The 144179-nt window shown below is 31.8% G+C and overlaps 6 protein-coding genes across 6 annotated transcripts; 3 read left to right on the top strand and 3 right to left on the bottom strand.

The window, feature by feature from the left end:
- Positions 1-11500: 11500 nt before the first annotated feature.
- Positions 11501-21899, top strand: LOC134707424 (uncharacterized). Its single transcript, XM_063567147.1, has 3 exons — positions 11501-12014; positions 20359-20502; positions 20921-21899. Exons 1-3 carry the CDS (start codon positions 11801-11803, stop codon positions 21064-21066), a joined length of 504 nt encoding a protein of 167 aa, XP_063423217.1. The 5' UTR covers positions 11501-11800; the 3' UTR covers positions 21067-21899.
- Positions 21900-54104: 32205 nt separating this feature from the next.
- LOC134705811 (uncharacterized) lies at positions 54105-59348 on the top strand. Its single transcript, XM_063564528.1, has 3 exons — positions 54105-54393; positions 55307-55450; positions 59197-59348. Exons 1-3 carry the CDS (start codon positions 54186-54188, stop codon positions 59346-59348), a joined length of 504 nt encoding a protein of 167 aa, XP_063420598.1. The 5' UTR covers positions 54105-54185.
- A 2816-nt stretch (positions 59349-62164) lies between these two features.
- On the bottom strand, positions 62165-72773 carry LOC134707423 (uncharacterized). The gene is made up of 5 exons (XM_063567146.1): positions 72735-72773; positions 72467-72523; positions 65180-65281; positions 63444-63574; positions 62165-62575 (listed from the first exon to the last, which is right to left on the bottom strand). The coding sequence occupies exons 1-5, from the start codon at positions 72742-72744 to the stop codon at positions 62294-62296; spliced, it is 582 nt and encodes a 193-aa protein (XP_063423216.1). The 5' UTR covers positions 72745-72773; the 3' UTR covers positions 62165-62293.
- Positions 66761-69677, top strand: LOC134707422 (uncharacterized). Its single transcript, XM_063567143.1, has 3 exons — positions 66761-66837; positions 68010-68112; positions 68691-69677. The coding sequence occupies exons 1-3, from the start codon at positions 66784-66786 to the stop codon at positions 69464-69466; spliced, it is 933 nt and encodes a 310-aa protein (XP_063423213.1). The 5' UTR covers positions 66761-66783; the 3' UTR covers positions 69467-69677.
- A 20995-nt stretch (positions 72774-93768) lies between the features above and the next one.
- Positions 93769-106495, bottom strand: LOC134705185 (C-type lectin galactose-binding isoform-like). The gene is made up of 4 exons (XM_063563942.1): positions 106213-106495; positions 101642-101687; positions 97421-97502; positions 93769-96125 (listed from the first exon to the last, which is right to left on the bottom strand). Exons 1-4 carry the CDS (start codon positions 106461-106463, stop codon positions 95899-95901), a joined length of 606 nt encoding a protein of 201 aa, XP_063420012.1. The 5' UTR covers positions 106464-106495; the 3' UTR covers positions 93769-95898.
- Positions 106496-118482: 11987 nt separating this feature from the next.
- LOC134705184 (uncharacterized) lies at positions 118483-119577 on the bottom strand. Its single transcript, XM_063563941.1, has 2 exons — positions 118997-119577; positions 118483-118625 (listed from the first exon to the last, which is right to left on the bottom strand). Exons 1-2 carry the CDS (start codon positions 119563-119565, stop codon positions 118586-118588), a joined length of 609 nt encoding a protein of 202 aa, XP_063420011.1. The 5' UTR covers positions 119566-119577; the 3' UTR covers positions 118483-118585.
- Positions 119578-144179: the final 24602 nt, after the last annotated feature.

Here is a 144179-nt window from a genome sequence, read left to right as displayed (position 1 = left end):
GAGAAAAAAAACGAATAGTTTAATATAAACGAATCGACAAAAAAAAAATTATTCAACAATATACATAATTATGAACATTGTTTGGAAAAGTCATTTTTTTTAAAGAAACTTTCTAAATTATGTTTCCGAATTTTTTTTAAAATACATTTATTTAATAATTTGTTTGTTTTTTAATTATTTTTATTACTTATATTATTTTACACGATATGCTTTCCATTATGATTGTTTTGTACACTACTTTGTAATGTTTTTCACTGAAAACGTAGCATTGAAGTGTATTTTCCGAAATTGGCCGAGTTTCACCGGAATGCCATGTGATAACGTTACGGAAAGGCATGTGATAACAATCGAAGCATGTGATAAACTTTTCATATCAGCCCGCTAAGCACCAATTCGAAAAATATGAAAATACGTTAATTTAATGCCATTATCGTACAGTAAAAATCATATGTTATTTAGTCTAAGTATATGATAAAATAAATTATTTGATTTGAAAGGCTCATGTTGATAATAGATAGTAATGTTTATTCCCGTCATGTTATAAGAGAACTTCTCATTTTCCGTGAACCGTGTACTAGGTTAGGACTTAGTACTACACTCTCTACACTATCTAATGAAACTTCGTAACAACTTTTGAAGGATCCGTAGTCCACTGTTGAAAAATAAACAAAATGCGCCTTATTTTCAAGTAACATGCATGACAAATTTGTCACCGTCAAGCAAGCAACAATCTGTCAACCAATCGAAATACTTACATGACTTACTACTCTAAGAACACATTATATTGCCACAGATTGCAGCGTTGACTATCATTTTTTTTATAGAGGTGAAGCTCTTTGACTACTGTAATGTTATACAGACTCTACACTTATATACATGATGATGCACGTCTCTGTATATACAGTTGTATTGATATACAATGGACTGCAAGATATCAAAATTAATGTGATGTTATCACGTGAAGTTCGCATTAATTTAAATATATCGGCAGTGGTCGGAAAACCAAACTTGATATTCCACAAATATTAGTCTTAAACAGAAAGGATCTTTTGAAATCAACATTGCTGACGGATTGTATTCTTTTATCCCTACTTAAAAATTTGAAAACGAATATTTTATGAAAAACCTGTATTTTAACCACTTCAATTAGCTGACACAACTTTTGTCAAATCAAAACGATGTACAATATTTTTTACAAAATCCACATCTATTTATAGTGATAGAAACTATTTGATCTATAAGGTTTAAATGCTAAAATATTACGCATTTCCTTTCACAGAATAACTTGAGTGTGTTTAAACGAATTTTATAATAACATGTACAGAATTAAATGCATAACTACCAATGTAATTATATCAAAAAGGAGGATTGTTATTTAAACTGAAAAACAATTTGTTTTGAAATGAGAATTAAATTTGTAGTGTAATCGTATCGTGAAACACGGATTTCAAAGTTTAAAATCATGCACAATTTTTTTATATTCGAGTTAATAACCGATTTCAGGTCCATTTTCACGTAAAATAATGAACAAAAAAAAACGAAATCCAAACGTTATTTCACTACGATGAAGATAGGATGCTCTTAAGACACCTTATTGTGTGTCCTAAAGTAAGGACGAAAAATGAGATATATCATAAGTTAAGAGAGCTTCGAGAACACGACTTAGGACAAAGATTTTTCATAAGATAGACTTAGGACACGTCCTTATCCTAAGATAGCTTCGAGAACACCACCCCTGACAGTTTGTATTTAGTTTGCGTTATCTCGTAGATATGTGTTAAATTGCAGTTTACTTTATTTTATATTAATTGTTTTGAGTTTGAACTTATTTGATAAAATATAAAGCAGTAAAGTGACTAGTTCAATATTAAACAGTTTCTACACAAATAAAATAATGTAGATTTTAAATACGCCTCGATTTCCCTTTTACAATGTGGATCTAATGTGCATTGTAAGTTATTTCAAAACCATGAATTGCATCTAACATTTCATGAAACATATTTAATGAGTTAATCAAAACTGTCTCGAGTTCTTTCAGTTATTTTAGAAATCATAAATCGCATACAGCATTTATACATTAACCTTATTATTTTTCGTGTATCAACACACCTTTTTATTCTTTTGTTGTTACAATTTCTGAAAATCAAATAGCTTATTTTCTGGAAATACACTTGTATATACCATGACCTAGCTAATGCAGGGTAGACATATCACCTGATTGGTTTAAACAAATCAAATATCACCATCGTAGGTGTCTGGGTTTTCCAAATATAGTAGATTCTCGGTACGCTTTATACAAAGAATTTTATGATTGGTTCAGAGATTTATCAAATATCAGCCTTTAGTATATACTCACTTGTCAAAGAACATTACAATCATCATTACATCTTTGTTACATATATTTTTGTTTTTAGTGATTAAGATTATAACACAAAGTTGAATGCTGGACACCTATTTTTGACATGTAATTAGTTTTGTTCACGAATCGTTGCCAACATAATGGAATTTGAGTGCGACTGTCATATAAGTGAAAGATTAAGCTAGGTATAAAACCATGTTCAATCCTCCATTTTATTAAGAAAATGCCTGTACCAAGCCAGAAATATGACAGTCGTTGTTCATTCGTTTGATGTGTTTTATCTTTTGATTTTGCCGTTTGATTAGCGACTTTCCATTTTGAATTTTCCTCGGAGTTCAGTATTTTTGTTATTTTACTCTTTTTGTGAACTTCTGCATTTCTTTTTTGGTGCTTTTGTTTCATTTGCTCTAAACGTTTTGGTACCAGAGATATAAGCCAAAATCTACATTTTACCCCTATGTTCTATTTTTAGCCATGGTGGCATCATGGTTGGATGGCCGGGTCGTCGGACACATTTTCTAAGCTAGATACCCGAATGGTGATTGTGTTTAAGTTTTTTTAAATTTTGCCAAGTAGTTTCAGAACAGAAGATTTTTGTAAAAATTAACGATGATGGACGACGGTCGGCAAGTCACGAGAAAGTTAACTTGGCCCTTTGGTCCATGTGAGTTAAAAAGGGATGCAAATGAACATAACTATTTGACTCAGCAATTGTTGTGACGTATATTTTGTATGGGTACTATGTCTAGACAGATCAGGTTTTATAATGTGAGTTATCATTTTTTAAAGACATATGAAGATCAAGAAAGATATAAAGGGTGCTGTTTGTATGTACGTAAAACGGCTTTCATTCCATAATATGTTGTGCCTATACCAATTTTGGGACCATCTATAATCAGTTGGTGATATAGGGTCTATTCTCTTTAAGGAGCGGGGTTATTTCGATTGTTGGTTGGTGTGATATGTTGTATTTCATATAAAATTCAACCAGATAATAAATCTCAGAAATAATAAGGTCGAATTTTAAAATTCTAAATCTGATGGGGAGTGTAAATTGCCCATATTATATGCCTGACCGATTTATTAGACACTCACACTTTAAATTTTGTTCATCAATAAGATTCAAATTTGATGTCAGGGGTGGGCCTTTTAAATTTTCTGAAATCTGAAGGGTATCCAATTAAACCCATATTAAATACTCCTTATAGTATTTATCAACCCGCTGACGGAAATAACTTCAAAGCTTAAAGTACTTCAGTCCGAAGTGTTAAGTTCACATTTGAAATATTCAAGAAAAAAAAATTTTCATTATTTATTATATATAATAAATTATTTGATTTGAAAGGCTCATGTTGATAATAGATAGTAAAGTTTATTCCCGTCATGTTATAAGAGAACTTCTCATTTTCCGTGAACCGTGTACTAGGTTAGGACTTAGTACTACACTCTCTACACTATCTAATGAAACTTCGTAACAACTTTTGAAGGATCCGTAGTCCACTGTTGAAAAATAAACAAAATGTGCCATATTTTCAAGTAACATGCATGAAAAATTTGTCACCGTCAAGCAAGCAACAATCTGTCAACCAATCGAAATACATGACTTACTACTCTAAGAACACATTATATTGCCACAGATTGCAGCGTTGACTATCATTTTTTATAGAGGTGAAGATCTTTGACTACTACAATGTTATACAGACTCTACACTTGTAATACATGATGATGCACGTCTCTGTATATACTTGTGTATCGATATACAATGGACTGCAAGATATCAAAATTAATGTGATGTTATCACGTGAAGTTCGCATTAATTTAAATATATCGGCAGTGGTCGGAAAACCAAACTTGATATTCCACAAATCTTAGTCTTAAACAGAAAGGATCTTTTGAAATCAACATTGCTGACGGATTGTATTCTTTTATCCCTACTTAAAAATTTGAAAACGAATATTTTATGAAAAACCTGTATTTTAACCACTTCAATTAGCTGACACAACTTTTGTCAAATCAAAACGATGTACAATATTTTTTACAAAATCCACATCTATTTATAGTGATAGAAACTATTTGATCTATAAGGTTTAAATGCTAAAATATTACGCATTTCCTTTCACAGAATAACTTGAGTGTGTTTAAACGAATTTTATAATAACATGTACAGAATTAAATGCATAACTACCAATGTAATTATATCAAAAAGGAGGATTGTTATTTAAACTGAAAAACAATTTGTTTTGAAATGAGAATTAAATTTGTAGTGTAATCGTATCGTGAAACACGGAGTTCAAAGTTTAAAATCATGCACAATTTTTTTATATCGAGTTAATAACCGATTTCAGGTCCATTTTCACGTAAAATAATGTACAAAAAAACGAAATCCAAACGTTATTTCACTACGATGAAGATAGGATGCTCTTAAGACACCTTATTGTGTGTCCTAAAGTAAGGACGAAAAATAAGATATATCATAAGTTAAGAGAGCTTCGAGAACACGACTTAGGACAAAGATTTTTCATAAGATAGACTTAGGACACGTCCTTATCCTAAGATAGCTTCGAGAACACCACCCCTGACAGTTTGTATTTAGTTTGCGTTATCTCGTAGATATGTGTTAAATTGCAGTTTACTTTATTTTATATTAATTGTTTTGAGTTTGAACTTATTTGATAAAATATAAAGCTGTAAAGTGACTAGTTCAATATTAAACAGTTTCTACACAAATAAAATAATGTAGATTTTAAATACGCCTCGATTTCCCTTTTACAATGTGGATCTAATGTGCATTGTAAGTTATTTCAAAACCATGAATTGCATCTAACATTTCATGAAACATATTTAATGAGTTAATCAAAACTGTCTCGAGTTCTTTCAGTTATTTTAGAAATCATAAATCGCATACAGCATTTATACATTAACCTTATTATTTTTCGTGTATCAACACACCTTTTTATTCTTTTGTTGTTACAATTTCTGAAAATCAATTAGCTTATTTTCTGGAAATACACTTGTATATACCATGACCTAGCTAATGCAGGGTAGACATATCACCTGATTGGTTTAAACAAATCAAATATCACCATCGTAGGTGTCTGGGTTTTCCAAATATAGTAGATTCTCGGTACGCTTTATACAAAGAATTTTATGATTGGTTCAGAGATTTATCAAATATCAGCCTTTAGTATATACTCACTTGTCAACGAACATTACAATCATCATTACATCTTTGTTACATATATTTTTGTTTTTAGTGATTAAGATTATAACACAAAGTTGAATGCTGGACACCTATTTTTGACATAATTAGTTTTGTTCACGAATCGTTGCCAACATAATGGAATTTGAGTGCGACTGTCATATAAGTGAAAGATTAAGCTAGGTATAAAACCATGTTCAATCCTCCATTTTTTACATATTAAGAAAATGCCTGTACCAAGCCAAAAATATGACAGTCGTTGTTCATTCGTTTGATGTATTTTATCTTTTGATTTTGCCGTTTGATTAGCGACTTTCCATTTTGAATTTTCCTCGGAGTTCAGTATTTTTGTTATTTTACTCTTTTTGTGAACTTCTGCATTTCTTTTTTGGTGCTTTTGTTTCATTTGCTCTAAACGTTTTGGTACCAGAGATATAAGCCAAAATCTACATTTTACCCCTATGTTCTATTTTTAGCCATGGTGGCATCATGGTTGGATGGCCGGGTCGTCGGACACATTTTCTAAGCTAGATACCCGAATGGTGATTGTGTTTAAGTTTTTTAAAATTTTGCCAAGTAGTTTCAGAACAGAAGATTTTTGTAAAAATTAACGATGATGGACGACGGTCGGCAAGTCACGAGAAAGTTAACTTGGCCCTTTGGTCCATGTGAGTTAAAAAGGGATGCAAATGAACTTAACTATTTGACTCAGCAATTGTTGTGACGTATATTTTGTATGGGTACTATGTCTAGACAGATCAGGTTTTATAATGTGAGTTATCATTTTTTTAAGACATATGAAGATCAAGAAAGATATAAAGGGCGCTGTTTGTATGTACGTAAAACGGCTTTCAATCCATAGTATGTTGTGCCCATACCAATTGGGGACCATCTATTTACAGTTGGTGATATAGGGCCTATGCTCTCGAAGGAGCGGGGTTATTTCGATTGTTGGTTGGTGTGTTATGTTGTATTTACATATAAAATTCAACCAGATAATAAATCTCAAAAAATAATTTAGTCGAATTTCAAAATTTTAAATATGATGGGGAGTGTAAATTGCCATAATTATATGCCTGACCGATTTATTTGACACTCACATTTGAATTTTTTTTCATCAATAAGATTCAAATTTGATGTCAGGGTGGGTCTTTTATATTCTGAATTCTGAAGGATATCCAATTAAACCCATATTAAAAACTCTTTAAAGTATTTATCAACCCGCTGACGAAAATAACTTTAAAGCTTACCGTTCTTCAGTCTGAAGTGTTAAGTTCAAATTTGAAATATTCAAGAAAAACCCACTTTTAACTATTTATTTTATATAATAAATAACTTATTCGAATCATTTAATTTGAAAGGCGTATGCAGATTATAAATAGTAATTGTTATTCACGTCATGTTATAAGAGAACTTATCATTTCCCGTGAACCGTGTACTAGGTTAAGTACTACACTCTACACTTTTTAAGGAAACTTCGTAACAACTTGCTGAAGGATCCGTAGGCCACTGTTGAAAAATAAACAAAATGTGCCTTATTTTCAAGTAACATGCATGAAAAGTTTGTCACCGCCAAGCAAGCAACAATTTGTCAACCAATCGAAATACTTACACGACTTACTACTCTAAGAAAACATATATTTGCCACAGATTGCCACAAATTGCAGCTTAATTTGACTATTCATTTTTATAGCGGTGAAGATTTTTGACTACTTTAAGTAGACTTTATGTAGACGAAACGCGCGTCTGGCGTACTAAATTATAATCCTAGTACCTTTGATAACTATTAACACCACTGGGTCGATGCCACCGCTGGTGGACGTTTCGTTCCCGAGGGTTTCACCAGCCCAGTAGTCAACACTTCGGTGTTGACATGAATATCAATAATGTGGTAATTTTTTTTAAATTTCCTGACCAAACTTTGAATTGTTCGAAAAACTAAGGATTTTCTTATCCCAGGCATAGATTACCTTAGCCGTAATTTGGCACAACTTTTTGGAATTTTGTATCCTCAATGCTCTTCAACTTTGTACATGTTTTGTTTTATATACATATTTTGATTTGAGCGTCACTGATGAGTCTTATGTAGACGAAACGCGCGTCTGGCGTACTAAATTACAATCCTGGTACCTTTGATAACTATTAAGGTTTTATAATGCAATGAGCTATTTTACTATACAGATAAAGCTATACGTATAAACGTAAGCTTTATACGTCAATGACCTCAACTAACCGGTAAGCCCCGCCTACTTACCGGAACTACTGTATTTCATCAACAACGTCACGTCACAACCATGACAACGTGTAGTAATAATGGTCAAACTTTTATGAATTTAAACTTGTTATGTCTTCAAATTGGTAATTTATATACCATGTTAATTAAATGTTACTAATAAAGTTCATTTTCTCTTTTTAGTTCATTAAAATGTCAATGTCGTACCGCCTGGACTACAGACATACGGTCATAGGAAAATACCCCAAAAGGGTACCCCAATAGGGAAATTCCAAACACTTTTTTTTAACAAAATTTGTTTCATATTTTTTTTTATCGATTTCAGTATAAAAACAATATGCTATACGCATATTGTTTTTATACTGAAATCGATAAAAAAAAATATGAAACAAATTTTGTTAAAAAAAAAGTGTCTTGAAATATGAAATTTATTTGTATTCGGCACGAAACTCGATAGAACCTCGCATTTCCCCTGTTCCTCAGCCTCATACCATGATATCATATTTCAAGACACTATACGTATATTGTCTAAATAAAGACGCTACACTTTTAATACATGATGATGCACGTCTCCTTATATACTTGTGTATCGATATACATATCAAAGTTAATGTTAATATGTTATCACGTGAAGTTCGCATTAAATATATCGGCAGTGGTGGGGAAACCAAACTTGATATTTCATAAATCTTTGAAATCAACATTGCTGACGGATTGTATTCGTTTTTCCCTACTTAACAATTTGAAAATGAATATTTTATGAAAAACCTGTATTTTAACAACTTAAATTAGCTGACACAAATCAAAACGATGTACAATATATTTTACAAAAATCCACATCTATTTATAATGATAGAAAATATTTGATCTATAAGGTTAAAATGCTAAAATATTAAGCATTTCGTTTCACAGAATAACATGAGTGTGTTTAAACTACTTTTTAAATACACTTATGCAAAAAAAAAATCTACTTTAACATTCATTTGTCAATGTTAAAACACAAAAAACTTGTTGCGTTACGTACTTGGTCTAAATGTATGCAAGAAACGTAACATTTACACCAATCTTATCATAAGTTGAAGGAATGATCAAAAACTGTCAAGAATTGCTGTTTTTCTTTTTTTCTATTGTCTGGTTGTTATCTCTTCGACACATTATCCGTTTCCATTCTTAATTTCATGACACAATAAATTACTATTCCTTACAAGAATGCATAAAGATACAGAAATAGTTCTATATTATGGATTTTTTTTGTCAAGTATACATAACGAAATAATAATTGCCTAACGATATACAAAATTTGCTTCAAAAGAGGGCGAAATATTCCATAGGGACAGTCAAGCTTATAGATTAAAATAAACTGACAACGTCATGGCTAAAAAAATAAAAAGACAAACTGACAAATAAAAATACACATGACACAACATAGACAACTAAAGACTAAGCAACATGAACCACACTTAAAACGGGGGGGGGGGGTGTATGATTTCAGGTGCTCCGGAAGGGTAAGCAGATCATTCTCTACATGTGACACCCGTCGTGTTGCTTATGTTATCACTGCAATGTAATTTAGTGGGATGTAACGTAGTAGTAGCATTCGCAGTTTTGTAAAATTCTCAAATCTAAAACTTCCTAAAGGAACTTTTAAAATTGGTATAGGAAATGTGCATTTATCTATCTACTATGTGCAAATTGAATCCATCATGTTGCTATAAATATGTCACGGAATTTTGTTCGTTACAAGGTTGACGTATTGGAGAAATAATACGGTGTCAATACAATGTAAAACATAAAACGCAAAATATTTTTGTGAAAAAGGATTCATGTATACCATATCAAAATTAATGTTTGATCACGTAAAATTATATTCTGTAACATATAATGGACGATACTTCATAAATTTTGGTATTTATCAAAAAAAAATCAGTGTCTTATGATAGGTGAGGTCAATTTACCTTCAGAAATTTAAATAAAGTAAATATTTATAAATTCATATATTGGACTGTCCACACTATATATGTTTCCTATCTGTCAAACATTAAATGTTTCTGTGTTACACAGTAATTTGTGGGATGTCTTAAACTATTTGTTAAGTGTTTTGAATACAGGTGTGGTTTATACCTTGATGCTTGATATAGATTGAAAACCCTGACGCTTGGTTTTTTTTATATAGTAAAACAGAGTTTTTATTAACTGAACTTAGGCCGTGTTCACATTGACCTAAATTCGGTGTTGTGTTAGTGTAACTCACACGTAAATTAAACACAATTGCGTTCCCATTGATAAAACTCAATGTTTACATGTAGTTTAAATCATGTTTTACCTACACACGGTCGATAGTCAATGTAGGCCTTGTGTAGGTTAAGTGTACACAAAACTAGGCATTTAGGACATTAGTTTTATCGTGTATATATTTAAGGAGGAAACTATTTTTGAGTAAAATTTATATTTTTGATAATTATTAGTTGTCTAAATTTTACAGATTTTTTTTTGTTAAAAAAAAAATTAACGTATTTTATTAACCCCTAATCAAGACTCAAAGCAGCATCATTGCCGAACCCATGAGGCAGCAAACAATCGATTTTCGGGGGGGGGGAGGGGCTATTATAGTTGAGTATAGTTGAGTATAAAACATAAAGGTAAAGGGGTGGTGAGCTATGGATTTTGTTTTGGAAAAATGTTTCCAGTTTTTGGCCCTGAAAAAAAATTTGTTTGTTTCACCCTCAGCTGCCACTATATATAATGCTAAAATTGATTTCGACTTGTCACAAAAATTTGTCCTGAAAAAAATCAATAGCTCACGCCCACCTCCCCCTCCACAAAAAAATGAAGTAAATAGTTGCTGCCTAATTCATTTGAAAAGGTCTTCCCGAATCGACTTTACGTACACAGAAATATTCGCCATTGGTCTTTACTCAAAAAACGATTCACGCATAAATGCATGACTAAAAAAAGTTTGAGGTAAATGATGTGTTTGTCTAGTATCTCAGATCCGTTTAATTACACGTAAAATAAAGAAAAAAAACGTTACCCTATTCCTTTACCAAATACTCCTTGGCGAAGAAATACCATTTGAAACGAACAGAAAAGATAAAAATGTAGTGATCCCTAATATCTCAATCCTTTTTTTTCGGCTATAAGCACGCTGTTGCAGCTAACGTTTCTAATGAGTTATCGAGACATATCTAGTATATTCTAACTACTGCAAATTATAAAAATGGCTTTTATAAAGTAGCAACCACTTAACTTAAAAAAAGGGGGAGGTTTTTTTTTAACCTGAGTCAGATTTTTTCGCGCGTACGTTTTTATTCCTTTTTTTCGATGCTGCTGATCAAATACTTTTTTTTCAATATTTGAAACTATAATGTATGGGGAAACTCTTGATTCAGAATAATTTTTTTTATCATCTGTATGACAATTTTTTATTTTATCAAATTGGGGATCGGAATATTTCCATTCCCATCCCCCATCCCCCTTTTGAAGTCAAATGGTTGTTCCCTTACCGCTAGAAACATTTTCCAAATTCCAAATTCAGTTATACGTAATGAACATTTAAATGATATATAGTTTACAAGTGGGAACAAATCTTATGTACAGGTAGCTAAACAATGTGTATAAATGTGAAGAAATGTAATGTGAAACCAGTGCACACTACACTAAACTAAATGTAAACATGTTTACTCTACACGGCGTTTGGTGTGAACACGGCCTTACATTGTAGTTCGTTGAGCGAATGTGAAGTCAGATTTTCTTCAAATGTATATGCTTCGTCCGTGGATTTGAACTAGGTGAAAGCATATATGCATATATTAGCTCGGCTGACATTTGTAAGCTGTCGCTAGGTTACTGTTTGTTGTGTTTATTTGTTTTAACAACGCTTTTTTGGTTTGGGAAAGGTCAAGGGAGCATCCGCTTTGTATAAAGTTTATTTCGAATTTTTTATTTCCATTTAGGAATATTAAAGGTAACCGAAGAACACTGCCCGTTTTGATATACAACTAATTAAAAGATGGAGATAGCTGGAATACCCATGCTTACTTTTGTAGGCTTCATTTTAACAATTGTTGCGTTAGTGATCGATTTAATTGGTTTTGCTGCTCCTTATTGGTGGTATGTTTCAGTAGGAAATGCAAAAACGTATGCCGGTCTCTGGAAATATTGTGGTGGTTATTCGGGAGCATCAACATCTTGTGTTGACTATGTAGACTTAGAAAACATAGAATGTAAGTAAATAATAAAAATTGAAGATAACTAAAGAATATCAATAGTTATTACAATGCATGTTTAGTATATTATTATTATTTTTGCAACAAAGCTATAGCAAAATAAACCGGCTTCTGTTTGTTTTTATTACTCTACAATGTATGCTTATTACTGTAATTTCGAGAGCTTTATAGATCTGACAGTTTGTATTTAGTTTGCGTTATCTCGTAGATATGTGTTAAATTGCAGTTTACTTTATTTTATATTAATTGTTTTGAGTTTGAACTTATATGATAAAATATAAAGCTGTAAAGTGACTAGTTGAATATTAGACAGTTTCTACACAAATAAAATAATGTAGATTTTAAATACGCCTCGATTTCCCTTTTACAATGTGGATCTATCGTGTATTGTAAGTTATATCTGAACAATGAATTGTATCAAACATTTCATGAAACATATTTTATGAGTTAATCAAAGCTGCCAAAAGTTCTTTCAGTTATTTTAGAAATAATAAATCGCATACAGCAATTATATGTTAACCTTATTATTTTTCGTGTATCCTTCGTTTTTTTTAAAACAACACACCTCTATATTTTCTTTGTTGTTACAATTTCTGAAAATCAAATAGCTTATTTTCTGGAAATACTATTGTATATACCATGACCTAGCTAATGCAGGGTAGATATATCACCTGATTGGTTTTAACAAATCAAATATCAACATCGTAGGTGTCTGGTTTTTCCCAAATATAGTAGATTCTCGGTACGCTTTATTGAAAGAATTTTTTGATTGGTTCAGAAATTTATCAAATATCAGCCTTTAGTATATAATCACTTGTCAACGAACATTACAATCATCATTACATCTTTGTTACATACATTTTTGTTTTTTAGTGATTAAGATTAAAACACAAAGTTGATTGCTGTACACCAATTTTTGACATTTAGTTAGTTTTGTTCACGAATCGTTGCCAACATAATGAAATTTGATGCGACTGTCATATAAGTGAGAGGTTTAGCTAGCTATAAAACCATGTTCAATCCACCATTTTCTTCAGAAATTGCACCAAGCCAGGAATATGACAGTGGTTGTTCATTCGTTTAATGTGTTTTATCTTTTGATTTTGCCATTTGATTAGCGACGTTCCATTTTGAATCTTCCTCAGAGTTCAGTATTTGTGTTACTTTACTCTTTTTGTAAACTTCTGCATTTCTTTTTTGGTACTTTTGTTTCATTTAAACTGAAAATGACAGAAATGGTGATTTTCACAAGATTAATTGTTTACTATAAATTCCGTTAGTAGTTATCAAAGGTACTAGGATTGTAATTTAGTACGCCAGACGCGCCTTTCGTCTGTATAAGACTCACCAGCGACACTCATATCAAAATATTTATAAAGCCAAATAAGTACAAAGTTGAAGAGCATTGAGGGTCCAAAATTTCCCAAAAGTTGTGCCAAATACGGCTAAGGTAATCTATGCCTGGGATAAGAAAATTCTTATTTTTTCCGTTAGATGTCACTTTGAAGTTTGTATTTACATTAGATATTTTAATTGGCGCAATTGAAAATTCATTGCTGGGTTTCGAAGATTCAACCTGCTAGAGATTACATCGAATTTCAAAATAAATAGATCTAAATAGTTGACTAAAATGTCTAGACATTTCACCAAATCATATTAACACCAAAGATTTGTCTTACAACACAAATCCTTGTTAACACGAAGACAATATAAAATGCTGATATAGCATTGTTTTTACTTGCAGATGAAATCGTCATATTAATTTTTGTATGGACTATTATTGAAAAAAGATATCTCATATAAAAAAAAGCATATATATATCTTCATACGCTAATGATTTAGCAGTGGTTTATAATACAAAACCAATTATGACCATCAGTTTTCAAAAAGAGTTAATCCTCGCTATAGATATCATACAATGTATCTAAAGAAATGTCAAGGTGAGCGGTTATACGCAATTAATTTTTACCTGATAATTTTACTTTTTTTGCACTTTAACAGAAAACAAAATCATAAGGTTGTGGGTACTACAAATTATTGACAAACCTATTAACCGTCGCCTAGCGATAAGTCATCATTTATGTATTTTCATTGAAACGCATCATTCAGCTAAAGATTGATAATACAATGAATTTCCTAGGATATTCAATCATGTGTATTGAATGCACATGTACTTTTGAAAATAAATTCCAAAATAGCACCATTTAAAATACTGCCAATCTCAAAGAATCACTGCCGCAAGTGTGCACTCTTCTAATGCACTTGAATAATGTCCTAAATAAGAAAATGCAACTTAATAATGAATGCTTAATGAGGGCTTAAAACTGCAATTTTTATAGATTTTCTCAGGATTTGAGTATTGAATTTTTCTTGAAATATCAAAATATAATACATGAATAAGAATTTTAAAATACATCAAACTAATTCATTCTAAGAAATATTGTTTTCCTGTACAATTTGCAGCTTTATATCAATATGCGGCAAATTAACACTTTTATACATATATATTGTATGTAAAGTTGCTATATTTAAACAGTTTTTACATATTTTAGGACACTTTTCAGAAACCTCCGCTAATTGAATCGTAGTCCCTAGTATCACACGCTCAGTTAAGTAGCCGGTTTTCGGCATGCAAATACCAATAGTGTGTGCTAAAAACTTGGTGGCTTGCTATGCATTTTTATGCCCCCGCCTACGATAGGTGATGTAGTTTTTAAAGAAGTTGAAGTCCAATCAACTTGAAACTTAGTACACATGTTCCCTATGATATGATCTTTCTAATTAAAATGCCAAACTAGAGTTTTTACATCAATTTCACGGTCCAATGAACATAGAAAATGATAGTGCGTGTGGGGCATCCGTGTACTTATTCTTGTTTAGAATAAGTTTAGATTGGGGAGTATATATCTCCCTAATTCAAAAACCTTTATCATATTTATACTGGTCAACATTATAAAGTAAAAAAGTCACTTTTAATGGTGATATTATAGTATATCTTCATATATAAAGAGTGCGTCTGATATTATACCTCTTTTATTTATGTAACCCACTTTTCGAAAACCCACTCTATATGTTAATTTTATAAAGTTGTCGTGTTATAAAAATATTAACCCTGTAAATATATATTCATATCAACAGGGCGATCAGTTTGCGTTAAAGCTTATAAAGGTTTTCATATTTAAGGGGAGTCATATTCTGTTACATCAATGAGTTGCCAGAACTTATTAAGCAAAATAGGAAGTGTCGGTCGTGTATTTAACCAAAGAAATTAGTATTAAAACCACGATTATTCTTGCAACGGCAAACAAGTAATAACAAGTTGGGTTCAGCTAAAATAGGTACTTATTTTCCAAAAAGATTTTTTTTTATTGTGTTACGCAGTCTCTGGAACAAGAAGGTTTTTTTTGTTGGTAAAAGATGATTTGATGTTCTAAATATACAAAATTAGATCAATGTCAACTTTTTTGAATGAGGTTGAAGACTTTAGAAAGACGAGTTTTTACCGAGTTTTTGTGTCGAGTACCAAAAAGGTTAAATTTTTATGCAATTTGAAGTCAAGCAGATGACAACAAAGTTGTTCTGACTGCTAATACCTCATACCTAAATAGATTTGTTGCGAAAAAAAATCAGACAAAGAAAAAAAATAACACTCCCTCTTCTTGAAGTTAGACCCCTTTTTGTGGAAAAAGTGTTCCATGACGAGATTGACATTGCACAAAATAAAGCTGTGTTAATATATTAAAGAAATACACACAACTAGTTGCAGTATGAATAAATGTTTGCACCGTCACACTTAACTTTCATATTCTCAGGATATTTTCAATCTTTCTTAGAATTTTGGAACCTTATTCATGTATTTCATAATAAGTAAATGCAAACACTTCTGAAGTCCACACTACTTTAATTTGTTGCGTTAAGACCAATTTCTCTCGGATTTTGGTGCGGATTTGTTATATAAAACCAAAAGTAGATATATTATTAGCTTGATTTACAGTATGCATCCACTTTAACAGATCGATCATTACGTGATAATCATCAAAACAAAAATGATATGCGGCATGTTAACACATGAGACAATTCTTCACCCAAAACCTAAATGACGTGAAGTAAGCAACTTTACTATACTAGGTCACCGTACGGTCTTCATCATTTAACAAAACCATACAAAGTTTACATGCATTCAATACATTTAAATATGGACATAAATCTCGCATAGCCGAGTACAAAATATAGCAACCTATAGCTACCAATTCATTATTTATTGTTACGGCTTTATTTCTTGTAGATATTTAATTTCGAATTTTATGATGAGATAGGTAATTTCGCTCAGGAGATAAGCAGAACAAGGAAAGAATGTAGTTTTTTTTTATTATTCGTATGATTATGTTCTCAACATAATGTAAGTGATGCATTTTTCTCAGTCCTTTTGAGATAAGTTAGGGGAGAGTTGAGTACTAAAAATATACTAACGCCGCAACGTATTTGTTTGTATGAACGAAGTCGGTACGATTAAATGTTGTTCCATCCATGTCTCAAGTGATTTGTGTCATAAATTTTGCGTTAATGACAGATCTTTGACGGCATCTGTTCTCTCATAGCCTGTCTGAATTGAAGAGGCTTATAACTTAGAATATGGTCGAAACATTTGTCTCCCGTTTGCCATTCTCACTTTAGGCGCACCGGCTCAAGCGAGAAAGTCAATCACGTTGAGATCACTAACGTTAATTTATAAATGTCTTTTCTCTGTTTAAACAAACTTCAGCTAACGATGATTCAATCTCATGTCCCTGCAATAAAAAATAATTGGAGTGGTGTAATTTTTCTCAGGACGAAATAGATAGCTCGTGTATACACGCATTCAGAAGTAAACGACGGAAGTCATATATTTTTTTGAAAATTTACTAATGGCAAGGGTCGTGGAAATCGAATTAAATTATGTTTTAATTTACATTTTACATATAATGCATAAATATATGATTGCGTACGTTGAAGATATGAATTACTTAAAGTTGAATGTTCAATAAACATCAAGTGTAAAAATTACTATGTGACCTAGTCTCACGACCATTTTCATATATTTTTTTTTAGTTTTTCAATTTTACACACGAACAAATATAGATACACACCCTTTAATATCATATGACCTCTACAACTTTTATGGAAAGATTGTGCTTAGATTATGAGACATGTACTGTGATTCATTGATTACAGATAAGGTACAATTGTCTTTTAAACCAGTTAAGATAGATATGAGTAGAGTCAAAACTTGTGATGTTTCCTTAGAACGAGAAAACTCTAACGTCCGACGGCCTTTTGAATGATTTCCCGGGCCTCAGCAATTCTTAAGAAGGCAGCGGCAGCCCCGTTAGTTCAACGACCTATTAGTTAGACATCTTAATAGTCCGACGCTAAATTAGACCCAACAACCCATTGGTCCGACACCCCAATAGTTCGACACGGAATAAAGAACAATAGTCCAAATAAATAATCTTTATTTCAAGAGGATAATCCCATTTGTTAAAACGAACCCTTCTATGAGTCATCAAAATAGTAATATTATATTCATAAAATACTTTCAACATTATTAAATTTTACAAGTTTGCTTAATGCCGAATCAGAGGCAAACAATACATGTTCCGTACGAGAATAATTTAATAAAACATACAATAAGTATGTCCTGTAATAGATGCAATTCGGGATGAAAAAGTTCAATGAAGCTTGGACTGCCACAGGACAATATGAAGTATATTAATTATGGACACAAATTTGAATTACAACAGACTCAGACAAAAGTCCACCGACGGCCCCTTAAAAAGTTGTTGCAATGGTTCTAAACCTGCAGAGCGCGTGGCACTCTCTTTAAAAGAGGCATCGGAATTAATGCACTACTGATACCTTTGTTGAAAACAATACACCCGGGTCCCCACACATTTAAACGTACTTCCAACTTGGGCAAAAGTTTACTGCCAGTTGGAATAAACCAAAGTGGCTCTTTTTCTGTCCCCTCTTGCGTTTTGAGTAAATATTACTCCCCTTAAGTAAAACGGGAAAATCCTCTCACGGTTTTCATTGCATAACAGGTTGTTGTGTGTAGATTACCAGTCGTGATGATTGAGACGCAGAGCAGCGAACATTTTGTCAAACTAAATAGTATTACGCTTTTTAAAGTTTTATCGAATATCTGACATGGCGATACGTAGCTTTGTATCCCTGCCAAGGCAGAGAAATAAGAAAGTTAAATAAAGGTTCAAAGGAAGCTTAACTGCCTAAACGATTGTATGTGTGATGCCTGGATACGTTTAAAGTGTAGTTTGTCTTTATGCAACAATGTAAGTGCATAAAAAAAATCTATTGGATAGAATTTTAAAAATAAATTGTGAGAAGATATGTTTTATAATATGTTTTAAGAAAATAATAAGAAAACATGGTGTCACCGAACTTGTTTTTCCATTCACAAGTAAAAAAAAAAAAAAAACCCTATTAGCCCAGTATAAATTTTGTGCTAAAAGAGTTACCTTCCCTTATATGGCTCATTTGAAAAAAAAAAAGATTTTGAAAACCAAAACGGTTGATATTTGTTAAAATATTTTGAATATTACAATGAATTCGCAAGTTTTCTTGGCTTTATAAATAAACAGCTGTATAACCATTAAATACCATGAATTTACATTAGAGTTCAATTTAATTAAAGTTAATACATTGAATGATCAAGACAGTGGTAAACCAAATAGACATTTTGTACAGTTCTTTTTTGGAAAATTACACTTTTAACTTTAAGACGTTGCACGGTACTTTTCCATCACAAATTAATTTGTTTGGTTTTGATGTTGCATTTGTTGTTGTCATCGGATTTTGTTAAATGTCTTAACGTTTGTAGTTGTATATTGTATTTTGCTCTGTTGTATTCGTGTTTTGTGTTGGCGATAACTACTCACCTGGTTCATTTGGTAGATTTGATATTGGAACAACGAAATTGACACAATATATTTGGTTTGCAGTTTAATCAGAAGAAACACCGACAAAGCTAGATAATACAATAAAAAAAAATGATTATCTAAATACTACTACAATAAAATATTAATTAGAATTATAATTTTCACTGTTATTTATATAAATTAGATAAGTTATACAAATTTTATTTTGAATTCCATCCAAAATCTTTCTGAATTTTCGGAACATGTTTAGAAATTAAATGTGACGTCACTTTGGGCGTTGCAGAGACTATGTCTAACACGGCTGTGATTTGTAATGTATTCGCTTTAATTCTATAGCTATTCACCACTTCAGTTTAATCATGTACATCTATTATATAGTCATTTTATAAAATTTAATGTTTGCAAAACTATGTATTATTCTTGATAATAATGATGTTTTTGTCCCAGGCGGACAACTTTCTGGAACTTTTGGTCCTCGGCGATCTTCAACTTTGTAGTTATTATGGCTTTCAAACCTTTGAAATCTGAGCATATATTATAGTTTGAGGGGACGTAGCTAACACATATTTTTATACGCCAGACGCGCGGTCTGGCGTATAAAAATATGTGTTAGCCTGTTACCTTTTGATGGCTATTATTCGTTTCTCCGTCCTATATTTTCTCTCATTTATTCATTGTAGCCCTGTCGTGTAAAGTTGTCATTTTAATGTTATGATTAATACTGTCATTAAAGCAGGAGGTTTGGCATGTCACAAAACCAGGTTCAACCCACCATGTATTCATGAAATGCCCTGTACCAAGTCAGGAAAATGGCCATTGTAACATTATAGTTCGTTTCTGTGTGTTTCTGTGTGTCTCTGTTGTGTCGTAGTTTTCTCTTATATTTGATACGTTTCCCTCAGTTTTGGTTTGTAACCCGAATCTGTTTTTTTCTCTATCGATTTATGAATTTTAAACAGCGGTATACTACTGTTGCCTTTATTTAACAGTTTTGACTGTATCCGAGACCCTATTACACGAACTTATTCATGGCGAAAGACTGCACTGCTGATGCCATTTCTTTTTTAGTAGAATATGTTACATTTTTACTTATTCTTTATATTTTTGCCCATTATTCCCTGTTCTGTAAACCCCACCACAGCCTCATGAAGTAGAATTTCTATTACGACAGTTTTGAACCTTGTCGGACTATTGGGTTGTCGATCCAAAAGGGTGTCGGACTAATGGGTGTCGGAATGTCTGGGCAACCCCAGAAGGTCATCCAATAGCAATCTCGGACTAATGTGTTCTATGTCTAATTGATATGCAATGGTAATTTGTAGCCCAACTTTCTCTATTTAAAGCCTGTAGATGGTTCATTTGACCATTGATACTTACAATAATATAATATAATTATATATTTTCAGCATGGCGAAAAGCTGTTCAAGCCATGGAGACCATTGGTTTCTTATGTCTAATTGCTGCACTTGTTGTCGTCATATTGAAACTATTCGTCTTAAAAGATAAACCAATTCTAAAATGGGTAGCTGTTGGATGCTTAGCTGCAGCAGGTAATAAAATGAAACAATTTGTAATACATGAAACTATGTTTGTCTGTATAAATAAAAAAATAAAATCAGATGTGGTATTAAAGGATCTTAAAGGTTTTAACCGAACTACATTTTGTATGAAGCGGAGACATGGTTCATTCAGCGCTTCATTTTAAAAATATGCACACGGTCAACGTTTTAACAACCTTATTAAAAAGAAACCTTCAATATTTATTATTACATATTTTGGTAGCATCAGGCAATTTGATATGTCTTTTACCTGTGCGTTCTATTGTGGAAGCGCGTGTCATCATACATTTTTGAACGAACGTTTCAAAGTGACGGAACATTACTGCTAGCCAATCAAAATAGTGTATTATAATTGAATATTCATGTAAATGTAGTTATTGCATTATGAAATGTTGTTTACTGATTTCAGCGGCATTCATTCTGATTGGAGTTTGCATATTTGGAGGAGAAGCATCAACACTTGAAACTGATAATCTACATTTTGCCTTTGCCTTTGTGATAATTGCTGCTATAGTTGCCATCGTAGCGTCCATTATGTTTTGTTTGGACAAGTAACATAACATTCTATAGAGTAAAACGACATTAGAAATTTTATATAAATTAATTCTGTTCCAATTAATTTAAAATGAAGTTTGGAAATTAGTGCGAAGTACTTGCTACATTTTGTAGTATCGTTTTAGAATTATACTTACTGCCGGTGTGACATTATATGACTATAAAGGAGAAGGTCCGATAAGGACCGATTTTGGCTTTAAATTTCAGGTTCATCTGACGAAAGATTTTGACTACTTAAAAGTGTCTATTTCATTTCAATAAACTAATTTATGAGAAAGATTTGAACTGATTTAGTCATAAATACGATCTGATTCAAGCTCAAATATGAAAAATCTACAATGTATGCCGAAAAGAATGTCACTTTTCAGATGGTTTTTGTCAAAAATGAAAGTGGTCGCATCCGTGTTCATCCTCAACCTTTATACATGTTATGTATTATCATAAAATACAACTTACATTTCAATATAAAGGATGAACACGAATGCGGCCACTTTCGTTTTACACGAAAACCGTCTAAAATTTAACTAAAATGCTAGAGTTGTAAAGATTATAGTAATTTAGCATCACTTAAATGGTGCTAGTACCCGATATATGTGCATTGTATTATCAAAAACAGCCCATAGTCATGTAGCAGAAGCATTTTACTGTCCAATAAATAACTAAAAGTTTACATTTTAAACAACTTTATAAAACTACTATATTTTGGGGCCAAATAGGGGTCTTACTGGACCTACTCCTTCTCTAAGAGTAACAGTACACATGCTTGACTAACAGATATGTATGCCTTAGTGTTCAAATTGATTTTGTAGCTTTAATAAATAAGTTTTTCCGTATCATATCTTTTTCATTTGTGGGGGAACAAATTGTTGCCATTGTTTGTTTTTAGTTGGGTTTTTTTGCCAATTCGTTTGTCTGCAAAGTATTTTGTTTATGTTACTTGTATCGGATTACGTTTCCTTCAGTAGACTTATTAATAATTATGCATTATTTCAATGAATTTTCGCAGAATTATCCTAACCTATCATTTATTACAAAGTATAGAAACTGTTTTAAATAACGAGAACGCCTCTTTTCTGGACGTGGAATTTAATTTCAGAAAAGATATATTACCAGCTTTATATAAGATTCCGCTTTTGGGAGTTTATTCAAATATCATTTTGAATGAATGAATTATTTAGCATAATGAGGATAATATTTTGTTCAACCTCAACATTTTTTCAAATATACAACGAAGTGAATGTACTGTCATTACTATTTATTTCTCTTTTTGGTTGTGTTGTTTTAATAAACAAGTTCGAAACGTATGAGTATACTCGCACGGTCTAGTACTAGCTCGACCATACGCTTGTTTTGGGACCATATGGTTTGCCTTTAGACATGAATTTATGAAAATCTTAAATTGATACTGGTGCAACTACATGAACAAAGTGAATAAGCGAACATTTAATCAATTGAAATAAATCGGGATTTTTTGCGCAATCTCACAAACAGGAAACATAAAAGTTTTTACATTGAAAGGTTTTTTTCATGCATATTATTTTCCATTTGCATTTTTTAGTAAAGTTATTGAATCTTCTTAAAAACTTTTTTTCCCTCATTATTTCAGCTTCCAATAACTTTGATTTCAGCGAGCATATTTACTCAATTTCATACATATATACTACTGACATGCTAAATACAGATGTTAACAAATAAAATAAACGTCAATTTTTTGAATAGGTAGAATTATAAGTTTTCATTTCAATTGCAACTGAACTGTTTGTATTAATCTTAATATTTCAGTTATGTCGATCTGTAATATATATTGGTATCTATTAAACTTGACAACTTTTTCAAACCATGCAGACAGTACGTGACAGTCCGACCGTATGCGTATTTCAAAAACAGTACGCATACATTACAAATACTCATATGGTCTGGAACATATAATACATAAGGTACAATAACAAGGACTGATCGTCAGAGAGGTTCATGATAATGAGTGACTCAGTAAGTAAAAATGTCGTATCTTTCTGCTGATTGTTTCCATTTTCATTGTAATTTTAGCAGATTGCATGCACGAGCTAGACAAAGGAGAACAATGAATTATTGCTAAATTAAACAATCATGACTAAAAAAGCAAAAATAACGAATTTTTGTTGAAGATAAATGTAAAATTGATTAAAAGTAATATAAATGGTATACGTAAATATCATTATTTTATTTGTGTGTTGTTTGTTGCATGCTATCTCATGGACGCGTTTACAACATCTTTAATTCACGCATGTATAAATTTGCAAGTTATTGAATATATGCATCTTGGATAATCTTGTCTGATGTTTAACACATTAACATTATTTCTGACAGTTCAGAAGCACCACATTACTAGTGAAACTGCAAACTGAACAATATGTTGAATGATGCTGAATTGATAAAGTATTATCAGGTTACTTTTAACAGGTCAGGACCACTACCTTATATGGAAATGCATAAATTAGCATACTTATGTTCTCGCACATGTAATTGTTTATTTACATGTGACGCAATTTATTTTTACCTAGGTTTTTGACCAATCCACTAAATGAGTCGCAATGCATGATGGACTACTACGTGTTTACAATCAAACAAGAACACGTGTTATTTACTGAAATACAACACATTTTTTCATGCAATGCGGGATTCACAATTTCGCTTAGTTTTTCATTTTGTGTATCCTCATTTATAGTTCGTGATAAAGAGAATTTCTTCCATGCTCAGATTAGCGAAGAGTTGTTTCTATGCGAAGTAAAAAGAGATTTGATTTACCCGATATATAGCCATTAACATGTTTGATGATGGCACAGAGATTTCATGTATTTGTCCACCATGCAGACAGCAACGAAACAAAAGAGAAAAAACACAATTACCCATGAGACAAACTTACTAGTGTAAACGAAGCCGTCGCTGATATTCACGAGTACAGCAATGTTCGTAAAGATAATTAAAGGCAAATGTGGGATCCTTGAATTTCGTGTTCGTAAAAAAGGCGAAGAATATTTACATACATGGCAGTGTTAACAAAATCTATAAGTATTTTTATTAGTCACATTTCAGTATATGGGACTTCCAAACTGTTCCCTTTGTTTTGAAGGTAGTGAAGTCAGCAACTGTAGATTCAGTTTTTCGTTTTTTAACGGGCTCGGACATTTGCCAAACTGAATAAAATCAGTACAGCTGATTTCTTATACCTGCAAAGTAAAACTTTGGTTGGCTTGCTTGCTTTGTTTGTATAGTTGTTTATACAAGCTTTGAAAATAAGATTGACATCTTTAAAGAATGCATATAAGTTTAACTTGTATATTTTATATTTTGTACAATGTGCAAACAAAGCAAGCAAGCTAACCAAAGTTTTACTCTACATGCATTAGGTAATAAGCTGTAATGATTTTATCCATATGTATGTGCGACAAGGTGGAAAATTTGATATGTTTTGTGAAAATTGCAGCGTTGGATCTATAATAAAGAAGAAGATGTGGTATGATTGCCAATGAGACAGCTGTCCACAGGAGACCAAAATGACACAGAAATTAACATTTATATATCACCGTACGGCCTTAAACAATGAGCAAAGCCCATACCGCATAGTCAGCTATAAAAGACCCCGATATGAAAATGTAAAACAATTTAAACGAGAAAACTAACGGCCTTATTATATATAAAAAAAAATGAACGAATCACAAATATGCAACACATAAACAAACGACAACAACTGAAATACAGGCTACTATACAATATTTATTTTTTGATGGGATAGATTTCTTGTCCTTTTATATATTTAATTGGGCCGGGGTTTTTTTTGTTTACTTTTTTTTTGGATTGTTTTAAACAAATAATTTTTGGGTCATTTTAAAATAGCTTACTTTTCAGCATTGAACCTTTGACTGCATGCTTACTTAACTAAATTATGTCTTTGTTGGAAAAATGTCTCATTTGGCACTCATTCCTCTTCTTCTTATTTCTATATACAAAGTAGTTTTAGAAGAAAAAAAATAATAGGTTATATGGCACCCACTATGATCCAGAGACTTTTAATATTGGAAATATTTGATATATGTCAACAGGACAGCAGCCGAATGATAAAAAAAACCTCTGAGGTATATTTTGTAATAAAATTAGCAACAAACAGATATTATCGATGGATGAAACTAAAAAAAATGTATTGAGCTACATATATATACCGTACCCGCACAGAGGCGGATCCAGGGGGCGGGGGTTCCGGGGGATGGACCCCCTTTTTTTGGACGATCAGTGCATTTGGATGGGCACATGTAGTTATAACCCCCTCCCATTTTGTCAAGGGTTAGGACCCCCCTTTTTAAAATTGCTGAATCCGCCCCTGCCGCTTTAATTACACTTATTCTTAGCATACTGAATATCATGATGTTCTTACATATAGTTCAGGTCCTAATGAAAAAAAATACACATTCAATACAGAAAGAAGTGTTTCAATGAAAGTTTTCGTGTTTTTCTAGGCAGAAATGATTTTGGAATCACATTATACAGGTTTAAAAGAGCTCAAATGATTTTCTTACTGGACAGTGGTCACTTCATTGGATATTTCACTGTGTCATGTCGTGAAATTAATGCAGGTTCAATTCATAACAATGCACAAGACCGGTTCAACTACTTTTGCAAGGCGAAAAAGAAAGTCGAATCCTAAAGCCAATAAACATTTTTGTTTTAATCTGAGCATGCAAATTGAAGATTACGTTATATATTTTACATTTAATATATTTGCAGAATAAAAACTTTGATAATGAGAGTCCCAGACAATATATCAGTTGACTGTTTTCCCACAAATTCCACGTGTTTTAATTAGTAGTTAACTAGTAGTAGCCCACAATGCATTGTAGTTCATTGAGTCGATTGGTCAGTTTTTGCAAGGCCATATTTGCCTTGTGTTTTGGAAATTATTATGCAAATATATTCTGACGTCAGAAAATCTAGAGTTCTCGACCTGTTTAAGTTGTCAATTAAAAAAATACTAAAGTGTACATTCATACTTATCGTGTTTATGACACAATAAAAAAAAAAGGATTGCCCATATACCTATTGACATTTCGTTGCGAAAAATACGTATTTTTGGGAATGTGTTTAATAGGCTAAGTGTCAACATGTTTTGTTTTTGTTTTAAATGACATATAATGTATTATCAGCATGAATAAAGGCAACAGTAGTATACCGCTGTTCTAAATTCATAAATATGTTGAGAAAAAAAAACAAATTCGGGTTACAATCTAAAACTGAGGGAAACGCATCGAATATACATTTGTAAGAGTAGAACTACGACACAACAAAAACACAACATTAAAATGTAACACACACAGAAACTATAAAATAACAATGACCATTTTCCTGACTTGGTACAGGACATTTAAAAATAAAATTGTGTGTTAAAACTGTCTTTTCTTGGCATGCCAAACCTATCGCTTTCATGGATATGTTAAATGGGAGAAATTTGGACAGAGAAACACACGAATAATAGCTAAGGGTACCAGGTTTCAGATTCAATACACCAGACGTAAATAAACAGCTATTAAAGATTATGAAGGAACTTTATAGATATCTTATACAAAATAATAGATAGGCGTATAATTAACCCGGCTTTTTACGGCTGGTGTTTATGTTTAAATATTTGCTCAATATATAAAAAAAAACACAAAGTTATTTTCATGTAAAGCCACTAGTTCGATGCCATTGCTAGTGGACGTTTCGTCCCAGTTGGTTAACCAGTCTAATATTCAACTTTTGTGTTTTCATTTAATATCATTGGTATTTTAGATTCCTGTAAATTTAGAATAGATTACCTTAGCTGTATAAGGCAAAACTTATAGGATTTTTTTGGCCTCAATGCTCTTCAACTTCGTACTTTATTTGGCCTTATAACTCTTTTTGATTCGAGCGTCACTGATGAGTCTTTTGTAGACGAAACGCGCGTCTGGCGTATATATAAAATTTTATTCCTGGTATCTATGATGAGTGTATTTACTGTTTCTAAAGGTTTGTTTGTTTGAAACACTAAGGTTTCTGTACCTAATGCATAATTTGTCTTTTCCGTATTTGACACAACTTTTCGGTATTTTTTTATTTACAATGCCCTTAAACATCGTATAAGATTGCTTTAAAAAAATTTCAACTACTTTGATTCGATTGATGAGTTAAATGTAAACGAAATGTGCTTATAACATTTCAAAGTATAATCAAGGTATTAATGATGAGTATTTAAAACAACTTGGTCGATGCCATTGAAGATTGACGTTTTGTTTCCAATTATAAGCACAATCCCTGTAATCAGTAAATAAAGGCAACAGTAGTATACCGCTGTTCAAAACTCATAAATCCATGGACAAAAAACAAAATCGGAGTAACAAACTAAAACCGAGGGAAACGCATTAAATATAAAAGGAGAACAACGACACAACACTGAAATGTAACACACACAGACACGGACCAAGCATCAGACAAAATCCCACGAGAATAACAAATATAACATCAAAACCAAATACATGAATTTGGGACAGACGCGTACCGTGATACGTCTTATCTCAATGTGAATTTACACTCAAAAATAAGAGAAAACAAACGACGCAACGTTAAAATGTAACACACACAGAAACGAACACTAATATAACAACGGCCATCTTCCTGACTTGAGATCAGCACTTTTCAATATTGACATGAATTATAATTTTTATTTTCGTTTTCTATATATTTACTTAGGTATGCAGGCATACATTGACTTTAATTTGACATAGTCGTATTCGGCATCAATTTTTCGGAATTTTCTATTAGTAACGTTTTTCAACGTCGTATTATAGATGGTCATCACACTATTTTGGTTCGACACCAACGAGGAGTTTTATGTAGACGAAACTTGCGTCTGGCGCATCTAAGTATGACTAATATATTTTATGTCTTTCTGTATCACAAACATTAACACAACCGACAATATAAAACAAACAAAAAAATCCTTAAAGGCTAAATGTATGTTAGCAAAATGAAGAATGGCAAAAGGGAGTATGTCAAAGACTAAAAAAATAGGTTAAATGCTTCTTTGAAATAAAATCGCGGTAATGATGGATTCAAAGGTCAATAATGAGCCATCTGGTTGACTTAATACTTGATTTCAAATCCGCGCTACATGTTTGTGTTAATATACAAATGAAATTTAGTTAAAATATTAAGCTACAAAATGTATATATTTATTAGTTTTGAGTGTTAAGCTTTTGGAATAACCGTTTCACAAATGATATCGGATATGTCCCTTACGTAGTAAGTACAATCCCCATCCCTTTTATTAACGTGACCTACCGGATTTGTTATCACATAAGCAACACAACGGGTGCCACGTGTGGCGCAGGATCTGCTTACCCTTCCGGAGCACATGAGATAAACCCTAGTTTTTGGTGGGGTTCGTGTTGCTTATTCTTTAGTTTTCTATGTTGTGTTATGTGTACTATAATTATTTGTCTGTTAGTCTGTTTATTTTTTAGCCATGGCGTTGTCAATTTATTTTCAATGTTTGTCTTTTTCCTACATCTACATCTACATCGTTGAAATGCAAATGGTCTCAGACCCATCACACATGTACTAATTTGGTAGTTAAAATGGTGCTCATCAAAACATATTTACATGTGAACTTTAAATCATATGTTTGTTGCGTGACTACTCTGTTGAATAAGATGTGAGGCTGTTCTTGGATGCATCTCCAATATTTGACAGTCTTATTGGTAGAGTATTCCAGTCTTTGATGGTACGTAGAACGATGCTGTATTTGTAGGTGTTTGTTGAAGTTTGTAGGTTTCTAAAATTGCTTTGGTGGTATTGCCGTGTTGTTCTGCTTTGTTGTTCTACATAATCTGGAATATTTAGGACTATCTTTTAATGTAAAGCTTTTTGAAACAAGCAAAGCCTTTTCATTTTCCGTCTTATTTCTAATGATGCTAGTTTTAGCTCCTTCAGTAGACTAGTAACTGAACCAGGTTCTCTGCTGTATTGATGTTTGATGAAACGTGCTGATCTTTTTTGCACCATTTCTATCTGTTTATGTGGTTTTCTTGATATGGATCCCATATTTTTATTTTTATCCATGGCGTTGTCACTTTATTTTCAATTTATGAGTTTGACTTTTCATTTAGTGTCTTTAGTCCCTCTTCTATAACAGATCGAGCAATAGTTTACCTTATACATGTATACATATATATTAAACTCAAATACGAGATCAAACGAGTTTCAGTGTAAGCTTCAAATACATTTAAATGTAGTTATGAAGGAAGACGATGATTGGTGTAAATAAATGAAACATCAACTAAACAATTAAATACAAACATAAACTATATACATCTATAACCTTAATGGCCTTATACAGTAATTTAAATGAATATGTTCCAAATCAAGAGGCCTTAAATTGCCTTCATTGCTCCTTTGGTTGAAAAACTTGCAATGTCCATCCCTATTAAACAATATTTGTTCGCTTTTAGTTCAAACAGCGGTTGGTTGTAATTACTGAACTGCTTCATAAAATACTTTTCTGGTGTTTGATAATAAAGGTATCATTCAATTAAAAGCCTGGAGGCGGTTGTTCTTAATGGTAGTGGTAATATTTTAGGCAGTTTGGACCTCAACAACAACGTTTACTTTTAATGTATAATAATTTAATCAAATGGTTATCTTATTTAAAAAAATCTTAAGTATTGTACTTTTACTAGGTGGCGGCCTTTTCTGATGGCAGAAAGTGTCATTAGCCGTTAAGATTCATCTTTGTTAATTGATTTTTATCTAGCGTTAATAGATATAAGAAGATGTAGTATGAGGGCCAATTAGCCAACTCCCCATCCAAGTCACAATTTGTAAAAGTAAACCATTATAGGTCAAAGTATGTAGTCCATCAGCTAGTTCTCAAAAGCGCGCTAGTTAAGGAGTTTGTGTTACACCCAAGGGTACCGCGATTTTTTTTGATAGAATTCAACTTCATTATCTTATTGATAACATACAAGGTGTTAGACTAAAAAAAAAGTGTCCAAAAGAGGATTAAAAACGTCCCTTCCAATGGTCCCCTCATTTAGCAATAACGACTAAGTAATTTGTAATTAATGTTTTTAATATAAAGCGATTAAAAAAAATAAAGTATAGGTTTAAACAACTAAAAGAGATACAAACTTATCATATTAAATGTAACTCGGAAGATTTTTAGTTTAAAATGAAATGTTTTTTACATTACAAACAATCCGATTTTTGGGGTTCAAATTAAGGCATATTTTCATCTTTCATAAAGAAATTCGTTATACAATTACCCGTTTTAGCTAATTAAACTTGCGAATTAATCATTATGCAATGTTTAAATCATTTGCAGTATTTATATATCGTCTAAAATATGAATTATTTAATAAAATATATGTACGTGCAAATACTCGTGAAAATCCGGAAATCATCAAATTACCGTCTTTGATTCAGTATACAACATGTACAATGCATTCACAGATAAGCATTATCAATTTGCAACTGAAAATAAACATTTAATTGTCGATTTTTGATGTTTTTGTGAGACAAATTATTTTATAAAGTGAATGTGTAACGAAATATTTATGAACAAAATACAAATTAAGGTGATTTGGTTTGCGTTCAGAAAAGGTGCACTCTATCGAACTCAATAAAGATGTGCTTGATAACATTTTGTGTTGTAGCTATGAAGTGATTGACTTAAGATTGTTAAGTCATTCAATCGACAAACAACGCTTTGAACGCAGTGGCGGATCCAGAGGGGGGGTTCCGGGGTCCGCACCCCCCCTTTATTTTGGCCGATCAATGCATTTGAATCGGGACATATGTTTGCACCCCCCTGCACCCCCCCTTTGCCCTGGGCTAGCACCCCCCCTTTCGAAAATACCTGCATCCGCCACTGGAACGAACGTCAAATAGTCAATTGTTTGGTTTAAAACTTTTTACTCTCAAAGGTGTCTTAGAGATACAAAATAAAAAGGCTTTGTTGGTTTCAGTTTAAATAAAGATTCTGATAGACGTTGGTTGCTAAATGCAAATGAAAAAGCTTCAATATCAGTAAAATGTCGAGACTTGGTAGGAATGGTTAACCCTGAAACATCCGCCCAAAAGAACTCAGAAAAACTCGAATGAAGCGAGACGAATCTGATGTTTTGAAATTGTTTCAGACACTGCAGAGGTGGCCAATTCCATTATAACATCTGAGCAGTAAAAATGGCTTGTTCTCGGGTTCTGTTGCTTCTTCGGAATTAATGTGCGACCTTCTTAACGCGTATGAAAAGGGAAAATTTGCTTCAGAAATTTTCATTACGGAACGGCTTATTCAAAAGTCAACCGATATCTTCAAAACACTCAAAAGAAAATCATTGCTTACATTTTTAAAAAGGAAATTAAAAAGGCAAGCAGTTAATGGCTGATAAGAACAACAAAACATTGAGAGCAGATGAAAAAAATGTCGTCTGCTTGTCATAGCCCAGACAAGATAGTTGGTTATGCGATAGGTTCTCCAGTTTGATTTAGGTCCTCTTCCAATGTCTCTTGCAAACTTTGATTGTACACATGTATTGAAAAATTAAAACCTGTCCTGAGTGGTCTTTTAGAAAAGGCTCATTCCTTAGGAAAGCATGTGGATATTTGATGACATGGCAGTTTTTCAAACAATTACTAGGATACCAAGCACTTTTTTCGATTTGGCAATTGTTATTTTAAAAACCATCCTTTTAGTTTCAAAAAGTGGTCCCGCATTGATTTTGTCACTGAATAGTATCGCACGGTATTCATAACGAAATTAGAACGGCAGGTCCTTGAGAGGGCAAATCATTACGATAAGTTCTTAACCATCAGTCACAATCGTGTTCTTGGGAATGGAAGAAATTTTTGTTAGTTGGGGGAAACAAAGTTGCTTTTGTTGAATTCTTTTGTTTTAAAAGAGTTAAGAATACTATAGATTTTCACTTGAATGTATTGATTTATTTGTATCACATGGAAGTATGTGCCACAAAAATGAAATAGCGTAAAATGGTTTTAGCTCATAATCAAGCAGGAAGAAGCCCGATAAAAAAATGTTTCTTAATAAAATGCAAAAACATGCAGCTGACAAAGGTTACGACTCCTTTGTTATTAAACCTTCTGACACTGTTGTGGAAGTATTGGCTTACTATTTTCACAGTTGCATATTAATTCTAACATTGTAAGTCTGACATATACATCCTCCAAATGCAGATTTTCAAATGTGCAATCCATGTGTGCAAACTTGGTGAGAATTTTTGTAGAAAACTGCCAGGATTTCGCGCCAATACAGGTTGTGATTCAGTAAGTGTTTTGTCTGGTAAAGAAAAAAAGCAAAGCATTCGGCTTTTTGACACGTTATGTGGAGTTTTCAGAAGGTCTTCTCCATCTTGTTGAAACATTGGAAGAGGTTGGCGAAAAGCTGTCAAAACACCCGAGAGGTTTTCGTGTTCTATATATGGCTACGAAATTAAAAATATCGATAAATAAAGTGCAAAAGATGCAATGTTAAAGCACATTAAACAAGCCAACTTTCAGACGAAGATTTGAAAATCTGCTCTTAAACACAACACTGGTCTGTTGCCAAACAACTATGATTGGATTGTTTAGAGCGCCATTAACAGTATCAATTTGCTAGACCAACCACCAGCGTTAGATGCTTTGGTAATTCTGATGTGCTGTTCATGTAAAGCTGGTTGTGCCAAAAAAAGATGTGCATGTGTTCAACAAGGTTTATCCTGAACAGATAGCTGTATGTTAATGCTCGAAAGCTTGTAGATATGATCATTATCAAATCGTTGATATTGCTAACGATGACGACGAAGATGATGGAAAAGATGATAATTCAGTAGATGCAGGTGACCAAACTGATGATGATTCTATGGATTGACCTCCTGTGTGACCTTAAAATGTGGTGATGCGGTTGTTAAATAAAAAAAAAAAGAAACTTAGAAACCCTGACAGTTTTGTGTGTTTTAATATGTGAGTTAATTCATGAATTTCATGAAAAAATAGTGCATTTCTGGTTGCTTATGTTTGTGTTTGTCGTTGATTCTTGTTGTTTTTGTTTCTTATCTTTAATTTTTTTTTCAGCAGCCTTGATATACTTTATGCTGTATGTTTCAATGTGAAACAAAATACCATTTTATCAAGAAAATTAGTACGTATGCTTCTTTTCATTCAAAATCATGACTTTTGGAAATTGACCCTCCCCCTTTTTTTCTTGGCCCTCTACGATTTAAAAAATAATTAAAAATTAGCCTGCGTTTTAATAAGATATGATGTGTTCCATTTAATAAAAAGTAAAGTACTGAATATTTGGTTATTTTTACATTTTTCTGTAATAGTGTGCAAAACAAAAATTTTTATATTCCCTGTAATAAGTCCCCTTTTAACCGCTTTTAAACACTTTTTCAAAAGTCTAACACCTCTTAAAATATTGTTCAGATATTACTCTTTAAATTTATACAAAAAAATTGCGGTACCCTGGGGTGTAACACAGAACTGAATTTTTGCCCTACCAGCTGATGGACTAATGGTCTTTGACAAGGTGTCTTGGCTCACACCGAACAGCAAGCTATTATGGGCCCCAAAAATGACTAACCATTCATGCAGGATGTTAATATCAAACTAATATCCACAAGTTCAAAGTGTACATTATATCTAAATTCAATCGTATTATGTCCATGCAAGAATGAGATAAACCAAGTTGTTATCGAGTGGCCTTAAAAACGATCTAAGATTCACAATATTTTTTATGTAAAATAAAACTCTGTTTGGACGCAATCATATACATGGTTAGTAAGGCAATGTCAGAAAGACCATCATGGATTAATATTAAATATATTGATGACTTAAAGAGCAATTGTATGTTTCATAACGTTCGTTTTGCGAATTTATTGGACCCGTAAATTTGCAAAGAATAAATAGAAATATCATAATTCAGCACATTGATTACACAGCTTAACTATGGCTTACAAAGTTGTAAATACAACCTGACGCATAGCGACACTATTAGAAAGGGTGGTCATTGACACATTAATAGAAAAGCTGATAACCGCCACGGATGCGGAAATATTTTTGTGTTGTGTTAAAGACCCATTGGTGTTATTTGGCTGTTTTCTGCACTTTGATCGGGTAATTGACATTCTAAGTTTCCTGATTTATATATCCTATATATATGATGACTTTTTAAACCGCAAACTTTAACCCAAGCTACAATAAAAACAAACAAAACACGAGGTAAGATGCTCGATAGAAATGTTATCACAGTAGTCATTGAATCAAAGTTCAATAGTAAGTGAGATACGATGAAAAGGCGTGATCAACCATCTGGTTAACTTGAAAGTTGATTTTAAATTATTAATACATGTTGTGTTGATATCGGAATAAATGAAGTTAAAGTTTTAAGTTATAAATTGATTTTTGAGTCTTAAGCTATAATATATCGAGTTATAGTTTACGTTATATATATGTATATATATATGAATACTTAAATAGGTGATCGAACGAGTGTAGATGTAGTTATGAAGAAAATGCGATGATTTATGTCGTGTCAATAAATTAAACAGCAAATAAACGACAAAAATAAACATAAACTGCATACAAATATAAGTATACTTGTCTCATAAAATTATTCAAATTATGAGGCCTTAAATTGCCTGCCATTACGTTTTATTCATTAACCATTATTTAACGTTTATAGATATGAGAAGTTGTGTATGAGTGCCAATAAGACAATTCTTCATCAAAGTCACCATTTCGTTAGGTAAACCATTATAGGTCAAAGTACGGTCTTAAGCACGGAGTTCTGTCCTCACACCGAACAGCCAAGCAATAACGGGCATGCACCAAGAATGACTAACCATTCAAACAGAATGTTTAACACGAGTCCAACGCGTTAAATTCAAAAGTGACTGCGATTATCCAAGTAATAAACACTCTCAATGTGTATGTAAAGTTCATGGTTTTATTCCCTATGCAACAATGAGTTAAACATAAGTTGTACTAATTATCAAGTGATCTTAAATACGAACAGAGGCTTGCAGTTTTGTTTTTGTACAATACCTTCTATTTGGACGCAAACATAAAGTGAGGCAATGACAGTCAGAAAGACAATCATGGATTGATATATCGATGACTTAAAGAGCAATTGATTGTTTCATAACGTACGGGTTAGGATTGATTGGACCTATAAATTTGCAAAGAATAAATAGAAATATCACAATTCAGCACATTAATTACACGAGTCATGGCTTGAAAACGTTGTAGATATAACCTGACGATTTGTGACACTATTTGAAAGTGTGGTCATTAAGATGAAAAAAAATCCGACAATAATAAGGAAGCTTCTTTTTTAAATCCCGCACCTGGAGAAGGAACCTTTTATCGAAGTGTTGGTGGCCCCTTAGTGGTTTTGCGTTCTTCATTGCTCTTTTATCGTTGTTTTTTGTCTCTTTGACACATTCCCTTTTCAATTTTTAATTCTATTAATTTGAAATACATGGAATATACATTGATTTCGAATTGAAAAAAAGGATAGGAAATTTGTTTGTTTTGAGGCCTCAATGGCCCCAAGATCTAACCTTCTCCTGATTTTATTATTATATTTTAGTAGTACTTGTTTGGAAACAACTTAATAAGTATTTTTTTTCAGGGAATTTTTAAAATCCGACTTGCAATGTATCTTTTCCTTGCCGATAATTCTACATTCAATGATATTGCTACATCATACATGTACATCGTCAACATACCTAAGGTGTACGCGTATAAAGTGTTTCTAAAATATTTTTATATAAATTCCTCATTAAAAAAAATATAAAGATGTAATGATTAATGCTTTTCAGTCAAAAGTATCCTTCTGTCAACATAAATCATGTTAAATATACACTGCATACATTATGCATCTTTTCGTATACACGGGCGAGCAAATAAACGAACAAAACTTCAAGCTGTGTATTTTAAATTACAGATTATAAGGAAAATCAGATGCAAATTAAAGATGATGTTCGTATCAAAAGAGGAACAATTTTCTCCCGCTGTTGCAATTAAAACTCCAATGTGCAATATATAAATACAGAACTAACCTTATTTTCTAACATACAACGCACTAACCATCTACCATCAGTTGAATACTAATAAAACAGTAAAATACAAAACAGTACAGTAAAGATAGAGTGAAGATGCAACGTTTTCTTCTGTTGTTTGGACTTTTGTTCATATTAATGATTCGAACAGGTGAGTTGGTAATTTTTTTCAGTTGAAGGTTGAATTAAAAGACATTAGAAAAAAGTCGTTAAGTAATATAACTACATTATTGCTATAGTAACATATGTAGAACAGTGTATTCTAGTACAATTTGTTAATATGCTTACTTAATAAAAATTGATAATATTACTATCTATGATTGATTGATGTTATTTCATTAGTTCGAACTCGCCTTTTAAATTTTGTTAGCACAACGATGTTTATATATTCTGTATTTCATAAACAAAAACCAATTCGAATTTTGTTTACATATATGCTGTACTTAAGGAAAATAAATTCGAATTTTTGTTAGTTGATATCAAAATGCTTTATCTTAATATGATAACTTACTTTAAAAAAATATATATTTTGATAATGTCAGCACGTTTTGTGCACAATAGAGACACATGTAGTAAAAGAGGGACTAAAGATACTAGAGAGACAGTCAAACTCATAGATCGAAAGTAAACTGAAAACGCCATGGCTTAAAAAAAAACCAGACAAATAATTGAACACTACACACAACATATAAAACTGACGACTAAGCAACACGAACCCCACCAAAAACTAGGGGTGATCTCAGGTGCTCTGGAAGGGTAAGCTGATTCTACTCCACATGTGACACCTGTCGTTTTGCTCATGTGATTAAAAACCCGGTAATAGTCAAATCGTTAGGTCATATTCGTGAAAAGAGAAGTGGTTTGTAGTAACGACATGAGGAATATATTCGACCTCATCTGTGTAACGTTAATTCCACAAGTGATATGTTACTTATGTTTCTGTTGCAGAATGTTTCCCTTCGCAAGAAATAATAAGAAAACGACGGGAAGGATGTAAACCACCTCTACACCCAGATGGCAATGGTGGATGCACCGACGATGGTAAGAAGTTAACGTTAAAAGCAACAACAAAAAGTACCCCCTCCAAAAATGGGTTTGGATCCATTAAAACGTTTAATCCCGCTGCAAATGTTTGCACCTGTCCTAAGACAGGAATCTGATGTACAGTAGTTGTCGTTTGTTTATGTAATATATATATACGTGTTTCTCTGTTTCTCGTTTTGTTTATATAGATAAGACCGTTGGTTTTCCCGTTTGAATGGTTTTACACTAGTAATTTTGGGGCCCTTTATAGCTTGTTGTTCGGTGTGAGTTAAGGCTCCGTGTTGAAGGCCGTACCTATAATGGTTTACTTTTTAAAGTGTTATTTGGATGGAGAGTTGTCTCATTGGCACTCACACCACATCTTCCTATATCTATCTAAATGCTTTATAACTTCGAACTTTATTTTGCCTTTTAAACTGTTTTGATAACGTAATAGCGTCATTGATAAGTATTTTGAAGACAAAACGCGTGTCGAGTATTGAAATTTCAATCCTGGTATCTATGATGGGCTTTTTTTCATCTCCATTTTCATGAATAAGTAAAACATAATGTATAGCAATACGAAGAAAATGACGTACTTCTTTCGCTTTGTGAATAAGCCCAGATTAGCATGTATTTAATATATTTCATTTACTTAACAAACTTCCAAACTCTTAAATGATGCACATGTTGTAACTAACTCATTCAATTCAAATTTGACATATTTGACTAAGATACGACAACCGTTCATACTGGCTGTTCAAAATTTCTGCCTTATAAAAGAGAGGTTCACGGAAGAGCCTACACAAACGCTCTACACTTATACACATCGGACATAGAAATTACCTTAACTGTCCTAATCAGAATCGAAATAATTGATGCAATAATGTTATTTTAGGCCTCACTATCGCTCGGGCAAAAATAATCACGAAAAGAATGCCTACCCTTGTTAAAACTACAATAATGTATAGCTTTACCAGAGAGACATTCAAACTCATAGATCGAAAATAAACTGACAACGCCATGACTTAATAAAAAGAAAAAGACAAAAAGACAAATCCTATAAGGAGTTAACTGACTATTCTTGTTCTTTTTATCATTGTTGCATTTTACAGTTTCAATATGTATTTACTTTAGTTTTGCAAAGTAAAAGAAAATAACCCAATTCAAATGGATAATTAACATTCTTAAAGGCCAATAATTTCTATTAGATGTTCACTGACTATTTCCGCCATGTTGATTTTAATAGTAGATTTTGATTAACTACTCACTAATATTTTTTTGTCTATAATGATATACAGTATCTACAACAATTTCAACAAAAATAGGCGAAACATGTCTTTCAATGGCATAACATATAACTCCTATCAAAGGTCGACTGAAGATTTCAGCTTTGTCGACTCTTCTGTAGACATTGTCTTCCTGATAATGTTTGCTATATGATTTTCCTTATCTTTTTGATATTATAGTTTAGACAAAAAAGCATGAAAAAACCGGAAAAAAACGTGTAATCAAAAAAGCATTGTCCTAAGGCAATAATAAGGATTCAACTGACCTTTTTGGCCATTGTATTTATTAGTAGATATTATCCTGTTCATAGTTTTTGACATTTACTGTTGGTTTTTTTCTATATTGATTAACATTTAAAAGTCATAAAGAAACTCGTAAAAATGATTAAACTCGTCATTTAATTAAAATCATCATCTAAGGGCAGTAACTTCTAAAAGGAACAAAATAGGAAGATAGATCTTAAAACTATTAACATTTATGGTCCCTTTTAATTTTCTCTATCTATATGTAGCTGTTAACAAGGTCATAGACAATTCTTGTATTTTACCCCTATGTTTTATTTTAGCCTTGGTGGACATGTTGGTTGGCAAGCGGGATCATCAACATTTTATTTTATTTAAAGTACAAAATTTTTATACCAAGAGGATGATTGTGGCCTAGTTTAGTTCTTGGTCTTGTATTTTCAGAGAAAAAGAAAAGACCTTTTTGTCAAAAGTGAACGGATGACGAAAGAGACATTATAAACTAACCGTAGATAGCAGGATTAAAATCTTATATTTATATTTTTGCCAGACGTGCGTTTCGTCTACCAAAAACTCATCAGTGACGCTCGAATCAAAACATGTTTTAAACACCAAATAGAGTACGAAGTTGAAGAGCATTGAGCACCAAAATTCCTAAATGTTTTGCCAAATACAGCTATGGTAATAAAACTTAAGCCTTAGTTTTCCAAAAAAATAAAGTTTTGTTTACATTTAATTTATAATAATGAACATATCAATGGAAACTTAAATAGTGAAATAACTGTACATGTATTATAAGCATCCCTGGTATATGTAACAACCTAATTATTAGCTAATAATTTACAATCGTTCGGAAAACATGTATTACTTATTGGTAACGTTTACATACGTTAAAACTTTAACGCGTAACTAACAAGATGTGAATTTAATCAACTAACAGAAAAAAATTAAAGATTAGCTGATTGTTGCTTGTACAATATGTTGCATTTATTTCGTGCATATATAGGATAAAGAATTATTGATTGTTGCAGATGATAACGTCCAGTGTCAAATATTTCATAATGTTTAAAACGACAACATATTAACAATAAATTAATGTACGTGCTGTTTAGTGAGGTCATAAGGATACTTTTGGGGGAATCGAACACATTTCTGAGTGTTGCATATATATTACCGATGTTGAACGTATATGAATGCATTCTCTATCTTAGATTGCGTTTTTTTCTTATTTTAGATGGGATATTTGGCAATCCGGGATTCTTCGGTAGAAGAAGGAGAGACTTGAATTCGAAAAGAAAACCAAGTGTATAAAATCACACAATAACGATAATTTCTATATTTATCTCTTTTTTGTTTTCAAATATGATTTATAATGTACATATGTAATAAAAGAAACCATTGTAAAATCTCATGTTTAATTAGATATATGGTTTTTTTATAACATTCTCATCCTCATTATTGGTGTAAATTGGTTGCAAAGGCAGTATAAACCAAACTGTAATGAAGTCACTGCTGGTGGAAGATTTATTTTGTCCTTTTTTTTATCAAAGCATTTGGTATTTTTTTCTTGTTAAGTTTAATGGTTACACGATTCATGGTCAGCTGTACCATTTATTTAATTTGGTATTAAGGCAGTGAGTCCAAAGGGACACATACACCAATACACAAACACACACTTAGAATATAAAAAACTGAGCAATTTCTACCCCGCTCCGGAAAAGTGAGCAGAGCCTGGCACCCGTAGTGTAGCTCATATAAATACAGACCCGGGGATTGCAATTAAAGTGGTTTGGTATTTGGCACTTTTTGAAATATCTGGTCCTTTATGCTCTTCAACTTTGTACTTGTTTGGCTTTATAACTATTTTGATTTGAGCGTCACTGGTGCTGACGAAACGCGCGTCTGGCGTATTAGATTATAAACCTTTGATAGCTATTTACGGTGTCTTTATCTTTCAATGTATTAAAAACTTGTAGATCTCACGGTTCTTGTTCGACTAAAAATATTTCAAGTTTGTCATGCACCAGGGTTTTGAAACATTATTATGAAAATAATTTTTAAGAATCATTTGATTGTGATTCAAACTTGGCAAAAGATGCAGATTACATTGACAAGTCTTACGCTCTGTGAGGAATTCATACGATTTTGATTGATCCGATTTCATTCACATTTATTTTGCTTTTACTTGGATTTATATATTTGAAGGAGCTGTTATAATTGCCCATGAAACAACTTTGCACTTCAGTGATTGAATGTTACAATTTTTGTACAGTATATGACTGTAGACTGTTAGTCAAAACCAATTCTGTAGAATAAGTGTTTATTCATAGAAGGAACCAAGATAGCAAGAAGTCATTCAGTGATCTCAAAAGAAAAATCTGACAGTGTTAGAAAAACAATATTGCAAACAGCTACAAACGACATATTCTGGACTATACGTGTGTCTATTGATTACGGGAGGAGAGCTTGGGAATCGTACCTAATCTTCTAATTTTTATACAAATTCCTGATTTGAGATAAGCTCGTTCATAAAGGTATATTACAAATGATATGGTGCATATTAACTACCTTCGTATTTTACATTTTATTCGATTTACTCTCATACCCATATATCATTGTTAAAAATCTTTATTAGTATTTCCCTTTATAAAAGATAAACGAGAATATATATCACAAGTATATAGGCATCAAAAACATCATTACAGTGTTTACCATTTGAACTGTATCCACGAGTTCCTTCTACGATTTCGATTCATAAAACATGTATTTTGAAAGGCTCACAGCAGCAAGTCTAGGATTAACATTTAAGTAATGATAGATCGTAGCCACCACAATGCGATACCATTAAAATATTATAAGACGAAGAACCATATAATTTATCACGTTATAAATCAAAACTTTAAAATGATATGACTCAATACAAGCAGTTATTGTGATAATATATTTCATGCATTTGCATACTTAAGTCGTCTCATATACGTTTTTCATAATTATTTTTGGTGTTATTTGGAGTTTGATGTTCAAATTTCTTTACTTTTAAAATTTTCAGTTTTTTGGTTTAGAGCTCCTATAGAGTATAGTAATCTTTTCAAACGCACAGCTGTTCCGAAAGCTTTTATAAATGTAATGTTTCAATATGAATGTGCATATGATGCACTAAACTAAATTTGTTTAATCATTTAAGTATTAAACTATCGAGCAATGACCATGTCGGCACTATTTACATCATTAAATATTTCAAATTATTTTAAAGAAGTAAGGATTAGAACGAATAGTTCCTTACAAACCAGTAGAATACTCTGTGTATACATAGTGTCTGTTTGCACTTACGTCTCTTATTAACAAGAAGCTACGACTCTTTTTATAATCTTAATAATGTTTATCATATTAAGGTTTATGTACCCTTCTGTAGCCCTTTTTGTACGAATTTTTCAAACCTCAATTGTATCAAAACTACAGATATAATGAATAATAGAGAAAGGCCATTGAGTACATATGCCAAGGGGAAACTTGATGCAAAGCATTATATTTTACTGCTTCATTGCATTTGATAGAAAAAGAGGACTTTGTGGCAAATAAATCAAGATTTTTGTAGAAAATCCACAGCCTTTAATACTGAGATTTTATTTTTAAAATTTGAAACATAAATTACTCACTTGATTTTCTATAATGTGCTAGTGTTTATTTATAACAAAAAGTTCTAAACAGCCTGTAAATTCCAAAACACCTCGTGCTGAGTCACTAAAGTCGAGCGCACCCTAAAAGGTGTATTTGATTTTGGCCATATTTTTATTTGTTTTAACCAATAACTACATTTATAAACTTGTTTTAAGAAAATCAATGCTAGCACTGCATGCAATAATCCTATATCTATCAGTCATCAAATTGCCAAATATGAGAGTACAAGGATAAAGGCTGTGGATTTTCTATAAAAATCTTGATTTATTTGCCACAGAGTCCTCTTTTTCTATTAAATGCAATGGAACAGTAAAAAATAATGCTTTGCATCAAGTTTCCCCTTGGAATATGTACAAAATGGTTTATCTCTATTATTCATTATATCTGTAGTTTTGATACAGTTGAAGTTTGAAAAATTCGTACAAAAATGGCTACAGAAGGGTACATAAACCTTAATAAAGTGTTATTATATTCTTTATACTGTCATTAAAAATATTACTTTAAATTTACTGTTTAGACTATTTTTATCCACGTGATTGGTCTCGATACTTACTTCGTTACCCCGATTTTGTTTTTTGTCCATTGATTTGTGAGTTTTGAACAGCTGTATACAACTGTTGCCTTTTTTTTTACTTATACATCCGTCACTGTGTTATTGTGCTATGTTAACTTTAAAAATGTGTATTATTGTAGTTCATTTTTACTAATGTGATTTGTCTTTATACCTTTTTGTGTTTTTTTGTTGACATATTTCAATGGTTTTTTTCATATTGATTGGGATTATAACACAATGTTAACTTTTGACATTTTTACCTATTGTGTCTGTTTGTTTTGTACAAATATCGTTGTCAATGTAATGGAATGTTATATGCGTCTTTCATGACAGCGAGAGGCTTAAATTAGGTTGCTACAAAACTAGGGCTAAACTACCATTACTACATTGGAAAATGCCTGTAACAAGTCAGAAATGTTGCAGTTGTTATCCATTCGTTTGATGTGGATGAGCTTTTGATTTTGCCATTTAATAAGGAATTTTCCTTTTTGAGTTTTCCTCGGAAATCGAAATTTTTGTTATTCTACTTTTTAACAAGAAGCCACAAAATGAATATACAGACATTAAGCTCCATATCAATTCTGATTCAACCTAAATTTGGACATGCGTAATATTCACGACATTGGAGGTTACTAATTTACAAATGTACCTCTACTCCCCAATTGCTCTCCTCATAATTTTCCCCGAAAATTTTAAGTTTTTAGAAATTGTTGTTGATTATCTTACTATGAATAATCGAAAACTCTTGCATACTTACTGTCGTTGTCTCGCTTTTTATTAAAACCAATTTTTTCTTGGGCATCATTTACGTTTGTAACAAGTATTATATGTAGCAACGAACGGAATGATGTCGTGCTTATTTTGTTTTTGTTTCAGGATTCAATATGGAGCCTTACTGAATTCGATCTTACGCCTTTTTCACACCGACCTCAATTATGCTCGTTATAATCCGTTATAAGTCAGTGGAGTTCAACTGAGTCCGATTTTACCTTTTTCACATACTGGAATCGATTGGGCGCGATATTTGCATATGCTATCAAACTTAAAGTAGACGATTTAGTTCAGCCTGGTTTGTGATAATTGTGAAGATTCGTACAGCTAAACACAAAGGGATATTCCTGTTTGTTGTGCGAGGAATGAAATGATTAGAACGAATTAGTATCAGTCGTTTGTTATAATACATCAGTGGTGTCATTTAATGGCAAATAAAGACAATAGTAGTATACCGCTGTTCGAAAGTAAAAAAATAACTGAGAGGAAGCAAGTCCGAAATACAAAATAAAAATGAAACACATCAACTATAAGAGGAAGAGAACAAACCAACAGATACACGTAAGAGCAACAACAAAATAAACGACAATGCAACATACACAGAAACTATAATATAATAATTATTGCACTAACTAATCTTACTCAAACATTAAGAATCTGATGTACAGTAGTTTTCGTTTGTTTATGTAATTTATACGTGTTTCTCGTTTCTCGTTTTTTTTTATAGATTAGACCGTTAGTTTTCCCGTTTGAATGGTTTTACACTAGTAATTTTGGAGCCCTTTATAGCTTTTTGTTCGGTGTGAGCCAAGGCTCCGTGTTGAAGGCCGTACATTGACCTATAATGGTTTACTTTTTAAAATTGTCATTTGGATTGAGAGTTGTCTCATTGACACTCACACCACATATTCCTATATCTATGTTAAAACCAATAAAAAAAAATGGCATTTTTTCTCACTTAATTGAATAATCATCTTTAATATTTCTAATTAAATTGATTTATAGTATTCAAATTTATAACTCCAAAACAAAGATATATGACGGGTATCTCTTAATGGCTTGGAAATTTTGAACGAAAATGAAATATGTATGCTACACCATATACAAATATTAAATACACTAATCTCTCTATTTGTATTTTTTTATGAATGAGTTTTACCGGTGACGTCGACCAATCGGTTCTTACTGTGATGTAGTAATTTAAGTGTTGCGACATAGAAAATTTACGGGAAAATGCGAGAATTCAAACGTCTTTTAAAGAAAATGTAAAGGACACACTGAACCTCGAATTGTTTTAATATATGAGTAACAACGGCTGACCAAAGGACAATCGGCGAAATATACGTCACCGAACAATCAGTTCCTCCTCTGACGTGATTACATAGGCATTATTCATGCAAGTGACCTTCAAACCGACATTTCATTTAATAACTGAGCGAAACATTTGTCTATTGGTTTAAAACTGTTGAAATATAACTTGTCCCACTTTCGCAACAAACAACAAAAGCGTATTGACGTCGATTTAATTTTTAAATCAAAGAAGGTGTGGCAGAAACGGTAGAAACGAAATATATTATTACTTGATAGAAACTATATCTTCAGTACAACAATGACTGGTATGGATTCTCCCAATGTGAATACAAACAAATAATGCAGTTTATTCAATGTTTTCTTTAGTTTATACAGTAAAAAAAGTTGATTAAGAAATAGAATTTTATAATACGAAATTTAAATAATTGTACATAGTTACAGTAAACAAATCCATATTTTTTTTAACAAGAGGCTCTCAAGAGCCTGAATCGCTCACCTGATTTTTTTTTGTTAAATCTCTCATCAATGATAAATTTGGCTTTTCAATTTATTTAAATGTTCTTTGAATCGTCCTATTTTCTTCAAAGCAAAAAAAAAAAATCCATTCTTCTATGTTCTTTTTTAGCCATGACGGCCATGTTTTTTGACGAAATAAAAAATAAAGCACAAATTTTATTTTATACACCCTACTGATCATTCAGTTGAAGTTAAGTTGAATTTGGTTGAGTAGTTTTAAGGTAGAAGATTTTTTAAAGTTAGCAAATATGATGAATAAATTGTGAAAAATTGTCATTAAAGGACAATAACCCCTTAAGGGGTCAATTGACAATTTTGGTCATGTTGACTTTTTTGTAGATCTTACTTTGCTGATAAGTTTTGCTGTTTACAGTTTATCTTTATCTATAATAATATTCAAGATAATGACCAAAAACTGCAAAACTTCCTTAAAATTACCAATTAAGTGGCAGCAACCCAACAACGGGTTGTTTGATTCATCTGAAAATTTCAGGGCTGATAGATATTGACCTAATGAACATTTTTACCCACTGTCAGATTTGCTCTAAATGCTTTCGTTTTTAAGATATAAGCCAAAAACCCCAATGTTCTATTTTAAGTAACGACGGCCATGTTTTTTTACGGATCAAAAATCCAAGCACACACTTTGTGCAGGATAATCTAAGGAACAATCATGCTAAGTTTCATCCAAATCCATTCAGTAGTTTCAGAGGAGAAGATTTTTTAAAGTTGGCAAATATGATGAATAAATTGTGAAAAATTGTCATTAAAGGACAATAACCCCTTAAGGGGTCAATTGACAATTTTGGTCATATTTACTTATTTGTAGATCTTACTTTGCTGATCATTTTTGCTGTTTACAGTTTATCTTTATCTATAATAATATTCAAGATAATGACCAAAAACTGCAAAATTTCCTTAAAATTACCAATTAAGTGGCAGCAACCACACAATGGTTCGTCTGAAAATTTCAAGGCTAATAGATCTTGACCTAATGAACATTTTTACCCCCATATCAGATTTGCTCGAAATGCTTTCGTTTTTGAGATATAAGCCAAAAACTGCATTTGACCCCTACGTTCTATTTTAAGTAACGGCGGCCATGTTTTTTGACGGATCAAAAATCGAAGCACACACTTTGTGCAGGATATACTAAGGAACAATCATGCTAAGTTTCATTCAAATCCATTCAGTAGTTTCAGAGGAGAAGATGTTTGAAAAATTGTTAACGACGACAGACGACGACGACGACGACGGACGCCAAGTGATGAGAAAAGCTCACATGGCCTTTTAGGCCAGGTGAGCTTAAAATCTGTCAGTTTCATACGTGCCATTTATTTGGACGAAATTATATCCCCAAACATCAGTACAAATATTGAAGTGGCTGGAGTTCCACTCTTTTCTTTCATATCCTTAATTCTGACAGTGGTGGCGTTAATCATCGACATCGTGGGATTTGCAACACCGTATTGGTATTATCAGAAAATTGCCATTTTAAATGATGTAGTATTTAAAGCAGGACTATGGAAGACATGCACCCCTGATTGCGTCAACACTGAAAACCCAAAATATAAGTACATTGCCAACTGACTCAAACAACTTTAAAAAAAATTAGTTGGCATTCTGTTTTACTTGAATGTTTTCCGTTTCTTTCGGTTTTCTACCAATACGATTTTTTTTAAACCGAGAACCTGTATTATATTTCGTTTTCTTAAATCAATGGTAAACGGTGAAAGCGTTTATAGTCACAATAACGTATGTAACATAGTTTATTTCGTATGAGTTTATAATTCGACGAGAAAACATCCAGTTGTTTTGTCAGTTTGATAAATTAGCATATCGTATCAATTTTCAGAACAATTATTATCATGACCATGACACAAAATCAGTACATGAACAACTAGAACAAACCCACATACTAATAGCAAAGGTAATACGCTTTTATTGATGCTCTTCATCTCGCCATTTCAATTTTTTTCCTGTTATAGATAATTGTGCGGCGTATCTATATATACTGAGGAATTTTATTTGTTTTATGTTCAATTTATTATGCTTTGTGAATAAATTTTGTGTGTACAAGCTTTTGTTGTAGAGACAATTAATGGATGTGACATATATTATAATGCAAAATTCATGCTATGTATTATGAACTAAGTAAACTCTCGTCTAAAAAATATTGAATTAGTCAAAATTTATTCATCCATGGGTTTAATGTTTTTTTTTAAAGTTTGATGAAGGCGAATACAGAAAAACGCTTCGGACGCACCGAATTATAAAGTGTTACTTTCAATTTCCATGTATGCATATTAAAGTGTGTATGAATATTGTTTCTTCAAATCTGTATACATCCAAGTGTGCATACATTTTACTTTACTGAATATTTTTAAATAAAATTTGGACGCTCAAACTCAAAGTGACATCTGTTAATTTAGTAGAGATAAGAATACGCATCGATTTGAGGAAAAAAGATGCAAACTACGCAAAATATGTGCAAGGTTTTTTTAGTTTATTATTTTTTTTTGTTTTTTGACACATCGTATTGAAATTATTGGTATTCAGTGCTCTTGAATTTCAAAATCAAGAGCACCCATAACAATTTTTTCCCCCAGCTATTTGGATTCGAGTGCTATTACCATGTTTAATGCATCTTGTTTATGCGAAATGAGCGTCTATCTCACTTAATGATAAGTCTGCTTTCTGTGATGAGTTGTTTTCATCTTTAGTTTTTTCAATCGAATTTCTAAATTTTACAATGCATTTCAGCATGGTAAGAAGCAGTCCAAGCAATGGAGACTCTTGGTTTTATTTGTCTTCTTGTTGCACTTGTGGTATTGATACTCAAGTTGTTTGTTATGAAGGACAAACAAATGCTGAAATGGGTTGTCATAGGATCCCTAGCTGGTGCCGGTAAGAAAAGAAACATTATTTTCCTCCTCGTAAATATGAAACAGATAATTCGCATGCACAAATAAACTATGATTTCTTTGAGCGGCGAATATTCTATTTTGACAGTGTGCTGTGTGTTGCAAACACAGTGTATATTTATTGCATATTGCGAAAAAAACATCAAAACAAATCATATCTGACAAGTGTGCTAATATATGAACATAATACCAAGAGACGATATACTCGAACGTTGCATAAGTGTAATTTGACATTAATGTTAGTGTAGGATAATGGCTGTTTGCAGCAAAATTTGCTTACTTTTCATATGATATTTTGACTAATTTGTAACCAATTGTTATTATGATTGAATAAAGCGCCTTCTGTTGTAATTATTTGGCAGGTCATTTTTTATAGACCTCCTTCGTACTTTCTGAGCCTAAATAAACAACAATGTATTATTAGGTTTAAACATATTTTGTTTACTCAAAGTAAAATTGTTAACGAGTCTTTCAATTGAAAAAAAGATGACACAGTAATAACGTAAAAAATGGTAATGATGATGATGATGACGTGAATGTACCGCAAATATAATTTTTCTAAAAAACAAGAAATATCACTGAGTTTTGATAAATTCGAATACATGTTTAAATATATGGAAGTTTTGTTCTTACGGGCGGTTCGGATTACCAGATGTTCGTGACTTAACATTTATTATCGGACCACAGATGAATTATCACGTTGTGATTGGTTAAACGCCGTCACGTGGTGACCCCCTATGAGACCTTATCGGACCACAGATGAATTATCACGTTGTGATTGGTTAAACGTCGTCACGTGGTGACCCCCTATGAGACCGTATGGGGTTTGTAAGTTTCATATGGGGTTCGTGACGCGTTAATGGCGACGTCATCTATTAATGTTGTTGTGTTTCATTGTTTATTTTTCAACAAAACGCCGCAGAAAAAGTCCAGCGTCCGATAAATTCGTTATACGGTTAACTACTGACCCCCTACGGATCCATAGAGGGTGAATAAAATTCATAGGGGACTCGGCCTCCGGCCTCACCCCCTATGGATTTTACTAACCCTCTATGGATCCGTATGGGGTTAGTAGCGAACCATATAACTTATAGTATTAGGTCATCAGGAAGCCATCTTAGATTTTTCATCATAATTTCTCTCTTTTCTTGTTTAAATAAAGAACAGTCGACAAGGAAATGGTGTAGAGTCTCAATGTTGCATCCACATAAACAAGATGGGTCAGCAATTGTATTGACCCTTAACAAGTTGTAGTTCAAGTAAGATGAATATCATTTGAATAGTGTTTGAATCATATCTAGTTTTCTCAGTCCATATAGATAGTGCTTAGGTACATCTTTGTTCGAAATATTGAGCCTTTTTAATTGAATTTTAAACCTTGAGAAAGAGTCTGATTTTCGTATGGACAAATCGGTATGATTTCATAGTGTAAAAGTTGATAGTAAAAAGATTCCTTAGTTCACAGTCAGCTACTTTTGCATAAGTACTATTTCTGTACCGAAAATCTGTAGTACTTGAAATCTACATTTAATATTCACTTCTTTTTTGTTACTTTAAAATTGGTACCTGTATTTTAAAGCACTTGATTTGCACTTGAAATTTAAGTACTACAGATTTTTGGTTGCACGGTTACATTTTTAGCATTTTGAAAGTTTGTCTTTTTCAAATCTCATAAAGTTATGATGCTCAAACATGGAATACTGGGATCATTTTTTGTATTATTTTGCAACATTTTAAGTACAAATCAAGTACTGGAAAATACAAGTACCTAAATATTACAATAATTCTAAAATAAAGAAATAGTACTGAATTTTAAAAGTAAATTTCCAGTACTACAGATTTTAAGTACATAAATAGTACCTATGCAAAAGTAGCTGTGTATAAGAGATAATCTACAAAAAGAAACAATATGATATCATTACCATTTCACAAGGGATATACAGTTGTGCTCTGTACACTAGGTTGAACAAGATTGTATAGATAATCTGGAGGTTGTTTTGTATTGTATGTTATAAAAAAATTGTTATTTTCTTCTTTTTCTTCTGCCAGGTAAATTTTCCCATCCAACTTCTATAGAGATTTTCAGAGTTTGTAAATAAAAACAAACAATATTTTTGCAATCTACGGTTGATAAAATGAAATGTAACTAATTATGGAAAGAATCAGTCATATTATTTCCGGAATTTATTTTGATGTATTCACTGATCTTCACTGGACCAAATCACACACCAAATTTTATTTTTGTAAAAATTAATCGAACTTTTATTCGTTTTGGAGTGCATTGTTCTAGGTTACACCCTATTGAACTCCAAAAATGTATTAAATCTGTTTATAAAAGTGTTTTGAAGTTTATCATGAAATTAAAGGTGACGAGTTTTATTAAGGGAACAGTTATCTACTGTTATGTGAATTGATTTTGTTTACCTTAGACAACACTTTATTCTATTTACAATGTATAACAATGCATTCAAATACAGTCTATCATTTATCTCCGAATACATGTACTTTTTACAGATTTATTTGTACCTATAAATGACTGTGATCGGAGAAATCACTCCCTTTAATTTCTACTTCATTGGCCAAAAATGTCCTTGAATTTCAACTTTATCATAATATTTCAAAACGGCCATAATTGGTTCTTATATATATATCTATTTATAGAGCCGTACTGCAAAAATTAATTATCTTCATAAGAGTACATTCTTGGCTTGAATATAAGCACATTTTGGATATATTGTCAAAAAAAAACGATCATGACTTTGTGCATTTGTTTGGATTGGACTTAAAAGCTTGAGAAAGTCATTGGTCGCAATCTAGGATTCGAAATCATCTCAAACCAAAAATTGTCAATGATGATATCAAATCCTTAGTCACATACTATTTTGTGGATTATTGATGGCGGCCAAGGTCATTATGATAAATTATGAAAGAATTATTGAAAATTTGACCAATTTGAAAACTCACTTACACAAATAAGGCATACTTAAGGAGTCAATACTTTTTTTTTTATTTTAACGTGATGTACCAACATGAAGTTATTTTGTTTTCACAGTAATATCACAACTTTTATTTTTTATTTTGTAGTAATTGAGCCTAATTATGGTAAATGTTAACCCTTCGCAGACTTACTTCTTTTAAAGCTTCAGCTAATTAAAAATAAGTCGTGTATATACATTTGTTTAAATATGTTATTTAACTTTTTTTATATAATAATCTAGAAAATGGAGTAAAGGCATATAATCTGCATTTTAAGAAAACTGACTTTTACAACTTCTACCTCCATACAAATCACTCCTCAAGCGGGAAAATCGTAAGAAGAATGCAAAAAACAAGTGTGCTTCGCGGATTCAGACTCAGGCTCGTTTGAACAGCTAAGAAATCTGATAAATTTAAGAAAGAAATTTAATGATCTTTTTTATCTATCGAATTCTTGTGTTATAGAATTAAACATATCATTTGTTTATTCGTATCAATATCTTTTAATTCTCTTTTTATTTCAGCTATATTTATTCTGATAGGTGTTTGTATTTATGGCGGAGAAGCGGGAAAAGAATTAAAGGAAAATATCCACTTTGCGTTTGCATTTGTCATCATTGCAGCAATCCTAGCAATAATTGCCGCAGTTTTATTGTTCATGGATAAGACAGCAGACTAGTGTTATAATGAGAGTCAGTGCAGTTCTATTAAGAATGATGTTCACTTTGCCTAAAAAAAATGTGTTTATATTAAAATTAATATGAAGTATAAAGACCAATTAAAACAAATGAGTTGTATCTTAAATTAACTATATTTGCAAGGCCACAACAGCTGTGTATAATTGTTCGCCTCCCTAGAACTAAACTTTAAAAAAAAAATACAATTTACATTTAGAATTAAGTTTAAAACTAGCAATATCTTTGTATTTTTATTTTTTTCGTTTTTGCTAATGTGTTTTTTCTATATGCCTTTTTGTGCTTTTGTGCTTTTTTGACATATTTGTTTGTTTTTATAATGATTAATATTTTAATACAATGTTGACTGCTGTTCCCTTATTTTTGACATGTTTACCTATTATGTCTGTTTGCTTTTTTCACACATCTGAATCATTGTCCTGAATATGCATGAAATATTTGCCACTGGACGTTAAGCAACCAACAATTAATCAATTGTTCACACATCGTTGTCAATATGATGGAATTTGGTGCGAGTATCATACAAGGGAGAGGTTAAGCTATAAAACCAGTTTTAATCAACCATTTTCTACATAAAAAAAAATATCTGCACCAAGATTATGAAAGTTGTTATCTTTTTATAGTTTGATTTGTTTGAGCTTTTGATTTTGCCATTTGAGCAGAAATGTTTCTGTTTTGAATTTTCCTCGGAGTTCAGTATTTATTTGAATGTGATTTTTACTTTTTCCCTATTTGGTTTAATGGGACATCTAGGCCATGTATGCTTATAACGGAACGAAGATATAACATATAGAAGATACTGCAAATCATATGTACAGTTACTTTGAATCATACCGGTTGTTTTGTTTTCCTTAATTGCTCATGATCCAGAGCCTACAGCGGGGGTTAGGAAGCGTTTTTGAACATAATAGAAGTTTTCAAACCCTACGTTTTTCAATGATTGGCATACTTTTTTGTTCATCCACTATATGGAGACTCAAAATAAACCTTTTATATTCGCATAACGCGTTATGATAGAACTCAAAAAAGGATGAACAGTCCTTATTTTAAAAGTATTTCATATTCATTATTAAATCAAATAGGTTATCGCAACTCAACTGCCACCAAAACCTATATTCTTTGCTTTTATACAGTCCTGCTCATATCTGCAATGAATAGTGCAATTATTCAATAGTTTCATTTTGTGTGTGTATTTGTATTTGCCCACTTTTGTTAATGTTTCCTTTAAGTGCTGTGTTATCTTTTATGCGTATTCACCATAACTTTTAACAAATACAAATGTTAATGAAAAAAACATTTAAATTATACAAAAACAGTCTGGGATAAGAGCCTTGAAGAGTGCACAAAACTAAAAAAAAAATGATACTCATAAACAAACCTTTGAACATGGAGATGTAAAGGAATAAAAAAAAATATGCTTATATCAGTACATTTGTCAAAATTACTTAAGGTAAACAGAAAAATTAAAAGAAGAAACTAATTTATTTAATGGCATTGCATAACTCGGGACAAGTCGTAATTTCAAAAATACACGCATGTAGGTCCCCACTTGTACGATTCTGTCATATCTCCTTATTAGAAAAAGGAACATATTTATATTCTTAAACAAAATATCAAAATTGAAATTGCAGTATTTTAATTATTTATATCTGTACTAATTAGTGTGAATGCCGCTCTCTAAAATAGGTATTCGAAATTATCGAAAGGGGTATTTGCTATATCTACACTTTGTTTTGAATAAAACATGCACATGTATACCTTCGTACATGTATCTATCATGACGTATTTAGGTATAAACACATTATTTTAAAAGCTGATATATAAACAGAGAAATCTAATTAACAAACATGGCAATGCGATTATGATGTACTTCAAGAGTAAATAACAACAGGTAATAATATTTTGTTCCAACTATAAAACGAGCATTTCAACATCACCTATAATTCTATGACTCTAAGTGTCGCTTCACTTTTTTTAATAGTGGAAAAAATCGAGCGGGAAATTATCAAATTATAGTCTCGACGTCAAAAATGTCAAACAAGGAAATAGCTGGAATTCCTATTTTTTCTTTTGTTTCGTTTATTTTGACAATTGTGGCATTTGTTGTCGACTTGATTGGATTTGCTGCCCCATATTGGTACTATATAAAGATTTCAGGGACGTCTTATTACGGAGGAATATGGCTTAACTGCCAGTCATCATCTGAAACCAACTGTAACACTTATGTCAATACTGAAAGTAAGTTGAATTCATAATTCAAACAATTACATTTCAATATATGGGCTTTGCTCAATGTTGCTCAATGTTGAAAGCCGTACGGAGCCATATAAATGTAGTAAATATTTTTGTTATTTGGTCTCTTGTGGAGAGTTGTCTCATTGAATATCTAACCATTCTTCTTATTTTTATATTGAAGTGCATTTAGATAAACGTATCATTCAACACCAAATTATTTAAACTAAACTAAGTTCGAAAAAAAACCACTTCGGTATACGCATAATTTGAGAAAATTACTGAAACATAATTTGCATTAACATAAGGCAAATGCAAGTTACACTTCTTTTTATGCCCTTTTTATGTGCATTATGTTTTCTGGTCTGTGCGTCCGTTCGTCCTTCCGTTCGTTTGTTCGTCCGTCTATCCCGCTTCAGGTTAAAGTTTTTGGTTGAAAAAGTTGAAGTGCAATCAACTTGCAATCAACTTGAAACTAAGTACACATGTTTCCTATGATAGGATCTTTCTAATGTTAATGCCAAACTAGAGGTTTTTTAATCCCATTTCACGGTCCACTGAACATAGAAAAATGATAGTGCGGATGGGGCATCCCTGAACACACTCTTGTTTACTCTTGCATTTTATCTCAATCAGTGGGAAAAAACTAAATGAGCAAATCTCTTACCGCATAGTCAGCTATAAAAGGCCCTGAAATGACAATGTAACATAATTCAAACAAGAAAACTAGCGGTCTTATTTATGTACACAAAATGAACGAAAAATTGTTTTGTTCTGGAACATATAAAGTTCAGTTAGATTGAAATGATCAAGATCAACCACAAACTTCCAAACAAGTCGTCAATAAATATAGATCTACTTTGTTTCATCGTCTCATTTCAAATGTGTTGTACAGATCATTGTATTTTTAACATTACAGCATGGTTGGAGGCAGCTCAAGGTATGGAGGTTCTAGGGTTTTTATGTCTACTGGCAGCCCTTGTCACAGTAATCGTCAAGTTATTCGTCGTTAAAGACAAACCTGTCTTAAAATGGGTCGTCGTAGGATGTTTGGTTGTTGGAGGTAAGAAAGCAAACATAACTGATTACCGATTGCATAGATTATATAAAAAGGCAGTTTGAAATGTTAATTAAGGAATGCCTATAGTATATTTTTTTGTCTATAAAGAAATAACATCAACAATGTGGTACCCACTGAATAACCCGCGTAGTGTGTTATTAAAAGTGAGCACCACATTTTTTTTTATGTTATTTCGAATAGGCAGAAAAAATATAAGAGTCATTTCTAATAATTTATTTCTTAATTCCATATAAAACTGGAGAATATCATGAAAAAACGTTGATGACGTCACGATCTCATGACAAATTTATGTCTTTGAGCTGATTAACAAAACGACGTCAGCCAATCAGAAGACGCGTTACATCAAACATTAAATTATTTTAGTCCATAAACTACAAACTATAAATTAAAGTGTGTTTCTTGTGTATAATTTGGAGTATAGTCTGGCGTTCATTATCACTGAACTAGTATATATTTTGTTTAGGGGCCAGCTGTAGGACGCCTCTGGGTGCGGGAATTTCTCGCTGCGTTGAAGACCTATAATTGGTGCCCTTCTGCTGTTTTCTGTTCTATGGTCGGGTTGTTGTCTCTTTGACACATTCCCCATTTCCATTCTCAATTTTAATTTTTCCGTTTTGTATTTAATAGCATTTTACGCATCAATGCATCGGTAGTTTCAACAAAAACAGCTTCTGCGTGTTGTCATTTAAAATTTGAATCTTTAATTTATTGTTAAAATATGTTTAGCACACCCTTTTGACAGATAAAATGACTTTAAGTGGAAACATTTAGTTTTTTGAAAGAATGTTTATACAAATATACTGGATTTTTTAACGTTTATAAAGGCCTTGAACTTCAAATTAATGTGGATGCTTTTAATATAATGCACAAATATAATTAAATATGATCTATTATAAATAACAATTAAGTCACATGTAGTCAACTGTTTGTTTATCTTTAGATACACTTTTACAATAAACATTACGATAAAAATATAATGTATGTTCATTGTAAGTTTAATTAATATGAGAAGTGGATTTCAGAAGTTTTCATCTATTTACATATTTGCAGGAGGATTTGTTTTTGGTCGGTTATTCATTTTTGTAAACTAAGAGGCCAGATTATTCATTTTCTGCATTGTTGAAGCAAGATTTTTTATTTTCATTAAAGCAAGGGACTGATTATTCATTTTCACAACTATATTTATGATATTTGAAACATTAAATTTTTAAGTTTTTTATAAATAATACATGCAAAAACTAGATTTCATTGAGATGGGAGCCATCTCTTTGGGCCCCGCTGTCAATAATGTGGGGTAAATAAGTTGTATGGATAATCTGATATGAAGCATTATTTGGAAGTTATTACATAGTCTCACATGAAGCATTATTTGGAAGTTATTACATAGTCTCACATGTGATTTTAATCTAAGATTTTAAGTTAAAACTGATAAATATTCTCAACTTACTTTCATAGTATAATAGTGATATGACTGCATGATGTGAACTCATTGTTGACTACTCTAAGGTGACTTCTGGATATATGGATTGATGTTTGAACAATGTTTAAAGATGCTGCCCAATTGATATTTGTCACATATTTTTAGAATTATGCCTTCAATATATTATGACCCACCAAGTATAAAGTATGAAATATTAATGGTTCTCGAGAGGTAAAGCGGACACAATTTGTTAAGAACAACGAACGGATGGACAGACCAACGGACTGACCTTTGACCTAGGATGCATACATTATGACACATTTAATATATATGTTAAGTTGAAAATGTTTGTCAGGTATAAAGTATGAAATAATAACAGCTGTCCTCTCAAAATATAGTGTGGATCAAATTTGTTAGCGATGGACAGACCAACAGACAGACAGACCTTTGACCTAGGAAGTGGTACATACATCATGACACACCCTCTGGTGTTGGTTAAAATGGATGTCAAGTATAATATTTGAAATCATAATGGTTTTCAAGATATAGAGCGGACACAATCTTCACAACAGAACACAGGGTTGTCAACTGAAACCAAAGTTTTTTTGACGTTGACCTTTGACCTAGGAAGTTGTACATACATCATGACACGCCCTCTGGTGGTGGTTAAAATGGATGACAAGTATAAACTTTGAAATCATAACGGTTATCTAGATATGGAGCGGACACGATCTTCACCACAGGACACGGGGTTGTCAACTGAAACCAAAGGTTTTGACCTTGACCTTTGACCTAGGAAGTTGTACATACATCATGACACACCCTTGGGTGTTGGTTAATAATCATGTAAAGTATTAAGTATAAAATCATAACGGTTATCTAGATATGGAGCGGACACGATCTTCACCAAAGAACACAGGGTTGTCAACTGAAACCAAAGTTTTTGACCTTGACCTTTGACCTAGGAAGTTGTACATACATCATGACACACCCTCTGGTGGTGGTTAATATACATGTAAAGTATAAAGTATGAAATCATTATGGTTCTCTAGATATGGAGCGGACACGAAAGTGTTACGGACGGACGGACAGACGGACGGACAGACGGACGGACAGACGGACGGACAGACGGACAGACGGACGGACGGACGGACGGACGGACAGACTGATCACTATAGGGCGACCCGCCTTTTCGGCGGGGCCCTAATGAATCTGTTTTACTCCAACTGTACATACATGTATTGCATACATACACAGTATTTTAAAGTTTGGTTGTAACTAGCCTCTTTTAAAAGTATTGGCAAACATAATTCGCCGAGCGGACCGATGCAAAATCTTTTTTGAAGGGATTCGGAGCCACTGAAGGCCCAAGAAGCTATAGAACAAATGATGGAAAATCATGCTTTCTGGGTGTTTCGAAGACTCTTTCATAATCTGAAAATGCAATTTTTGTTTTAATATGTTTTTGACAATATTTTGGTCTCAAAGCAAAATGTATAAATTCAGTGTAAGACTTGAGTTTCTAGGGACAACATAAAAAGACCAATGTGCATGATAAAGTAAAAATTGAATTCACATAGTTTATTAAGTCTGTGGCTGCTGCTTTTTTTTTAAACTCACGATCAAGTTCATAACAAAATTACTAAATAATTACAAAAGGAATGCAAACTAACAGAAGGGCAATCAATGAACAAAGGACAAGTAAATAAGAAACATTGATCCCGAAAAATCAGGGCTTCGTCTGAGGGAAAACAGAACTTGCTTCTTACAAGGCACTCGCTATGAACATAATTTGATATGGAGACAAGCGTTTGGTTTTGGAATTTCCTACATGAGGCATTTGTCTCAATGTAGTTACGGCCCTGTTAAAATAAAAGTGAGGTAAGGTTTCCTGAGACAATATACCTCAAGTTAAATAAAACAAAGTGTTTCCCGATTTTTTTTTGGGAATAGATGAATTTATGAAGAATCTCGGGCCATCTCATACTTTCGATTAGACCTGCTGAGATATTTATTTTCAATACATTGCAAGTCAGGTTATTTATTTTTAAACTTCCAAAGAACAAATCATTTATTTTTGTGATTATCAAGGCTGATGTATTTATTTTTAAAATCCTCCTTCCCCCCGTCCCCACCACCCAGAATATCAAATGGTCGTCCCCTTATTCCAACATACATGTACAGGTTCGCATTTCATTTAACTCAAAGTTAAAGATGTACTTGAGGTTAACCATGAACTAAACAGTCAAAATATATTCTGACATTGTTATATATTTAAATTGTCTAATGATTTGTTTCTTTGTTTCAGCTGTGCTTATCCTGATTGGAGTGTGTTTATTTGCTGGTAAATCAGTTGATGTGATAACAGAAAATCTTCATTTTGCTTTTGCCTTTGCTATAATAGGAGCAATGTTGGCAATTGCAGCAGCTGTGTTGTTATGCTTAGACAAATCATCCTGATAAATTATATATTTTGTCCAAAAATGGATTGAAATTGTAAGATTAAAATATTAAATAAAACTTATTTGCATATCATAATGTTTGCCAAGTAAAACAAATTTTGAAAATAAACAGATTAAGGAAAATAAAAGTACTTATCATCGCTGGTTTATACTCCATTATATTACAATTGGGTACCAGTATAACCAATAAACACAATACATTTTTTGGATGTGTATTGGTTGATTGGTAAGTTTGGAAAAAATGGTTTATTTACTTGTTATGACTGGACTTTTAACTAGCTTGTACTTACTGTCATAGATACGTACTTCTTTTTTATTTAGTTAGTTTAGCGAAAATACTCTTTCCAATATATTTTAACGTGTTTGGCGTTGCCAAATAGGGCGTCAGTATAACTTTGATGGATGGATTAATTCACAACCACGTTCGGTCAGAATTAAAATAGATGCGTCAAAGTATATGCATTGTGTAAGGGGTCATCCCATTATTGGCACGTTAAAGAAACCTCGAAGCAACTATTGAGGTGTCTGTAGGTGTACTATTGCGACGCAAATTGTCTTCACTATCCAACATCTCCCTTTAGTTCTTAGTTGCTGTCCATCGACATTCATTACAAAACATACATTTTGTAAATATTGTGTATTTGCTCCTGTCCTGAATACTAGTATGCATAAAATATTTGACACTGGGCGTCAAACAATATGTTTTAATCAACTATAAATAGCCAGTTTCTTTAATGGTGCATCAGCGTGAAAGACTATAGCTATTATAGTGTTAAATGAGTACAAGTCAACGACAAACTTAGACAGGTTAATACGATAAGTGATAATGATACTGGCGGTGTTTACGCTGAGACATATTGAACTTCAAATACAATATATAATACAAAAGTTGCAAAAAAATTTGAATGATTTTGCAACGTATTTAACACCATTCATTTTATAATATGGCATGTTAAATGCATTGCAGCAAAAACCCGTTCATTAAAGTTTTTAAGCCTATTTCGTTTCAAATGGAATCAATGCATTCACAGTTGGACTGTATACACTCAACTCCCCTTTTCCAAACCATATAATACTATCGCTTGACGTATTTATTTAGAAACATTAAGGTAATAAAACTTTTGAATGGTTTATTTATGGACTATTGCGGTGAATTGACCGTTTTTATCACTGTATTACTGTAGCTATAGGTAAATCAAAATATTTATTTCAGTTGATCGTGTTCACTAGGTGATTCTTTGTTTACGCAGATAGATTGATTTTTATGCACTTTCTAAGGACATCTGAAATCTAAATGAATTATTTATATAATCCAATATCTATTTTATTTAACAGTAAAATGGAATAAGGTCTTTCATTCTTTTAAGACCTGAATAAAAATCTTGTAGTTTATATATGGTATTACTATTAATGCATATGAAACCTTAAAACTTTAGGACGAATTTCCACTGAATTTATTTTACAACTGAGATATAGTTAAAAGGTTTTCAATATTTTCTAAAATTCTACAGTATAACAGTTTGGTGTGTGTATTTGATGGTTTGACAGCATTACGTACCGACGTTGTTATTGAAATAGTTTCGAACAAATAACTTCGGAACTTGGGAAATTCATATAATTTATAAACACATACATTGTGTACATGTGTATATACTCTTGAGCTCATCTTATTGAATATTCTAACATGACGTCCTTCAAACGCTTTGAGTACACACGCGTGGTAAAATATGAATATATTGCATTGGCTGTTCCGATCGTACTCCCACGTCATATGCTTTTTTATGAATGAAGTACCCGACGTCATAGAATGATGACGTTATAATTTAAGCATTTTACGGGATAATAGATATAGGAAGATGTGGTGTGAATGCCAATGAGACAACTCTCCATCCAAATAACAATTTAAAAAGTAAACCATTATAGGTTAAAGTACGGCCTTCAACACGGAGCCTTGGCTCACACCGAACAACAAGCTATAAAGGGCCCCAAAATTACTAGTGTAAAACCATTCAAACGGGAAAACCAACAGTCTAATCTATATAAACAAAACGAGAAACTAGAAACACGTTTATATTACATAAACAAACGACAACTACTGTACATCAGATTCCTGACTTAGGACAGGTGCAAACATTTGTAGCGGGATTAAACGTTTTAATGGATTCAAACCTTCTCCCTTTTTCTGAAACAATAGCATAACATCACAACAAAGAAAAACATACGATAAAATATCAATTGGCAGACTTAACTCAATCAAAAAACGTATGATTATAATACACGCTTCTGATACCGAAAATCATCACAACAAGGAAACGTCAACAAACGATGCTAAAATGTGGTATAAGCCCATTTTTTTTATACATAGAAGACATATAAGTTAATTATCATTAAAATTCATCCAAATCTATCTAAATAAGTTTTGTGAATAGTTTGAGCATGTCACTTTTTTGTTTGCTCCGTTCTTTTACGCCATTCTAAAAGTGCGTTATTTTACGAGAACGGCAAATAATGGCCTCCACCTAGAGCGCTTCGATCCAAAACAATTGCCGTATTTGTCCTATTAGAATCGAAATAATTCATGGGGGCTTGAATATATATCTAGATTTTACCACGGGTTGTCCCTTTATGCCGATATTTTACCCCTCGCTATCGCTCAGGGTAAAATATTTGCCATAAAGGGCCAACCCGTGGTAAAATAACGATATATTCAAGCCCCCATGAATTATTTCTTAATTTGATGGTGTTATTTAAGATCTCACAAGAAAGATTAAGTAAACAAATGAATAATACTGAATTCTGTTTCATTTATATTTTTAATTTAAAAGTTTTATACAAAACTACATATGGAATATATCTTTAAAGATTTATAGATTAGATGGGTTTGATTCTTTTTCGTTATTAAATCACGTACATAAACAGATAAGGCTCGCTCTGCACCCCTTTTCATTCTTTAATCATAGTATTGAATTGTTCAACATTCCAGTTCATTCTTGTTCTAACTCCAATTATGCCAAGTTCTTTTGCATTCTTATATTGCTGATGATTTAGATATTCTACACCGACATCTTGCCACTTTCCTGCTTTCATCAGATTCGCCGTTTTTGGACCAAGATCGCCTCTGTATACTGCACTTATGACTGCCGACTTGACATTAGGTGGTAAGGAATTATATACGCTGTCTCCAAGCCTCGATTTGGCTCTATTCACGTGTTCAGTAATGTCATGCTTCATTACAATAAAAGAGACAAAAATCTTCTTAATAATCATATTTATAAAATAATATTTAAAAAATTGATAAGAAAATGCCAGTACCAAGACAGGGACATGACCATAACATTTTTTTATTCATTCGTTTGATGTGCTTGAGCTTTTGATTTTGACATTTTTTATAGACTTTCCGTTTTAAATTATCCTTGAAATTGGTATTTTTGTTATTAAACTTTTAACTGACTTCCTTATTTAGGAATATTTTGTTCGCCTTATTCCCTAAAATAGACTTCGACGGATAAGCCTTATAATCAAACAATTTTTATTTTTTCCTTTAATGAAAAGCTATTTGTCGAATAAAAATTCCATTCAAAGTAAGCCAATTAATAAGGAACCTTGTCCTCCGGAGGTAATATTAATTGTTAATAAAATCCAATCCGTTCAAAATGAAAATTTAAGTGTGATATTATTCTGACTAGATGAACACTGAAATACTTCCAAACATTTCTTGTTTGACGGGTTTACAGAGAAAAAAACATATTCCAATACGACTCCGGATTCAACATTAATCTAAATTGATTATCATGCACGATCTTTTAATTTCATTTATTCTACAGGCAATATCTTGTATTTCAAATAGGCAATACTATATTTTATTCGTGCATGGACTTCGTAATTTCTTATGTCCATGAAATAGTTCAAGCAAATTGTTTTGTTTAAAATAATGATTCTTTACATATATTTTTGTAATGAAAACTATCAACTGACTTCTTTCAGTAACAACAGTTTTGAATGGAATCAAGTTTTTATCATTAAAGCCAAGGGCACACCTTAATCCTCATCATCAACACACATTCATTTCAGACTGGTAACATATAATACATACATCAAATAGTTTAAGAGCTTGTTCTTTTGTTATGTTTTCTTGTCCCGTCTTTACTTTGTCAAAATCAACCTCTGGGACAAATTTTTGGAAAGTTACTTTTGCATTTGATCTGTTGAGGTTAAACCCATATCCTAAAATATTAATACCAAGAAATAAAGCCAATTCGTTGTGAAAAAGTCATAATTATATTAATCTTAAGGCTTGCTGTTGGGTGTGAGCCAAGGCTCCGTGTTGAAAGTCGTATTTTGATTTATAATGGTTTACTTTAAAAAAAAAAAATGTGACATTGATGGAGAGTCATGATTGACACTTATACCAAATCTTCTTATATCTACAGACCTTTTTACGGCAATAATGATACGCATAGTTAGCTGTTTGCACTTTCTTATTACATGTATTACAATTTGCATTCGTTTTCGGCTGGTTACTTTCTAACTCCACTAAAACGATCTGCATGTGTTGTCTTGCGTCAAGTGCTATTGGTGTTTTGCAGTCTATAGGTTTTTTTCCATCTATTTATAATGATGTCCTCATTTGATTCTCCGAGGCAAGTCCTTATGGTAGAATTTCATGAGACATCAACAAAAAATATGCGGGCTATAACACCCCTTAAGTTGAACTTATTCGAAATTAAATGAAGATTCGACCTGACGAAGAATTTAGTATCTCTGTCTTTATATGCGTAGCGCACGGCGCAAATATGTAAAATGATTGTAATTTCGTTTCGAGAGAGGAGGTAAAAATCAAATGTGCGTGTTTATATGACATTGTTAAATTTAATGTCAGTTCAGCGTCGATCGAAGTCAAGACCACACGACCAACTACGCTAAAAAATCACGTATAAGAAGATCTCTTTCACGACTCAATCAGTGAACACTGCTTATATTAAATCACTTGACCCAGAAACGTGAGATAAAGTATAAATATCTAAACTATAGGTGTAAAGTTATTGGCATCTTATTTTTTAGAGTCAGACGTGAAAAAATACTAGGATAGACTGCTGTGTTGTATGGTGGCGGTAATGTTATTGTTGATGCAGTCGCACGACTAGTTAAGAAAGGGTGGAACGATTAACACTGGTTGGCTTCATTCTTAAGATGTTTGTTCAATTACAAGTCGGTTATATTAATAGTTCATATCAATATTTGATAACAGCTGTGTTGGTTATACTGCATAAATTTGTGTGTATAGATGCATTGATTTCCCCTCTTAGACTTTGTTAAATTTGAACTTTTCAAAAAATTGTGCAGAAATTTATTTTGGTTCCAAATAAAGAAATACTTGGCATGAGTAAAGTTTTATCCTGTCGTCTTCTATAGAAAAACAATCCCTTATCATTGCATTGCATACATGTATAGGAAAATAACCATCACTGGTAGACAACCAATCAAAGCACCTCTTGTGCACCTGTGTACAAGAATTAGTAACCAATGCATGTTACTTCAAGTTTACAAAATATTCTATAGGAACCCAAAATAGAACAATTATAGTGCTTTGAAATACCCGAGATATATATTTATGACCCAGAAATGTTTTACTTCAATAAAATGTGAGATTAATTTATTACAACTGTCAAATTCAGGGATTTCCCCCCCCCCCTATTTTCGTATTCAACCGGATGTGATGTACTATAATTTGTATACGTATACCCATTTCATATACAAACTCATTATAAGCCATCTTTTTATTCATTTTTGGCTGTACATATAAATCGAACATTCTATTATACATATTACCTATTGTGGTGTCATGAACGGAAGGATTTTTTGGTTGTGCATCGTAAGCCTTGAGGTTAGGTTCTCCATTTGTCTCGAACCGTATGATAACGTCAGTTATGTCTATAAAGAGAAATACCAATAAATGGACGTGTTATGAATTTATCTCAAAATAAACAATTGTTTATGATAAATATAATAATTTTACTGCGTACATGTACTATGTCTATTGTTTCTAAAATATTTTGTTCGTTATATACCGACTCTATCATAAAAGTAGATAATAATATTGACGCACAAATACAAAATGTAACTAGGTATATCTCACTAACAAAGACATGTGAAACTTATCTTTATGTCACTGGTATACATGAATAGAACTATGGACGATGAATTTACATGTATGATCACAGGGGTTGCCGAAATTTTAATAATTTTGAATTTCAGAATAGGGAATATTTAATCGTCAACTTGAATCCAGAGTTTTATTTGGGAAATAGAAATATGTCCATCCAAAGACTTCTCCATGCAGCCTGCCATTTAAACCCTTGCTAGAGTAGAACTTTGCTTGTGCAAGATGTATACATTTGTAGATACAAACCACTGTGACATCTTGTCACCTCATTTTTGGAAAAAAAACATCGTTAGTGATTTAGCATGCGTCAAGAACCTTGGTGTTTACTTTGACAAAACATTGGCGATGGACCAACAGATTAGTGCGACCTCAAAATCTTGTTTCTACAAGATCAGAAATGTCGGTCGAATTCGTCCATTTATTACAGAGAATGCAGCAAACACTTGTTTGATCTTTAGTGACGTCTCGCTTGGACTACGGGAGTGCATTGTTATATGGACTTCCGCAAATGCAATCCAACAATTACAGCGTGTACAGAATACCGCCGCAAAATTAATAACAAGGAAAAAGAAAAACGAACATGTTAGTCCAATTTTAAAACATCTTCATTGGCTGCCAATACTATTTCGTTGTAAATACAAAGTATTGCTTTATGTGTTTAAATCTCTGAAACAGGAAGCACCCGTGTACCTTCAAGAACTAGTTAACATTTACAAGCCAATATTTACAAGCCAATAGGAACTCTTCGGTCTGAAAACAAACAAATCAAACTTATATTGATATATTATATACAGAGGTAGAGGTTAATTTCTCTAAAATGACCAACTATCAATGTATATATATGTGTTCCCGCCTAACTGAAATTCCCATGCATTGGAACTGTGTTATAAACAATGCCATAATTTATGTTCCTATTCTGTTGGAACACTTATTCTAGACTCTTTATTATTATTTATTCCGAAAGGAACAATTCTAACAGTGATTTGCTCCAACTGAAATACAGAATATTTCTTTTATTTGGAACTTATATTACAAAGGATCTTAAATGTATATTGCAGGACCTATTTAAAAGAATTTGGTCCATGTAATGAATATACATTACCAATGATGTTTTCCCCCTCAGAAATCAGAGATTTATGCGATTTTGTCTAAATCAAATACATACAATATTACATGCTTATGTCAACTTAATAATTTGACGTTATTACTAAATTATTGGTAAGTTAGCCCTCCATATTTAAATTGGGTCAATCAACTGATAATAGAAAAAATGTTTAGGCGATGTGTTAGCAAATCCTTAATATTGAACAACACTAAACTTTTGGTAAGTTTATAATGAAATATAATATTAGATGTATATTTTGCTCACACTAAAATCATTTAATTTCCTCTGTATGAAGACTATGATTCGAAAATTCGCTAAGAAATTTCCCGTGCCGAAAAGTTTAAAATTATATTACGTAAATTTTTGCTGTGAACAACACGGCTAAATCTTTATTCGCAGCTTAATTGCATGACACTAGTTTTTGTAAATGATGTTTATATGCAGCAAACAATCTTGAATCTGATTGTGATATGTCAGAAAACTACACCTACATATTTATATATGCAAGCGTTTCTATTTTCTGATGTTGTTTATGGCACGCCGGTATCGTCAAATGAAATTATACAAAACCATAGTACACATAAGACAGGTTAATGTATAAGCTAAAATTACAAAATTACTTTCTAAAATGTGTTGCAAAAATGTAGTTTATATCACATTGCTTAAAATATGATAATAAGTCTAGATACTGTATGTCACCGAGTCTGCTTGCAGCTTTCGTATAGCGGCAAACTTTAATTCTGGTGTAGGGAATTGATACGTGAGCTGAATGAAAATAAAACGATAAAATTTAAAATGATAAAATTTGAAGAGATAGATTTTATTAAATTAAAAGAAAAATGGCGGTTATCTAGGTATGACGTAGTGCTACATTATCACTGATATTCACTTTACAATTCATGATATCTAAATTAAAATCAACGCATGAGTTACACTGATATACTGGCCCTTTAATATCTATGAGCCTTTGTTTTTATAAAACATGTCTGTATTTGATATTTGATGATACCATTTAAGCATGATAGTTACATAAAAGTATAAAGGGGTTCTCATACATGAAGTCAATGCAAATAAATCAAATTTCTATTTTAAAGATTGCCATGTACTTGTACAAAAACATGTATACAATAACCAATTAATTGTGATCAAAATGGCAGCTTTCGTTATCAGTCCCTGAAAACTGCACAGACACCTGCATCTCTTTTGACAGCAATTTGTTTTTATTTTTTTTTATTTTTCGAAAACACGATGACATTACAGAAAATTGTTTTTGAATACAGACTTTTTTAATAGTCATAAGTCCAGATAGATGAAGTACAGGAGTGTAAAATGCAAATTTCCGCTTGAATTGTGAAGTTCTTCTACGTGCATGACAATTATGTATTCTTCAGGCATTGAAGATTAAGAGAGGTATATACACCATAACCAAGGTTACACCAGACTACGCAGAAATAACAACAAAAGGCATACCTTACGGCTTTGATAACAGAACAGGTTGGTTTGAGAGGTCAACACTAAGTCAAAGCAATATGTATTATATATATTGTTTTTTGAAAAAAGGACATAGAGCATAAAAAGAGTTAAAAAGAATAAAAGTAACATGTAAAAGCATGCAATACAGAACAACAATTAAAATTGAGACAGCAACCCGACCAAAGAGCAGAAAATACATGAACATTTGAACCAAAATTTATGAAAACATACAAGACTATCTCACAGACTCTATAGGTTCACAAAAAATGCGGCAGTGTTAAACATGTATTGAGAAACACCCCTCCCTCTATACCTCTAGCCAATTCAGAATAAACATATCTCAGTAATATGCATGATAAAAAATCGTTTAAAATGAAGTCAATAGTCCGATGTTATACTAGTAATAGGTAATTAAAGAAACTACGCAAGATGACATATACCAAGAAAACTATACAAGAATTATAAAACAATCAAACTAATATAAGTAGAAGACAAACAGACAACGTCATGACCAAAAACGAAAAATGTCCTTTCAGCTAATTTTAATTTATTTTGAATTTAATCGTTTGTTATATGTCTTCATATTTCTATTTCTTTAGGAAAATGGGGTATATGGAATTTGTCATTATTTTTAGACGGAGCAGAATTTAAAGCCAGGCAGTCAGATGTATTCATGAATATTCCTGATACTGACAATAATATGTGTAAACCATCGACATTCATCATGCTAAAAATGATTTTAAATTATATTAACCCAAAGGTATACCAGTTCGACTACCTTGATCCAATAAATTTGACAGTAACAAAATATTTGTGCGAACCAGGTGCCAGTACACACAGCACAGTCACAAAACTTATACACACTGACACGGGAGAACTTTTGGTAGAAAGGCTGGCAAAACTTTGTAGGGTTGACAATGAAACACACAGACCAGTGAAATGGTCTCCGCAATTTCACCAAATGTTTTCACATTTAAAAGATCGAGGAATGCCCGAAGTATTGAAGAAAACTAGTGCTCCAATCCCGACACTACCGTCTGATTGCTTTAAATGGAACTTCAAGCCCCGATATAGTGATATGGATGTCAAAATGCATGCTAACCAATCAATGTACATCAAATCTTGTATAGACTGTGCAACTGATGCGTCCATAAATGGTCAACTCGATCAATTTAACGGCGATATTATTTGGTATCCAGTGAAATATCTGAGTATAAATTATATAGCAGAAACGTTTGTGAATGATGAACTGACTGTCAATATGTGGCAATATGACAAAGACGTTTCAATATTATACTTTTCAGTGTGGAGTGATGCGTTAAAAAAGATAGTAACATTCATTGAGATGAAATTTGATCTGAACAAAATAAAATAAGCTTGAAGTAACTGATATTTAAGCTTGAATATAGTTTAAAATATAACATACATTTATTTTAAGTCATGGGAATTTTCCCAAAAAGAGTTTAATGCAACACCTACATGTTAATGATCCCAATAATTATTATGACAAATAAACAGTTGCGTCAATAGCGCACGGCACACCCTTATTGTGCATATTGACATTGTTGCAAAAATAAAATGGGACGCATTTATAGATAGAATTAATCAGTCGCAAATGAAATGGCTCTGTAGAATAACCTCTCTTATGGCCAGTTGTCTTATTGGCAATCATACTACATCTTCTTTTTTATATGAAGATACCTTTACCTTTTATGCAACAAGTATTATATTCTCACTGTTAAAAGTCCAATAACTCTGGAACGAAACTCATTTTGTAGTAATTTAGCTACTCAATGACATTTTCAAATTACATTTTATTTATATGTAGGCTTTCTGGCAGTCAAAGTCCCATAACTCTGATTCACATAGGTTTTCTTTATAAATCAAATGATGTTTTTGAAATATCTGATGTATTTATACGACACCAATTTCAACGAATATTGTCAAAAAATCAATCCAAACAACTTAAGGTGGTATGGGAGTCTAAAATAAAAATGATAGAATTTGTCCATACTTTGTAAAATTGTAGTATCTATTGATACATGTTCAAAAATATTATAAAATGATAGGTCAACGCGCATTTTTTCAAGCTACAGGTTGTGACAAAATGACTTATTTTGTATGGATTATACAGGAAAAAGCACAATTTTGTGAATAGAAACTAAACAAAATGATAAAATTGTATAAAAAGTTAGGAAAAGATAGCTTTCAGACAATGCTTTTAGAATATCAAAAGAAAAGATAGGGTCACCGTACGTTTTTCCCGGCTAAAAGACAAAATAGGAAAATTTTATGAAGAGTCCTTCAGAAAATGCACTGGTTTAGAGTTACCTCCCCTTAAAATGCCAATTTGAAAATATTCTAAAACAACCAAAAATAATCTACACTTGTAAAAATAATAATATTTCTAATTTATATTCTAATTTTATTAAATGAAAATTCACATTAAATATCTGCATTCCTGCATCAAATTTTGCTAACTTGATAGAAAATATGGACCTTAGATTCTCTGTTTTTACAATCCAAGATGGCGAAAGACACCCATACCACCTTAAGTTAAGGTACATGTGAAAATTTACCTTAATCTGAAACACCAACATCTGGCGGACTGCGACTTAAGAACAGAAAAATAGAAATAAAAGGGAATTTCCTTTTAGTAATAACTCATCAGTTTGGATAGATCAATCTAGCACAACAAGGTTAAAGCCTGTTGCGTCAATATGTGGCCCCATAGGGTGACTGGGGAATAGCTTTACGGTCACTTTTGTCTTCTTTCGACCGGAAATATTGTACTTTCCCCTAAGTTGGAAGTTTGTTAGGTTGTGCAGATGTACAAGTACGCAGCCACGTCCATGCAGTTAGAATGCATGGGAACTTCAAATTGATGCCTCATGCAAAGATAATAATCGTTCTCTGCACGTTATAAACGCTTGCAACCATACTTTAAGGGTCTATAGGTGGTCTGTTGCGAGATCAAATTATGTTCTCAATCAAATATACAGAGGCGATAAAGGTGTCATACCACCAATTAAAAGTCCCTATCTGTTCAACCAAATTTTACAATTTTCACAGCTTTCTAAATATTTTACCTTAAGTTTAACTTCATAGAAACCAGGTATATCCTGAATCGCACATGTATCAGCTTTCTACATGCCAATTTTCAACAGGTGTTTAAAATCATATAAAAAAGAAAAGGTCTTCCGAATAGAGTTACCGCTAAAAATAACCCTGGTTTTCTGGAAATCTTAAAGTAGTATACTATGGAGTGCATTAATCCTCAATTTTGAATGCAAACTCATACACAAGTAAATTTTAGCTCAAAATGGTCTTAACATATTTCTCTTTCACCAAAAGTTTCATTTCTGCCAATTTGTTGGTTAGTTTAAGTAAACAATGGTATCAAATGCACTATTTTTTGTCCGAGTAGGCCTACTTTCACGTTCTAAATTTGAGGGAGTAATTGGTGGTATGACACCTAAAGTTTCCCCGACATAAATCCTGCATGGCCTCTTTTACAGGACCTTACCAATTGTATTTACTGCTAATTTGTTTTCCACATAAACATGAAATATTTGCCAGGGAATGTTAAGCAATCAAGTCCAGTTAATTAATTTGATCAATCAATATGTGTCTGTACATACAAAAAAATGTATATTTGTGTGTGTACTTTATACAGGTCTTTGTCACTCAGATAAATTCGTAGTCAAATGAATCATTGGTCTATCTGTTCAATTACCTTAGATGTTAAAACCTTTTTTTTTGTAGTTGGTCTTTGTCTTTGACCTTTGACATAGCCGATGATGGTCATTTAAGTAATACGCAATATTTGTACTGATTTCTGTCTAGCAGATTCCGCATATGGTCCATATACTACATAAATAAAACTATTTTCATATTGATTCAAGATTTTAAGATATAAGTATATACACTTTTGAAAATATCTTATGATTTCTGAAATGTTTAATGAAATGTATCAGCATTATAAGTGTCATTTTATAATGTGTCAAGGTAGTTACGAAATAAAGAGATGTACCCGGTATGCTTACCAATGATACAATTATCTACCTGAATTGACGCAATAACTCTGAAAAAGTGACACAGCTGTCGACAAAACACTTCCTAGAAAAACACGATTAGACAACAAGAACCCATCCAAAAACTGGGGTTGATCATATATGCCCCGGAAAGGACAATGAGATCCCTGAAAGGTCTTACATTTAAAAAGGGGATGTCACAAGACAGTATAATTGAACATATTTACTCTCAGTAGACAGTCATTCAAAATGACAGATTCTTTTTACTTCAATGTTATAGATAATGAGATGATGTACATATATGTAATAAATTAAATGCTTATGTTTTTTTTAAAACTTACCACTTGGGTTTGGGATATTGGCCTTTGCAGCTGCTATATAGTGTGGGTTGCTTTGACCTAAAAGGAAAATAACAAACAGAATAAACATCATCAGTAATGAAGACAAACATACAACAAATAAACAAAAACATGAATGAAAAATACATTTTCTTATCCAACAAATGTGCTGATTTTTACTTTTTAAAAAACATGCTTGCGTAACATGGATATATCAAGTACATATCACATATATAAATTTGTATAACGATATTGATTACAATGTACTTACTAGCTGACATTGCAATGACTAATGAGGAATATCTGAAAATGAAATTGTATAAAATTATTAGCACGTACAATGCATAATGATATGCTTGTGTGAAAAAATAAAATATAAACAATTGTAGATTTGTGTCTTTTGATGTAATTGAATCTGGTTACGTACTATAAAAGTATTGAGCGATATCACACACAGGAGAGTAATTTCCACTGAGAAAGTAGTGAATCAACTGCCTTACCTTTTTTTTATTACACAAAACTAGACGGAGAAGTATTATTTATATAAACAGAAGTGCAATGTATTTCTTAGTATATACATGTAATAAAGAAGGTTCCAACGTTTGACTTCTCTACCCTTTAACAGATTCTGACAATGTCTAAACTTTGTACATAGAATTTTAAGAATACTTGAAGGTAGTTACACATTTTTGTTACAAGACAAATTAAACGTTATAAAAACTATGATTCAAATAAAAAGTCAGAACTGTCCCTGAAATTGACATGATACTTTATTTTTTCTTTCATAATTACATCATATTTGTTACGTTTGGTCGACATGGTTTTCTACAAACACTTTGACATTTTTTTGCCTGTCTCAAGTCAGGATCCTCTGGCCTTTTTTGGTCTCGTATGTTAATTGAAGTTCATTTATATGTTTTGTATTTTAGTACGACGTCCATTTTTACTGAGCTAGTACACATTTTTCTTTAGGAGCCAGCTGACGCCCGACTCCGGGTTTCGGGATTTTCTCGCTGGGTTGAAGGCCCATTTGTGGCTTTCGGCTGGTATCTCCTTTTTGGTCTTGTTGACGAATGTTGTCTTTTTGACATATTCCACATTTTCTTTCTCAATTTTATGCAGGGTTAGAAACATTCTGTTGACATTTGTGTGTGTATCGGTACGTATTTTATACCAAATTGAATACACTTTCCAATAAGCCCTCTTTTTCCCAGTGACCGTCTTAATTTAGTTGCGGATCTTTATTTTGATCGACCAATTTGCAGAAACTACTTAATGGATTTAATGTTGATTTTTTTCTTTTTGAAATAACCACATCGATTAACTTGGGAATCGAAATATAATCATGGACTTTTTCATACTTTATAAAAATCTATGCTCATCCAGAGTTCGATTGATGCATGGGATGAATATATACACAGCCACCTATGTTAGGAATGCGGGCGACAAAAATGTTAGTTCCTGTCTACTATACTCTCCTTTTTAAGTTGCAGTCCGATGTTCGTGGAGTCATTCTCATTGACCCATTCTGCATAAGCTTCTTTATCTATTTAAACATTTTAATTGTATTTTTTGCTCATAATGCATGTAATATTTGTCCCTTGACGTCAGACATACAACCACTAACCAGAGTCCCATTTTAATTAGTTCATTGAATTTTGCGATATCGGTTTACATTTCCCAACTTTGCGCTCTGGTGAATCATAAACCCCAAACCGTTTGCTGCTGAGCGGTCTAGTTACGTTCAAATAGAAATAAGGGTCAGGCCAAATTGGCATACCATATTTTTGGTTATTTTAGACATCTGGTACTTCGGAAGGGGTAGAAATTTTGCCTCTAAACCTTGAAAAAAATTTTTGGTCAAATATAACTTCATGGAAAACACGACGTCGATGTCTTTTAGTATTTATTGTATTGCTAACGTAGAGTTCTTCAACTATCCATTTCCAAAACTGCGACAAAAATTGACCCCTAAAAAATAGCACAAAACAAGAATATGTTCCTAGTACACGTATGCCCCATCCGCACTTTCATGTTCTTTGTTCATTAGACCGTGAATATGGGGTAAACGTTTAAATTTTGTTAGCCTTCCTCCTTTTTTCCAAAGAACGAAATGGTTTGTTTTCTGTTTTTTTTTCTGTACATTATGAACATAAATATATTACAAATGCCATAAACGATCACTGATACATGAATATCATATAGAAACTTTCTATATAATTTATCACTATTCCAATAGTTTACTATCCACGGCGGTCACTGCATTATTCAGTGGATATTAAACTATTGGAATTTATAGTAAATAGCAAATACATTTATGTATAGTATTCCACATAAGAAAATTAGCAAAATATATAGTTCGTGCATTTCATATCAGACGTCAGTTGTCATATAACACTTAATTTTTTTACATATTTAATGCTTAAATTTTTGTTTACAACTATTCTTATGTCTTGTATTTTGAAATTTACTTACGTCAACGAAAGATTAGAACGTGATATCATTGTTTAATAATTGTTTTACTTTATTTGAGGTGACTTATAGGTCCATTGGGCCGGGTGTATTACTATTTATCATATATTATATGTTTATAATCTGTACATAATTTACAGATGTCACTATAATAAATAATTCAATTACTTACTTTATAGTATACAAATGGTCATAGTGTACAGAAAAACACGAAAAAATAGTCCTGTCCTCAAAGTACTTATGAAAATTATGTGAAATCAGGGTAATTTCAAAACAGGCATCAGAACACAATTATTCTTCCCCTTGGCTACAATGAGTTTTTTTCATTAAAGTCAATTTGAATTTAAACATTTGCACCGTTTCAAACATGAAATAAATTTAACTGCTTATATACCATTATTATTCTAAAAGAAATATGCTTGTCCAGGACAATCCACCAGTGCCTTTTCTTTTGAGAGCCCTATGAACATGCCAATGGTAGGATTTGAATCTTGAATAAATGCTGAAGGCTAATTTTTACCCTTTCCTTCATTTTGGCCAAATCACATCTTTCACTTTCAACATTATTTTTTTGCACATGTTTTACTTATTTCCATATATACACACGGAAAAAAGTATTGCAACACCTTGATTTTGTAAAACTTGAAAAATCAGTCTCTTATTTTGGATGGAATATGATAAAATATTTGTAAAATAATTTTGAAACATAGTAAATGATAACATTGGCTTTAAAACGAACACAAAATGTATGATTTTTTTTTTGTCTAACCAAAATTTTTATAAAAACAAAATGGATTTTTTTTTTTTTTACAAAAAAAAATGTATTTTACAACTTTCACTGTAGTCGAACTTTACAATGTCAGACATTTCAAATGTAATCTTTAGATGATTGTTCACATCATGGTTCATCGTTATACGCCAAAGAATTGGTACTCTGTGAGCAGCCTCCATTCAAAACGGATAACCGCATCTTAACGTCTTCTGATTCCTGCCATAAGTCGACTAATTTGTTGCTAAGCTAGCAGCAACCATTCTTGACAAAGGGTATGGTTTATTTCATGAACTGTTTGAACTGGGTATCCTTTCATGCACTTTACGCCCAATAGTGTCCCATATATGCTCGATATGGTTCAAATTTGGGCTACGATTGAGCCAAGGAAGAAAAACCGAATTCCCTTGGAACAATGGATCTCCCTCCACGACGCTAATTTCCATCTTGGCAAGCTCAGCACTATATTGGATACGGGCATCTGTGTGTCTGTTCGTAGGCAAAAGTCCCCGAAATGGTATTATCGCACGATAACCAGTAGCGATGAGCCGATCTCGAACAGTTCTTGTTCAAAGGCTCATGTATGGTCATCATTCTCTTTTTATGGTTGTATTGTTTGCAATGGGTTTCCTTCTGACCAACCTTCAATATGCTTTATTTTCCCTAGCAGATGTTTTAGGGGTCTTCTTGACCTCGGAAGGTCTTAAACATCGTTTCTTGCTTGATTTTTTGTTCTCAAAACGTCTTATAGTGAAACGGTGAATACTTGCAATTATCACAGCGATATACGTGCTTCCCTTATGCTGGATATCTGCCATCTTGCTGCAGTTATGAGTTGTGATTGACCAATTACAAGGTGTAAATAACATAATTTATAAACTTGGTTATTTTAAGTGTTGAAAACAATGAGGATAAAAACATCTGTGTTAGTGTTTTTGAGTACAGTAGCGCTTTATGTGCAGATAAGAACTGATAGAGTGGATATTTATTTATCAGGTGATATTTAAATAATGTTTAACTAGTTCTATTTCGACTAATTTTTTAACAAATTAATTTGAATTTCAATTTGGTGTTGCAATACTTTTTTCCATGTGTATATATGCAACTGATTACCTTTTTGGAACAACTATTTTGTCCCCATTGCGCATGCTCTTCAAGTTTGTACTTGTTTGGCTTTATAACTATTTGATCTGAACGTCACTGATGATGTGGACGGAATGCGCGTCTTGTGTAGTAAATTATAATCATGGTACCTTTCATAACTATTTACACCGAGGGATATCAGCCCAGTATTCAGCACTTCTTTGTTGACATGAATATCAATTATGTGGTCATTTTTATAAATTTCCTGTTAACAAAACTATGATTTTTTTAGAAAACAAAGGATTTTCTTATCACAGACATAGATTACCTATGCCGTATTTAGCACAACTATTTAAAATTTTGTTTCCTCAATGCTCTTCATCTTTGTACTTGTTTTTCTTTATAACTATTTTGATCTGAGCTTCACTGATGATTCTAGTGTAGACGAAACGCGCGTCTGGCGTACTAAAATACAATCCTGGTACCTAACTATATAGGACCACTTGAAACGTAAACCTTTCAAAGCTAACAGTAGACAGATTATGTAGGAATAAATACCCCATCTAATAATTGTAAACTATATTCTTAGACCACGAACAGTGGTCTGATGGTGTGATGTCGACAGTCCTAAACGTAAGTCTAAGTCAGTCCGATGACGGAAACAATATACTGACGCCTTAAATTTCGTTTTCCTCCCAAAAATCCCAAACTGAATAATCATATAAGAAAAAAAGTGATAAATGCCACAATGCATTGTACATTAAGGTTACAGAAGCATGATGATAAATTCATTTCGGAAGGAAGAGAAAGCGACACACAAAATGAGGTCTTCTTATTTAATAGTATAGATTCGCATATCAAAAAGAATATAAATTTTTGAAAAACAAATGAAAATTGGCTTCATTGGCTATAAAGTTTATCTCCTATACACATGTTATAAATTGAACTGATTTTAAAAGCAGCAGATTTTAATCTAATTTGATAAAACAGAGAAGTTTTATCCGTGACATAAAACTGGTAACTTTTCTAAATTACAAAAACATAAATGCAAAAGGAATTAACTGTTGTTCTAAAATTGATATCAAGCATTTCTTTAAATTGTTATCGTTCAATATATTTTCCAATTTTTGAAATGACTTAAATTGATTAAAAGCAACTCGAAGCATTGTAACCAACAAAGGGCAATATTTTGTCAGTCCGATCGATCCATTACACAAATACGAATCGGTTTGGAATTTGTTTTTTTGTGGACAAATCTCTAAACTATTTGCCTTGACATACATATATATCGTTGGGTTTATTCCTTGAATGCCAACATCCTTTGTTCTACCGACAATTTACCTGTATAATTATGTTGGCGTTGAAGGAATTGGTGCAAGAAGTTATCACAACAAAAAAGCATGCTTATCAAAACAATCATACTAATTAAACAAATAGGCAAGTATAGGTAGCTAAATCTAGTTCATCTTTGTTAAATTGTTAAAAATCATATTTTGCTGCTCCTGTTTGAACAAATATGGATTCTCTTAAAATGAAACTTTCAAAAGTGTTGCATCACAAAGTCAGGACTGTAAGGATTCCAGTTTGCTCAAATTCTACAATAGACTCTTTGGACTTTGAAGTTGTTTTTTTCAATATTTCTATAGTTGTGTGTGCTGTAATATTCTACCATATTACTGATTGAATTTCTTGAAACTTTGTATCTCGTGTGAGATTACTATTTTGTTTATTTCAGTTTGTTCAGGATATTTTTCTTGGTTATACAATTACACCATCTTTTTTATTTTTATTGTTAGTGATTCCCTAAAAAACATTGTTTAGTTGTTTGTCATGTTCGCAACTCATCTGAATTCTTTTTACCATATTTCATGAAATTTCTTCAAACTTTTGTAGATTTTCCCGCTTAGAAGTTATCAAATTAACTTAAATATTTTTGACAATTTCATTAATTGTACATCTGTCTTCATAAAGTTTATATTATCTAATAACATATTTAAATTGATATGGAACTAAACAAACCTCTTATATCCTTTATTTAGTTTGAAATATTTGTATTAAACATAAATTTCATATTTTTTTTAATATTTCTTATGTTATAAACATTTATTCATTCCTAACTATTTTTTTGATAAAAAGTAATAAAACGTTTTAATTTTCTCAAGGAGGTATGTTAGTTATACGTCCTTGACTTTCTTTATTTCTTTAAAATTCCTATTTTACCCCTAAAATCTTCTATTTTTTCTCATGAGAAAGTGATAAAATTTTGCATTTCTATAAAGTTCATTAATTATTTTCACCAGTTAAATACTTATAAAAACACCTATTGTTATTATATAAACATCTCAGGCTATTGGAATATTTTGTTGGCATTCAAGGAATAGGTACCATATAAAATGTTGGCATTCGAGGAAGACACCATATATATATTATATTGATAAACAGTTGAAATGTTAATAAAGGTGGAATATGTGCTAAACAAATTGCAAAATATCCGTATCTAATGTACCTTAGTATACCAATGACACACTGCAACTAAGTCGCTAAGTGTTTCCATTATAGAACTTTACCATTTTGCACAAAAATTCAGTTACATTTAGTCATTAATTAACCAAAAATGTGCCACCTTTACCTTTTACTTTTATTTTCTAAACGGCACTTTGTCAATAGCCTGTTACGCGACTTACGGAAGAACAATTATAGTCAGGGAATTATATTGGTTTATTATCTCCCTTATTCTACCCTAGCGGTAGTTGACGAATATATGTTACGGCAATCATTTGCGTCAACCCAATATCTCAATTGTCTATATGCTAAGCAAAATTTGAAGTCAAGAAGTTTAAAGCTTACTCTCCGAATCATGAAATTCCGCCCAACTCGCGATAGAGACCGTTTTAAACTTGCTGTGAGGCGAAAGTTTTGTTGAAGACATCTCTGTTACTTTAAGATGAAGCACAGGAACAAATACGTGGTACCTTTGCTTTTGTTGTTTTGCTGTGCATGTTGTTTTGTTTTAATTTTGTATCATGGATGTATATCCCACATCCTTTAATTTGTTTTTCTTATTTCCTTAAAATAAAAAGAAATTAAAATTTTCTTTGTTACTTCAAGTAAGTGCACTTACCTCCAAATCAAACCAAAATATGATTAGAATTACTAGTTTTGGTTTAGTATACTGTAGACTGACAAAATCATGCATTAAACTTATGACAAATATAACCCAAATCAAGTTTTATGTTGAAAATATAGATAACAGTAACTATTGAATATGTAATAAATATCGGGTATTACAAATTAGATTTCTACAGCCCATAAAAGGCATTTTTTCAATCTTTTCGCAAGCTTTCACATATCACAGATAAAGTTGTATGTCTTTGCACATTCACGATCATCCCATAGAAATCTAAGTGATACTGAGAATTTACAGTACACCAAGCAATGTTGGTTTCCCTCAAAGTTGTCTGGTCTTCCTTCTCCCCAGGGCCATTCCTTATCGGGGACCGAAATCTCCGTGGACGAGGTATTCCATATCCATTTTCCTGAATCAATATGGTGATAGCCGCCAATCCAGACATAAGAACTGCTTATGCCTTAAATTAGAAATGGTTAAACAAGCTATGTTTTAAAAAATAAGTTCAAGAAGTTGAAATGTTAAATGGTACCGGAATTAAAAAGTAACACATCATGTGTACTCTTAAAATGTTTTTTTTTTGTTACACAGTAATATGGTTTATCTATAATTGAAAATAACTCCAATGTAAATGATGGATCAATTACTTGCCAAATGAAAAAAAATCCTTACCTATAAGATAACAATTATTCTATAGGAAAAAGCAAACGAATTTGATCAACTTTATTTTTCTGTCAATCAACACCAATAATCAGCATAAACTGCGACATCGTCCCCGTTGAAACATAAGAATCTTGAACATTCTGCAACAATCTCAATTTTGTCTTCTGATCGGATGAATGTACATTTTTGTAATACAGAAGATGTAGTATATACCTGATATCAAGTTCAGGATGTATTCATGTTCTGCAGTACTTTTCACCTCAGCAAGATTCCCGCCTATAGTATTACAATAATTCTGTAATGACAATCGAATTATATTTGAACAGACATTCAATGATAAATACTACCTCTGACAAAGGTTAATTGTCATAATATTCTACATTATAGAAACAATTTGCAATTTTAATTTGAAGATGATATTTGTCTTTGTCACTGAAATTTTCGAATACAAGTTCTAGTTGAAATATCGTTTATTTAGAAGTTTAAGAAGGTTTTTTTCTACAAAATCTTTATATGAAAATGCAGTAGTATTGACAATGAGACAAGTATATCCAAAATAGACCCTTATTACATTCGTGTCTAATAGTTTTAAATGTGTGTACACAGGACCATATTCTATCCTTCATAATTTATGGGAAGCGAAAATTACTTCGCTTCATAAAAAGTTCAGTTCAACAAATTAGGTCGAATGTCATTTGAAATTGTTGTTATGTTTTAAAGAAGAAATATTTTTTTATAAAACTAATTTTGTTAACACTCTTTTTTTTCTACCACCGAAAATAAAATAAAACCCTATTAGACATTAAGACACGTGTTTCCCTGAACCAGTCAAATCTTTTGTCCTGATGGAGTGAGTATTTGCAAAAATAAACTGATTGAAAATATCGTCAAATATACCAGGCTTATATTGTTGTACGTCAGCCAAGCGTTTCGCCTCCACAAGACTTATCTTGACTATCAAATCAAAACTGTTTGAAGCCTGGTCAAATACGAAGTAGTACAACATGATAAACGAAATATTTCAAAATGTTGGTCCAGATAGGATTAGGCTAATTATATGTGAGGTAGGAAACCCTTTAAGAAGTGATTTAAATGATTAAACTAATTATCAAAAAAATAATATGAATGATCAAGGATATTTCATGTAAACCCTAAAATGCTGACTATTGGACTGGTACATTTATAATAGAACCCTTATGGAAGAAACTACCACCAGAAGTTGACCAACCCAGAAACACCTAAACCCGAAACATTTAAAAGCAACGTACTAATGCATAAATATTTTAAAACTTTTAGATGTTTTATAACAGAAAAAAACATAAAAAAAATAATAACCAAATTGATTGCAACTTATCTCTACTTTATCTGTGTGAATTAGAACCCTATTTTCTTTAAAATAAATTTCTAAATTATAAGCGTGTATTTTAGAAATGAAAATATCATTTTTATTAATTGCTGCATCCAGAATTTTTTTTTTACCTTCATCAGTTACGCTCAAATTTCAACATTGAAAGGAAAGGATGTTTAAGATTTAAACATGCGAAGAGCTAAATGTATAAGATCATATGACCAAAATGGAGCTCAAATAGCCAAATTCATCTAAGGCCTATTTTTGTCATTTTTCCTTTTATGTTTGTTAGTTTTGTTCAAAGTCACTGACAGAATAATGGAATTTTATAGGACTGTCAAACAAATAAAGTAAAATCACAAAAATACTGAAATCCAAGGAAAACTTTAAAAGGAAAGTTTCTTATCAAATGGCAAAACAAAAAGCCCAAACACATCATGGATAACAACTGTCATATTCCTGACTTGTTACAAGCATTGTTTTTTATGTAAAAAATGATGAATTGAACCTGGTTAGCTAAACTTCTCACTTGTATGACAGTTGCATCAAATTCTATTATATTGACAACGATGCAAAAGACACAATAGGTTAAAATTTCAAGAATAGGAGTACAGCAGTCAACATTATGTTATCATCTCAATCACAAACACATGTAACAAAGAAGCACAAAAAATCATACATCTAATATAAACAAGCTCATTTTGCTTTTTTGATATACGATTTTATTTGTCTATGTACAATCCACCTATTAAGAATAAAAAGATTTTAAGTACTGAGACAGAATCCTTACCCTGACAGACATAGACTCGCGCGATGACGTCACACATGTGAATATCAAATAATCGTGTCGCTCCAAGTATGACAAGATGCATAGGTACAGAGTCTCGTCACATGTATATCACAAAATCAGACTTTACAGTAACAGTAATAATAAGAAAGACAAAGAAAAGAATACTATAAAACGTGATTAAGATGCCAAACAACGTCAATACGCAGAATCTAAGGGAAAGGTTCAGCTACCTATAAAAAAAAAGTAAAATCACAAAAATACTGAACTCAGAGGAAAATCAATTTGGAAAGTCCATAGTCACATGGCAAAATCAAAATACAAAATCAATCTAAAACCAGGTTAAATCTACCATTTTGTTTACATAAGGAAATACCTGTACCAAGTCAGCAATATGAAATTTGTTTGATGTGTTTTAATTTACTAATATTTGCCAATTTAGATAGGGACTTCTGTTTTGATTTTTTTCGGAGTTTGGTATTTTTGTTATTTTAATTTTTTCTAAATATGTTATATGTTCAAAGAGGGTTACTTACCTTTGCGTCTTTCCACGACTTTTGGTCTTCAATGAGCACTTTTTTACTAAAACAAAAAATAGAAGTAAAGTGGTTTTACTAAATAATATATCGTTTTATTAATTTCTTAAGCTCTAATATTTAAACAACAGTTTATCAAGGCGACCACCTGTCAAAACGTTAAATATAGTATGATTAACACGTTAGAACCAAATACAGATTTTTTTTTGTTATAAAGTAATATAGCACAAAACCAATTACACACCAATGTTTTAGAATTACTCAAAAATGTATTGCCCCTTTATTTAACACACCAAATTAAACGATCGGACTTAGAATTGTCTGTATGCAATGTTTTAATAGTTTCGTTTTATGTTGCTCTAGCCTTGGATATATTTTAATGTTCGATGGAAGTCGATACTGAACTAATTTTTATATACATAGTGATTTATGTAAAGCTTTCCAGTAATATAAACACTTTTAAAATTAGGTTACCATTTAGTCAGTTTTATAGTTATCCGAAACACACACGTTACATTAAGAACTCCTTGTTTATTGAAAAAATACTTTTCTTATCATTATTCGGATTATTTGTTGTTATCTTTAAAAATATAATATCAAATGAGCCTATGTTTATTTGAAATCGGATATTATTTTATACTTCATTTCTTTTTTTGACAACACGGATATCAACAATCCTGTATTGACACGACTTATTCTGTAGAAATTGGTTCTATATGATAATCTTACAACGATTTTGTTAAACTGTAAATCCTACACATTTTGTTACTCGTGCGTGTTCTCTTATTCTTTATTTTGTAATCCTCCAATAGGATTAAAAATTATTTTCTAGTGATGTTTTTTTAATTAAATTTACCAAAGGCGGTATTATCTACGTGTAGATACATTCACAATATAAAAAGTCTTGTACATTTCGATTGTTATTGACATACATCATGAGGATTTCTTCGATAAGAGTTCTAATGCAAAATAACGAATTTTTTTAGGAAGACGAGGCAATATAAACGAAAAATCGTCTTTAAACTGCCCAATGAGAAGGAAGTCCTTTGAACTAATTACAAACGCCGTAACTTATTTAAATCCGATAAGTCATGTTTACTTTGTTAAAGAATAATAATCCGCACTGCAGTGAAAATGACTAATATTTCTTCTTGTTGTAAGAAAAAGTCTACGCTACATGATAAAATAAATGTTAATCCATAAAATGGAACACAAATTATGATTTTACTTGCAGGAACTCCAGATGAAATCACATAATGAAGGCGTAGAAGGAAAGAGAAATCGAGGGACGACGATGGACGTTTTTAACGACATTGACTGGCTATAACACCATGGACGGTCGGTAATCAAGTGTTGTAATTTTGCAACTTTTTATACTGTATTTTTATCTCACCCGCCATGCGATGAATCGTAAAGTAGTTTCATGAAAGCGTTATTACATGTTAATTTTAGATATTATTAATTATTAAGATGTAATCCGATATCAAAATAACTGAGTAAACCTTTTCTCATACAGCAAGCATGCATGTAGAGTACCCTTACAATATTGTACACTGCTTGTTCAAACATCGTCGTTAATATAATGGAATTGTATGTGACTGTCATACAATGATAGGTGTATAAAAACAGGTTTTATCCACCATTTTCTACATAAAAAATGCCTGCACCAAGTCAGGAAATTAACAGGTATGGTCCATTCGTTTGACGTGTCTGAGGTTTTGATTTTGCAAGTTGATTTTGGACTTTCCCATCTTAAATTTTCCTTGAAGTTTACTATTTTTGTGATTTTACCTTTTACATGACTTACCAACGAAGAACATGGTCCTATCAAATAAAATAACAAAAATACCGAAATTCGAGGACAATTCTAAATTCCCTCATCAGTATATGCATATAAAACATATCGATGTTTGGTTTGATGAGTGATGTAAGATAACTTTTCTGTGGAGAGCTAAATTTACTTCAGTTAACTCATGTATCGCTGCATATAAAACATTGAATTCATTAAAAACAAATACCGGATCTCTTATATTTTTATCACCCAAATTTGTTTGGTTTTATGACTGTCTAAATATAATTAGTTTTAAATGTTTTTTTTGTCAATTTATAAAAGTTACAGATGCATCTCTCTGTTTTCCTTTTCATCAACGTATTATGGGGAAGTCATGTTTTACTGAGTTTTATAAAATTAACATTGTGAAAAGGTACATTGTGATGATGTACACATTACACTGCTTTCAGATGATTTGTATTAAAATTCACATAAACCAATGCATGTAATTATACTAAACTAAGGCCGTGTTCACATTGACCTAAACTCGGTTTTGTGTTAGTGTGACTCACACATAAACTAAACATAATTACGTTCTCATTGATAAAACTCAATGTATAAAAGTAGTGTAAATCATGTTTTGTCTAAATGCAGGCGATAGTCGATGAAGGCCTTGTGTAGGTTAAGTGTACACAAAACTAGGCATTCAGAACTTTAATTTTCCCATGTATATTAAAAACAAAGAAGCGATTTTTATATAAAATTGATACTTTTTACACTTATTAATAAAGTTCTTTGCAGAAATATTTGTCTTAACTTGATATATTTATTTGTTATAAAACACTTTACGTATCCTTATTATTCCTTATCAAGACGGACAAGACTTATCCATCATCATTGCCGAACACATAATTCACTTGAAAAGGTCGTCCCGAATCGACTTGACGTACACACTGGCAGAAATATTTGCCACTAGTATTTTTCTTAAACAACGATTCACTCATAAATGCATTACTGAAAAAGGGTGAGGTTTATTGTTTGTTTAAGTCATATCTCAGATTCGTTAAAATACAGTTAGAAAAAAAAATCTTAGTCCCCTCCTTTTGCTAAATACTCCTTAGTGAAAAAATACCATTTGAAACAAACAGAAAAGATAGAAATGTAGTGATCCTTAACATCGCAATTCTATTTCTTCGTCTGGTCTGTAAGCAAGTCAGCAAACTGATGCAGCCTACGTTTTTAATGCGCAATCGAGACATCTTTAAACTACTGTAAATCGTCCAAAATGACTTTCTTAAAGAAGCAACTACTTTACTTCAAAAAAAGGGGGTTTCTGAGTCAGAATTTTTTCAAGCGCGAAAGTTTATATTTTATTTTCTTTGGTACCAATTCAATATTTGACACTATAATGTATGGGGAAATTTTGGATTCAGAATATTTGTTCATTCTAATCATCTTTATTTCTCGATTTTTTAAATCAAATTGTGGTACACCCCCCCCCCCCCCCCCCCCTTTTGTTTTTAAAGTCAAATTGTCGTTCCCTAACTGCTAGAAAAGTTGTTCGAAAATTTGAATTCTGTTCTACGTAATGAACATTCAAATGGCATTTTGTTTACAAGTGTGAACAAAACTTATGTACAGGTAGCTAAACATGATGTATAGATGTGAACAAATTTAATATGAAACTAGTGCACACTACATTAAAACACGGCCTAACTCCTGTATGTATTTTTGTTTTCAATATTTATAACGAAACTATAAAGTATTATTGACAAATGATGTTTTAGTCAGTGGTTGTTGATTTTAAAGTAATTAAATTTCCAGTTCGTTGCCAATGTTTACAGGATCGTGTACATTGTTCAGCAATAAACACAGTACACTGATTATTATATTTTTGTAACATCTTTTCCATGCGTTCGACTGCCCTTAACAGTTTTAAGCTGATTTGTTGTACTCATATCAAAATTAGCTTATTTTTTTATTAGGAATCTGTTATTTATATTAACCTTTCAGTGCATATTTGGTTTATTCTTTCATCATGATTTTTCACTCGCACTTGCGCTTTAATCTAACCGAAATTGTAGTTAAGCTCATTGCATGGTGGAAAATGTCGCAGTAGTACATTTATGAAGATTTCAAGAATATTAAGGATTTTCTTTCACAGAAAAGTTCACACAAACTTTTTTTAGCTATTAAACATGTTCCACTTTTTTAAGTTTTCAAGATAACTGATTCTTAATTTTCTTACATCATCACCGTCAAAGCAGTTTATATTTCATAATTAAAAAAAAAATGAAAATCCTAAAAAAATACCTTGTTCTTTTAAATTAAGCAACAGCAGTGAATTATTATCTTTATATATTATTTACACATAGAGTGGTATGAATAAATAAAGGCAACAGTAGTATACCGCTGTTCAAAACTCATAAATCCATGGACAAAAAACAAAATCGGGGTAACAAACTAAAACCGAGGGAAACGCATTAAATATAAGAGGAGAACAACGACACAACACCGAAACGCAACACACACAGAAACGGACCAAGCAACAGACAAAACACCACGAGAATAACAAATATAACATCAAAACCAAATACATGAATTTGGGATAGACAAGTACCGTGCCACGTCTTATCTCAATATTTAAAAAATAAGAGAAAACACAAACGACTCAACGTTAAAATGCAACACACACAGAAACGAACAATATTATAACAATTGCCATCTTCCTGACTTGGTACAGGACACTTTTAAAGGGGAATAAAAGTGATGGGTTGAACCTGGTTTTATGGCATGCCAAACCTCGCACTTTAATGGCAAAGTTAAATATAACATTGAAATGACAACATAATATTACAGGACTACAATACAAATAAAAAGGAGAACACATTAGACAAAGAAAAGCATGATTAATAGATAACAAAAAGCATCAGGTTTAAAATTCAATACGCAAAAAACGCGTCTTGTCCACACAAGACTCACCAGTGACGCCTAGATATAAAAGATCGAAAGTGAAAAAAGTACAAAGTTGTACACCACTGAAGATCAAAAGTTGAAAAGGTTTTGCCAAATACGGCATTGTTTGTATGCCCGGGATAAGAACATTCTTATTATATAGAACAATTCATGCTATTGCAAACAGTAAATATTATCAAATGAATATGAAAGAGATATACATAATGAAACTGAAGTATTAACTAATTACAGAAAACTAAACCCGAATACATAACGCCCAGATATAAAAGATCGAAAGTGAAAAAAGTACAAAGTTGTACAGCACTGAAGATCAAAAGTTGAAAAGGTTTTGCCAAATACGGCATTATTTTTATACCCGGGATAAGAACACTATTATATAGAACGATTCATGCTATTGCAAACAGTAAATTTTAACAAATGAATGTGAAAGATATATTCATAATGAAACTGAAGTATTAACTTATTACAGAAAACTAAACCCAATTACATGATGCCAAGTTCAATACAGCATAGAAACACCCGAATGAGTCCAGGCGTCAACGCAATTAAAAAAATGACGTCACATACGATGGCGAAAAGGCAAACGTTATGCCACATTTTAATTTATGAAATTTAGAAACAGCATGACGTCACACATGAAAAACTATAATTCAAAAAGTTTATAGAATTAGGATTGCTTTAAGATTATATTAGAACTAAATACTGATAATTCATTAAAACAAAATGCATATTGCACTACTTATTTATAGCAATTAACTGTAATATATATATGTCCAGTTTGTTATGAATCCAACTTCAAACGTAATTAATCGTACAAAATTAAATATAATTAATAAAGGCGGTGATTGATTTTTCTATCCGTAACACCTAAATATAATAAAAAGACGTCAACACATTTGACAAAATCCGATGAGAATTACAAATATAACATTAAACATGTAAACTAAATACATGAATTTGGGATAAACAAGTACAGAGACACGTCTTATAGTAATACGAATTCACATTCAGCAAAACAGTCACAATCGGGAATAAGTCACGTATGGTAATTAAAAGATTAGACGACATAATGACAAACCACAATCTACCATGTGGTAAAAATGTCCTTAGCTAGTTTGGTTAAAGAGATATCATATGGATCCACCAATTCGTGATGGTGTCCATAAAATTTACGGAGTGTCAATTTTAATCTGTCCTCCTCATAACTTTGTCGGAGCAGTTTCTGCGTAAGGAGCACGCTCCTGTATATGAAGTCCGTATAGTGTGAACAAGCACGTGAATAACGTATCAATTGTGATATGTAAACACCATACGAAGGGGCAGAGGGTATGTTACTGCTAAGAAATTGGAAATTGATAATTGGGAAGTTGAAATCGTCCCGTTTATCATAGATTTTCGTGTGACGTCGTCCATCTACGTCAATATTGAAGAAAAGATCAAGGTATGAAGCAGTCCTTCTAGTATCAGTAGTATCCTTAATTGCAAGTTCACTAGGATATATGAGATGTAAGTATTGGCTGAAGTATGGGTTGTTCAATGATAAAACATCATCAATATATCGGAAAGTAAAATTAAAGAATTTCGCAAGGTGCTTCTTCTTTTTGTCTTTTAGAAGGTTCTGAATAAATTCTGCTTCATACGAATACAAAAACAAATCAGCCAACAGGGGTGCACAATTAGTACCCATTGGAATACCGACTGTCTGTTGAAATATAAATCCTCCAAACTCAACAAATATATTGTCGATCAAAAAGTCCAGCATTTTAATACTATCATCTTCAGTATATTTTCTGGAAGATTCAGTGTAATTCTTTACAAAATATGAATTATTGTATCCCAAAACAAGAAATTTGTATCTACGATTCCCATTTTATAGAAAAAGCTTTGTTTTATGAGATGGTGAAGTCGATCTTTCAACTGAGCATGGGGAATAGTAGTATATAGCGTAGAAAAATCAAAAGTTTTTATGTTGCTGCAAAATTGCAAAGATTGTGATCGAAGGTTAATCAGTAGATCTTTCGAATTTTTGAGAATCCACATCTGGTTAACACCACTGGTAGAATATATCTCCTCACAATATTTTTGCAACCCATCTTTAACTGTAGAAAAATAGTAGTCAATACTTTAGAAAGATGTTTAGTCGAACATTTTGAAGACCCAGCTATGTATCGTTCTTTATATGGAGTTTTGTGTAATTTAGGTATCCAGTATAATGAGGGCAAGTTTTCTTCGTTTTCTTTGATGTTGAAGCAGGTACCTTCTTTGTATGATACACACTTTTAAAACTATTTCCTTGTGTTTCATCAAAATTTCATTTAGGGATTATTGACCGAGAACTCAAACTGCTAATGAACTTGAGAGTTTTGTTGGTTAAAGAACTCGATCATGTACTTGTTAATCAATTGTCACTGTATCATATAGCACGTGAAAAATATGTGAGTTGATAGAACAATGTTAGTTGTTTTCAAATTTAATTTCGTTGGGTTTCTAATTGCTAATCTTTCTTTGTCGAAACAAGTGTAAAATATATTGGTGGAATACATGATCTCTTTCAGAACCTATAGGCACTATCTACCTTCCAGTGCACATTTGTTTAAATCACGAGTTTTCCTTTGAGCTTGCGCCTCGGGGTTCTGGAGTTCAGGCACAAGGGTTAGTTGCCAAGGTTACCACAAACGAACAATGTATCGGCAAATAAAGATCTGCGAATAAAAGTACGGGAAGGCAATAATTGAATAGCAGTACGTTTCTGTTAATTTAGATAAGATAAAGGATTTTCTTTTACAACTGAGTAAATATTGACTAATTCAAAAGTAAAACCTAGTGAATCATTTACATCAACATATTATTTTTTCTTTGATTTGCAGCACCGTATGAGTTCAATGCCGTTCACTTCTGAAAAGGTTATTGATATTTTTGAATGACTTTATTGTAATATAACGCAGGTAAAACACTGAATGACCAATTGCATGATACCATATATACAATGTGAAAAATCCAGCACGTTACTACATGTTTGCACATACCTTCATAGATTCAATCACAAAGGTTCCCTTATTTGTTTCTATTTTTTAAGGGATAAACTGAACATTTCTTTTATAATATTTTCTACATTCCAAATATTTCTCTTGAATTTGTTTTATATTTTATCATTTTATTATTGGCTTAATTTAAAATTTCAAAATGAAACACATGGCTTTCATGCAGCTATTTCACTTTTTATTTTTTGTGTGTAGATAAATACCATTGAAATATTTGAAACATTCATTGTTCACGACCGTGTTTATGATAGAAGGAGATAACATCAGAAATTAAATAAACTTATTTTTGTCATTAAGGTGCAATTAACAAGCTTTTAAGTAAAAATATTTGGGTAAATATGTATTTATTAAAACTGTTTTACAGAAACTTATCAATTAACAATTTGTATTAATACGAAATGGACAACATAACATAAAACACTAACAATAAACAGTACCTTGAAGTCAACACTTACAAATTTGGAACAATCAGATCCCATTTTTCCGTCCAGTTAGTATGATAGAAACAATTGACTATTTCCATATAACATGTGTTTGTAACATTATTGTAACTAGCAGCACAACATCCATTTGTTAGGCAGTGTACAGCACACTGTTTTACTGATATTGCGCGCAACTTCTTGTCTATAATTGAAGTGAATCTTTTATACTGTTCTACTTTAAAATGACCCGTTTGTCTTTGTAGAAAGCTATCAGTTGTTCGTATTTTAAAAGCCATAAGACATACATAAACAAGGATCATCATATTAAAATTTCTTTAACAACCTCGAGATGTACAGGCAACGAATACAATTGACAAGACAGTTGTATACTTGTTAAAATCGATCAAGGATGATAATTGGATAATTATATTAAAAGATCTTTCAAAGATTGATGAATTTGGAAAATTAACCAAATACTCGTTGATAAATAAGGGAGAAGATACGATTTAGAATTTACACTTCAAAATATGTTTTGATGAATTGTACAAAAATTATCACCACAAATTCCTTTGTTTGTTTAAAAAATATGATGTTCTTCAAAGGTTAGGAATTTTATATAAATAAATATGAACGAACTCGTCTAACATGTCTTACCTTTACTTAATTTCAACCATGTATATAAATATTAACGAAAGTATGATAGCACCGTTATTGCTTGTTTTGAATTTATTTTTATACTTTTTTTATGATTTTTTTTTTGGTTGTATTTTTTGTTTTTTGCCGTATTTTGCACAAATGTTTGGGATTTTGGGTCTTTAATGCTTTTCAACTTTGTACTTGTTTTGCTTTTTTACTATTTTGATCTGAGCGTCACTGATTAGTTTTATGTAAAAGAAACGTGCGTCTGGCGTATTAAATTATAAGCCTGGTACCTTTGAAAACTATTCTTAATATGACGTGCTTCTTTCGCTTTTGTGAATTAGCCTATGCTCTAAATGCAATAAAAGTTGTTTTTACTTGCGTATATTAATTATTGCATAATAATGTATTTTATCAAATTGGCATGCATTTAATATATTTTCTCAATTTAAAACACTTCCAATCTCTTAAGATATGCCTATGTTGTTACTTTTTCATTTATCATGACTGTAATGTGTTGTATTTCGTAATTTACATATTAGACCGAAATACAACAACCGTTCATGCTGGCTGTTCAAACTCCTCCCTCTAAAAACTCACAGTCGATTGGTTTTTTTTTTAAAACAAAATAGGAGGTTCATGGACGAGCCTACGCAAACGCTCTACAGTTTACACAATGGCGTTGTCAGTTTATTTTCGATTTATGAGGTTGACTGTCCCTCTGATATATTTTGTCCCTCTATTATGCACATCAGACATGATAATTACCTTAGGTGTCCTAATCAGAATCGAAATAATTGATGCAAGTTATACTTTATTGTATCTTCAACCTGAATAGGCATTATATTCGTATTTTATTAGCCCACACTATCGATCTGGCCAAAATAATCACGAATTTAATACCTACCCATGTTAAAACTACAATACAGTATAGCTTGCATCAACTATTTCTTAATTTACACCACTGGGTATATGTCACTGCTGGTAAACATTTAGTTCCACAGGGTATCATAAGTCAGCACTTCGATGTTGACATGCATATCAATTATATGGTCATTTCTATAAATTTACTGTTACTCTTTATTATTCGAAGAACTAAAGATTTTCTTATCCCAGGCATAGATAGCCGTATTTTGCACAACTTTTTGAAATGCTCGTCTGGCGTTATTCAATAATAAATCAGGAAACTTTGATAACTATTTATTGACTATAAGTGACTATAAAATATAGATCTTTTCCTATACAGATTTATGCTGTTTGATCTTTTAACAAAGCTAAATATATATGTTGATTTTCAAAGACATAGCTGGTCTTTTGTCATTATGGAAATTGATGTGAACAGTAAAGCTACTTGTTATTCTGTTCAATCATTATTTTTTTTTAAATTCGACACGATCGAAAGCAAAGGAAGTTAAGATAAACATGTTAAGTCGACAGCATGTTTAGGTATATGTATTTTGTTTTCTGTGTGTACGGCTGCTGTCATGTTGGCGTATTCTTGATACCCACACATATTAAAAAAAAACCAACAAAAAACAACCGAAATGTGATATTTTTTTTCGAAAAGAACAGTATATTAAATGATATAACCTTTACAAGTTACAGATTAATACACTGATTCATATTACTAACATTTACTTTTTAATATTTTGACAACTTGCTGGGGATCAAAGGCTAACATATTTTAATCGACTATGATATTGAAAAACTATATAAGAAAAAACACCCTATGATGTAGATGCTTAAGTGATAGTCTATCTAGTAATCAGGCAGTGGTGAAAACATGACAAACAAAAACCCACTCAAGTTGACATTAATTTATGTTCAAAATATATGATGATGCAAAAATTTACCATTCGTTTCCTGGTCCTGTTCTGGTAATTGAAGATACAATTTGGTTACAATGCACTAGAAATTAACAATTAAGAGGAGCTAACTCTGTAATTTGCTATCATTCTAACCATAGTTTATCTAAAGATTTCTCAAGTTACCAGATACAAGACTCGTTAAACCAAGATACATTTACATCACAAGTTATAAATAATAGATAAGAAACAACACGAACTTCACTAAAAACCGGGAGTGAAACCTGGTGCTCCGGAAGGGTAAAATTTCTTGATGACCTTAGTTTGATTGATTCATAGCCCTATCTTAGCAACTTTTGAGAAAGCAGTATTCCTCGTTCAACAAAATCAACGTACTTTGAGCTAGCTCTAGAGTTACGTATCAATCACATATACTCCATATGCTGGTGTAACATTCCTGATACTTTAAGCACAATGAATTGTATTTACTGGATAAGATAATAGGAAATTACAAAAGGCCGTTTCGTAAAAGCTACAGTCCACATCACTCTAAAACGTTGCAGTATTGTTTCACTTATATATAGGTATTTATTGCATAAAAAAGACACTTTGCACCATGGACCTCATTTGGACTCAAAGTCTCATGGCTAGTCACATTTATGATATTGTTTTCATATCTGATCATATGTATCTTTTCAGACAGATATACACGATCAGATTAATTTCAGAAAATTATCAACTTTTAGTACGAATCTTAGTTATTAAGGAAGAGCGAGGCTTACGGAGCCCTTCAAAACATAAGGAAAACCATAACACAAACATTAAACTTAAATTCCTCAAACACACCACATATTGTTAGGAAAAGTGAGGTTATAAGAAATCAAACTACAGCATAAAATTCCTGTGTTACAATTTTTGATAGATAAAGACATCAGTGTTCAAATTGCAGCATAAAAATTATACAAATGTCATAGATTTCAATCAAATTTAAAAATTAGAATTTTTTAAAAAGCTACTAATTAGTAGTTATTAACAGTACACATCAAAGTAATTGCATTAAGGATATTTGATACGTGCGACCGATCACGAGATTTTAATTATTCATCTCTTGTTGTAAAATCATTATATCAATTCGATTTTCGTAGTTGTAATACGGTGACTTATAGATGTTACAGTTGAAAACATTTGCATGCGTTTGTGTCTGTGGTATATAATCGTCTCAATTGCAGGCATTAACATCGCCTTATTTTAATATTTTTTTTTGTTTGACAGAACATGTAATTCATTAAGTTTAAAGTTTTTACATGTAGATCTTGCAATTTAATTTTTAAATGTCTTCGTTATGATTTTGACTTTGCATATGGACTACCATTTAAATTTCTTTCTATGCATTACCTTTGCATACACGTTTCGTCATGTTTGCAGAACACTGGTTTTGCTTTGCCGTTACTATGAAAACCTACTGAGAAGCAAAGCAGATGATATTGCAGTGTACAACAACCTTTCAGTTTTTTAACAAGAATTACCCAATTCAAGCACTGGGTGCGAAGTGTCATCTACTGTTAAACTCTATTTTACCTTACAAAAAATATATACGTAGAGCAATGAATGTTTACGTTAGCAAACATTATTCTTCCAAGCGTACCTATCAATATTTAGTTGTGTCAGTTTCACTCCTTGAATAAAAATAAGTGTACTAATGTTGAAAAGCAGTCATTTACAATACATTTGCAAATTGTCAATTAACAGGTGATAATAGAAATAGAAAAAATACCGAACTCTGAGGAAAACTCAAAACGGAAAGTGCCAGTGAGCTTTATATCATATAAGCACTTATTATTTTTAGACAATGTATTTCGTCTTTAGTCTTCTGTTTCAATTACAAATGACGATGATGATAATGTGATGTATAGTCTAAGGCATTCCAGCATAGATTCTTATCAAGTAAAGATGTCTATATCAACATTCTATCCAAGAAATTGTGACACATAAATCATCATATGTCACAAATAAATGGATAGTCATTATCAGTACATTCACGGTCGTCCCATAGATATTCACCACTGAAATAACGGTAAATCATACAATCCTGACCACTACCGGAGTTATCAGGTCTGTTAAAACCCCAATAATCAAGTAAAATATTCTCCATTGGGTTATTCCATGTCCAGTTACCCTCTTTTCCTTCATCAGAACCGTCGATCCAAACATAATTAACCCCTTCTGAAAGCAGAAGCATAAGTTGAATATCTAAATCATTGTTAATTAAATTTGATTTTGTTTATAAATTTTATTGCTCATAATACAAAGAAGTAAGGGTTTAAAATGATTCATGATCATTTATTCGTAACGGTGTAAGCACGAGAATGAAAAATAAACCATTGATACCTAAATAATCCTAATATCCATACATTGTGCTGGCTAATCAATGTCTGAATGAACTATTTGTGTTTACTATAACTTTATTGTATATGTTAGTACAGGGCTTGAGTTTCCTGTCATGATTTCATTGATGACGAATTGACCAATAAGAAATTATTATATTGCTCTAACGGATGACCAATCATTAAAACAGTCATTTGCAGTATTAAATCAATTCCCCTTTCTCATAATGGGACTAATGACCGAATTTTTATCTGCTATCTGCTTTGCTATAACTTATGGTCTTTCATTATCCCTTTATATATATTCTAACAGTTCTCGTTATGAACTGTTACTTATGTTCTAAGATAACATTATAGAAGTCTAAACTATAAGTTCATGGATTGTGTTCTTTTTCGGATCATGACAGTTGGACTTAGTGTAGATTCGCATGCATATGACATATGATGCATGAGTAGACGATGACACTTTACCGGTTGTGCTCCTTTGAGAGTTTTTGTGAATCGCTGATTTTATGTGTTTATGTTACATAGATTTATGTCTTAATCGATTATTTAGGTTTAAACATCAGTGAACTAATTACATACTAAGGATTTTCGGCCTCAAGAATAGATTACCTTAGTCGTATTTGGCAAAACTTGTAGGAATTTTGGTACTCAATACTCTTCAACTTCGTCCATTTTGTTTCCTTTTTAACTGTTTTTAATTCGAGCGTCAATGATGAGTCTTTTGTAGACGAAATGCGCGTCTTGCGTAAATATTTTTGTTATCCTGGTATCTATATATGATGAGTTTACTTAATAAAAAAAAGTCTTTACGATATTATATCTATAAATATTTCATAAACAAAAGCAAATCATATGAAAGTGTAGCTTCCTTAGTTTTAAAGTTGATAAGAGTTCTTTATATGTGTTTCCATTGAAAACATGTACGGAGTAATAATATTGAAATAAAAATGTTTGTCGGAAAAATATTTGGTGTATTCAAAATGGCTCACAACAGTTGTTACAACAATTGTAAGTATTTGTTTTTTTAATTTTTATATACTTTGGTTGTTAAGAATAATGCAACCAATCCTCTCCAAAACTAGTGTATTTAAAAGTATTATAAAGTAATATTTCATAGACAAAACCTACCAGGTATGAGGCTTTTAATTAACTCATCATCAGCAGGTTTCAAAACCTTGGCAAGGTGTCCTCCAAAGGAAATACAGTGTGCCTATGTACGACAAAAAGAAGAATTTCATTGAAAACTGCAGTTAATTCATATCTATAGGTCAGGCGTCTGAATACTCCCAATTATTTATCCGTACTGTATATGCAACAAAAGATTTGAATAAAAGATGGTTTTACCATAAGGTTTAATTGACACCACTTTTATTTGTATAAGTTCCCCATAAATCGTCTTTGGTGAAATAGTGTATAATGCGCCAAAATAATAATGAAAAATGTGTCCATGGACACAGATGCTGTCACGGCTTACATGTGACGTTTTAAAAGGACGTAACGGTAAAAGAACTAACTTAAATCATCATAAATACCAGTATTAAGGGCTCATCAGTGACGCTCGAATTAAAAAAGAGTTAAAAGGCCACATGAAGTACGAAGTTGAAGATCATTGACGACCAAAACTCCTTAAAGTTTTGGTAAATAAAGATAATGTAATATATTCCTGAGGTAGAAAAGCCTAAGTATTTAAAAACATCAAAGGTTTTGTTAACAGGTAACTTATAAAAATGACCATATCATTGATAATTCATGTCAGCATAGAAGTGTTGACTACTGGGCTGTTGACACATTTGGGGAATTAACACCCCAACAGCAGTTGCATCGACCCAGTGGTTGTTAATTAACTCCTCGTCATAGATATCAGAATTAAATTTTGTATTTACGCTAGAGGCGCGTTTCGTCTACAAAAGACTCATCAGTGACGCTCGATTTCCAAAAAGGAAAATAGGCCAAATAAAGTTGGAAGATGAAAAGCATTGAGGATATAAATTCCTAAAAGTTTGGCCAAATACAGTATAAAGAGACGCCAATCACATTTGATCTTGATTCGATCATGAGGTAATTAGCTTCATGGAGCATTGAAACAAAAAACATTAGAATTATCTTCTTCTGACGCTGTTATTAATAACGTATTAAATCGGGACTACTTTTTGTAAAAAATATACCTAAAATTCAGATAAATAAAAACCGAATAATTGTAAACGGTGGTGAAATGATACAGTCCTTGATTTTATCGTTTGGAATACTAAGGCAGCAACCATTTGAAATTCGGGGGGGGGGGGGCTATGGGTTTTTTTTTTTCTGTGAAAACTTTTTTTTTCGCCTTCGGCGAAGAACAATCTATTTTTTTAGCGACAACCCGAAAACAATTTTTCTCTTTCAATTTTAGCATTACATATAGTGGCAGCTGAGGGTGAAAAAACAATTTTTTGTCTCAAGGTCCAAAACAAATTAATTTTGTTTCACCAAAACCTGGAAACAAACATTTTTCAAAAAAAACATTCTTTCTTAAATATTTGTTGATTTTTATTGTGATTAAGCTACTTGTGGTGCTTCTGGCACTATTGTTTATGATATTCCCGTATTCTTGTCTTTCATGTTTGCTAATGTGCTTTATCTATATGTCTGTTTGTGTTTCTTTGATACATATAGCGTAGCTCTGAACTTATACATCCCGTTATTTGCTATTATAAAAACTTGTTTGTTGCTTGTCTTTCATTTTTGCATTTTTTTTTGTCTATATGCCGTTTTATGTTTTTTGTTACATATATGACGTGGCTCTATACTTACATGTAGCTTATACATCCCGTCTTTGTGTTATTATACAAAGGTAAATTTGTGTAGTCTTGTTTTTATCATTATTTTTGCTAATATAGCTCAATATGCCATTTTGTGCTTCATTGTGACATTTTTTTTTCTGATAAAGGTTATAATGATAACTGCTGAATATTTGACATTTATACCTATGTCTTTGTTTCGCACAACGATGTCGATACAATGGAATTAGATGCGACTGTCATACAAGTGAGATGTTAAGCTAGATATAAAATCAATGGTTCAATCCACCATTTTCTACAAAAGAAAATGCCTGTACCAAGTCAGGAATATGACAGTTGATATCCATTCGTTCTATGTGTTTGAACTTTTGATTTTGACATTTAATTAAGAACTTTCCCCATTGAATTTTACTCGTATTTTTGCGATTTTCCTTTTTTTATGTGTTTAACATTTTAATTTTGCCATTTGAATTTTCCTTAAAGTTTGGTATTTTTTGTTATTTTACCTTTTCCAATATTGATCTTTTAGTTGCAAGCTCCATATAATAAACAAGAGTTATCACCACATTTTTATCAGCAAGATTATATAAAAAAAAAGATAATTTCTATTTATAATGAATTTCGAATAGCGGTATGCTACTGTTGCCTTTATTTAACAATTGCTATTTAAAGTTTTTGTTCGTACATTTCAAGCTTAAATGCATGACAGTTGTCCTGTTGAATTGGATATTGTCTAATCAATATCTAATATAAAGCCAATACCACAACATCTTCCAACAACTTTATAAATGTTTCTAGTGGCTTTTAGTTATGGAGAATTCAGTGTCCTACATATCATGCATCGTTTTTTCCCCTTCATTCCTGTATTGAACTCAAATTCATCGAATATAAACATTTAAGATTATTAATCATTAAGAACCTTTAAATAATTTCAAGAAAGCTAAACTACACGGTACAAATCTACGATACGTCTGAATACACTGATCCAATCGAAATTATTCCAATGCAATCCTTAAAATCAGCTTGTTCAATTTTTGCTCAAAGGGAACACGTTTTAAAGAAAATCCTTCGCACATATTTCCGCTAAATGACTCCACTTTTTTTTTGGTTCACTTCTGATGATTTATTGTACCTTTTACCAGAATAGTCTAACGAAATAAATGACTTTTTGTCACACAAAGAACTGTTTGTGTGTCCATTTGATCTACGACCGCGAAGATGTCTGCTTTGAAAAGTCTTTCGGGCTTAAGGGGTATACATTTTCAATCTCTTTCTGAGCTGCTAGAGTTTCTCCTAACTTGTCATTGAGTCCCTTTGTTTAATTTTTCTTGGAGTTTTGATAAATTTTCATTTTCATTATCTCCTCTGAATAAAACTATGTTATATTGCATTGAAATAAATCATACGTCTTTTCTGTGAGAAGGAGGGACAACATTAAAATATTTGACTGCAGCTTTGATTTTCTTTTATGAATTTATGACATTCTCTCATTTAGGAACAAATTCAACATGTCATCTTCTAAAACATTATTTGATAATCTTACTTAACTTATGTCTATGAAATATTTAGTTAAAACATAACAAACGGCCTTTGAGAACCTAATACATTGTAATACTTCCTAAAAATGCATATGAAAATACCAAACATGACATAGTCGTATCAACATTTATCTTACCTCCTATACATTTCTAGGAAGAATGTGATTGGTTAAATGCGCCCTCGTGGAGACAGTGTATATTTGATTTTAGGTTAGTAGGGAGGCGGGGCTTATCTCATACACGGTAAGTAGAGGTGTTACGTCCCTTTACTAAATTTAGTCCTGGTATCTATGATGAATTTATTTATATTCCATATAAGATAGCAGGGAGGCGAGGCTCATTTCATATACGGTTAGTAGTGGTGTTACGTCTCTTTATAAAAACAAAACGGTACTGAGAAAAAATCGTAAAGGTTTCAACAGACGAAAAAATTGCTGATTAAGATTGAAATAAACTCATAAAACACATTTAAACCTAACAAGTTGTTTTTGTTGTTATCTGTTTTTGTATAATCAATGGAAAAAGTCTGAAGGCTAACAGTATTGAAGGCTTGCTTTTTTTGATAGGTCGCTAGTCTAAATTTCAAACGTTAAGATAGTCGATAAGATAAATTCGTTACATAGTGGGCTAGTGACCTAATACGGCATACATGGGGTCAGTAAATTCCATATGAGGATTCGAGCTTCGCTGTCACTCTATATGGAATTTGCTGACCCCACATATACCGTATTAGGTCACTAGCACACTATATAACTAATAGTATACACCAACTTATTTATTTAATGATGGAATGTACATTTAATGATGGAGGGCTACTTTGGTCTTCAAACAGTATCAATAAGGTATGCTCCAAATTTTCGAGTATCAAAGAAAACAGGAAAGAAGGACGAGTTGAGACTACAGAAAATGGTCACAAAATATATAAATAGACACAATTATTCATTTATTCGTTCACAATTTGATTTTGTGTGTGTAAAGTAATTTTTGTGCAATATATTTGTTTGTTATATAATTTATTAAATATTAGTCATCACCTCTGCATCTGGCCATGTTTTTAGCTCATTGACGAATACTTTGGATCTGAAAATAGAGTGAATTTATTTATGTATGGTTTGCCATTTTCAATACGTATCACGTGTAAAAACGAAATGAAATAAGAGACAACTCAATATTTAATATAGAAAGTATAACATTTACTGATGATAAAAGACATCCGAACTTTTGACTGTAATCATACATTACCTACGTCATAATACTTGATGATGCATTTGTATAGGACGTGTGCCACTCAAAGAAAGTTTTGCAACACTTTATTTTGAGATAAATGGGGAATAAAAATCTAAGTGCTCATCTTTCCAGTTTAAAAGGATTTTGAGATTAAAAAAAAAAGATACTTTTATCTTTAAATGAAATATGTTTCGCAATTTGAAAAAAAATTGAATAGAAATAAGATATTGATTAATACGAATGCTTTATTACAAAAGATAAGGCCATTTATTTTCTCGTGTGAGTTGTTTTACATTTGTCATTTCTTGGTCTTTAATGACTTGTGTTGTTTTGAGGGTTTTGTATTAATCAAAGCTTTACATAGTTGCTAACCTTTTACATCTTTTGGTGTCTTGTTTACAGTTGCCGTACCTTCTTTATTTATATGTATACACATATTCAAATAGAATTAACGATTTCAATTCTTATTCTTCTAAACTTTCCTCATCGCAATCTTCGCAATAATAAAAACTTCGCAAATAAATTGTGAGTTTACAGTATTTGAATATTAATATTTAGTTAAAGAAATAAGAAACATATATCATGCCTCAGATATGAAACGGTTTCACTCTGCCCATAATTTTACAAATAGTTTAAAATGATGGGATAAAAGTGAAATCTGTATTGAATCCGACTAAACATTTAGAAACTGATCTTGTTTATAAATTATAAAATAATTAGATATGGTATGATTGCCAATGAAACAACTATCCATCAAAGTTCAAATTGAGTGGATATAAGCAGTTATTGGAAACTGTGTGACCTTCAATAATGAGAAAACTCATACCATATAGTGGGCTAAAAAAGGCCCGACCTAAAAAAAAATAATATATTAAAATAGTATTATTGAGGGAACTAACGGCTTGATTTATTACAAAACAATATACCAAAATCAATTTTAAAAGACATGGACCAGTGACAACAGACTACTAACTACTAATAGAATGAATGTTGCGGGTTTCACGTTGTCAGTTTGTGCTCAACCCTCTCCATAACCAGTGACATTGGTGTAACAAAACAAGATAAGATATATTACGTTAAACCAATAACGACGTTTTGATGTAGCTTTTCAAACTAAAAAAACTATAATCCCGAATGCATTAGATTCTGAAAATGCGAATTAAAATGTGTAAGTCCTACATCTTCTTTGTCTGAACTTTATCTGTTTCACACAGGGAATTTATTTTGAACAGGTTTCGTTGTATTCACGATCAGAAGCAGTTCGGTTGAATGAAATAAAAATATGGTGATTCAATACATTACAATCTTGAATTCCATCCCCTCCTAAATTTGTATTTTTTTCCTTTCAACATTAAAAAGAAAACAAAATTAGTGTCTTATATCTGCGAAAAAAGGACTTCTCCTAGTATGATTGTATTCAAGACAAAGAAACAAAACAATTGCAGACATTATATTCTAGGTATTCGATCTTTTTTTTTGGGTTATATTGGCAAGCGAACAACATATACTTTTTTCCAGCCACTTGATAAAAGTCAAGAGCTTATAGTCGTTGAGTCTACGGGTCCAAACAAGCTTTCTGTGTAAAATCTTTAGTTTCCCTTTTTGGATTTAAAAACTTAAACCAATCGGAAAAGTGAAACGAAAACTATTCTTTAGGGTCAATAGGTCATAGATGAAGGAAACCGTTACTGAAAACTGAAACAAAATAGATAAATAAACACATAAGTTTCTTGCTTTTGAAGAATACAGCCACTAAATTGATGATTTCAGGAAGAGGAGGAACAAAGTTGGATTAAGGACCAATAGGCAAAGGTTCATTTTAGTAATGATCATTTTTTTTTGTTATTTGATTTTTGTTACTTAAAATACAAAACAAAAATAACAATGAATGCTTTCTTGTTGAACACTGTCAATTTTCTCAGGCCAAATATCTGCTCAATAGAATTGATTGATTTGATATCTTTAACGTTTAGTGACAAGTATAGTTTAAACTTGTACTTGTAAATATCTTATTATCTGTTCAATTAACAGTTGATTAAAAATTGATTGTACAGTATGATCCCTTGTTTGCACAGGTTTTCTTCCTATTCCCACATAAAATCTTACCTTTTCTTACCAGATTTATCATAAGTGGGAATAGAGGGAATGAACCAGGGTCTTAAAACTTTAACGTCTTTTGAATTAATCCTTAAGTATTCTAACCGATAATTTCTGTCAAATCGTGGTGAGCTTGCACTGCAAAATGCTCAGAGTCTACAAAGACCAGATTTTGTGCTCGACCAGTATAATCAAGCATACATTTTACTCGACAGTACTTAACTGTACCCGACTATGGTCTCGACTTTTCTTCATAAGTCTAATTTTAAAATAAAACATAGCCATAATTGACACAACCTTTTTCAACTTTTGATCTTCAGTGCTGTACAACTTTGTACTTTTTTTCACTTTCGATCTTTAATATCTGGGCGTCACTGGTGAGTCTTGTGTGGACGAGGCGCGTTTTTTGCGTATTAAATTGTAAACCTTATGCCTTTTGTTATCTATTAATCATGTGTTTCTTTGTCTAATACGTTCTCATATTTATTTGTATTGTAGTCATGTAATATGTTGTCATTTCAATGCCATATTTAACATTGCCATTAAAGTGCGAGGTTTGGCATGCCACAAAACCAGGTTCAACCCACCAATTTAATCTTTAAAAAGTCCAGTACCAAGTCAGGAAAATTGCCATTGTTATATCATAGTTCGTTTCTGTTTGTGTAACATTTTAACGTTGTGTTTCCGTTGTGTCGTTTGTTTTCTCTTATATTTGAGTGTGAATTCACATTACTATAAGACGTGTTACGGTACTTTTCTATCCCAAATTCATGTATTTGGTTTTGATGTTATATTTGTTATTTTCATCGGGTTTTGTCTAATGCATAGTCCGTTTCTGTGTGTGTTACATTTTAATGGTGTGTCGTTGTTCTCCTCTTATATTTAATGCGTTTCCCTCAGGTTTAGTTTGTTACCTCAATTTAGTTTTTTGTCCATAGATTTACGAGTTTTGAACAGCGGTATACTACTGTTGCCTTTATTCAGGATGTTCTTAGTGTATTCTGAAATGGACTCGACCTGTCTCGACTAGTCCCCACAACTATTTTGACTCAGTCCCGACCAGTCTCGATCAGTCCCGACTAGTCCTGACCTTCAATTTTGGCTTTGACTGGTCTTAATGAGCCCATCTAACTTAATCTAATATAGATCTAATGAAATTAAAGTTGATTTGGTAGTTTGGTTCAAATATGTGAAATTACTCATTTAATTAATAGACACATTTTTGTATTACGTTCAGATAGTCGGCTTTACTTTTTTCTATAACTTTTTCGAAACAACTTGGATATTCATAAAACTATGCAGCTATACACAATTTTCATCCAGCTCTAGCGTATGTCTAGCGTATAACTGTACGCTACACGCACGTAATACATACGCTACAAGCGTGTTGAAAACGCTACACATAAGTTTGAGAAACGTTTAGGGCACGTTGAATACGCTTGAAGGTCGTTCGACTTTAACTTTAACGTATGCGGGTGTGTTTGTAAACACCCCATAATAGAACGTCCAAGATACAACATAGACGCGTCTCAAAGACATTCAAGATTTTTTTTCCTTCTGAGCGTGCATTCCATTTACATGAGACAAACACCAGGCAGAAGCCAAAAAAAGTTTCTTGAACGCCCGAAAATTCTAAGGTACGCTTCTCGTACGCCAAATACGCGCTTAAAGCTCGTTGTGCACACGTTACAGATATGATTGACAGGTTGAATGCATCAAAAAATACTAGCGTATTGGCAGCGTATATGATTTTTGAACACGCCCGGCGTACGTCGGAGCTTTACGCTGATGTGTGACGCCGCTATTACAGAATGCCAGGTGTTTAGGTAGTTTGATTTATTGTTGCAAATGGGTGAAAAGCTAGAATTTGCAGTTCGGAATAAATTCAGATAGTACACTTTAATCGTTTTTTATAACTTTTTCAAATTATTATCTAGTAAAATATGTATTCGATTGTACTGGTCCAGCACAAACTCTGGTCTTTTTAGACTCTGAGCAGTTTGAAGTGTTGGCACATGTATCTTGGAATTAGTAAGGACACATTATTTCTAATCATATCACTATTAAAAAATTTTTGAAAGCTTTTGGTTTAACCCAAACTTGATTATCAACTCCTATATTACCACATTCATAGTAAACAAGCTTCCTGAGACGACCAAGGAGTGTGGTCGATAAATAGTGAATACAAGTCATTTATAAAACAAAGAAAAAACCAACCTTAAATCAAAATAATTAAACTTAGACAAATTAAAATGTGTATATTTAGAAAAGTCACACTTACAATATCGTATGTAATACTTCCCAACCAGGCGAGGCTTCTACGTCAAAATAACAATGTGTTACATTAAAATAACATGCATTTGTCGCTCCATTATAACTTGCAGCACAACATTTTGTCTTCTGACATTGAAGAGCACATTCCAATTTTGAAGTGGTAATGTATGTCGGATTTGACAAATACGGAAATTTTGTGTCCTTTTTAATCATGAAATTCCCAACATTTTCGGCAAAACTATCAAATATATACTCCATTAAAAGTTGAATACAAATGAAATAAAAATTCATTTTTTTCTGTTCGTTTTTATCAAGCAAAATTTCACAAATGTTTGACAACACGAGGAAACATATCAAGCAAACTTATCAATGTATAAATTATTGACAATAAATGAAATAAATGTATTCAAAATCATTCATTTAAACACAGAACAACTGTTTTCAATTTAAATGGCGATCGACCACGTGGCTAAATAGTTGTTCTTGTCGCTGCCAGGAAATGAAGTAGACATTATATAGTAGATTGTGGCTAAGTACAGTTCAATAAAATATAAAGGGGTTAAAGTATGGAGCATCTTATGAACAGTTTATCTATACTATATAGCCGATCATATTGACCTGAACGTGTTCTAAATAAGTAGAGCGTTCGAAAGCATACATTTGTATTTAAAAGCATTAAGTATTTCAGCTTCACTACGATGATTTCTACGTTTCTTATATAATGTATGGTATTGTACAACTAAATTAATTCTGTCCTTTGTAGTTTTTTTTGTATTATATATTCAATGACTTTTTTATTTGAATTAAGTGCTGTTCAACTTAGATTTTCTTGTGAAATTCTAGTCAAATATTTTATTTGTTTCTCACATATTAGAATAAAAAGAAACGTTTTGTGGGTAACGCATTCGCTAAACTCAGGAGCCTGTAATTCAGTGGTTGTCGTTTGTTTATTGTTACATATTTGTTTTTCGTTCATTTTTTTACATAAATAAGGCCGTTAGTTTTCTCGTTTGAATTGTTTTACATTTCTTGTTGGTGCCTTTTATAGCTGACTATGCTGTATGGGCTTTGCTCATTTTTGAAAGCCGTACGGTGACCTATAGTTGTTAATGTCCGTGTCATTTTGGTCTTTTGTGGATAGTTGTATCATTGGCAATCATACCACATCTCCTTTTTTTTTTATAGTTTAATCTTTTTGCTGAAATATTTCCTTTAACTCTTTGTTGGTGTGTTTCAAGCGATTCAAAAATTGCAATATGATTTACTTTCAGCACTAGCCTGTTAAACTGACGAGTTGCTGGTTTTTTGCGTTAATCAAAGTGCTAAATAATAATGTTGAGGCAAACAAAAGCAAGAACGCAACTTAAAAAGCGGATTTCTAATTGAAAAAGGCGGGAAAACAGATACATGTAAGAGGGGATGCTTTATTATATATGCTTTCATGAAACTACAAAAAATTAAAGACAAAAAAGAACATAAAATTAAAATGAGAAGAACCATGCTTTCTCTAGATAATAAAAAATGGTTCATACCTGCTACTTTTTATCATTTTTTGGGCACAAACTGGAAATTTTGAAAAAAAATATGATTGAGGTTTTTGAAGAGATGGTCGTTGGACTTAATGTAATCCAAATCTATTGCTTGATATTAGCATCTCGTGAGTGTTCCAAAAATGGTCACTAATTGTTCATGTACCTGAATGTTTTACCAAAAAAAGAAATTACTTCAGTTGTAATTGTTACTTAGAATATGATTGATTCCAACGCACTTAGTTTCGGTACTATAAGTTTGACAGGACGAAATAAATATGCATGAAGTTAAAAGATTAAAATGCGTTATAAATTTTGCAAAGTGATCGCTAATTCATTATTAATGACATGAATTGCTTAGAAAAGTACAGTTTAATAGATTATATTGATACAGCAATACTCAGTCAATGTGACTTTGTTTGCGGGGACTCTTTTCTATAGGTAAAACCTTTACGTTCAAATATTTGAAGCCTCAATTGATTTTAGTTTATTGTGATATTTCATAAAACACAAAATACCACTTACTGGTACGGTCAATGTTAATTATTGCGTAATAATTGAATCAGAACAATATAATGTATGTCAGTTGTGAAATTCTTATATAACCTGAATCGATCACATGTTGTCTTTGTCGGTTTTCTAAGCTCTTTGCTAGTGGTTATTGAAGTTTTGTCGTGCAATCTTTTCACCCTGTATACAGTCGCTGTCTCAAACTTACGTCTAGGCAGAATATATTCTGTTTTCATTATATCTATTATAGAAACATTGTTCGCATGACACTCATTTCTTTTTCTTTGTATCTTGTGATGGCATGACAGATAGAATTACCATCATTTCTATAAGAATGAAATAAAGGTGAACATCAGCATGTTTTTTTCTCCCTTTTTATTGATGTATCTAAGATCAAACTGGTAGGCGTACAATGTTACAGAAATAACCTATAAATGAAACTCGGTGCGTCAGAACTACACGAATAGCACCGTTCCACTAAAAAATATTCGAAAAATCTGTACTTTCAACAACACATGTGGACACAAACATGCATGGATAGTATGCTTATAGTAATATCCAGCACTAAAGACAAATACTAGGTTAGGTTGATAAAATTCCTTGATCACTGAGTAGTAAAATTTAAACTATCAACAAAAAAGAATTGGATGTTCTTCAGCTCCAACAACACGTGTTGAAACGAAATGAAATTTGGCATTGCGGAACGAAACATAAACCTGAACTGAAACTCATCATTGTATACCCACATATAAAAATCAGCACAAAATCTGAAGTCGTACATAAAAAAGTCTGTATAACTGTGATTTTCAACAATTTTCAAAGTCCAAAACTTGTCGTTTCGGCAAATATCAGTAGCGCAGAACGAAACTTACACTCTATCTGTAACACAACATGGTTAACTCACATACGAAAAAGGATAAAAATAATGTCTGTAAAGACATTTTACATGTCTTACTTGAATATTAAGTTTGTCGGCTCTATGTATCCTGGTAGTAAATTGGGTTGAAATTCGACCAACTTGACAAATTTCGTCAAAATCTCTTAAATTGGCCTATTTGTGATGTAAAAATCAATGCTTAGAAATAAAAGTTTCACCCAACAAGTTCTATTTAACTTGCATTTATCTCAAAACATGCTTTATCTTGTAACAATGACCTTTATAAATCGCGGCCAAATGAGGTCCTTACAGAACATACTCCTTTGGTCTACCTTTGGCACTTCGCTGTTGAGCTAAAATAAATCGTAGATTCAAAACTGTATAGCGGGATATTATCGCGGGGCGTAAATTTTCGCTTATTTTCGCGGATAGAACAAAATCGCAAAAGCAAATTCCGCCAATTTAAAAGTGTACATGCAAAGGTGTTGATAAAATTATTTCGTATACCTTTTTCTTTGAAAGTCGCGAAATTTTACACCCTCGAAAATAACCCGCTATACGGTTTTTCCTATCAATCAGCTGTATTTCATCTGCATTAGAATATGTCACATTGCTCAGAGTTAAGTATTTCAGTGATTTTACTTTTTAATATGAGGATTGTTAGATATCAAACATATCTCGGTATATTTTTCAATAGGAAAAGCATTTATATCATATTATATTTACATTTATAAAAACAAATTGTACAGATAACCGATCTTTTTTTTTTAAATTTTTATTATATACAGGTTGCCAAATTGTGTATGGTTTATAAAAGAGAAAGCAATATCATGGAGTAATTTTTTTAACGGAATATTGCATAATATTGCATCAAATGTTGTTTGTATTGCTATAATACAAAACAGAAAGTTTTAACTATTCAATCCTTTACAAACTTTGATTATCCGAAGCAAAGTATTAAAACAATAAATCTATATTTTACAAATTATATAGAATGACCAAATGAATGATGAGATAAAATCTTTAACAAATACGTGTCCAAACCTATTTTGTGATCCAAGATGGCGGAAATGCCATTCATCACTAATGTATAACTGATTAAAGAACATGTAGTTCTCTTTATACCATTATCAAAAAAAATTGTTTGAATCGTTTAGTAAACCTATTTCCTTTCACCCTTTCAGGCCACAATACTCTTGATCCCGAGTCGACCAGTCTTTGGTCTTACCTTAAATACTGTATGCGTGGAGAAGAAGTAGCAAGTACCAATTTTCAAGTCTTGATTTGACCAGATCGACTATCTTATCCTTCACCTCTTGCACGTGAGCCGACTATATTTACTGACCCCTTTTAGAAGCGAGTCGTCTTAAATGAATCCGATTAATGACTGAAGCGAACGAATCTTTCAAACCAGTTTGTTAGGGCATTTAGACGTTAAAGCTGATAAACAATTTACCAATCCAACGCGGGATAAAACAAATGTTAGCTTATCGGATATGATACATTACCAATAAACAATTGATATGGTATGTGTAAACCATTGCAAAACATTTAGAACAACAAAATGTTCAAACTATTATTGAGGTATTCCATTAAATATAACTAAATACGTTACTTTATACATACAGACCAATAAGGTAGTACAAATTATATCTGATTGGATTTTACACTAGATTTATTTTCGAAAAGGTCTTTTTCAATCTCCACCAGATTTATTTCTTCTTCTACAAATGATTACAAATTCATTTTTTTTTTTTGAAAGGCCTAAAATGCCAAAAAGTTGAAATTGTTAAAGAGTTTTACCTTTCGAGTATTTGCCAAAGAATTAGAAGGACATTTTTATGAATATTTCATTGAAGGTTTAGTTATCCATAGGTTACAAAATCGTTGACAATAACCACTTTTTCAAACAGCATCAATTTTGGTCTTTGAAATGAAAGTATTGCACTGAACACTTGCTTGATTTATGGATGCATGGATGATTGATTCAAATCCTTTAATATAGTCTTTTATAGTATTCTAAAATAATACTTTTAGATATTTGGATGATATTTTGGCTCTCAATAATGACGACTTCAGTATGTATATTAATGAAATTTATCCTGGTGAACTTACTTTAAATAAAGCTAATACTAACAATGACCACTGCCCTTTCCTCGATCTTGATATCTATATCACTAACGGAAAGCTGAATACTAAAATGTATGATAAAAGGGATGATTTTTCATTTCCTATCGTTAATTATCCGTTTTTAGATAGTGACGTTCCCTTGTCACCATCTTACGGTGTTTATATATCTCAACTTGTACGATTCGCTCGTGTATGTAACAATGTTTTAGATTTTAACGAGAGAAATTTATGTATTACTAAAAAATTATTACACCAGGGTTTTCGATATCACAAACTAGTCAAAACATTTACAAAATGTTATCATCGGTATAAAGACATCATTCGTAAATATAGCTCAACATGCAGACTTCTTATACGTTCAGGTATTTCACATCCATTTTTTTATGGAAATATTCTTTATAAAGCACAAAGGTGTCAGTATTCACCTCATAAACTTACAAAACCTTTGAATAGACTTATTAAGAAGGGATATAATTACGGTACTGTTGTCAAGTCATTAAAGATTGCATATGTTGGCGTTAATATTGAGTCACTGATAAGGTCTTTGCGTCGGAACTAAACACATTTATTCTAAAAACAGTTGTTGGCATGACACGGGTTATGTTCTTCTCATATATGTTATGATGGTATGATACTAAACCCCTAACGGGAAGGATTGTGCCTGATGTTCATATGATGAAATCATAATCTTTCAGTCAGTTTAATTGGAGCTGGCATGTCAGTTAACTGCTAGTAGTCTGTTGTTATTTATGTATTATTGTCATTTTGTTTATTTTCTTTGGTTACATCTTCTGACATCAGACTCGGAATCCTCTTGAAATGAATTTTAATGTGCGTATTGTTATGCTTTTACTTTTCTACATTGGTTAGAGGTATAGTGGGAGGGTTGAGATCTCACAAACATGTTTAACCCCGCCGCATTTTTGCGCCTGTCCCAAGTCAGGAGCCTCTGGCCTTTGTTTGTCTTGTATTATTTTAATTTTAGTTTCTTGTGTACACTTTGGAAATTAGTATGGCGTTCATTATCACTGAACTAGTATATATTTGTTAAGGGGCCAGCTGAAGGACGCCTCCGGGTGCGGGAATTTCTCGCTACATTGAAGACCTGTTGGTGACCTTCTGCTGTTTTTTTTTATTTGGTCGGGTTGTTGTCTCTTTGACACATTCCCCATTTCCATTCTCAATTTTATTTAAAGTGTTATACAATTTAAATAGTATTACTAATAGAAATATGTCAAGTTCAGTATAGTGTATATTCCTGATAATAATTTTGATCACTCACACTTTATGTACATTGTTCGGGATAACATACAGTATTGCTGAAACTAATATATGCACAGAACAATAAAGAGTATTGAGTTCTAGTCCTGTTTTCGAAGACGTTTTTAAAAATTGTTCTGATGTAGTGTTAACTATAAAGAGAGAAAATCCTACACATTCGGTATTACCATTTTCATTTTTTTTTTTAACATTTTCGGAAGAATACAGTCGCATTGGTTTTAGATCAATGCATTGCTTTTCCTTTGAAAAAGTATTCGACGATGTTTTTGAAATCATTTGAGTTCACCTATTCATGTTATATGAAAGAAATGTTTTAATTTAAAATATATTTCTACATTTTAAGATATCTAAAATTATTTATACAGAAGTAAATCACATGTACTATGCTCACTTATATACATCTCCATTTATAATACATATCCTAGGTATTACTTCAAACAAACTCGTCTTCAAAAGTGTATGCACATCATATGATGACGAATGCATCGTGTGCATTATACTGTTTATTTTATTGTAAGGATGTTACTGTAGTTCTGTTGTATATTCAGAATTTCTTCCCTGTTTTGAAATGTATACCAAATTGTCTGCTGCTAAAACGACCAGTATTTTGAAATGAACATTTATATAAAGGGATTATCTTTTATCATGACGAACCTTACAATATAAACCTGAAAATATAAAAGCGGTTACAACTTACAACTATACTTCATTTAATAACAAATAAAACAAATAACAGAAAATCATAATATCATTCAACAACTAACCTTCGAATGAAGAAGGAATCTTCAGACATTGAAAAAAGAGTTGTACATTTATTTGGTGTTCATGTATAATTCGTTAACACCTACTTTTAATGAATTGTTCAACGTGTTTAACATGGACCTGTAACTAATTAAGTTACGTTTTTTTTATACATAGCCCACGCACCAACATGGCATAGCTGGAATCGGATATAACTCCGTGCAGACATTAATCAGGATTTTCTACTATTCTTTTTTTTTCTGTAGCAGTCAAATAGGGTTGGAATTTGTACCTTCCAGAACCCATTTTATATATTTATTGTCAACGCAGATTCCAGTCATGAATATGCATGTATTCATTGCCACTGAATGATTAGGAAGAAATAATCAATCAAAACATTTTACATAAGGTATTTATGAAACGTCCAAGTATCTCAATACGGAAGCACATTCAGTAATATAAAGCGAAACTCGCATAATTAGTATTATATAACCAGAATATATAAATCTTTATACCATCCATAGCTTTTCAAATCAATTTTCTAGCACTGAAACTGGTCATTGATAGTAACATGACAATACACGACAATACACATTTGATAATATTTCAAGAGCATTTATGAAATAAATAAAGTAAATGCGAGAGGTTAAGAATGATTTTTTTTAATGAAAATTAAGAATAAACTCATCAAAAATATCAGGATTAATATTATTTTGCACCAAACTAGCTTTTCGTCTTTACAAGACTCATCAGTTACACTAGAATCTTAGAGTTGAAAAAGGCTAAAAAAAAAAGTACAAAATAGAATAGCGTTGATAACCCGAAAATCTGAAATTGCCAAACATGGCTAAGGTAATCCATTCGTTGTGTTGAAATCTCATTGCAAAATGAAAAGTTTAATAAACAGTTAATGTATAGTATAAGCATCTCAATGCTACTTCATGTAAACTAACAGGTACCGACTACTAGGTTAAAAATAAGACTTTTACTAAAGGGACAAATAACCACCCTATGATTAAGTATAAACAAATAACGTTTCTTGCGACCAAGTATTGTCGTTCGTCCAATTCAAACCTAACCAGAAGTTTTAATAATCGGTAATGGTCAATTAGAAATAACACGAGGAATCAAAAACAATTTTCCAGACCAAAACGTGTCTTCCCTTTTGTTGTTGTTGTTTTGAATGTACTAAGTATGTGTCAATAATAGATATCATTTTTCCTTTGAATTTCTATGTTAGAAGAGTTTCAATCTGCTTTTCCATCGTAGGTCAAATAATCGAGTTAATTCTTTTAGAATTGTGTAATCCTTTTAAGAAATACGAGTTGCTGCGTTATCGTTTATTGATTTATTATCTGTTCATAAGTAAGTTTGTATTATAATTTTTCTATAAATAATTTAAAAAAAACCCGAACCCTATGAACTTAGGAATGAGATCATTTTACTAAGTTACTTCTTACAAAAAGTGAAAATAACTCTAGATAAATTCCAAAGCGCTTTTCTTTATTCGCAATTATCAGGTACGCTCAAATTCGAATGGTTTGATAGCCTAGGGTGTATAGGAACCGAACCTGTTGATGAGCCTTATGATAAAAAAAAGAACCTTAAATCACTGTCAAATCCATCTGACATTAACTTTGCCTGTGCAAGCTTAAGCTAATTTTTACACAGATAATTTAGAATATAAAAAGCAGCTATTGAACCAATATTTTAGAACGGTACAGTTTATGCTTTCCCTTGACAGTTTTACATCATCATTTGTATGATTATATGTTATATCTGTGAATATAAGATGACCACGGATACTTTTCATTTTTTACGGCAATAATCTGGTTTTCGAATCTACCACACGAAGGTATATTCAATTTATACCTGTTTTTTTATAAGCTTTGTCATATGATTATGGACTTTCCGTTTATAATTATAATTTTTATCGGAGTTCAGTATGTTTGTGATTTAACTTTTGACCCCTTATTAATAAAATTGAGAATGGAATCGAAAATGTGTCATAGAGACAACAATCTGACAATTTTACAGAAAGCAATTCCCTATTTCTATTTAAATCTGTTTTGCCATTTGCTTATTGACTTTACGTTTATTTTTTGTTATTTTAATTTTTACCACTTTAATTGCCTTATGAAAATGATGGTCTTTTGAATAGAAAAGAAAAATAGCCGTACAACAGGTCACCTAATGAACCAATAAAAAAATTGATGTAGTAGTTCTTCAAGTGCAAATAGTCTGGCATTCTTTTAACAAGACGCATAGCATTTCCGTCTCCATTGTGACATGAAGTGACTGTGAATTTATAAATCCAACACAGGAAAAACAACACCTCACTTTGACAAGGATTATACTGTCGTTTGGAAGCAGACGAAACATTACCTTTCGTCTTTGCCACCATTCAGTTATCCTTGGGAGAAGAAGGAGCTAAGACGTGAATCAAATCATATCATGCAAAGGTTGATAATTGTTTTGGAATGTATACCCTAAGATAAATTCACATTAAAGTTATTTTGACTTACAATGTGCGAATAAATAATTTCTATGACAGACTTGCTTGCCAAAACCATCAATTACGAGTTTACATTATACAAAAGTTAAAAGCCATGTGCATCATGATAATGATTATAATTAAATTGAGAATGGAAATGGGGAATGTGTCAAAGAGACAACAACCGACCATAGACAAAACAACAGCTGGAGGTCAACAACAGGTCTTCAATGTAGCGAGAAATTCCCGCACCCGGAGGCGTCCTTCGGCTGGCCCTAAACCAAAATATTCTAGTTCAGTGATAATGAACGCTATACTAAACTCCAAATTGTACACAAGAAACTAAAATTAAAATAATACAAGACTAACAGAGGCCAGAGGCTCCTGACTTGGGACAGGCGCAAAATTGCGGCGGGGGTTAAACATGTTTATGATATCTCAACCATCCCCCTATAACTCTAGCCTATGAAGAAAAGTAAACGCATAATAATACGCACATTAAAATTCAGTTCAAGAGAAGTCCGAGTCTGATGTCAGAAGATCTAACCAAAGAAAATAAACAAAGCGACAATAATACATGAATAACAACAGACTACTAGCAGTTAACTGACATGCCAGCTCCGGACATTTATTAAACTACTGATTGAAGGATTATGATTTCATCATATGAAGATCAGATACAATCCTTCCCGTTAGGGGTTTAGTATCATACCTTCATAACAAATATGAGAAGAACATAACCCGTTTCATGCCAACAAAGTTTTTTTTGAAATAAATGTGTTTAGTTCCGCTGCAAAGACCCTATAAGTGAATCAATATTTACGCCAAAATATGCAAACTTTAATGACCTGACAACAGTATCGTAACTATACCCCTTCTTAATAAGTCTTTTTAAAGGTTTTGTTAGTTTTTGTGATTTATAAAGAATATTAAGCCGCCCATTTCGTATGGAATTCGTTCAGATGCCAAAAGTCTAATAATAATAAGTAAACTACAAGAATTTATGAAACATTAAAAGAACTATCAGAATTTTGTGGACACATTGTCATTTCCCTTAACTGAATAGGGAGTTAATATAACTTTCTGTTAAAGGTTTCTCAGTCTTTTGCCATACTTATTCATATGTTCGGTCAAGAACCTAAGTCCGGATTATTTTCATACGCAAGCGCATCTGTCGTAATCGTAGCAAAGAAGGGCCTGAAATCGATTTCCGGCCCACTCATACACACGATTTTGGTATTTGCTACTTCTTTGTCAATCAACTGCCATTTAAAAGCAAGACCATATACTGGTCAACTGGCGGAGCAAAATATTGTGTTTGTTGTGTTTCTGTACATATACAAACTTTAATGTTATTCCTGCATCACTGTCGTATTCTACTGAACATAATCACGTTCACACATTGTGTTTGCTTATGTTATTCAACCGCCTTAAATATTGATCGCATATCGATTATTTGATTTAATTGAAGAAATAGAACACCGATAACGCATTATTTCTTTTAAAGAGTCTAATGTTTTTTTTGTTTTTTAAGAGTCGAACTTTTTTTAATGAATACTAGTATGCAATAAAAAAAAATCAAACACGCCTTTCAGACTACACTCCCAGTCGCTCTAACATGATTGGTAGCTTTTTGTTTATTAAATGTCAAGTTGCGAATGAAAGGTAAATTTGGTCCAAAGCGGACGGAACATGCAATACATTTTGAATTGAGTAATTAATTAATTAATTAATTAACAACCTTAACTAGATAAATTTAAAAGAATCAAATATTGATTATCGATTGTGCAATATTACTATTGATATTTGGCATTGCCGGATATAAAAATACGCAGCAACGTCCGAACAGATTTAGAGGTGCAGTGTCATGATCTGTTAACTTTAGGAACTCTTGCAACAACTCTTTGAAGTATCTGTATGTTGGTATTGGATAACTTAATTTCTGTCCATCTCGAATATAATATAGTGTTCCAGTGGAGGTCAAAATTTGTCGTCATTAATTTTTGGGATTTCTTATTTCAGGACCTACCTATTGCATGTATTGTTTTTATTTTCGTCCGGGAAATGAATGAAATATTGTCTCCGGTACCTTGAGAAACATCAATCAATCATTTAAATCTTTTTTGTGATGAGTAGTTTTGTATGGCATGCCTAGGGTTTGCAAACTTTGTATTGTAAAGGCAAATGATTATGAGGTTGTGGATTCTCTAATATTTATAGGATCATGTATGATATTATTCACATGCCAGATGGAAGTGGTGCGTATACCGTTGGTTTTTTTTTACCTCAGTAGAGAGAAAAGTCTACATTTGTCGAACTATGTATTTGTCGGACAAATGGGGTGTTTGACCAATGAGGTGTCTGAAAAGAGGTTGATTTTTTTCAACCTCAACAAGAAGAAACGATCTTCTATACTAGATAATAACAACATGGATTTGTATAATTATAATATTTTTTTAAAGGCACAAAATGCTTAAAGCTGTAGTTTTGAAAGATTTTTGCTTTTGCGTATTTATTAAAACAACGAACGAGAAGGGGATTCCTAACCTATATTCTATCGGAGGGTAAGTTACGTAGATTCTACACAATACAAAAGGTTTTAAATACATAAACAACTTTCATACCAAATCAAGATTGTCGTTGAAAGAAAGGAATTGCACTGAACGTGTGTTTGATTTAAAAGAGGCAGGAACAATAGTATGTATATTGTTTTAATGTAAAAGCGGATTTTTTTAATGATAATGCATAAGATTTCTGTGTAAATATGTGAAGTTCCTTAGACTGTGTATTACTGGTAATAGTGTTGATCATTCATACTTTATGTCCATTGTCCGGGATTACATGCAGGATGGTTGAAACTGAAATATAAACAGAACAACGATAGATCATCTAAGTAAAGCCTCAGTTTTTGTTTTTTCTAAACTTTTTTAACTTGTACTGTGCTGTACAGCTATCGACTACAACATTTTTATTTTTATGGTTTTCCTTATTTTTTTTCAAAAAATACAGTCACATTGAATTAAAATCAAGACATTACTATATTGTTAAAATGGATTTCTACGATGATTATTAAATTACTATTGAAAAATATATTTATGTTGATCGAAATTAAAAGAATATTTTAATGAATTTTCATGACAATCATTTTGAAATATCTGAAATGAATTATACACATGTTAAACACCAGTATCATGCTTACTTAAATCGACTCAATTACACATGTACATACCCTAGGTTTCTCAATAAATCACAGTTTATAATCTGTTGTCCTAATTTACCAACACCGGGAGTGTTTTCTGTCGTGACGACCACCGAGTGCTGTATTACAGAAGATCTTCTAGGTTTTATATGTACTGCTTGGTGTGTAGTTGTCCTTCCACTACTAACTGTGTCGTTGATTTCAGTTATTAGGCTTGTAAGCAGTGTCTCTGTAATTGTATTTTGACTGATTGTTTCTGTCTGATATTCCCATGTAGACTGTGGAATTACATTCATGTACGACCTAGTTTTGTTTTCAATCCATCGAGATGTCATGGTTTTGTAAATATTTGCCGGTATATTTTCTGTAGAGTGTATCGTATTTGAAAGCATACTCGTCGTCAAAAGTTTGTTCCCATCATATAAGGACGAACTCGTAGTCGGTGTTATACTATTCATGTAACTATTGTTAAGACGTAATTTTGTGGTATATTCGCCGTTTCTTCCATGTTTGGTAGTAGTATCATTTCTGCTGCCGAGAAGAAGCAGTGTTTTAGATTTTGTAACGCAAGTTATAAACAAGATTAATGAAAAAATCATCTTTTATCTTGACGAACCTGATCGAAATACAAATAAAAAAATATTAAAGTAATATAAATAGCTTTAACAAATATGTTTATAAAAATACTATGTAATACAGTTATAGCAGTAAATCTTAATAGTATTAAATAACTAACCGTCAAAAGAGGAAGAGAGAATTTTTAAACAATGCTATAAAAGGTGTACGTTTATTTGTTTTTCATGTATAATTTGTTTATACTTATGTGATGAATTCTTTTACATTCGTTAAACATTGACCTATCATTAATCGTGTTGTATATTTCCTACATAGCACACAATCCTACATTTCATAGTTGAACGGGATATACATTTGTGATAAGGATCATGTTCTGTGTTTATACTTTAATAAATAAATTTGGTGTTTTAACTGTCTTCTGATTGGTTAAAATTATTAGTTTTATTTTCAATGTTGTCAATTTTGATGGCGACACGCCCACTCTGACGTTGAGTATTCATACGCCAACATGTGTGTACGCTTGTTATTGTTTATATAAATAATATAAAAAGTTCTTTGAGCCTTATTTTTGATAGAAATTTATTTATAATGAATGGCAATTATTTATTTTGATTTTATTGAACCATAAAACTAATTTTTGACTATTCACATTTTACATAATCCGCTTCGCGGATTATTCAATGTGAAGAGTCAAAAATTAGTTTTATGGTTCAATAAAATCAAAATAAATAATAGCCATTCATAAAGAATATCAAACTGTATTGCAAGCCAAAGTGTAGTATGCTTCAACTGTGAAACTAATTAAACCGAGCCTGGAAATTTAGAAACGATCTGAGTAAACCTTTCAATTGCTTATACTTATTCGAAAAGGTTACCTTAGAAAAAAATAACAATGTAATTTAATCATCGAATATTTCTTTTAATGGTAGACTATGTTTATTGATTTTGTCCGTAAAGCCTCGGTCACACCTTACCGGATAAGACGAACGGACGCCTAACGGATGAAAATAAAAGTTGTCCGTTTACCAAATTGTTATCCGTTGGGAGTCCGTTGATGTACTGACCAACTAAAACGGACGCCTAACGAACGCATAACGGACATGCAACGGACGAGAAACGGAGACGTACCGGACAGAACGGATGTCGAACGTACACCCAACGGACGAGTACCGTATAAAACGGACGCCTAACGGAAGCGTACCGGATAAAACGGATGAAGAAGATATACCAAATAATTAAAGGCGACAATGATAATACATGTAAATCGCATCAATTGTAAAAATGTTCTGTGTAACTGGTTTTGATTTGTTTTTCAAAATGCCCCTAAAGGGCAGTGTCTGACCCGAATAACAGTTGCTTGGTTGTGAAGATGTACATTTATTCTATGATCGATTATGAATAATAAGAATTCATGATCCTTAAGAAATCTAATTAGCATTTCTGACGAGAAATTTTCAATTGACATTTATCCGTTTCAAATCCGTTCATCATCCGTTTTATCCGTTATACGTCCGGTAGAAGCCCGTTTCACATTCGTTCAACATCCGTTTTATCCGTTAGACGTCCGTTAGACGTCCGTTAGACGTCCGTTGGTGAATTAATATGCCAGACCTCCAACGGATGTATAACGGACACGTAAAAGATACAAAACGGAAACGAAACGGACGAGTAACGTACAAAACGGACGCATAACGGACGCCTAACGGAGGTCCAACGGACATTTTATCCGTTGGACGTCCGTTCAAAGTTTTGAACATGCTCAAAATTTTCCACCGGACAAAAAGGACGTCGACAGATAAAACGTACGCTTAACAGACATGCAACGGATATGGACGGACGACTAACGGATAAGAACGGACGTCTAACGGACATGAACGGATTGAAAAAAGGATACCGTTAGGCGTCCGTTCGAGCTATCCGGTAAGGTGTGACCGAGGCTTTAGGTTGTTAGTTTTCTCTAATGAATTGTTTTATATTTTTTATGTTGGGCTCTTTTAAAGACGACCATACGGTATGGTTTTTTTATTCATTGTTAAAAGCCGTTCGGTTGCCTTTATTTTCTTACATTTATTTCATTTGAACTTTGATTTACAGTTAACTCATAGGCAATCATAACAAGTATACTTATTTTTGTATAAATAGTTACCACTTCACGCGAAGGTATTGAGGACGCTAATACGGATGGTTGACTCCTACGTATGTATCAAGATGCAAAACTTGAAGCTAAAATTCACTACTTTTTCGAAGTGTCCAAGGAACATTATGGTATGTAGGTTTAAATGATATTTAACAAAAATGGGATAATAAAAAGTTTTAAAGTCGTAGGGTTGACTTGAGACTGGGTTGAACAATAAAGTCACCTGGAATTTTCCTGTGCAAGTTATAACCACTTGCGAATTAAGGACGTCATTTTGGCTGTTTGGATGAATACCTAGTCACGTAAGGTCGGAATGTTGAGGTTAAATCCAATCCGCCGTAAAGAGACATATCAAGTTCTTTTCAGATTACAGACCTGTCGTAGCACCTATTGACGTATCTATAAATTGCCTCATTGTTGAAAGAATAATTTTCTGCGCACAACAAATCCGTCCTTCACTCCGGTTGGCCTTTCCGACTTCTTTTTTTTTAATATATTGTAGATGGTTTCCCGTCCAGAATATGCATGAGATAATTGACACTAGATGTCAAGGAAGAAACAACCAATCAAAACCTGCAATATCAGTATATATAAAACTTCCAAGTGTTCGAATACGGAAGTATATGGGCATCCTAAATGACAACACGTATATTTCGTATTGTGTCACCGGAAAAACATTTCTTTTTGACATTCAAACCACCCATCGGTTTTTCAAATGCCTTTTCTGGCATTGAAAGTCGACGTTGGAAATGACATCGCAATAAAAATCCGATAATTGCTAAAAATAGTTTCTTACATAAATGAAGTGAATGCAAGAGGAAAACAACGGGGCAAAAAATAAAGAAAAGGTCCAAACGCCCACACTGCCAAAAAGTATTTAACAAATTAATGTTCTTGCTAATATATATCTTGAGAGTATGTTAACTTCAAACTTTGCTGACAGGAGTTTTGATAGTTGGAAATGGTCAGTTGAAAAGAACACAAAGAAAAAAGCTTATTTTTTTCATAAGATAAGTTTTTCACATTATCGTAGGCCGAAGAATCGAGTTTATTCTTTTAGAAATTTGTTTAATTCTGTGAGGAAGTACTATTTCCTACTTTCTCCTTTGTGCATGTAGTAACTCACACTATTTCATTCCACACAAAAATCCTTTCAATCTATAAGTTACAAATGTCAGTTACCGATATTGCTCCAGTTAATGCTACACTGTTTGACCTGCATGTGTTTCTGGTTTGATTAACAGACACAAAAAATGTCCGAATAATTGTCGGAAAGATATCAATTTCATTGTAAAATTGTAACCATGTAAACAAGAGTCTAGATGGCAGGATTTTTTTGATATTTTTCTTTTCTTATTTTCCTCTGACTTATTCTTTTTTTTTAGTTTTTTTTTTGTTCTTTATTTATATTTTGGCCCTTTATTCACCTTTTGGCCTTTATTATCTTTTCTGTAAACCATTTCCAGACTATCGAGTATTAGATTAAAGGCTCAATTTTGTAAGAAATGATACCTATCAACCTCAACCGAGTGATTTAAAAAAAATGTTTTCCAACGCATCATATGATTAAATCACACGGTGTTTATTAATATATTAATTCAAAAAATAAAGAAAAGGTCCAAACGCCCACACTGCGATAAAGTATTTAACAAATTAATGTTCTTGCTAATATATATCTTGAGAGTATGTTAACTTCAAACTTTGCTGACAGAAGTTTTGATAATTGGTAATGGTCAGTTGAAAAGAGCACAAAGAAAAAAGCTTATTTTTTTCAGATAAAAGAAGATATTCTAAAGTTTTTCACATTATCGTAGGCCGAAGAATCGAGTTTATTCTTTTAGAAATTTATTTAATTATGTGAGGAAGTACTATGTCCTACTTTCTCCTTTGAGCATGTAGTAGCTCACACTATTTCAGTCCACACAAAAATCCTTTCAATCTAAGTTACAAATGTCAGTTACCGATATTGCTCCAGTTAATGCTACACTGTTTGACTTGCATGTGTTTCTGGTTTGATTAACAGACACAAAGAATGTCCGAATAATTGTCGAATATATATATCAATTTCATTGTAAAATTGTAACCATGTAAACAAGAGTCTGATTGGCCGGATTTTTTTGATTTTTTTCTTTTCTTATTTTCCTCTGACTTATTCTTTTTTTTAGTTTTTTTTTCTTATTTTTTTATTCTTTATTTATATTTTGGCCCTTTATTCACCTTTTGTCCATTATTATCTTTTATGTAAACCATATCCAGACTATCGAGTATTAGATTAAAGGCTCAATTTTGTAAGAAATGATGCCTATCGACCTCAACCGAGTGATTTAAAAAAAAATGTTTTCCAACGCATCAAGTGATTAAATCACACGGTGTTTATTAATATACTCATCTTCGCTAGCAGGAGGTTACGATCAATTCCTTTCGATGGAGTGGATCGTTACCCCCTCTAGCGAAGATGTAAATAAATATATATTCCAGAACCAATAATGAAAACCAACAATTATTATAGGCACGTAAAAAAAAAGAATCACAACACAACTAGCATCGTCTATTTTTCTCCGCATTTGAATAAGGTAAAATTTGTGATAGATCATCTGGATATTTAGTTAATAATATATAATGAGTTATCGTCCTTTGGTCAGCAGAATTATTTAAGAATAAAAATGAAATAACAAGTGGGACAAAAAATGTGAAAATAGAAACAACAAATGGAAGTGTTTAACGACCTTGCCTGGCTATACAGCCCTCGCACGGTCAGTAAAATAGAAACAACTACATTTTACACAGGAAAGAACAAGAGCCGATTGGTCAAGCGGACATTAAGAAATACCAATGAAATTCCCTTTCACCCGTCTCCTTCCCATTGGTACAGAATTGTGACTCCTCCCCTGTGTCAATATATAATGGGCTTTCTATCAAATAACTGAGATTTTTTTTTTCATTATCGAATCGATATTTTTATAAATTAATAATACATTATAAATGGCATATTGGAAACATATTCCATTTTTACATAAGACAATGCCTGTACAGTCAGGAATTGACCATCCTTTTCCATTAGTTTGATGTGTTTGAGCTCTTTGATTGGATACAGGACTTTTTGTTTTGAATTTTCCTTGGAGTGCGGTGTTTTTGACTACTATTTATTTTGTCTTGATATTATCTAAAAAAAAAATAATGAACATGAAGTCCCAAACTGTACCGGTGCTATGAAAAATCTGTAAAGGATATTGCAGAAAAATTTAAAATAATAAATAAAAAACATAATCCTTTAACAATATAAATAAGTCTATTATGTCAAAACGAAATATTTCAAGAACAATTCCCAAACTTGTTTGATTTATGAACAGTATCACCGTTAAAAGATGGGTGTATGATACCTTTTTGTATTATATTCCTTCTTTTACAATGTATAAACGTAAAATTATACGTTCTCCCTCAATTTCTATATATTTCCGACAAAATTTTGATCAATTCATGATATCTAAATGAACTCATCATAGATACCAGGATCAAAATTGTGTTCGCAAGACGCGAGTTTCATCTACGAAAGATAAGGATACTATGTGATAAGGTTATTAACCAAGGAAATAAATTCATCAGAGATACCAGGCTTAAATTTTGTTTTTACGCCAGACGCGCGTTTCGTCTACAAAAGACTTATCAGTGACCCTCGAATCTAAATAATTTTAAAAAGCCAAATAAAGAACATAGTGGAAGAGTGTTGAGGACCAAATTCCATAAAGTTTTGCCAAATACAGCTAAGTTAATCTATGCCTGAGGTAGAAAAGCCTTAGTATAACAAAAATTCATAAGTTTTGTAAACAGTTGATTTATAAATATGACCATATCAATGATAATTCAAGTCAACCCAGAAGTGCTAACTACTGGACTGGTGATACCCTCGGGGAATCAAAACTCCACCAGCAGTGGCAGGCACCCTTGAATGACAGATTAATAACATTCAATGTAATTATTCAAAACATAATGAAGAAACTCAACAATAAAACTAATCAGATTGTATTGATTGTATAAAAAAACTTTAAACTTGCATAAAACAGAAATGTCATTTTTGTACAGAATATTAGCTAGATTTGGACAAAGAGAGATAACTCCATCGTTCTCATATTTCAAATGTAGGTTTGATTCAGTAATGAATCCCGATTTTCTGTTAGTTTAGATATCATATTTGAATTGAGTTGTATAACATGATACCTATATTCAGTTGTCAAAAGATTCATTACTGGCTGTCGTTAAAGCTATTTAACATCTTGTTACTGTCTTTTCACTCGATTATATTTAAGTAACAACGGAACATTGCGTAATCGGCGGGAACATCGAATTCGAATAAATGTCTGAAAGATAGGGTACAGGTAATAGTTAAATAACGACAATTTAAAGACTCTTATATCATCGGTGGATGTCGTTGTCAGTTACTGTACTGTCTTTCTTGATTTTGTGATTGTTCTCATGCGATCTATATTTAATTAAAAATACAGAAATAAAAGATACGAAGAGTCAATTCTATATATCCTGGGTCAATTTTTCGTCCTTTTATCAAATGCTTGCGTCACAGTCATCACATATTAATATCCTTTCTTTTATCAAATCAGTGTTTTAATCACCAATTCAAGCACTTTATATAATTGCATTATAAATTAGGGTCTGGATTATTACAGATCTGGGACAATCATTGGTGTATTTTTTATTTTTTCAGGCGATTCTTCTCTATTAATTATACTGTTTGTCCAATCTTCTCCGTTCTTTATATTTTAGCACTACATAATTATATATTCTATCTATTTTTGCCCATTATTCTCTATTCTGTAAATCGCCATCTATACCCTCATAAGTTTTGAAAATATGAATCCTTTGTAACCATGTATATGCCCAACTTTAATTGCTGTGTTTGGCCATAATTTTGAATAACAAAGGTGTGGTGGATCTGTTGTGTTTCATTAATTGTGGTTGAAGATCAATATTCTGCTTGATTATAAAGATATGTTGATAAAGGGTTAATTTACATTTGCCATTTTGAGGACTTTTATAACTCGCTAAGGAGGTATAATTGTTTTTGCGTGTTAATGAAGGTCGTGCGGTGACCTAGCTATTATAGTTGCAAACGATATATGTGATTTGATGTCTTTGATCTCTGGTGGATAAATGTAGCTTTGACAATCATACATGTACCACTAAATTTTAATTTTATATTCCACCGGACAGGAGTTCCTCGATAAAATGTATAAAGGTAAGGCATGAGTATATATGCATACATGTCAGACATGTATGCATATATAATCATTCCTTACCTTTATAAGACAGTCTGTCCTTTCATGGGTAGCAATGATTAGCACAGTAACTGAGACCAGACAAGATAGATATAAATGATCCGTGAAAAGGCGGCAGAACTAATACAATGATCTCAATGAAATACTTTTTCGATGTATCAGAATTTTTTTTCTTTCTATTTTTTAAATAAATATATATATACATGTTCATGTATACATGTTATGTAAGAAAAGGAACAAAATATACCAACTAGATTAATTGATTGACTTATGAATTTTTAACGTACAGTGGCAAACATTATATCTATATTCAGAACGATGACATAGAATTACCCTGCTTTACACGGGACTGGTTGAATTGAAAATTCAATGTATTGGTTAACAAGGTTTAAGTTAGTACAAATAAATACCCTGCTTGTATACATTATTCTGACTGCCATCCGACAAATATAATATTTTCTCTTACTAAATATGCCTGGTAATAAAAGAAGTAGAAAATGCCAATTTTATTCACTTTGTATTTTACCAATTGTCATTTGTAGTTATTTTTATAACCTTTTTGGTAGCTTTCTATAGTAACAACAATTGTGGAGTGTTAGTTAACTTAACTTTGTTTTGATTTTCTATCTTCAAAAATGATGTTTTCGTTCATTCAACGTTAACGGAGAAATCACATATTTGATAATTCGTGATCTTGTACATCATTTATTCATACAGGCATAAACATTTCATACTGTTTTCAATGAAAAACATGAACAATATTCAGAAATGGGGTTATTAGAGCATAGTCTTTATCCCTACAGAAATTAATTTCCGGTCAATAAACTTGTTCTTAGCCTAAACTTCATGAATGAGTTTTGAATCGTGAATTACAACGGATAAACTTAATATGAAGAATAAATTTGCATTAAGTATGATAATAAACAACATACAAACTATTATTCTTTTGTCACAAAATGTGTTAACATATTGTATGTAACATAAGTGTATAGATTGCAATAAAAATTATACTAAAGAGTCAGATATCAATACTTTTTAAAAAGATAATGTAAACAAATGAAGATTTCGACGATAACGCATAAAAAAATGGAAAACAAGAGGTTGACCGCCTACTTGTAAATTAAATATTATTAGATTTGTGCTCAACGATGTCAAAATTAAATTCATGGTGTACAACATAATGGACCTTAACATTATTCTAAAGCGAGAGACCTTTAAAAAACTCATGTCGAAAATAAACTGACAACGCCATGGCTAAAATAGAAAAAGATGAACAGACAGTCAATAGTACACAAAACACAACACAGAAAACTAAAGACGGAGAACCAATAACAAGAGCTGATCGCATGTGCTTCGGAAGGGTAAGCAGATCCTGCTCCACATATGTCACCTGTCGTGATGCTGATTCTAACTTGCATGGAAAACTAGATTAAAGCTGTTGCATTTTCTTGTGCATAATAAGTGATATCGGTTGTCATATCTGAAGGCTATTTTCATTAATAAGGATTTGATATTGCTGGCCTTTTTTTTTATATAAAGCCTGTGTTTACTCATAACATATCTCGATTCGGGGTGTTTTGTTGGTTCAATTCTTATTATTTGAATCTCCGGAACATACATCAAGGGTTGATAAGATACCTTTTTTTTTAACTGCAACAGTATTCAACAAATATCTGTTTCTTCATAAGCTGGCTTACAGTTGTAGCGATCCCCAACCCTCCCCAAATACCCAATGTCAACTACAACAAATGAAAAACCCAACAACAACAACAATACCAAATAAAAACAAAAACAAAGCGTATTTAGCTAGAACAGCACAGTGGGGCCTATAACTCGTCACTTTTTGGGCTATAGTGTAACTAACTATAAAGTAATATTACAATTATCTGAATGAACTTACATTACTCTTCAATCAAGTCGCTATTCAATAAATGTTTAAGTATATTTATTTCAGGCTTGATGGCCATTTGGACGAATTCCAATATAACTACCCAGTATGACATCTGTCAATGGCTGTCTCATCAAACTTTAAATACGGTTTACATTTTCATTTTAAAATGAAACTTGAGAATAAAGTTAAAAGTTAAAATATGCAAATTGTGTTGTCTACTTGGTATATTTGTCAAACATATATGACTTGTACAAAAACAAAAACATTATCCGTGAATTTTTTTTTGTAATACTTTTTTGTGACAAAAAATCCATGGTGTTTGTCTACCACATATATGTATGGACAATTTTTAAAATCAAATTGAATTGTGTAAAACAATTGACAATTCCTCCGATTGAATATGGATAACAACCATGTTAACCTTGTCACCTATAATGGCAATCGCTCGAATGAATAAGAAAAGATTTGGACTTATTATGGTCTAGATGATTCATTTCAATGGCGGATAAGATAGCTAAACTCAGTGTATTGTCACTAATGAGACTGTTTAACAAAATGACACATAATATATGTGTATTGTGCATTGGCAATTGAAGAAAGCTTATTTTCCCTAAGAAATATAATGTACTGGCTACCCCTGTTATATGGTTATTTTAAGTTTACACCGACATGAATTTTGATAACGCTCAACAATGGATGATATCCGTGCCAAATAGAGACATATATCAAGTTCTTTCTTAGGTAATAAGAACTTATACACCGATGTCACAATGTATGCATTGACCCTTCTTGAAAAACTTCGTAAACCGTTTGCTTGAGGCCAACAGTTACATAACAATGAAAAAAATTTTTTTTTTTTTTAGAAAAACCTAACCAAACCAAGTTTATACTTAAAAAGTCATAAGAAACCTCAAATAAAAAAAATAATGCATGTTTTTTTTATAAGTTTACTTTATTATCATTGCTTCCTTCCAGGGAAGCAATTGCCCCGACATATTTTCCGTATGCAAAGAGACCTCAGTGTGACCCATCTCGTAAACACGTGCTCAATTTCCATGCCTTTTTGTTGATTTTTTGTCGATTGTTGACAAACAGGTGACAATCGTTAAACTTCGGATTCAAAACACAAATTTTAATTACCCTCCATATTTTCCACAACAACAATGACCGATTGAGAAAAAAAATTGACGATAATTCGAAATTTACACGAAAAAAATGATAAATTCGTGCACAGAAGACTAAGTTTATGATGTTTGTATGCATTGGTTCAAGAATTGGAAGAACATTATTTTTCACTGGTCACTCGTTTCTTATGACTTTAAAAGATTTGCACCTAATTATAATTACATTAGATGTATGTTTCATAATAATACTTTATTTTGATTGGCTAACGGCAAATCACTTGTTATTCCGTAAGCAATTGCATCACTCAATAAAACTTTTCATTCATGATAGCACGTGGTCCCACAATAAAGTGCACAGGTGAATAACATACAAAATTTATAAAATTCGTGTTTTCATGATCATAGCTAAAAAAATGTAATTATAAGTATTGAATGCTTCTTTTTGTAACTTTATAGGGTTGTAAAAGCGTTGACCGTGCGCACATTTTTAGTATGACGCTTCATACAAAATGTACTTCGGTCAACGCTTTTACACCCCAATAAATTTACAAAAAGAAGCATTCAATTCTTAAATACAGTTTGACGTCTCCGATCTAGACATAGTATTACCGAATTTGTACTTTAACTTCGATGAGCAACACGGTGGTGTCAATAGTCGAGAAGGGTCTGCTTACTCTTCCTTTCTTATAACCTGAAATCACACCCACCCTTTCTTGTATGGGTCGTTACGCTCAGTCTTCAATTATCTATATTATTTTTTGAAGAGATCAATACTGTTGATTATCTTTCGGTTGTTAGAACTTTACTATGGCTTTGTCAATTTGTCTCCGACTTACGAGTTTGACTATCCATTTGATAAAAGAGTGACGAAAGATACCAAAGGGACAGTCAAACTATGATAACTTGTGATCTATTTTACACTATATATATAAACTGGTATGTACTTTTGTAATAATGAAATGTTTACTACTACTCCATAACACTCATATTGAAGGATACTAATTCAGAGTTGATGTGAGTTTCTAACTTCCCTTGATTCATAAACGGGTAAACACTTTCTATACGACAAAGAAAATGCTAAATGCTTCGAATATTTAATGTGTCGATTTGTTTAAACTGACAAGTCTGGCTTGATTTTTTCATTATACACATTAACATAAGGATTACTGTTCCGTACAAGAATTATTACAATATAATACCTTATTGATAAGATGTAAAATGAACTTAATGTAAAATGCAGATTAACTTTCTGTGTAATATTTTAATTTTTATCGCTGCTTTGTGCTTTTATTAAAAGGTTAATATTTTAATGATACAGCAAATCTACCATAGACTCGTTAAATCATTCCGATAATTGAACTTAAAATCTATTATAATAATGAAAATATCAAATATATTAACTTCATCACTACTACATATGATGTGCAAGTTACAAAAGATAAGGATATGGAATATATTTTAAAAAGATGTAAGAATTATTTAGAAGGGGAATGACATTTCATCTAGGGTGAGAAGGTACATTTTACCTTTTTAACCTTTTTCAAATTTTACTTCGTATAACCTTGTTATATCTAAAATAGTTATCTTTTCAAGGCAAATTTTATATTCTTGGTTGTCAAAAAAGATGCAACTTCAATTTCTAATCACGATTTCTTGTACAAAATGGTTTTGGTTGCTGGCATTTTGTTCAAAGTAGTATTGGTTGTACATTGGCAGAAAAATATAACAAATGGATTTAATGAAAAGCATAAATAAACTCAATAATACAGGGTATTTCTATATTTCATTATTGGACATGATATAAATCACATTTTCTTGAAATATGTACGAAATCGTACCTCTTCAATATGGAATATGAATCATATAAAACATCAAAAATTAACTAAGACAAATCAAAATGAAATGAATTATGCATAACATCATCAAATATGAGACAGTTAAAATACAAAGTACATGTAGTAATTTCATAATTCTGTTCACAGTAAATCATTTTCATATAGATTGTGATATAATTGTATATTTTTTTTATTAAGCACTATATTATTATTCAAAGCACTGAAATTAAAGCACATTGATGCAAAAGGAAAATTAAATGTAAACTAGTGGTACAGTAGTTGTCGTTTGTTTATGTAATTTATACGTGTTTCTCGTTTCTCGTTTATTATATAGATTAGACCGTTGGTTCTCCTGTTTGAATGGTTTTACATTAGTAATTTAAGGGCCCTTTATAGCTTGTTGTTTGGTGTGAGCCAAGGCTCCGTGTTGAAGACCGTACTTTGAAACATGTATGGAAATTTTAGTTTCCCTCTTAGAACAAAGAAACTTTGAAAACTGGAATAAGTTAATGACATTTTGCTTCTTATTTTAAATTACATATAAACTGTATACAATATCTAAACTATGTATAATGGGACAAAGAAAATTGCACTGATATTGTCGTGTTTAGTTAGAATGTATACGAAGGAGAATACAATACTTCTTATGATTTCTGCATGATGTAATGGTCATTTTAAACAATAATTTCATTGATACAATTACAAAATAATAACACACTCATGATTTTGACTTGGGAGAATGTAAGCACAAGAAATGAAACCCAATAAAACAAAAACAACATCAAAACAAGACCCTCTTTTTTCCTTTAAAGGGACGTAGACAACCACTGAACTATTATCTAAAACGTCACCAACTGGATAATCAGTATGTTTGTTTGGGTCCTTACATTTACTCATCTCTTTCGTTTATTTTCATACTGGGATCCGAGATCCTAGTCGTATTTGAACATTTAAAAAAAGGGTACTGAACAAAATTTTCATCAAATACTAATTTTTTTTTGTATAATAATTATGTATACAATATACGCAATTTACTGTTACAGCTGGGTAGATAATAATGACAACGTTTGAAAAAATGAAATAAAGGTATTAAAAAAAGACGGATCTATCTGTTCGTTTAAGGCTTTTATTTTGTTTCGGTACTGTTAACTAGTTTTACCATGTTCCAAATGCTCAATTGTTCTGGTGACGCATGTCATGTGTAATGGAGTTTTTACAAATACATGAAATTTTCTATATAAAGTACATATTAAACATATATGAAGACTTGTTACATTCTATGAGAAATGACATTTTAAAAAATGAAAAAGCAAGTACTTGATTTGAATATAATAATTTCAATCATGTTTGGTGCGTTTTGTTCTTGCACTTGAAAAACACTCTTAAGGTCAAAATTTTCTTGTAAAACTATGTGTGAACTATTTATTATTAGTTTTCATATCCTGTAATATTGAAATTTTTAGAATACATTCGATTAAAGTGGGATATTTCAACTAATCTTACTAACACCAATTGAATGGAAGAAAGGGCAATACATGTTCTTGAAATCAAGTTTCCCAAGCGAATAACATCAGAATACATAACCAATAATTATTGAAGCAACGAATTTCGTAGTTTAGTACTGTGTACTTTTCAGTTAAGATTTGCCATGTACTAAAATGTTCTCTTTAAGGCGAAATTGGCCATACCTAAGGGTGGTTTATTCTCAACGTATTAACACTTAGTCTAACGCAAATAGTAATATATACATAATCACAGATGAATAACAGAAATTCTAACTCTCAACCACACACAACTTTGGTCTTCAACAGACATTTCTATGTTCACAAAATGTGTCAATCATAAGGCACTGATATGCTTGAAAAAGATAACAATTATCGCTACACCATTTGGGGTCGCGGAGCGTTTCTTGTGGATACTTGCGATACTTGACGCATGTCTCTGCACGAATTTTTGGGAGATTGTCCTGTTTGAAAGTTTGACGAGTTCGGTGTGTTTTGAGAACTATTTTCACTATTGTCTGTTTCAGCGCCATAGAATTCCGGTTTATCTAGAATTCCACCTCTTTCTCGTTTCTTTTGTTTGAATCTACCTGATCTTGATATAGACAATGTATGTTTTAATCTTTGCTTTTCTCTCTCTGCATCAGTTTGAGCGTCCGCCAAGCGGAGTGATTCGGATCGACGGAACTCTTTCTTATATTCCTCTTCTTTCGACTTCGACGTTTTTTTCCAAAATTTGAACCAAGACATCTTGAAAATATTCCAAAATATCAAAATAATGTGTTGCTATCTGTAAAGTTATAATCTGCAGTCACTCCATTGCACATAGTCTGTTAAAAGAGAAACAAAATAAGAAATTAGCATTCCAAAATATTTTCCCATATAACCTTATTTGAAAATATTATCAATTTGATTCTTTTTTAAATCACATTCTAGTTTAAAAAAAAGTATTCATATATGATAAGAACACATCTCGTTTTACACTAAGTCTTGATCTGGTACATCCATATACATAATTGACTATACAAATCCGAACTCTGGTATTATAATTATAATACTTATGAAATTGTTCCATTTACTGATAGGCTGTATATTTACAAGTCAGTTTGGTAATAGAAATGTTTAAATTATACAGTTCTTGTGCGTGTTTTGTAAAGGTATCGCGGGAAATGTTTTTCTAGTGCGGATAGGAAATTGATAATTTGCTTGTATCGCAGTATTCTAACTATTTTAATTTTCAAAGAAAACTATGGGTTTCTTCCTTTTGTCCTTTTTGTCGCATCAATTTAGTATATTATGTTATTGTTTTTGGACCAAGAGCTAAGGGCGGAAAAAACCTGGACCTAAATATACGAAGCTTAAATGATGTTTGTCTATATTGTGCAGACTGTGTCGAACATCATCGTTTTGATTTTTAATTTTTATTGAACATTAGTCAATATCTCAATTCTCCCCATAATCTCCTTTCTGTCAATGTCAAGGTCTTTGCAGCTTACGTGACACAAATTTTCAGGGCATTCACTATATCTTATTAGGGAATATAACCTAGTGGCCCTAGTTGTATTTTTTTTAAGTATTCGAACAGTGAAGGACAGTCGATTGTTGCAATGTTTGATTCAGGTTCAATAATAGAGTTTGTATTGATAAAAGAAAGCCACAATACATAACTTTTTTTTAAGTACTAGTACAGCCTTCTTGACTAAAATCTGTTATCCGGTCAGACTTTGAAAAAGCATAGACTTCTTTTGGCTATGACAAATAATTTCTTTTTTCGAAATAAATTTGGAATTTGTTATGTAATTTAATTTTCGTTTTGCTGCAAAAGAAGATCAACTTACAGTGAAGTAAATTATTCAAAAACAAAAATGATTGACAAATGGCGAGAAGATTTATCAACTCTTTTAACAATGATACGTTTTTACGTTTGGAAGTACGTGGTAGATTGTATCTTCGTTGATGTAAGGGGCATTAAATCGCCAACAAAGACATAAGCAAAACCCTACCTCTTTCAAAAAAGATTATCGGTAAATACGATTCAACAAAAGACAAAACTAGAAACAATACATTTGATACACAGATTAAATCTGTAAAAACAGATTAGTTCTTTACGGATTAGTAATGTTACATGCGATAAATCTCAGTTCATTCAGTTTTAAAAAGTATGTAGGCCAAGAGCTTATGGTAAACCAAATGAAGGTGTGTTGAATTTAAGTTCGGTGGGAACATGAAGCATATATGTACTTCTTAGGCTCATACAATAAGATCACGTTTGTCAACTTGTATGTCTTTCTTATTTTGACCATTTAGAACAGATAATCAGATGAGTAAAGTCATACTAATTAGCATGCAGTCTATACTAAAACTGAGAACACCATATTTTTTGTTTATGATTGGGATTTGTAAGCAGAAAACAATTGAAAACAGGTTAACGTTTGAGAAAACATGCTTTAGTTATCCCATATATTGATTCCCCAGGTGTTCGGGAATGGAGCCTCTCTATTTGATTTATTCAAAGTCAAATGTCGTTTTTAATTTCTCTGGTAATTTTGATTGTTTTTTAATGTATATTAAAATAATGAAAAGGGGGTCATAATAAGAAGTATCTGTTTCAGTTTGGCTAAGTTTTGCTAGGACATTCAATTATTGTTGATTTATTTTGGATAATCATGAACCGGACGGAACACTTCATATTTCAGTTGACATGTAGACATTTAGCAACCTTTTGTTATACCATATAAATACATCGATGATAAGATTAAATAAACATATGTTTTATAAATATCAACTATTCTATTTGCACTTTTGGTTAGAATAAACAAATCGTTTCAAAACATTGTATTGTTTCTAAGATTTCGTTATATTTTAAAGAGGTGTAAACCATGCAGTATTGTGATGTAACTGTTTGCATTTGTATTACCAAATGTCACATGCAATTTAAATGACAAAATTTTATCTACTGATTTAAGAACTTTGGTTATTTACAGTTGTGTTAAATCAATACAAAATGTTTGACAAATATACCTGATATATATACGTCTTTCTTATATCTTATCTCGAGACACTGTACAAGGACAACTGGGTTCTTTTTAAATTAAAACTCCAGAACCATGTGAAGATTTATAAGACTTTAGAAGTATATAAATAAATAATATATTTGATAGTACTAGTGTATTAAAATTAGCCTTTCTTGTATTATTATCATTTATATCATTAGTATGATATAAGATTGCCGCAGTTTTTTCGCCAATTCACATTAAAACATGTCGAACTTATTGCTTTCCAACCAAATGTGTGCCATTTCTCGTCGTTAGTTGAGTAATTGATTCTTTAAAGCCTATCTAGCATCAATTTTGAATTTAATTCGTTTTAAATAATATATTGTATTTGTAATTTTATTTCTTTCATAGAAATGATATCATGGTCTTTTGTTCGAACATAATTGAGTGGCATCCCTCTCGCCGAGGACATGCGTAATTTTCGGTTTGGACAACTGGCCAGGTCAACTGTTAACTCGCTTTTTGATATCTTTTCCCATAAGCACGCGACATGAAACAATAATAAAAAAAACCCTAGACATGTCTTCATGCAGACGTTTACTGTACCTTGCAACCTAGTCCCATGTGTATTCGTACAGTACTAGATCCACATGCTGAGAAAATTCTGCCATTCAGTTGTTTTAAAACCAGAAAGTACAGAATTTTGTTAAGATTTTGGTGTTTTTGGCTTAAATTCGTGCGTTTTTATAAATAGATTTTGAAAGCCTAATTCCTATTCAATTCGCAAATAGATATAATTATGTTAGTTTACAACATAACCGTATCCACTGTTGGTTGTTAATCTTTTACAAAGTTATCTTATAAATCTCATTTATATGACAGGGTCGTTTAATACACTTGCATTAACACATAAAAATAAATAAGATAAAAACGCAAATTTAATTACCCATAAAAGGATCCTCTGCGAGATTTTCCGTCAATTTTTTTTATCTCTGTTATCACCTGATATTTCATAAATACTTTCATACGATTTTACAGTTAATAATTCAGAATAGGAAACCAATTGTTGCGGAAATTTTATTTTTTTCCTGTTATAAACTTTATTCTATTTGTAGTGTATTACATGTACTTATACACGGTGTGAATTACATGAGAAACTGATATATAAAAACATGGCACCATGTTTACCTTATACAAAACGTATAAACAGATGTAAACATATATGGCTAAATATCGAATAACAGCGGCACAACTTTTTTCAAGGTTTATCTTAGTTAAGTACTAATTCTTTAAATGTATTTTTAAAGGCTGAATGGATGGATGTTTACCCGAGTATTTTTTTAAACATATTCAGAACTTCTTTCGAGACGATGATTCAAAAAAGGTATTTCATTTTACTGAGAAAAAAAAAGAGTACTGTCAATTGCATGTGATGCTGTGATTGTTAAGTTTGATATACCCGTTATTTATCTTGAAAATCGCTTGTACCAAAAACTTCTATATCATCACTGTTTGCAAGTTATTTGAAAATGTTGCTTGCATCTTGTAAAATACATGTATGGTAAATTGGGCTGTATTTTGTATATCAACATCTCTTGTTTCACATGTAAAATTGGAAATTGGGAATGTGGCAAAGAGACAACAACCAAAACAAAGAGGATAAAACAACTCAAGGTTATCAACTCAAGGTTATCAACACAGCGAAAAATTCCTGCAAGCGGTCTTAAGCTGGCCCCTTAACACACATGTTTACTATTTCAAAAAAAAGTTGATATCATAGTACTCCGAAACATGTAAATGAAATAGCATTTAACAAAAATACAAGACTAACAAAGGCCATGGACGCCTGACTTAGGACAGGCGCAAAAATTAACAGATTTTATCGTGCAAGTTAATACATAATATGTTTTATAACGAAATTTGTTCATAATTATATTCATTCCGCAAGGTTAAGGCAAATTCAAAAGTAACCTGAATATATCTATACTATTGGAAATAAAATATATCTTATGTTATCTCTTATATACCATATAAGACAATACGACACATTCAATAAACTGGTCCCTGATATGTTCTTCGTCATTGGGAAGCAGAATTTTACCTTATCTATTAAAGATGGTTATATTTTCTGGATGCTTTAGATCTTGAAATAGAGACGGACTATCATCGAAGTTCTTTGAAAGCCTATTGTTGGGTAGCATGTTTTGTCAGGTTATTATCAAATGAATATTTACAAACCATCTTCTGCTATTCCTGAAATTCTTTTTCATAAATGTAAAAAAGCTACATAAAATGGAAATTCACAGTACTTTAAAAGGGTATAATAATTTATATATGCACGTGTATAATTCATTCGTAAAACGTTGCAATATGAATAATCGGTTGGCCTCAACAAATTAAACATTTAGATACATAGATAAAACGGCAATTCATGCAATGTAAAAATGATTTCCTTTGATGTTTCTATGTATACTTATTTGTATGAGAATGTTACATAATCGCCAAATATGTTCACTTAAGTTTTGGCATCATATCACATCCTGATTGGTTACCCTTGCTGTACTATAAAAATCAAAGCTTGCTGAATAAATTTGATATTAATTTTTTTATTTAATAGATTATTTCCGATGTCTGCTGAATATATTGAATATAGATATGCATATGTATAAGGAAACAAAACGGATAAAGGCAGCCTTTAGTACCAACATTAAAAGAGGTGAAATAAACCCTACAAAACACAAATGTGAACTCATTAGCTAAGGAAGGGGAGGCGGCAAATCCTTAGCTATAGAAGGGAAGCAGACACACCAGTTCCAATTCATCAATTGTCTAACAAATGCCCATTGAGTCACTCATTGTATTTTTTTAAGAAACGCCTCTGAGTCCAATATCTTTGATAAATTTCAAAGCTGTATCATTCATATTTAGCAGATGTTCCATGCGAATGCCAGTTGACGTTCGGCTTCTGTACAAGTTGAAGATATATCTATATAGTGTGTAATTTTGAATTTCTCGTTTGATAATATTGTCGAAACCTGAATACATTAGGCTAAATCCATAGCAATGTTCATTGTTATTTTTTGTGAAAATTCAACGCGAGATGAATAATGCGTGCTCGTAATAGCACGAAACCCCTATAATAATCAATCAATAAACAAATCAACCAGTTGAAATAATGTTCAGTAGATACTGATCCGGCACAATTTATTGCTCGTTAATATATGAATTGGCTTTCAGAGCATTCAATTTTATAATGTACAATTGAGAAACATCTGCAACTCTTCAGTAGATAATGTCAAACAACGTGTTGCTTTGGTAAAATAGTTTTTAAGTTTTCAAAATCATTAATTATTGTACATCTGTTGCCAAAAGAACAAATGATAACCATTAACAAATGCATGATCGATGTAAAATATATGCACAAACCTAACTGTCAATACAACGAAATAAATATATGCAAATTTTAAAATATTCAAATCAATCTTAATGGAAAAAGATATTAACAAAATTTGAAGGAAGCAGTAACTAATTATTTGTAGTACCATACATGTACCATGTTTGGTTTGATTAATTTTTGGTCTGAAATGTTAAAGTATGCCTACATTGTAAGTTTTGAGTAACAGTTAAGACTTCTTGCAAAATTAGATTCGTCAAAATGCTTTAAAATTTGCAAAAACAAGGACACATCTATTCTCATTTCCAAAACAAAACTATTTAAAAAATTGTGATTTTGCAATAACAAAAGCAAAAATCTTTCAAAAGTAAATAATGCATAAAACGGAATTCAATATCGTCTCTGATGTTCCAAATTGTATCATTATGCAGTATATTAACGGACTCTAGTGGGTTATCTCATTTCAGACTTAGAAACGACGGGAAAAGAGAAGGGGGTCACTTTGAATGCAATCGACATAATTTAAGGCGATGCATCTAGTATCTAACGAAAGACAGTATATCACAAATGTATAATACTGTGTATTTTGGAGTAATTTAGTTTAGTGGGTACCAATTTTTGTTGATTGAGGAAAACTTGTATATTTTTGGATACTTAATTTCGTGGATCTGGCAAAGTCTGCATACATTCCTTTTGAAAATTTGTATTTCGTTGAACGTTTAAATTCGTGGTACCCTTGTAGCTACGAAATCCACGAAAACTAGTATCCAGCGAATCTTAAAATGAATCCACAGTAAACGCATTTATCTTGTTATATCCTATAACTTCACATATAGTTTACCGATGCCTTTGAGCATTGCATTTGTTCTTTGCCTTTACTAGTAATCAAATGCGTTGGAACCCACTCAAAAGTTTCCTCATCGCTATGTAAACAATCGCAAGTAAAAACTTCCGAACTTACAAAAAAGAGCTGTTCGAAGTGAAAAATATTGAAATTTAGGATTTTTAACAAAAAACTTACCCTTCAGTTGAATTCCATTGAATTTCAAAAGATCAAAGTAGGGTATTGTCACTGGTATTGACACATGTGTTTAATGTTTATAGTATTCCAAGTTCTAATAATCCCTCTGTTCTTGCATCTTAATACCAAACTCCTTTGAGCAAAACTGTAAATCTTTTAAACTAATAAATTTTAAATTTTAACTTTTGAATTGTTAAAATGTGATAAACAAAACGAATACTAACAAATCACCGGTCTTATTATAGTTCTATTGAACCTCACTCAATCTTCAATATAATAAAATGCACAGGTAATCTTTTTCACACGGATAATACTTATATCAACACAGGTATTTTTTGCTATGAATGCGTATTTCTTGGTGCGTGAACAGGTCATGGGTTACTTTATTAAATCCCTTTGGTAGGTAGATTGGGTAAATTTTAATTTCAGACCAAATCACAAAATCGATAGTAAAATGACTACACTGCATAGAGGACAAAGACAACCTGACAAATGTTCTAATTATAACAATATGATTCAATAATGAAAATCAATGTTTGTTTTATAACAAAGTAATGAAATGTTTACACTATTATGTGTTTTCTGTTCGTATAATTAATTTCTTGTTATTCCATTATTTTAATGCCAATAATGAACAAATAATGAGAAATGATTTTTATAGTATGAGTTTTTAGTGAATGTATTTTAAAGTTTCAGGACACAAAATTCAGCCTTTCTCCAATATTTTAGGTTTTCATAAATCCTAAGTCACGATGACAATTTATGTAAAAAAAAAACAGGATAAACTAAAAAAAAAAAAAGCAGGACCGGATAGAGTGAAAAATAAAAAGGCAGGACAGAGATTACAACTGAAAAAAAATTCAGGACAAAATTTTTCATCCTAGCCCCCTCATAAAAATCAAATGGTAGCTCCCTAATTGCCTTCTACACTTAAAACCATATGACTTAACCCCCCTCCCCCCCCCAACAGGTCAAATCTAGATCTACTAGTCCCAAGTCCCGATAAAGGAGAATGGGCAGTCTTGAAAAACAAAAGCCCAATTGTCCCGAAGGAAAAATAGTTTACCGATGGTCAAATATCCTTAATCGAGAAACCACATCAAAACTGAGCGAGCCTGACTGCGTTGACACGTTAATTTCTCCTGCCAGTCGTGCACAATCCGCCATTTGAATCCTCTGAACAAAATAAAAATGACAACTGTTTAAAACGAAAGTGCTTTCTCACATTGTATAAGAAAATGCATATATAAACAAAAACCAACGTGTCATACATCTTAAAAAGTTATCCTTCAGTTTGCTGATTGTATACTAGTACTTGACAGCGACACAGATCGTATACACAAACAATACATGCTCTTGTTTGGTTGTAAAAACCATAAAAAGTACTGTTTGTTCAAACATACCTCTGCATTAAACTAAAACTTCAAACAACTCGTATACTTTACAAATCATATCGGAAATTGTATAGTTGTTTTACATAATTTATTTCAATATTTCGTCTGGCTGTATTACGTGTATCATACTGTGTACCAGGAGATGAAAAACTGTTGTGTTGTGGGTGTTTTAGAATAGATATTTTTTTCTCTTTGACTATACCTACTTATTATTGATTACTGATGTTACAATGTGTTAGACAATCATTGCCATTTTATGATGTTGTTGTGACAAGTAACAATTTTGTCCACACCTTTTCCGATGAATTGATTGATTGCCAATGGGTGTTATACGATGAAAATTTTACTCTCCCTAATTGTAACTGGAACACAAAATATCTTAGATCTTAAACCGTAAAAATGACCAAAAGCAAAACACTGCCCAAACTATTAACAATCAGCTATAAGCTCTGGCGGATGGAGTTGAATTCTTAGTTTTCATATAAGTACGTTATTTGTGAGCTGGGTATTTATTTTGTAAAAAAAAGGTATGCTAATACAAAAGGAACTCCTACAGATTGTTTCCAAAGTAATTCTTACAGAATAGTGCAAATCTTTAATGTTTTTTTTTGTAAAAACCCATACAGATATAAATGAAACCCGAAACCAAAAAGGAATAAAATTTATTATTTATACTTGAGAGACTCTGCGAAACTATTCAAGTTTCTACTTTAAATGCAATTCCGGCGGAACTAGTTAAGTATTGCCTCACAACCCCACACTTTCCGTAGGCTATTGTCTTGCATACGAGAAAAATGAAAATTTTGTAGATGTGTTGATGATAGTAGCTTGGTTTTTGTTTACAATGTCCAACTTATTCATTTTTGAGATAATAGTTTTAACTATTTCCTAAAATTTATATAAAAAAAAAAATCCGCTTTAAGACATCTGTATGCATTTTCGAGATTACATGTACATGTTAAAAGTATAAGAGGAAATGATACAATTTATTTGACTCTATGAAACACAATAATTTACAGTAAATACATAACATATTGTATGAATGTTAGATGTCATTTTAATTCTCGTCTATCATAGCTTAAATGGTTGTACTATTAACGTATAGTGTTTCATAACAAAGTATTATGTTATTGATAGCGGAACAATCCTTTAACATGTTAACATGCTTTGTAAACTAAAGACCTTACAGACGATTAAAAGTTAAATAACAACGGTCGATTAATTTTATGTTGAGCTGGTCAAACTGACCAACGCTGTAGGTAAAAAAAACTATAATAATAGGTAAGAATAATAAATGTCAAATGTAATGAAGACTATTTAAAAAAATAGCCGCTTATGGGTTCATTATTTGGAGTAAAGCAATCCGTATTTGATGCTTTACTGCGTATCATGGATTGATCAATTGATATTATACACGTCTGATATTCAATTTTAATACTTTACATATCAAAAATTAATGTTATTCATCAATAAAACACTTCAATATCATTTAGAAGACTGCTACAGAAACGCCTAGGACTATACGTAAAACACTTAACAAAAGACTTGAGAGTCTACATCGCTACATACAATCGTTAATAATGGCTTATTTGTAGATTTTATGCAGCTGAACATTTTCGCTGTTTCCCCTATATCTGTTGTAGTAGCAAATTTCAATGGGATGACGGAGGAGGCTGGTCAAATCAATGTGAGAACAACCGATTACCAAGCAACATTGAACAACTTCTGGAAGGTCTCGAGCACAAACCAATACCGTGTTGGCACCGCCGCCGGTGCCATAACTGCCACTGTAAAAAGAACGCATAGAACTCACTTTTTCGACTTCGTCGTCGAGGCGAGAAAAAAAAATCACTAACATTATTTCCAAATTTCCCTTTTTTAACAAGCCTTTTGACGACAATTCGTTAGAAAGAAATGTTTGACATATTATTTATAGTAGTCCTACATAGTATAAGTGTGCATGTTATGGACGGTCGCTTAGATTTGAGGTAAACCTCGATCATTTAAGTGTTTCTTGTATGTTACATTTTCAATTGTTCACACAAGATATAAGAT

The sequence above is a fragment of the Mytilus trossulus genome, chromosome 2, assembly GCF_036588685.1.
Source record: "Mytilus trossulus isolate FHL-02 chromosome 2, PNRI_Mtr1.1.1.hap1, whole genome shotgun sequence".
NCBI classification, from domain to species: Eukaryota; Metazoa; Mollusca; class Bivalvia; order Mytilida; family Mytilidae; genus Mytilus; species Mytilus trossulus.
This window is presented reverse-complemented; position numbering and strand designations above follow the sequence as displayed.

Bases quoted from the DNA above. Each gene is read 5' to 3' on its own strand.
- LOC134707423 (XM_063567146.1), bottom strand. The intron at 63,575-65,179 runs GTAATATGTATA...TTAATATTTTAG, and splicing joins CGTTCATGACACCACAATAG to GATATGGGTTTAACCTCAAC. The intron at 62,576-63,443 runs GTATGTATTATA...ATTGTAATGAAG, and splicing joins AAGCTCTTAAACTATTTGAT to CATGACATTACTGAACACGT.
- LOC134705185 (XM_063563942.1), bottom strand. From the start codon at position 106,463: ATGGAGTATATATTTGATAGTTTTGCCGAAAATGTTGGGAATTTCATG. The intron at 97,503-101,641 runs GTGATGACTAAT...TGTCGTACATAG, and splicing joins AAACATGGCCAGATGCAGAG to GCACACTGTATTTCCTTTGG. The intron at 96,126-97,420 runs GTAGGTTTTGTC...TTCTGCTTTCAG, and splicing joins AATTAAAAGCCTCATACCTG to AAGGGGTTAATTATGTTTGG.
- LOC134705184 (XM_063563941.1), bottom strand. From the start codon at position 119,565: ATGATTTTTTCATTAATCTTGTTTATAACTTGCGTTACAAAATCTAAA. The intron at 118,626-118,996 runs GTATGTACATGT...TTTATATTTCAG, and splicing joins GATTTATTGAGAAACCTAGG to TTTCAACCATCCTGCATGTA.
- LOC134705811 (XM_063564528.1), top strand. From the start codon at position 54,186: ATGTCAAACAAGGAAATAGCTGGAATTCCTATTTTTTCTTTTGTTTCG. The intron at 54,394-55,306 runs GTAAGTTGAATT...TTAACATTACAG, and splicing joins CACTTATGTCAATACTGAAA to CATGGTTGGAGGCAGCTCAA. The intron at 55,451-59,196 runs GTAAGAAAGCAA...TCTTTGTTTCAG, and splicing joins AGGATGTTTGGTTGTTGGAG to CTGTGCTTATCCTGATTGGA.
- LOC134707424 (XM_063567147.1), top strand. From the start codon at position 11,801: ATGGAGATAGCTGGAATACCCATGCTTACTTTTGTAGGCTTCATTTTA. The intron at 12,015-20,358 runs GTAAGTAAATAA...ATATATTTTCAG, and splicing joins AGACTTAGAAAACATAGAAT to CATGGCGAAAAGCTGTTCAA. The intron at 20,503-20,920 runs GTAATAAAATGA...TACTGATTTCAG, and splicing joins TGGATGCTTAGCTGCAGCAG to CGGCATTCATTCTGATTGGA.
- LOC134707422 (XM_063567143.1), top strand. From the start codon at position 66,784: ATGTTTAGGCGATGTGTTAGCAAATCCTTAATATTGAACAACACTAAA. The intron at 66,838-68,009 runs GTAAGTTTATAA...TGTATTCTTCAG, and splicing joins TGAACAACACTAAACTTTTG to GCATTGAAGATTAAGAGAGG. The intron at 68,113-68,690 runs GTTGGTTTGAGA...CTATTTCTTTAG, and splicing joins CGGCTTTGATAACAGAACAG to GAAAATGGGGTATATGGAAT.